Here is a 144179-nt window from a genome sequence, read left to right as displayed (position 1 = left end):
CCTACTGTTGCGAGTGAGCTGATACCCCCCAAAAAAAAAAGCATCACGTGTGCTATGATCAGTCCATTCTCACTCACGTCAGAGACGGACCCTTGTAGCTTTGCATCCCTCCTCATACCACCCATTTTGAGACTGAGAGCCCATTAGTATATTGGCTTAGGAGCATATGGTGTAGAGAAAGCTAGCATGCATGAAGTCATGATGATGGATGAAAGCTGGGATGTGATTCTAGATATTGGGAGAGAAAGAGAGATCACATAAACTTCTACTAGAGACCCAAAGGGTCTATGAGACCAAAAAGATGTTACATGTAATCCATGTGTAAAACTGAATGTCAACAACATGAATAACAAGGTTTACATACTACATAGATCCATGTGTACACAAACTAGTAAGGAGAAACAAAACCAAAAAAAAAACTCATATCTGAGAGAGAAAGAAAGAAAGTCATATTAATCGTCTACGACAGGCCCAAAGGATCTATGAAACCAAAAAGTGTACAATGATGTCCATGGAATCTCATCATCGTGGAAAGAAAGAAAAACACAACAACAAAATGTATGCAATGATGTCCGTAGACGGAGTGATGTATATCCAATCCTGATCTAAAGCATCAATCTATCACTATCCATGAGCCTCTCAACATCAGCTGAATAAGACACTCCTGTGGTGCTGGGAACGGTCCAAGATATCTAGCATGGAAGAGATGAGTAGAGTCGGTTCGCTAGATCCACCGGTTGTGGGAAACTGACTCTCTCTCTCAAAAGTCTCCTGAATTTGGAGCTGGTGGGTGGGGCCAAGGGGGGTCTTAGAGGTCGAGGGTGCCAGACTCACTAGAGTGTAGTGGCTCGATCCAGGATGACTCCAGGGTGTGGGTGTGGCCTAGTAAAGGATGGTATAGCAAGAGAGAAAATTATATTAACATCTACGGAAGGCCAAAATGACGAAATACACAATACAAAGATTATGAAGGTCTTAAGCCAAATATTTGGTCCAGCAAGAGAAAAACTTCAAAAGTCCTACTAATCATAAAGCTATAATGCTAAGCATCAAACACATTCACCTAAACTCAAACATGGGTCTAATTTTTGGGTTTGGGTTTGGAGAAATCTTCAATAAGGGCTCTGCCCTCACGATAGACTACCCACTTTCTTTTTTTGCGAGCTCGTCAAACTTTAGCTGATTCTGAGGGCTTCTGGTTGAGTGCATTGCGGCCAATTCTTTTGATTGTTTGAGAATCTCAATCTTCTCATGTTTTGTGTGTGTGTGTGTGTGTGTGTGGGGGGGGGGGGGGGGGGGGGGGGGGGTGTTGGGGATTGGTTTTTAGTTTGGGAAGAGAGAGAGAGAAAGAGATTTAAACGAGGCGGTATCCACAGAGCTTGCAAGGAGCAAACATGTTTTGCTGCCAGTAGGCTCCTAATTCGTTGCCCAAGCAGCAGAAGAAAAGGCAAGGGGAGGAGAGAACTCACTCTATATTACTGTCAACTGTGTTTCAAAAAGATGGAAATAAAGCTTGACATATCAAAGTTAAGTGTTGCAACCATGAAGTGAAATCTCCACTGAACGTGGACGACTGGTCTCAAGGCTGTATCTCGTCTGAGGTTGGTGCCGATCCAAGATACACGTATTGTAACTCGTCCTTCAATACCTGTAACGAGCCGTGTTGCAAAATATTTATTATATTTGAGAGCCACCCCAAAGAAATCTAGCAGCAATCCTTCTTGATGGGCCTTCCAAAACCCTCACCTCATTTCGGAACTCCACACGTACATTGGGAACGTTTGTTTTGTGCACATCGTTTCCTTCCGGACCTTGCTTGTAGTAGTTGCTTCCAACCCAGTGTGACTGCAAGGCATTGCAAGAAATTTAGTGTCATTTTCTCTCTTGATTCCAATTTTTTATCAAACATGAAATTGTCTTGCACCAAACGCATCACCTTCAAGGCATGTGAAAAGCCTGATTGATACACGGAATTACGAGCGATTTCGCACAAGTCGCACGGACTCAGCTTCCACACCTGAGTGCAACGATGACCAGACATCCCAAATTTACAAGTAGATCACACACATAATGGGAGCTTTATAAGACCAAATGGGTGTTCACTACATAGCAAACTTGCTAGCTTATGAAGCCCAAATTATATGGCTGTGTACTTCATATCTAAAAAGACCACCTGAGCAGCAATGCTGTACTCCTCAACAAGGGGCTCTTTGGTTAGATGAATCTGGAGAGGATCGTCGGTTGAAAGCGAAACATTGAGGCCACGAGCAAAGAACATTGGAAAGGGATTTCGGTGGTAGTCAAGAAAGAGGGAATTGTTGCTTAATGGGGACATGCACAAGCCAATCTGTTGAGCACAATTATCAAAAACAATCTCAATGTCGATCCTGTGCTCTGAAAGTAATCAAAACACCAACCACCCACAGCAATAGTATCATAGAGTATGTGGAGGATGACCCACTTGAGCTAAGTAGTATAAGTATTGCAAACCAGGCGACTTGCGCAAGTTGTTTCCATGTGCTATATTGTGTGAGAGAAGGAAGGTGGCAGCCAAATGATCTTGGTCGCCAGCCTACATCAAAGAAGCCCAATGTGGCATCAGCTCTTATAACAACTTTCAAACACTCAGCAAGGAGAAAAGACTGGACACATGTGAAAATATCCTTAAAACCCCAACATACCTCACCAGAATGAGGGCGGAATTTAATGGTCGGCATTCCTTTGAAATCCCGAAGCTTTGCAGACAATGCAAAGGGTTAGCAATTACACAAGTACAATGAAGTCTTCAGGATGGGAAGATACTAGATAAAATAACCTCTAATACGCCATACCTTATTTAAGGTGTAAAGATTTGCATAAACATAGTAAGCATAGTAAGAGTACGCGGGGTTGAAAATGATATCCCAATTGAGAGGAGACGGCATATGCTTCGTAGGTCGTCTTTCTGGTTTGCTCTCGTCATCCACTATGTCAAAACCAACGACCTGTACAGCTTGCATTCTTTTAGATATAATTTTACAGCTCCACAATACCCAAGACTATGGCAAAAAACTTAAAAAGGTTGGTTCAAAAGCTTTATAGCTAACCCAATACAGATTCAAGTTCTTGGTAATGAAAATTTTGTTAAATATAAATGATCCACCACACGTTAAAATGCCCAGGTACTAGCTAGCTCATGTAATCAAAGCCCCCCTTATGTAGAGTATCCATGGTTGACCACCCCAAACGTCCAGCACTAGTATGTATGGCCAATATCCGCACAGAATCAAGACCATAAATTAAGTTATAAAATGTCTTATAATAAAACACTACATTTAAAATAGAACAATTGTAAATACAAGTTCGATAAGTCTGGCTATACCTGTTTGAGAAACACATGCAGCTGAGGATGAGATCCAGGATCAATGGTCACTTCAAACAAAGGAATAAAAATATTGTCCAGCATATTCTGAAATGAGTGAGCTATTCCCATTTCTTTGTATACATTATACAGCCGAGGGAGCTGCAAGAGAAAGTGATCAAATCCTCTCTCTCTCTCTCTCTCTCTCTCTCTCTCTCTCTCTCTCTTAGTATTTCCATGATGAGTTTTGTATCACCCAAGTGAGATAGCTATGTTTATGTTTTCTTTTCCATTCCATGATGAGATATGCCATGGACATTATTGTATCACTTTGGTCTTATAGGCCCATTGGGTCTTTAGTAGACGTTTAATATATCTTTCTTTCTTTTCTCTCGCGCGCTACACAGACTCACTGATCATAGAGTCAGGACCTCATGGGAGACATCCACCCTGGCCCCAGGCTACCATCACTCAGTTCTTCTCACCACGGGAGGACACCACACCGGCCATGGCACTACAGCGAGCCCGACGTCCCAAACTCCCTGGACCTCACCAGCAACATAGACATCAGAGCTCATACGGAGACCAAGGGAGGAGAGGATCTGCCGATTATGCCACACAGAGTTCGAGACAAAGGAGCATTACATATGTCGCTGCCCAGTATACTAAGAGATCCACGGGAAGTTTCACTGCCTGTTCCACGAGGGATTTGGCCCGCTCTCCAAGATCATTGACTTCCCGGACCAGTATTGCCTAGGGCTCTTCCTGCTCAGCTCTGTAGACACAGGGATACTTTCTTGAGAGAGCTTCGGCCCCAGCCAGCCTGACCCATCCCTCGCCAGCGAACCATCACCAGCTTCTTCGGAGGACACCCATACAGTGGATCCTGTGGACCCACCTCGCCCGAGTGGAGTTACCTCGGACCGGGCTTCCGCATTCCAGCGTGCCTGACACCCTTGGCCCCCTTCGTTTCAGTTTGATGAGGACCATCCGACCATGAGACTCTCCCATGTGAGAGGAACCGATTGATACGTGAGGATTTGATACAGCTATACACACGTCATACATGGATTGATCCTCCACAGCCTCTTCCTGTGAAGAGGTAGCACTACCACGATCATTTCTTACAGCTCACAGAGGATGGGTTTGTGCAGAGACCGGGGTACATGGATGTATATATCTCATGCCATGCGCACTACTATTGGGCAGCTTCGGGTATCTTCACACACTCTAGCGATAGAGGCAAGGAGAGCTACAGGAGCCCCGAGGGAGACACGTATCTGCAGATTGTGCCATATAGAGGTGGAGAGTCGAGACAGAGGAGCATTATGTTTGCCATTGCTGAGTATACTATGAGCTTCGGGGGAGATATCACTATCTCTTCACGGAGGGATTTGGTCCACTCAACAGAGTTATGCAGTTTCATGATCAAAGATGCTTGGGGGGATTTTTGATGGAGTTACGACGTCATAGAGAGCGGCTACTACAGCAGCTCCCACAACCGAGGGATACTACATCTCAGACACGGATCACTACCTTCTTCCAGCCACTCTGTGGTGGGACATCCTCCACAGCTCCTTCAGTCCAAACCCGGGTCACTCAGAGACGCACTATCTCTACATCTATAGTAGAGGGGAGTGACATCAGCCCAAGCGAGAGAGCTACGATCCAGGAGATGCCCCGTCCACCTGGCGCTCGCCCCCCAGGTCTCCACCAGACACAGAATGATGAGATCTTGAGGAGACATTGCAGAGAGGACAGACCCCAGATTGATCTAGCACAAATTGGGGGCCCTAACCCGATGTATGACATCCTACACCCAGTCATTGGCACCGGTTGGAGCTAGTTGCATTATTGGAAGTATTTACCCCCCCCCCTCTCTCCAACCCACCCTACAATAGTTAACCCGAGCCCTGTATGTGATTTATCTCCACATTATAGAGTACTTTGTACTTTTTATTCTTTTGTATCCATTTGATGTCCATTGAGACATGATGATGATGTATAGTTTTGTCTCATAGGCCATTTTTTGGCCTTTAGAAGACGTTAATAAAATCTTTCTTTCTCTCTCTCTCTCTCTCGAAGGGCTGGCTTTTTAACACCCTCATCACACCAACCTTGATGTATGGAGCAACCTTCTGGGGACCAGATTTATCCGATGGGATTGGCAACGAGCTGAGAGCCCCCAGGTCATGATGTTCCCCCGTATGATCCGCAACAAACCATCAGTCCCACACCAAATTATCCAGGCAGAGTTTATTGTAGCCCCAATGGTAGTGGATTCACGCTTCTAGACAGTCACATACCTCCATCACATGGGTCCCCATAGGTACCCGGGAGTCCTCAAGACAGCTAGCACTTGAGGGCCACTCTGGAGTATGGTATGCACTAGTTTTCATTTGGTTCTCAGTATATGGGCTCCGCATGGACTGCCTTCCCCCCCTTCAGTACAGTTTGGACTCCCCTTTCCTCCGGCTCTCTCACGAGAATACCAACCGGGTTATCCCGTTAGATCTTCTCAGCCTCTACACCCATTGCACATGGCACCTCTGGAGCTCCCCATGAAGATGCACTTCTACAGAGATCACTTTCTCACACTCACTGAGGATGGATTCATCTAGCAACCGGACTCCTTGATACATGTCCCATGCCATGCAAATTACGATTGGCCAAATACGGGTTTCATCCCACCACGTCAGAGTGGAGATAGGTAGAGCTGAGCGCATCTTCAGAGCCTGGAAGCTCATACAAAGACCCAGAGAGGAGAGGATCTGCCAATTATGCCACACAAAGGTTGAGACGGAGGAGCATAACATATGCCGCTGCCCAGTATACTACGAGATCCGCAGGAGGTTTCATAGTCTATTTCGTGAGGGATTTGGTCCACTCTCCAGGATCATTGACTTCCAGGACTAGCGTTGCCTAGGCCTCTTCCTGCTTGAGCTCCAATATATAGCTGTGTCATTCTCCACCAATGAGCTGACCGCAAGGAAGAGACCTGCCACAATAATAGCGCTTTTATACGACCTATGTGAGCTGTAATACCCACATTTGCATCAAATATGAAGGCATTCCTAGTTAACCAGATATGACACAAACCTGTCCATCTGAAAAAATGAAAGAAAACTGAATGTTCTGGGTTATCCGGCCCATTTGGAATCTTACCGAAAATCCAATCTTTAGTATCCGCCATAGGAACACTTTCCCTTGATATGGAATCTTAGACCACCAGCCCTGTAGGATTACTTCCTTCCACCATACCCTACTTTTCTTGATGTTCCACACCCTATTAGTCTTCTCAGTGATCCAGCGCTTATCTTCCACCATCATATGGTACACTTGATTTGTTGTACGCTTGACAATGTCCTGAGGCTTTCTAAATCCCCAATCTAACCAAGGTTGCTGATCCTCCAACTGAGGAATATCACCAAACGGTTTAAGGTCTACCCTCACCTTCTCCCATAACTGCACATATCTATGTGGAACCCGAAAATATTGACGGATTTTCCGAAAAGACAATAAGCGGCCTCTACATGGCAACAAAGCATCCATAATTCTCACTAGTCCCAATCGAGCCATTCTATTGAATTCTGGCCACTCAACACGTTTGTCTGGCCACTCCAGAAGTCGTGAAGTAGCCAACACCTCACCTGCCATAGAATTCAACTGCAACCATGGATTTGAAGGCTTCCATTAGCTGTGTGCCAACACCTCCTTCCATGAGATCATCAAATGAGAAAGGAGAGGTGAAGCCACCACTCGAACCTGTTGGGAACCATTCACTACATCCCACCATGTACCATCAATCTTGGTAATACCATGCACAAGTGTGACCTCCTCTATGAGGGCCTAAGCCATTACCACCCATGGCTCTTGAGATACACATATATCTTGCAATAAAGGCCATCTCCTAGCGACCATATGTAATTTGAAATCTAATAGGACTCCCCTCCACTCCTCTTCGGAGTAGTAACATGTTTCCAAGAAATCCACGTATGTCCTAGTTTATTTCTTGCTCTTTTCTATAGCATAAATCTAATTGGCTCTTGTATCTGATGCAAAGCTTTGCGTATCCATGGCAATAAAGGCAAGAAAATCCACGTATGCCCTAGTTTATTGCTTGCTCTTTTCCATAGCATAAATCTAATTGGCTCTTGTATCTGATGCAAAGCTTTGCCTATCATGGCAATAAAGGCAAGAAAAAAGATATCATGCTAATCATAATGGATCTCTCTCTCTCTCTCTCTCTCTCTCTCTCTCTCTCTCTCTCACACGGGCAGAGATTACCAGACTTATCAGGCAGGACTTGACTCAGCTGGACACTAGGAGGACATGGATACAGCCGACACACGAGCTTGGTATGAAGATGGCTATGGGACCACACATCAGAGGATGGCAGTCTCAAACTGCAACGGGACTTTATGGTCAGTCATTGGGGGATTCAGGTAGACTTTCACAAGACGGGACATCATCTTCTACACAGAGATGCGCCAAAGCCAAGAAAGGGGACTACCAATGTATCGGGATACCAATGGGAGTCATCTTACCCGGGGAAGACCGAACAGCAAGAATATGCAGGCTTCAAAACAGCCGATCACAAGATCATAAGGGGCTTATAGCTGGGCACCTCTCTTATGCAGGTGACACCCTGGCACCACTCCTAGCTCATATGTTTAATAGGGCCCTCTCAGAGGGCTTTCCCCCCACGTGGTCATCACACATTATTGCGCCTATCCATAAGGCGGGAGACACCATGGATCCTAATAACTACAGAACCATCATGATTGGCCATATCTTGGAAAAGCTCTATGGATCTCTACTTGAGTCTAGGCTCAGCACACTAGCAAAGAGAGGGATACAAGGCACTAGTGCGGGCACGATTCAAGAGGACCTTCTCCACACTAGATCACATATTCAGCCTTTGAGCTATCATCAAGCAGGCCAGGGCAGATGGCCGCCGACTTTACTACTGCTTTGTTGACTTCCGCAAAGCTTTTGATAATGTGCCTCAAGGCCGTCTCCTACAACGCTTACAGCATTTCAGGGTCCTGTCTGTCATGGTCTGGGCTATCATTGCCTTATATTAGTTATTGGCACGCGAGTCAGTCAGTGGAGACAGGAAGGGATGAGGGCATCTTCAAAGCCAAGCAGCTCATAAGGAGACCCATGAGGAGCTGATCTCCCAATTATGCCAAACAGAGGTTGAGACGGCGGAGCATTACATATGTCGTTGTCCAGTATACTACGAGATCCACGAGAGGTTCACTCTCTGTTCCATGTGGGCCAAAGATCATTGACTTCCGGACCAGTGTTGCCTATGACTCTGCGTATGGCTCTTCTTGCTCGACTTCTGCAAATACAAGGACAATTTCTTGAGAGAGCTTAGTGGTATACCATCTATTGGGAGGTGGATGCTCCTCTCATGTTGCATGTTCCTGGTATTCCATGATGAGAGTTCCATGGACAGTTTTGTATCACTCCAGTGAACAGAGTTTTGATTTGTTTCTATTTTATGCCATGGACATTATTGTATCACTTTGGTCTCATAGGCTCATTGGGTCTTTAGTAGACGCTTAATTTCTCTCTCTCTCCCAAGCACCACCAAGTGGCTCCCCCAAGAATGGTGGGGACACTGCTTACACACTGATGGGAGAGGATGACACATGATGAGTCCGAACACACGAGGTTTTTTCTGCTCACTCCATTGTTTACATAGGGCTTGTTGACTCCGTTCAGAGACATGACAAAAAGTAAAAACCTATTCAGAAACTTAAGGTACCTTGACGAGCCCACGATTAAAACATTAGGGAAAAATGACAAAAAGTTCAAACAAACGAAGCCCAAGAAAACTCTTTACACAAGAAGAAAATCAAGTTACAATATTACAAAATATCCTAGATACATCACGGCATAATCAAACAAGGGATCACCTGGATAAGCCACACAACATTCTCACTGTACAACTCATTGTTGACAAACCAGCTAGCCAGTTGATCCCACTCACTTTGTTTCCTCCCATATATTGAGATTCTGTATTCTGCCATCTACAGCCAAAAATGACAAAAATCAAGCACCATATAGACATCTAAAGCACCATACGGACATGATGTAATATTTTGGTCTGGTCATTTTGGGCCTTTCAGGACGTTAATACAACTTTCTTTCTTTCTTTCTCTCTCTCTCTCTCTCTTTCTTCTCTCTCGTTCTCTCATCCTCAAGTTTGCGGGGTTGGAGGCGAGGCAAGCATTCCTTACCAAAAGGCGGGTACTAAAAGGAGAAAAGACTTACCTCAAAGACGATCTCACACTAGCACAGGTGGCACACAAGAGGGAATGCATGCCACGCATATTGGATGCATGGAAGGCAGGGAAATGGACAGTGTACAGAGATGGGAGGGTGATCATCACCGAGCGACGTGCCCAATGACGGTGCGAGACCTATGAAGACCAAGCTAGAGATTGTGCGGTTTGGAACTGCAATGGCGCCTTGAGGACAGATGCAGGTCTGTTCGAGGAGACATTTAGAGGGAGAGACTTGGTCTTATACACAGAGACTCATCAGTGCCAGAGAGTCGGCTTCCAAAGGTGAGAGGATACGGATGGGAGTCTGTTCACCGCCCACACCCACGCATAGTAGGGGGTACCCGGGGGTCGGGAGGGGTGGCTTTATTATACAGGGAGGACCTTCAACATGTGATACAGGTGGTCGGACGGGATGAGGCCGCACGGTTTTTGTGGGTGAGGATCCAGACAGAGAGGGCCCGAGACATCTACCTTGCAGTGTGTTACTTTGCACCCTCCAATTCTAAATATGCCACCCATGGAGAGTCCCCATACCTGCCCCTTTATGGTGACATTATGAAGTTTTCCAGTCTAGGGGACATCCTCCTGGCTGGAGACTTCAATGCCCGCACCGCAGGTGCACAGGTGCCCTCCTTTGAGACAGATGATCACATGTACCACGAGATTGACACGATGGGTACAGATCTGGAGCGGACATCACAGGATACAGCAGCCCGCACAGACTATGGAGAGTATCTCTTAGCCCTCGACGGGGCTCATAGGCTAGCCATTTATAATGGCCTAGCTAGATGGCCTAGATCCAACTCCTTCACCTCCTACCCCTTCGGACATGGAGCTGGTACAGTGGACTACCTAATGGGATCCCTCTCTTTGATTCCACTCATTTCGGAGTTTACCATCTCTCCTCGCCCCATCGGTGTTGCAGCCGACCATGCATACCTGGCCTTCCTCACTCACATGCCAATACACCATGCAACCACCAAAAAGACCTCTTCCATCTATTCTGATCACGTCTACCGCATCCTCTCCAACCTCGACCCCCACATCCCACTTGATGAACTTACTACACACCTCTCAGCCACCCTCCATACGTCTGCTGCAGCTGCCTTCCCACACTCCAGAGCCACCCCTACATCATCAGGAGGGACTGTCCCACAGAATAGCTGGTACGTAGAGGAATGTCGTGATACCCGAGCCCGTATACATCCGAAGATGGCACTAGGATCCACCACTCACCAGCAGGCGTGAGTGATCTTTCGACGTCTCACACAGAGCCCATGCTAGAGACACGCTAGCCCCTTTACTGGTTCACATGTTCAAAAGGGCTTTATGTGAAGGATTCCCCGTCAGCTGGTCATCGAATACTATTGTACCTATCTTGAAAGCAAGTGACCCCATGGACCCCAACAACTATAGGACTATCATGATTGGTCACACCTTGGCCAAGATTTATGGTTCGATTTTGGAGCATGAGCTTAGTAGATGGTCCGAGGAGCAGAGACTCAGAGCACCGGGGCAGGCGGGCTTCAGGAGAGGGCACTCCACACTAGATCATATCTTTACACTACGGGGGATCATTGAGGAGGGGAGAGCTCACGGGCAATGGATATACTACTACTTTGTGGATTTCCGCAAAGCTTTTGACACTCCCCCACGGGCCAGACTGATCAAGAGACTGCAGGATATGGGAGTGCGAGCAGAGATGCTGTGGGGGATCATTACACTCTATGAGTCAGTCACAGGCAGAGTACGGGCTCCAGGAGGTGACTTAGAGATCATACACAGCACTATCAGGGTGAAGCAGGGCTGCCCCTTGTCTCCTACTCTATTTGGTCTATATATTGACGAGATCTCGGATTACATAGACAGACAGGGAGAACCAAGAGCACATTTGGCAAGAGTCTTGATACCGATCCTCTTGTATGCAAATGATATTGTTCTTATTTCTGATTCACTAGAGAGGCTGCAGAGGCATTTGGATGCATTACGGGCCTTTTGCGAGGACCGGGACCTTACTGTGAACCTTGGAAAAACCAAGGTCATGATCTTTAACACCTCCTCACAGTGGATAATTAGATCTGCAGTACAGTTTACATACAGTGGAGAGCCTGTGGAGTATGTCACCTCATATGTATACCTTGGGATCACTTTTGCTGGACCTCAGTTCTCGATGCGGAAGACGGCCGACGACTCACGAGGGGATATGCAGCCCTTGCCTCGCTAGAGAGGCAATGCTCACAGATACAGTTTCAGGAGCCAAGGACGAAGCTTTGGCTACTTGATACTCTAGTTACACCTGCACTACTATATGGTGCCCCCATCTGGGGTCCTAGCTTATACCACAGGAGGAGACGAAGGAGAGAGCCGGCCGAGACAGATACAGAGGAGGTACATGATGGGTGGAAGCCGATGGAGAGGCCCCTAGTGGCGATGATCTCACGCATGATTAGGAGTAAACCATCAGTGCCACATGAGATTGTGCGGGCAGAGATGGGCGCTGCACCGATAGTCACAGAGGCTCTATTCCAGACAGTGACATACTGGCATAAGCTATGGGAGCTTCCACTTGATAGATACCCCCGGCTAGCCCTGGAGTCCTCGAGACAGTTGACACTTGAGGGAGATACAGAGTGCTGGTATGCACATGTAGGCACTTGGTTTGGCATGCACAGTATGCAGATGGAGGCACTCTCCCCCTTCCAGTATAGCATAGAGGCCCCGTCATTTGCTCTCACCTGCCGCACAGAGCGGAACAGGGTCATCAGGAAAGACATTGTCAGACTGGATACTCATAGGACATGGAGTTTACCTAGTCGTCCACTAGGGACAAAGATGGCCTTCTACAGAGATCACCTCCTATGCCTGACAAAGGATGGGTTCATCATCCGTCCACGCTACATGGACATACACCTATCCTTTGGGGTGAGATGTGCGATTGGCCTTTGGGGTGAGATGTGCGATTGGCCAGATCCGCACCTTGTCCCACCACCTGAGAGTGGAGACTGCCACGTATGGGCCTAGGGCGGCCACACCAGAGGACAGGATATGGCAGCTCTGTCACACAGAGCCCGAGACAGAGGACCATTACATATGCCGATGCCCCGTGTACTATGAGATTCGGAGGAGGTTCCACAGCCTCTTCTGAGCTGGATTCAGACCATTTTCCAGGATCATGGACTTCCCGGATCAGAGATGCCTGGGACTTTTTCTAGAGCTTCGTAGACACAGGGAGTCCTTAGTGAGATCCAGATCAGTTGTACTTGCTCGAGGACCATCACAAAGAGCTCTCACTGACTTCTTCCATACCAGCACTCCGAGGGCCGATCCATCCATCATACCCAGACCAGAGGCTAGTGTAGGAGCTCGGCCGAGAGGTGTGACACTAAGTTATGCAAAGCTCGACGCCCCAGACCCCATGGCCCTCGCCCACGGCCACGCCACCATAGGAAGATCCGGGCCATCATCTCCCATCATCGCAGGACCTTCTCACGCCAGCTCAGTTTTACCACCTTGAGCACCATGTCACAGCGGCCCATGAGGGATGTATTAGGGTGGTATGAGAGCTCTCTACTCATGTACCTAGATCAAATTTTAAAGTTCTAGATTTTTGTTATCTTTCTTTATTACTATTTTGTACCCAGGATTATGCACCTCATGGATATGATGTAACGTTTTGGTCTCATAGGTCATTTTGGCCTTTTGAAGACGTTAATACAACTTTCTTTCTTTCTTTCTCTCTCTCTCTAGGGCCCTGTTCGAGCAAAAGAAGGTGCTCGACAAGGTTCTAAATCAGCATGAAAAACAACTAGAAGGCCTATGCAAGGAAATCCAAGGCAAAATTGACCAAATTACAGAGCTGGGAGCAAAGCTGAGTCGACAGGAGGTCATCATCTAGGCGCTTGAAGAGACCCACGTAACCCCGGAACCTGCCCCACTAATAGGGGAACTTAGGGCAGAGATGGAAACCCTGAAGGCCACATTGGCATCGAGATTGGTCATCATTGGTGCTTCTACAGCAGTGTGAAGTCATCCCTACTCTTAGTCTTCTGAAGGTCTTGCGTTTGGCTCATCTATAGTCTCAAACTCAGTCCTGCAGTCATTCTCTTCAAAAAAATAAAGGAAATACTCCTAGCAATAGGAGGGGTTGTTGGGGTAAAGGCATTATGCCCACCCTTATAGTGTGTACAAGCCCATAAGTTATAGTACATAGTACACTTAGTACTTTTAATGTACTAAGTGCACTATGTGTACTAGTGCAATATACATGTGTGATAGGGGAGTCACACACTCATTCCAATGAGTTGACTTATCCCCACAATTCTATCTCTCTCTCTCCCTTCTTCTCTGCGTGTATGTCTCCCACATGAAACCCTAATTAACTCTCCCATTCAACTGGTATCAGAGCTAGGGAGTGGTAGGGTTTCTACATCGAAAGTCAGCTAGGGTTTGTGCAGTGTGCAGTGACTGTGTCTCCCTGCGTTGAACAAGTCGCAGGCAGGTGGGCCTTAAGCAGGTAAGCGAAGGCTTGCTACCCTCAAGGAAGCGTAGCAGCATCTGTAATCGATTCAGTGTGCAAGGAAGCGTAACTGCTCGACTCTCCAGCAACTGCTTTGCTGCACGACTCTCTACGCTGGTGGAGCTTCGCTCGAGCTGCTGGTGAAAAGCGGAGGCCTTTAGGTGGACTCCGTGGGGAAGCGTGTAGCGCTACTAGGCGGAGGCGGCGAAGAGCTTTCAAGCTTTGGGCGGATACGCGCACGCAGGCTGGCGGGCGGCGCTCAGCTCGTCACGTGTAGCGCTCGTAACAAAGGGCACGCTTACGTGTCCCCGTGGAGCTCCCGCCGCCTACACGGAGCCCCTTCGGACCCGACGCCTTCTGCGCCCGTGGAGTACATGTCGCCCACGAGGAGAGCTACGACGCCTTTGGTGCTGCGTTCCATCGTCGCCGACCAACTCGCCTCAGCTTCCCTTGTACCCAGCGTAGATATGGCGTGCGCCTGCCCCTTGTCCTATGGCAAAAACAGTCTCGCCTCCACAGTAGTACCGGCCTGGTAACATCGCTTCTTCATTGCTCGACGGGCAGCGCAAATCGACACTAAGAACAGCAGCAGCATCATCACCCCCTTTTCCTGCAACCAAAAAAAAAAAATCAGAAATTACGAGATACATGCTTCAATTCTTTTTTTGGGATTTGCAATTGGGCAGGTACAATTATCAATTGAGCAGGTACAGGTGCCAAATTGCTCAAATTTTGAGCAAAATTGGCAAAATTGGGTGACATTGGTCACATTCAGGATCAATTTGCAGGAAATTGGATGTCAAAATTTGGGGCTTTTGATGTAACTTTGCAATTGGGCATTCATACATGCTGTATGATGTGAGCAATCTCACATTCGGGCCAAAATTGCAGGAAATTGCAATGCAGATCAAAGGGCTTTTGTGCCGATTGGATTGATTTGCATGCAGGCACTCGCATTTGATGCTTTGGGCAATGTGTTGATGCCTGTCAAGCACTCAATGTGCCTGTAAATCAAGGGGCTTTTATGTACTGGATGTATATGTGGCCAGGGGGAAGCATTATGAAGACTCTGAATGCCTTCATGTGCGTTAATGTACCATGTATGATCAGAAATTGATCTTAAATCAAGGGGCTTTTCAAGATTTTATGCTTGTTGAGCTTGGCAAAGCAGCAGGCAAGACTTTTATGCTTTGAATCCTCAGAAATCCACTTGCAGTCAAGGGGCTTTTGCTCAATTTCAGTCCGGGACTGTTGTATGCAGTGGTGGGGACTGTAAAAGTCTGATTTTCACTCATTTGGACAACTAGGAGAGCATTTATTGCTATTGTACCTGCTGGTACAAATTTGGTACAGCTTTGTACAAGTTTTGGCATGGCTGCACATTGATTTGAGTGAGCAAAAATCTCATTTTTAGCTGCTGTACTTGCCGGTACAGATTTGGTACATCATTGGTGAGCACTTGGTACTGTTGTACAGTACTTTGGAAGGGCAACAGAGCACATTTAAGGTGCTGTCCTAAATCTGTAGCAACCAGATTTTGGTGATTTCATCACATACAGTGGGAGTAGAGTTGCATTTGTGCTTCCGCAGTGGGAGATAAACTTTGGGAGAACAACTGTGAGCACTTTGTGTGCTTTTGGTGCAGTGTTTGCACATCTTGCAGGGAGTCAGGCATTGACTGTATCACAGGTTGCATGTTGGTATGGCAACCACAGGTGAGAGCTCTTCATTGCTTCACATCAAGAAGCTTGAAGGCTCACATAACTATGATATTTGGCAAACCCAATGCTATAATGTGTTGCTCCAGAAGAAGCAGCACAAGCCTATCAAAGAAAGGGGTGTAATGCCCGCTTCTCTTACTGCTGAAGAGTGGGAAGATATGGATGAGCTAGCAAGATCCACCATCATGTTGTCTGTGTCAGACACTTTACTTTTCAGCATTCGTGAAGAGAAGACAGCTTGGGGAATGTGGCAAAGATTGCAGGACTTGTATGCCCAGCAAAGTGCCTCAAGCAAAGTGTATTGGTTGAAGAAACTCATAGGTCTTCAGATGAAGGAAGGGGCGTCTATGGCAGCCCATCTAAATGAGTTTAATGGTATTGTCAGCCAAGTTATAAATCAAAAGTGGGCAATGGACGATGAGTTCAAAGCCACCTTTCTCTTATGCACTTTGCCAGAGAGTTCGGACACATTCAGGACAGCCACTAGCAATTCAAATGCTATGCTGTCATATGCAGATGTGGAGGGTGCTCTTCTTCAAGAAGAGATGAACAGGAAGAACAATTCTGTTGGAAAGTCCAATGCAATGAATGCACGTGGGAGATCCCAACAAAGGGGTGAAAGCCAAGAACGGGGAAGGAGCAAGTCCCGCTCCAAAAAGGATTTGGAATGCCATTATTGTGGCAAGAAGGGACACATCAAAAAGCAATGCTACAAATGGAAAAATGATCAAAAGGAAAAGGGAAAAGGCAAAGATAAAGACAAAGATGAAGCCAAAGATGTAAAGCAAAAGGGCAAAAGTGAAGTCAAGATTGAAGAAGTCAATGTGTCACATGCAGGTGACAGTGAGGATGAGGTCCTATTCACGTCTTCACTTGATGCCCATTCACTTCTTAAAGGAGATGGTCATGGTATGCACTCATGGATCATTGATTCAGGTGCCTCCTTTCATGTCACAGGTTGCAGAGACTTGTTTGTCAGGTATACTGTTGGCAATGAAGGAGTAGTTTATTTGGGTGACAACCATGCATGCAAGATTCTTGGCAGAGGTGATGTGAGGCTTGTGTTTTCAGATGGCTCACAGCTTATGCTCCATGATGTCAGGCATGTGCCTGAGATCAAGAAGAACCTGCTTTCTACTGGACAACTTGATGATGCTGATTATGTTACCACATTTGGTCATGGAAAGTGGAAGATCATTAAGGGCTCACTGGTTGTTGCCAGAGGCTCTAAGGTAGACACTCTTTACTTCATGCATGCAGGTGTTTGTCACCATGCTAATGTAAATGCAACCGAGCTGCCGGAAATCTCTATGTGGCATAGCCGGTTGGGACACATGAGTGTCAAAGGAATGGAGCAATTGTCTCGTTTGGGTTACTTGCCTTCTCTAAAGTTTTCAAGTTTTCAGTTTTGTGAGCATTGTATATATGGTAGGCAACTCCAGTGCCCCCACAAGAAAGCTCTTGGACAGAAAGATGCTCAGTTAGAGCTTGTGCATACAGATGTATGTGAGATGCCTCAGCTTTCTTTGGGAGGGGCAAAATATTTTGTGTCATTTATTGATGATGCCACACGCAAGGTGTGGGTTTATCCTCTTCGTTTGAAGAGTGATACATTCTCAGTGTTTCAGAAGTTTGTTGCTCATGTTGAGAATCAAACTGGCAAAACACTGAAGGCTTTGCGTTCCAACAATGGTGGAGAGTATATGTCCAAACAGTTTCAGGACTTTTGTGATGCTAAAGGCATCAAGATGGAGCTCTCTACTCCTTATGATCCTCCACAAAACGGGACAGCAGAGAGGATGAACAGGACCATTCAGGAGAAGGTCCGTTCTATGTTGTCACATGCTGCATTACCTCATGGTTTTTGGGCTGAAGCTGTTATGACAGCCGTTCATCTTATAAACAGGTCACCTAACACGAGGCTTGGTGGGAAAGTGCCAGAAGAAGTATGGACAAGGAAGCCTCCGTCCTACAAGCACTTGAGAGTGTTTGGTTGCGTTGCGTACGTGCACATACGCAGGGAAATGCGCACCAAACTTAATCCTAAGTCTCACAAATGCATATTCCTAGGATATGGTGACAGAGGTGAAATGGGGTATAGACTTTGGGATCCCCTGAATAGAAAGATTATACGCAGCAATGATGTCATTTTTTATGAAACATGCATGTATAAGGAGCCTGCAAGGCAACAAGAGCCTGGCAGAGTCATCTTTGATAATGATGGACATCATGGACAACAACCAAGGGCTGTAAATCAGCCATTACAGCAGCAAAACCAGCCCTTAAATGGTGCTGAAAATGGTCCAAATGGACAGCCAGAGATGGCAGAAGATATCCCTATGGATATACCACAGTTAGAGGAGATACCGGGCATGATTTTTCAACCTTATGGCATGGAACAGGAGCCACCAATAGGTGATATGCAAGCTGGACAGCAACCTGCAAATGATGGTCATTGGGTACGGAGGTCCACAAGACCCTCCAGAGCCCCTGACAAGTTTGTTCCAGGGGTTGACTACTTGATGCTCACTGACTGTGGGGAGCCCTCATGTTATAAGGAGGCTTTACAGAGGGCAGACAAGGCTCTTTGGGAGCGTGCCATGAAGTCAGAGATGGATTCTCTGCACAAAAATGGAACATGGAAGTTGGTGCATTTGCCTGCAGGCAAGAAGGTTTTGCCATGCAAGTGGGTTTACAGGCTCAAAGTTGCACCTGATGCAAAGCCAAGATACAAAGCCAAGTTAGTGGCTAAGGGCTTCAAGCAGGAATATGGTGTGGACTTTGATGAGATCTTCTCTCCAGTGGTCAAAATGACCACACTTAGAGCTGTATTAGCTTTGGTTGCTCATGATGATCTGGATTTGATTCAGATGGATGTGAAGACTGCTTTTCTTCACGGTGATCTCCATGAGGAGATATATATGCAACAGCCAGAGGGTTATGCAGTAAATGGAAAGAAGAAGCTTGTATGCAAGCTGAAAAAGAGTCTTTATGGGCTCAAACAGGCACCAAGGGAATGGTATCATAAATTTGATACATTCATGAAATCCCAAGATTTCAGGAGAAGTGACATAGATCACTGCTTATACACCAAGAAAGCTTTGGATGACAGTCTATTGATCCTCATCTTATATGTTGATGATATGTTGATTGCCGGGAAATCTTGTAAAGAGATGGATGCCTTGAAGAAAAGGCTGCATCAAACCTTTGATATGAAGGATTTGGGTGATGCAAATCACATTTTGGGTATGCGGATACTTCGGGACAGAGATCAGCATGTGTTGTATTTGTCTCAGAAGGAATACATTGGCAAAGTTTTGCAGAGGTTCAATATGGACGGGGGGAAGAAGACTAGTACTCCTTTGCCTCCATATGTGAAACTCAGTGCTATGGACAGTCCACAGTCAGATAGTGGCAGGGCTGATATGGCCAAGATTCCGTATGCTTCAGCTTGTGGCAGTCTCATGTATGCCATGGTTGCTACTAGGCCGGACATTGCATTTGCAGTGGGAGTGGTTAGTAGATACATGGCCAACCCTGGCAAGAAGCATTGGGAAGCAGTGAAAGGTGTCATGAGATACCTGAAGGGCACATAGGATATGTGCATTTGCTTTGGCAAACAGGATGCATTAGTGCATGGTTACACGGATTCGGATTATGCCGGTCATCCAGATAACCGGAAGTCTACTACCGGTTATGTATTTACATTCACAGGAGGTGCTGTGTCATGGATATCCAGGATGCAGAAGTGCACTGCCTTATCTACTACAGAGGCCGAGTATATTGCAGCCACAGAGGCTTGCAAGGAGGCATTATGGCTATCTCGGTTAGTGGTTGATTTGGGTTATACAGGGGATATTCCATTGTTGCATTGTGACAGTCAGAGTGCCATCCAATTGGCAAAGAACCCTGTCTTTCATGCAAAGACGAAGCATGTGGATGTGAAGTATCACTTCATCAGAGAGGTGATAGAGAACAAGCAAATTCAGCTTGTTAAGATTCATACGGATGACAACCCGGCTGATCTGTTGACAAAGAGTTTGCCTCCAGAGCGATTTGCTCATTGCAGACACTTGATGGGCATTGGATGAGGCCAATTTCAGCCTTGATATGGCCTTGTATATTCATGTACATGCTGATTTTTCTTTTCCTTTACTTAAGGGCACTTTGCCTTTAAGTGGGAGGTTGTTGGAGTAAAGGCATTATGCCCACCCTTATAGTGTGTACAAGCCCATAAGTTATAGTACATAGTACACTTAGTACTTTTAATGTACTAAGTGCACTATGTGTACTAGTGCAATATACATGTGTGATAGGGGAGTCACACACTCATTCCAATGAGTTGACTTATCCCCACAATTCTCTCTCTCTCTCTCTCCCTTCTTCTCTGTGTGTATGTCTCCCACATGAAACCCTAATTAACTCTCCCATTCAGCCTTCAGTGGGTAATTGGGACCCAATACTATGTACAGATCTCTATCTCTCTCTATCTCTATCTCTTAAAGTTTGAAGTGAAAGTGGATTGCTAAAGACTCACGAAACTCAGGATACAGAAGACGGTGTGAGACTTTGTGTGACAAGATTCTTTCATCTATGCGTAATTCTGCTGCATGTTACAATTTAGGATGTGGGTGTGGTGCAAAAGCAAGAAACAACACAATGTTCCACTCTAATCGACAAAGGCCAAGTACAAAGCTGAATGTTTTGCATTATGTGAGGCATTATGGCTGAGAAGGATTCTTCACGATGTGGGTGTGGTGCAAAAGCAACCTACAACGTTGTAATATGACAACTACAGTTACATGGCCATTGCTCTGAATCCCATGTTTCATGCTCACGTGAATCACATAGAGATTTAATATAACTTTGTACATGAGTCATCATGTTCAGGGAGGTCTACCGTCTAGACAACCCAATGACAAAGAATTGTGCAAGCATCTTCATAAACGCTCTTAGCAAGGATCAAATGGAGCAACATCTTCACTAACTCGGCATTGGATCACAGAGGTAGTTCCCCTTCGGATGAACATTGAGAGGGGGTGTTGTGAATATCAATGCTCCATCCTCATATCATATTGTCCAACCATTGGCTAGCTCATGTTTGTACGGCCTCTATTATAAAGAGTAGCCATGGTTGAGCAACCCGAGCGCTTGGCATCCTCGTATTCACATGGGATGGTGGCCTAGGGAGATGGTTTAGAGAAGGTTTAGAGCCAAATAGACTACATGTAGTGAACCGTTATCCCGTAACGGTTCACACATGGAGTAGGTAAGACTTTACTCTTTGGATACCCGATCGTGACATTGTGGGGCTCAACCGGGGCTTAAGATGAGCCCGGATGGCTGTGGGAGATAGGAAAGCTGCGTAGCAATTTCTAGTTCATCTTTATGGACCGAGTCTACACCGTAAACGATGGCACGCACTACGACCATGAACCTACGCAGTCATGTCATGTCTGCCTCACGTATACAAGCCTATATAGATACACAGCCAGCCCCTTCTCTACAGAGTTCCATCAGTCATCACTGTGAGTTTACACCCTAGCTTCTACTCGCATACAGCTGCCGTCTTGGCAATTCTAGTTCAGCCATCGAAGCTTCCTTCACAGAAGCACATGGGTGTGAGGCTTTGCCATCTATTGTGTCAGTTCAGTACTTCTCTATCTTTGTTATTGTGTGTAATTTGAGTTTAAAAGTTTTGTGCTATGAAAAATTCTGCTCCTTGTGAGTGTTGTCTTGTATACATCACATGTTGTATCCTCTTACAAAACAATATGCCTCCACTGGGGTTTTTTTTTTTTTTCAGAAAGAGACTTCTATTAAGTATGAGAAAAGCATACAACAATCACAGCTATAAGCCGGAAGAGAATAGAATCACCCCAATATGTAAGGTGATTTCAACCACTGAGAAGCATCATGATGCCATGTAAGACCTGTGGTACTAGAGGAAAAGAAGATGCCATGGTCCCATTCCCGCATAAATATCACACGCTTTGCCTGCGCAGAACGAGAGGGCCCCTGAATGCGAGCCCAAGTAGCCATAAGAGTGTGGATGATATCACTCCATATAGTACTAATGCACTGAGACCCAAAAATCTGGACACCCTCAGTGCATCTAGCTCTCCACATCTACCATGCTATAATACTGGCAATAATCTCCCAGCTGGTGTCAATCCTCTGTCTAGGGGATGTACAATCAGAGTGAGGAACATCCTGCATTAAACCATGCTGGGCAATACCTCTACAAATGAAAAAAACAGAATCTGTACCACTGCCCTCATAAAAAAGTTGCGGACCGGACCGGGAGAGCCAAGCAACTGCCCCCCAAGTCACATGCATGGCTCGGCCACTCAATTTGCCCATAAGTTGGGCTACAGGACCCCAAATCTGTTGTGCAATGCTGCACCCCCATAGACAATGTTGTACAGACTCAGAATCTGCCGCACATCTAGGACAGGAAGGTGCTACACCGAAAACTGATCTCCACTGATTGGTGGGGAGACCACCATGTAAGAATAACCAAAAGAAATGAGAGATCTGGCTCCTTCTGTATGAGTGCCAAAGTCTATGCCAATATCTGCGCTGTATCACTGGAGAAATATCATAGCTCTCCCAATGAGGCCTGAGAGTAGGGATCCTATGTATCTGTCGAGTGAGGAGAAGCCTGGCATTCCGAACAGTGAAATTGAAAAAAAGAAGGCTTTTCAAAGGATCGAAGGCATCAATCCACTCCCACTCTCCTGGATCCCACTGAAGATATCTAATAGGACTGCCACCATATAGCCACAAACACCAAGAGCCATAAGTCACTATATGAGGAGAAGGAACCAGTGCTTCCCCGAGCGACCAACAATCCTCGCTGGACTAAGCCTAGTGTTTGGTATGATCTCCTCCATACTACATCTCCTCAATCTCCCACCAGGCATGATAGAATACATGAGGAAATCTGTATCCTCCTCGCCTGGCAAAGCAATGACCTGCAGTGGTATGAACTCGTTCCACATAATAGGTTGTCGATCAGCCTCGTCCAAAGACCTAGGAAGCCTTTGTCGCAAAAAATATCTCATGCTTCTTCATGCTCTGACAATGGCTGCAATAAGAGGGGAAGATGGTGCCCTAATATCAACCTCTGTGAACAAAAAACGTGTTGGGCATCCAGTCTCTCCCGACCCTAGGTGGAAATCTGAGACAAGAAAAAATCCTTCCAAGCTCAGTGCCTGGTAGGAAACCTCTGACCACAAGTTTGCAAAGCAACGCCCTGCATTGAACATCCGGATCGATAATATTCAAGCCCCCTCTCTTTTGGGCTGAATAACTATGAGCCAAGCAACCCTGCACGAGTGTCTGAGGTGCCATCCAAGCCCGACCAGAGAAAATTGCGGATCAATCTCCGCAATTGGCCAATGCACGCACGAGAGAAGCACCAACAAGAAGCAATAAACCAAGCTGAGGCAAGCAAAACCTGATTAGCCACCAAAGCTCTGGAGGCTAAATCTAATCTCCTGGAGCTCCAATGGAGGAGCTTCTTCCGGATACTCATAAGTACCGGAGCAAACTGCTGTGCAGGAGAAATATCAATCCCAAATTGATATTTCTGTTGATCCAAGTAAAACCAAGAAATATCAATCCCAAATTGCCTTCAAAAACAGGGCTGTGTCATCAGCTAACTCAGAGTCAACCAACTCCTCATGACTACGAAGAGGCAACCTCAATCCAGAAATACCAACAGTGGAGCGGAGAAAGATACTCATGGCCTCTGCAACTATGATATATAATAAAGGGACTAATGGGCAGCCCTGTCGTACTGAGCGAGAAATCTGAAACTGCTCTCCTCTATCACCGCAAGCAAGAACTCTACTGTGGGCATCACGATACATGCATGAAACTCCCTTGATCCATCTCTGAGAGAAGCCCATATGACTAAGAGTACCCTCAAGAAAGTCCCAATCCACTCTATCATAGGCCTTCTCAAAATCCAAGAGCAGAATGGCTAAGGGCTGATTGCTCGCTTTAGCCCATTCGACGGCCTCCCAAAATGAGAAAATGTTATCAAAGATGCTCCTGCCGTGTAAGAATCCATTCTAGGTATCATGAATAACATCCTGCAAAATTGGTTGCAATCTGATGCTCACTGCCTTAGCAAGAATCTTATAGGCAATCCCAAGTAAGGTGATAGGTCTCCACTGGCCAATCAATGTCTTATCTCCGCTCTTAGAAATAAGATAAATAAGCCCCTCAATGAGAGAAGAAGGCATAGAACCTGTGTCCCACATCTCCTGCAAAGCCGATGTTATCTCAGCCCCAATCTCATCCCAAAAAGTAGTGAAAAAAATAGGGGAGAGGCCATCCTCCCCTGTACACTTACCATGAGGTAAGGCATGAAGAGCATGACTAAACTCCTGCATAGAAAAAGGGGCATCCAGAGCGGCACACATCTCCTCGGTGATCAAATGAGGCAATGCATTCCAAACCTTCCTCTGTGCCCTGTGTCTCAGATAAGAATGCAGCTCAGCACTAAGAAGCTGGCAATAGAAATTGGTGGCAATCTGTCTAACCATGAGAGGATCTGAGTGAAGAGTGCCATGTGAATCCTGCAACTGTCTGACACTATCTCTGGCATGAGATGGGCCGTGAGAAGCAAAGAAATGTTTGTCACATCTGCCACCCATCTGTGTCCAAAAGGATTCCTGGGCATGGAAACGATACTCCGTGCGCTGCTCAAGAGAGTGATGAAGTTCTGCTCTAATAGTACATAAAGAATCTGCAACCCATTGAGCATGAGGATGTTTCTCGTGCTCTTTCTGCAAGGCAGCCAATCTACGTCTAATAGCCCTTTCTAAGTCCAAGGCCTCTTGCCTCTTAGTCAGGGCACATGTGTGATAAAAGTCACTAATATCACAGAGAGCAAAGGCCAGGCTTTGAGAGGCCTGTAAGAAGTCATGAGATCTCCAAATATCAAGCATACGACCCGATAGTTCTGCATCTGAAAACAAATGATCAGGGCTACGTACATGGGGTGCTGATCCATGGCAATTCGGATCTCTAATACATAAAACCACTGGGCAATGATCCGCCGATTTGGAGGTGCCTGTAGCAATCAAAGTATGTCCACCTCTGTCAAGCACCCAATCATCCACATAAAATCTGTCTAACCGTGCATAGACACATCCTACATCTCTTCTCCTGTTAGACCATGAATAAAGAAGAGTGGATGGACTCCTCAAAATGTCATCCTCATGCCAACAATCTCTACCATGAATGGAGAGTATAAACCTCTCCCAAGACACTCTTTCAAGAGGATGCACCAAGCCCTCATGTCCACCTCTTTTATCCGTTGCCTCCACTAGGTTTGAAAGTCAAAAACAAGACAATTTAATAACAAAAGACACATGCATGTAACAATTAATATCAATGTTTACAAAAATTTGCTAAAGAAATTGGAAGAATGGAAAGTGCCTGATATTTGCTTTGTGCAAGATCTTGAAAAACTTGTTTTGTTACTTCTGCTAAGTACCGCCCTACAAGATGCAGCCAAAAAATAAATAATGTTTTTGCATGTTAAACACCAGATGCCCAAAACTTCAGCCTACATTGTAAAACATAGTCCATGGAACGGAAACGGAAACAGAAACAGAATCAGAAACGGAAAGCCAGGTAAATGGCCTCAAACTAGGAAACAGAAATGGCAGATCTTAACATCATATTCTACAAATGAAAAGTAAAGTTCAGAAATGAGGAAAAAATTTGAGAGAAATAGAAGAGTCATCTCAAGTAGATCATGATTTGGAGGAGATGGTGAGGAACTTTGAAGAAAATTGGTGGGGGGTATCTTGGAAAGAATTCAGGAAACGAGAAAAATGGGAAATGAGAAAGGAAAGGGACTGGGACTAGGATGGCAAAATGGTGACTTGAGAGGAACAGCATTTACACGTTTGTGGCTAGGGAACCATCTTTTCCTGTTACTGTGTTGTATCATGGCAACACCTAAAGTGTTTAGTTTTGATATATATATCTATAAGTTGAGCTGCCTACCTTGGATCAAATTATCTTGCTTCAAGAAGATTTCTCTCAGCCTGCTTTGCCCACATGGATTGTACTTCAAGTTGAACTTGTCGAAACGGTGGAATGTATTCTTATCAGCATGAACATCTAATAAATCTACATTCAGGTCATACCTGATAATCAAACAAAACCATAAAAGTAAAAAGAGGTGTTAGAAATATAAGGGTAAAGCAAAGAAACAAAACAAAAATATTTTTATAAACATACTCATCATGCTCCTCTCACCCAGTTAAATCTAGACTCTCAAAAACCTCCTTGAGGGTCAAATACTTGCCATCTCGGAAAATTACAACCTGGAACACAAACAACAGCGAATTTACATTCGTACGTGTTCCGAGCTAAACAATACAGTTAGTAAATGGAGATACACATACAGACATACATAAATACATGGACTCATTTTATTAATGGATTGAAGTGGCTAATAAGCATGGATTAACGTATATGTATGAATGCATGCACATATGCTTATTGACCACATTATTCCATGTGTATTAACCACCTTACTCCATTCATATTAATAACAGTGATCCATTCCAAGAGGTGCTTAAGAAAAAGCTTACAAACTCGAAAACACAATGGAGAAAAAATAGTAATAAGTACTTTCACCGAATATGTGTTTGGTTGTGTGTGTGTGTGTGAGTGTGTGTGTGTGTGTGTGTAACCCTGACTTACCTCATCCGGTTCCTTCCTCAGCTTAGACTTGATAAACCGTAAAAGGTGTTTCTGGTTCATGCAAGAGGAATGATGCACATGAGTATCCACTTTCCGGACATTATAAAAATCCCTATGCGGGGCGCTTTTTTGAGCCAAAAACTCACGATCGGCATTGAGCATAAGGTGTAGACTGAACTTCTGTTACCAAAAAACAATAAAGATCTTTATAATTTTTTTGTAAAACCCATCCTTACATGTGAACTGAAGCAAACATAGAAAATTATCCCCGTACCTGCTCTAGCAAACGAAGGCGATGATGGCAAAGAGTGCGAACATTTCCTAGTGAAATAATTTTCAAAATACGGTGCATATCGGTGAAAAATTCCGTCGCGCCAAAAACCGGAAAGAGTTCTTGCTCCGCTGGAAATAAAGCATTCCATGGTTAGTAATGCCTAAATTCCAACGAAAAAAAAAAATCTAACCAGTATGGATTGTCATACAAGAAAATTAGCACATAAAAAGACCCAGCAGGATAAGAATGCCAAAAAGACCAGGCAGGGTAAGCATGCCCAAGCAAATGAGAAAGCTGTATTTCTTAGGCTGGCGACAGAACCACTCGCCCCTCACCCTTTCTTGTGTGTGTGTGTGTGTGTGGGGGGGGAGGGGGGGGGGGGGGCATCTTGGCTACCAACGAGCAATCTTTCCCATCTGACTGCACACCTGTCGCACGGGCCAGAAACAATTTGTGGCTCCGTCCCCCATCATCAGAGTGCTCATCTTGGCTGCCCGTGGGCCAACTCCCCACACTTTGCACAGGTGGGGAACACCCTATGTTCCCCCTGTCAACGGGGGAGCCATCTTGGCACCCATGAGGGAGGGATGCCGTGGCAATCTTGGCCGCCAATGAGAGATGGACTGGCAATCTTGCTAGCCCACCTCTCATGTGCAAGGAATGTTCTACAGATCCTGCCCATCAACAGGGAGGACCTTTGGGCCCTTGGAAAGGATGGACAACCAACTCCCTGCTACCTCCACCAGCAGGAAAGGTTATGCCATTCCGTGCATCAGCAGCAGGGCCGCCAGTGAGCATTGAGCGATGGAGAGGCATAGGCAATGTAACCAGCCTCAGGCGAGGTCATAACAAGCTTCTAGCTCTCTACTTACAAACCTTGTACATATTTTTGAAAACATCCTAGAAAAAGATGCCTTACAAAACAAAAGATAACCACAATCATACCTTCTTCACTTGCATAGACATGCATGACTCCATCTACCATTCTGAAAACATGCTGCTTAGAAAATCCAATTTGAAATTAATGAGAAACATTTAACTTCAACATTTGTCATCATCAGCCTAATCATGAAAGCTGCCTTGCATTCACAACAACGAATTCCAGGATAATTACAAGTTCACCTTTGAAGCCGGCTCTTGCTCATAGTAGAAAGGATCTGGATTTGGCTTTGGAGTACTTGGATCTGTTATCTCCTCTTTGTCCCAAGGTGCAGCTCTCTCTCTAAAAACATACTTTTGACGCAGTGCAAGACACTCTTGCATCATTCTGCATACCTCCTCCTCCTCTGTAGATGGAGCCTCTGCAATTACAGGAGTAAAGAAAGGTTGCCATGAGATCCCAGTAAGCAGAGAATGATAGGACAGAGTTGTTTCCTTGCATACTCATAATGTGATATACTTGTGATGTGCAAGAGTGATGCGAGAAATGAAATGAAATATTAACGTCTTTAAGAGACCATAATGGCCTATGAGACCAAAACTGAGAGTACATCTGAAGTTGGTGTCTCATCAAAGAGAACAACTAAATGAGACTAAAAAGTACAATAAATTGATTGTCTTACAGTTATAAGATCAGAATTGTAAGACTCTGAGATGATACTAAGTAGAAAATACTGGAAAATGTATATCAGGTAGATCCATGTATGCTGATCAGTTGAAGTGTTGCCCTCTCCTTAGATCAAATATCTCCTCCATGGGGCTGTCTAAATGGAGAGGTCGTAGAAGCGAGGTAGGCGCCTCCGATGCCGAGTAATAATGGCTCTGATCTGGCGATGGTGAGGATGCCGTGGTCAGGATCCTGGTGGGCGTGGCTAACGAGCACGACATAAGACGACTGCTCTATCAGTGGTGACTCCCTGGGAGCGTGGTCGGTGCCCTGATGGCCCAATGGAGGAGGTATCAGGATGTGTGCGGGCTGGGTTGCTGGTGCTGGTGCTGGTGCCGAAGAAATCTGTCAAGGTCCTCTGATCATGGCTCGGCCTCCTATCTGCCAAGAGGATCTCTCTGTGTCTCCTAGGCTCAAGTAGGAACAATCCCAGGCATCTCTGATTCTCAAACTCCATGACCCTGCGTAACGGCCCAAAACCCTCTCGAAAGAGGCAGTGACATCTCCCTCGGATCTCATAATAGACTATACATCGGCAAATGTAGTGCAAAGGCTTTGCGGAAGTCCACAAAGCAGCAGTATATCATTCTCTTCTGTGCCCTGCCCTCTTCAATAAGTGCCCGAAGTGTCAGTACGTGATCCAAGGTAGTAGATCCTCTCCTGAAGCCGGCCTGTCCATGTGCTCGATGACCATGCCTCTCTGCCCAGCGGCTCAACTCCGACTCCAATATAGAGCCATATAGTTTGGCCAAGTAATGACCAATCATGATCGTCCTGTAATTGCCTGGTACCATGGGGTCCCCACTCTTAAAGAGTTTTACAATGATATGCTCTGTCCAGCTTGCCGGGAAACCCTCACAAATGGCATGATTAAACACATGTACGATGAGCGGAGCCAACGTGTCGCGCGCATATGAGAAGTGCACTCCAACTAGCCCATCATGATCCTGTGCCTTTCCATTCTGTAACCTGTCTATCGCATCTAGCACCATCCGCATAGTAAAAAAGGTGCTGCTAGCCGGTCTAGCTCCCAGTGGAGGGGGGGTGGGGGGCTGTCTTGGTGCATCATATAGCTCTCTAGCATAAGTATGCCATGCCTCAAGTGCAGTAATCGGAGTACCAGGCTGTCTCTCCTGAAACATCTTCCATGCCCTCTTGCTGTCCTTCCCCAAGAAGCTTAGCCAGGTAGGCTCGTTTCTTCCTCCGCACAAGGCGCCGAAAGATCATCTTGGCTTGTCTATGCGTGTGAGTCCCAATGGCAATCTCACGCTGTAGTTGTGCTCGTGTCTCACGACACTCATCATCATACCAACTGTTCTTTGGGGTAGTGCTGCGGCGGGGGGGGGGGGGGGGGGGGGATATCATAGTGCAAGGAGACGCATATGAGGCGGATGCATGTAGTACACCTGCCAATCCTCTCGTGATCTCGTCCAGAGGGCTATGCAGGTCTAAAGCAAACAAGCCATCAGATACTGCATCTCGGCAAACCCCAACTGTCTCACGTGTAAACTGATATCTCGGGTACCTAGGTAGACGAGTGGCTGGCCCATCTCTCGGGAATCTACCTACTAGTGTGAAACTTAGGTATGCATGATCGACTGCTATGCCAATGGGCCGACTGGAAATCGTGAAACCCCACGCATCAGGTATCAATGAAGGAGATCCTCGTGTGTGAGAGCATCTGATCCTTGCCATCTCATCTCGATAGGCCATTGTATATAACCAACCCATGTGCACTCCCGAGTGTGAGAAAATGCCTGCCATAATCTGTAATCTCCCCCTCATCTTGTGCTAATCTCTGCAACCCTGCATCCTCTGTCGTGATCTCCCGGTACATAGCCTCTTGAGTATCATACAGCTCTACGCCTGTACGTGCATTAAAGTCTCCCAATAGTAATATGTCTCCCATGCTGGCAAACCTCCTGATATCATCATATAGTGGCATATAGGGTGACTCTCCTGATGATGCAAACCTGGAGTGGACTGGGGGAAAGTAGCATACCACCACATATAGCTCGCGGAGCCCCTCTCTGCATATTCGGACCCACATGTACCTCGCATCTGCATCTCTATGTACCACAAGTATTTTGTCACGAAGCTCCTCCCTGAAAAGTATTGCCACTCCTCCAGATCCTCTGGTACCTCCCATTGTGCGTGGCTAAGGGTGGAACACTGATTCCCATCTATAACCCCGGACGTCAGGAAGCCTCTTGTTTGTGCACTGATGGGTCTCCGTATACATAGCAATATCACTGTGTCTGAAAGTATCCTGCATATGTTCTAAGGGTAGGTCTCATAGGCCGCACACCGTCAAGCGGGCCACCTCTCCATAATGATGACTCGACCATCTCTGTATACCGCCCATTTCCCCTCTTTCCTTGCCTCAAGCACACGCGGCATGTGTTCCTTCCGGTGTGCTATCTGTGCCAGTGTAAGGTCCTCATTCAAATAAATCTTTCCTCCCTTAAGGGCCATCCTTTTGGAGAGGAAGGCCTTCTTCTTCTCCAAGTCACCAAACCTGATGATCAATATCTTCGCCCTGGTTTCATCTCTCTGCCTACTCGCCATGCTCCAGTAATGGGTACATCAATGGCTCCAATTTTTGTTGCAAGAGCTTTTGCATCCTCTTGGGGATTCCCCTTATCTTCCCACCCAACTACGTGTACATGTAAGGCACGTGCCCGTCTCTTGGCTTCCTCTTCCAATGTAGCATTCATCATCTCTACTTTATTGACTGTGTATCCTTCTTCTTTTTTACTACTTTAATCCATGGGTTGACTTCCTCAATTTGTTTCTTTGTGGCACTCGTAATTTCAGCCCATGAATGCATTTCCTTCACACCTGCAGCCACTTTTGCCTTACATGATTCCAAAGTGTTTTGCATTTCTGTGATGTCTTTTTCACGGTCAGTCATACATGTCTTCAAAGAGCCTTCGTACGATGCAACTGTTGTGCCAATCTCCCGGAGCATGTCATCCTTCCATTTTTGCATCTCTTTTTTCATTTCCGTGTGCATCAAGGCTTGGGCTAATTACATCTCAACACGTACTTGGGCTTGCATTTCTCCTTTCAATTGGGCATATATTTCTTCCTTCAGCGTTTCGTATATCACTGTCCTTTGGGCATGCATCTGCTCGGTCCATTCCTTTTCAAGCTCCTATCGCATGGTGTTCATCTCTGTCCTTATGTGCAGCTGTATCTCCTCATAAAGGGCCTCATCTCGTTGGACCATCTTCGCAAGCCTTCGTGAGCTAGGGGACATGATCCCTTCCCTCAGTCTTCTACGGTAGGCATTTGGTGCCTTCGTGGGGGTGTGAAAGGCTGTCTCACCATCCTGTTCTCCCGCCTGGGATTGAGACATGTTTTACCCTAGTTGCTGCCTTGGGGGCCTGAGCAGGGGTGGGTGGGAAAAGGGAGGCAAAGCCCTATGCACAGAGCAAGCAGAGGCGTGCAGGTGGGCAGCGTAGCCAGAGACACACAATGCATGTGGGCAACGTAGACAGAGGCGTGCAAGCTACATGCTGAAGCGCAGGTGGGCAGCCTATTTATAGGCTCATGTAACTATCCCTACCAGTACCCGACTGCTGATAGCCAGGTCCTTGGACAGCAAATTACCGAAAATCCCATAAAAAGAACTCGTCAATGTCTAAAAAGGCTCCCAATCATAGCCAAAATAGGAGGTGAAGTATGTCCACATCTGTGCATGTAACACTGATGCTCTAGGTCCAGGGTGTCTAGCTCGTAAAATGGATCGGATCGCTTTGCCAAGAACTCCTTTGGGGCACGGAGCTGGAGCGCCGGCATGGGTGGTGGGCTCTGATGTCAGAGCACAGGCACTGGTATGGGTGGACTCTCATGTGGATGTATGTACACAGAAATCATCATAGTAGGTAAGATTAGCCTCTTATGTGGGGACTTCTCCAATCATATTAGCTTTGGCTTCTTCAACAATGTTGACTTTGACTTTGTTTTTGTGGTAGCATCTATCTTCAAGGTGTCCAAGTTTGCCACAATAGGTGCATTCCAACTTTGGTTTGTCTTTGAACCTGCAATCCTTAAGCATGTGTCCAAGTCTACCACAATGAGTGCATTTTGTACCATTTCCATTACTCTTTGTTTGCAATTTGGTGTAGAAGGCCTTAAGATCGCCAAAACCTGAGTTGCTTATGATCCTTTTTTCTTCTTCGAGCAAGGCATTGTGACATGCCCGGGGAATTGACCGTAGTAATCACAACCTTAGGCTAATACTAAACTGCACTTATGATGCTTAAGAGACAGACAAAGTTGTCAATGCAATGCAATGCAGCTATATTATATGCAATGGTTACAACTGAGATCTATGAATAGATCTATGCTGAATATCCTCCTCAGAGTGAGAGCGATATGCTGAATGCTGATGGTGAATGACTGCTCCTTTCTCCACTACTGAGGTCCACCCTTGGATGCCGTCTATCCTCTATGTAGGAGGTAGGAAGATGAACTGAATGCTGAATATGCTAACTATACTGCTGATCTGTTGCTCCCTTGCTCCCTAGGTAGGAAACGCTCAAAAGAGATGAGATATGCTCAAATGATCTATGCTGAAATGATGCGAATCTATATATATGTTGTACTGATGCAGGTCGGCCAGATATGCTGCCGTCGGCCAGATGTGTAGACCTTCACAACTGCCATAAATGCTCATTTGATGCTGTCAACTGCTGTTCAATGCTGTCAGCTGGTCCTAACAGGCCCCGACCTGATGCTATTAAATGCCCTAAATGCTTATGATGCCTCATGTGCTGAAGATCAGGCTGAAACAGTCCCATACATGCTGTGATAAATGCTTTGAATGCCTGAATAAATGGATAAATGCCTAAATAATTGGATTAATGCCTACTAGATTGTTATGAATGCTCTGATATGCCATGTCACTTGTACACCTTTTGGGTGTGCACGTGACATTCCCCTCTCCTAAACTGTTGTTGGGTGGTACACCTGGCAACCTTTCGACTCCTCTGTTGATCCTCCTCCACTAAAACCACTGCCCCCTTCTTCTGCCGGGACTAAGGTCGACTGCAAGAGTTGAATCCTTTAAGCCAAAGACTTCACTGCAGGAACTACATGGCAAACACTGCTAAATCTGCTTGGAAATACATGAGTCACCACTCACATGTCTGTGGAATCCTTTCACACACCATCTCCGTCGTTCCTGAACCTCTGAACCTCCTAAGGCGATGTTGGAGCAAACTTTCGTCTTCTTCTATGGAAGAGAACCCCCTGTTGCCTTCAACATGCTTGAGGACCCGGCCGATAGGGTGGGAGGCAGTCATGTTACAGTGCACGGCACGGAGCTTGCAGCTTGGGAGCGATTTTGTATGACACTGCGGATCACTGATGCATGGCAGCATGAGGCTTTCTCCCGCTCTCAGGACAGTCTTAGTTTTTCTCGATCGGATCGCCGGCAGGGAGGGACTAATCTATCACGGATTGATCGCTTCTATGTGGGCGACAGGTTCGGGGAGCATGCATTCTCACTGGCACCTCTTTTTCAGACCATGCGCCAATTATTTTGACACTTGAGGAGAGGACACGGGAGACCAGCTTGCAGTTGAGGATCCCAGAGAGGATACTTACAGATCCCAGTCTCTCTGAGGACATTGAGAGGATATGGCATGATAGCCAGAGCTCTAACCTGGATGCAGCAGGCCAGTGTGCCCAGGGACTCACCGAGCTCAGCTCTTTTTTGCACACTACAGCCTTGACACCGCTAGGAGAGACACGAGAGTGGGAGCGTCGCTTGAGACATAGCCTTGCTTCGCTCCAGCGTCTTCAGGAGCAGCTGCCTACATGTGAGTGGGTGGCGTCCCAGTTGATCCAAGCACGCCAGGAGGTTAGAGAGGCAGAGGAGCAGAGACATGAGTTCTACTATCATCGCCAGGCCTCTCAGTGGACGCAGCTTGGTGATAGAGTGACTGGGGAGTTATTTGAGATCACCAGACCTCGCCATGCTCGAGCAGGAGTACGCCAGCTCAGGAGGCAGGATGGATCGTTAGCCACTGAGCCCGGGGAGATTAGAGCCACTGCCACTGAGTTCTATAGAGACCTGCTTTCAGAGGAGCCAACCACGGAGGCACGTGATGCTTGCAGACAGACTGTGTGGGCCCATGTGCAGAGGAGGGTCACAGATCATGTGCGCACAGTTTTGGGTGAGCCCCTTTCAGAGGATGAGCTTGTTGAGGCTTTGAGGATCCTTCCGTGTCATAGTTGCCCTGGGGAGGACGGATTGACGCCTGCCTTTTTTATACGCTATTGGGACCTTTTGGGACCAGGCCTCCGCAGGGGCTTTCACTATGTTTGGACACTGGGGTGATGCCACAGAGCTTTTCAGAGGGCTTGATCTTTCTTATCCCACCACTTGGCGCAGCGGCCCCTTCTATACTCTACACGCGGGTACCCCGCTGGCACTACAGGCCACCTGTTTGGATTTTCCCCCCTCCTATTGTATGATATAGCCTCTCAGTTATTTGTACTTTTTGCACCTAGGGAGAGTCTCCCTAGCTGGCTTGATTGGCTCTCTGCTCTGCCTTCTTATGAGCAAGAGAGGGTTTTTTGTAGCCCAGTGGGCACTTTTTTTCTAACTAATGAAAGGATCTTTTCTCGGGGGGGGGGGGGGGGGGGGGGGGGGGGGGGGGAAGAACCCCCTGTTGCCAGTTGAAGCCCAAAACTCCATTTACTCCTTTGATGATGGATGTCATTCTTCCCCAAAAAACTCATGGGTAAAACCTGTATGCCTTGCAGATGCAAGATGCTAGATTGACTGCTAGGATGCAAGCCATGTGCAACCCTAAATGCTATGCAAGAATGCAGATGGATGGGTTACAGATGGATGGGTTACTGATGCCTAAGGGAAAAAACCCCAAGGGTGGCCTCCAAGATCTTGAGAACTGGATTTAACTGAGAAGAAGCGACTAACATGTTGACTTACTGAATGACTTATGGAATGAACATGAACTAAGGTTGGTTACCCTGTAGCGGTCTGATACCAATGTGACATGTGGGGGAATTGACCGTAGTAATCACAACCTTAGGCTAATACTAAATTGTACTTAATGATGCTTAAGAGATAGACAAAGTTGTCAATGCAATGCAATGCAACTATATTATATGCAATGGTTACAACTAAGATCTATGAATAGATCTACGCTGAATATCCTTCTCAGAGTGAGAGAGATATGTTGAATGCTGATGGTGAATGACTACTCCTTTCTCCACTGCTGAGGTCCACCCTTGGATGCCGTCTATCCTCTATGTAGGAGGTAGGAAGATGAATTGAATGTTGAATATGCTGACTTTACTGTTGATCTGTTGTCTCCCTTGCTCCCTAGGTAGGAAACGCTGAGAAGAGATGAGATATGCTCAGATGATCTGCGCTGAAATGATGCGAATATATATATATGGTGTACTGATGCAGGTCAGCCAGATATGCTGCTATCGGCCAGATGTGTAGACCTTCACGACTGCCATAAATGCTCATTTAATGCTGTCGGCTGGTCCTAACAGGCCCCGACTTGATGCTATTAAATGCCCTAAATGCTTATGATGCCTCATGTGTTGAAGATGGGGGCTGAAACAGTCCCATATATGCTATGATAAATGCTTTGAATGCCTGAATAAATGGATAAATGCCTAAATAATTGGATTAGTGCTTGCTAGATGATTATGAATGCTCTGATATGCCATGTCACTTGTGCACCTTCTGGGTGTGCACGTGATAGGCACTTTCTATGCCTGAAGTGTGGGATCCTTCATGTACTTCAAAGTAGGCAAAACATTTTCAAATTCTAGTGGCATAGACTTAAGTAACATGGTAATATTGCATTTACCTCTTCTTTAATGGCAGCTAGCTAGGCTATCAAGCTCTTCATTTTGTTGATGTGAGATGCCAATGTTTCCTCCGTCTTCATGTCTAAGCTATAGAACTCTACCTTCAAGTTGTTAAGTCCTTGGGCTCCAAAAGCTTTGTCCAAATTATCCCAAGCAACCCGAGATGAGTCACAATCCCCAACATAATGGATATAGCTATCATCAAGTTCTAGGGGGCAATCATGGCTAATGCATTGTCATCTTTTGTTTGCCATGAAAATTCTCCGTCCCTAGTTTGAGGCTTAGAAACTTGACCTTTGACTATGTCCCAAACATCTTCTTTCATTAAGCGGAATTTCATTTTGACTTGCCAAGCGTGGAAAGCATGGCCTGAAAACTTTTCAATGGAAAGTAGTGTGGATGCCATTTTTTTGAGAGTCTTATCTTTGACTCAAAGGCAGTGTCTATTGCAAAGAAAGTCTGAAAGGCCGAATCAACATCAGGACTACATCTCAAACACACCTTCTGCATAGGAGTGTTGTTCGCGGTCTAGAGAGTGGCTATTGTTCTACTACTGGACTGTTGTGAAGAAGTCCAGTAATCACTGTGTAGCAAATTGCATATACAATAGAAAAGCATTGCTTTTGCTCAGCTGCTTACAACCATATGCAATCACATGTTTGCAGCAGCTTCTTGATACCCTTGAGATCATTGATCATTCTTTTTCTATAGATAACGAGCCGCCTCAATGATGCAAAGTGTGCATCCTCTCTGAAAAAGCCCACTCCCTCGATCTAAAGATTTCTCTCTCTATCAGTCTCTCCCTAATCACTGCTAATGAGGCACCTAAGTGAACTAGAGAACCAGAAGGAGCATGTATCGATGATAGCCCGAAGCGTGAATATGTGATCCAGCATTGAGAAGGTCCTCTTGAAAACTACCTTTCCTGGTGCCCAGTATCCCTCTCTCTTTGACAATGTGCTAAGCTCATTCTCAAGTATAGATCCATAGAGCTTTGCCAAGATATGGCCGATCATGATGGTTCTGTAGTTATTAGGATCCATGGGGTCTCCCGCCTTATGGATAGTTGCAATAATGTGAGCTGGCTAGGTGGGGTGAAAGCCCTATGAGCGGCGGACCCTATTAAGTATATGGGCTAGGAGGGGTGTGAGGGTGTCGCCTGCATGAGAGAGAGAGAGAGAGAGAGAGAGTGTGTGTGTGTTACACGGTGGTTTAGATTGATGTGTTGAAGCTTACATCAAGTACATGCTTTTGTAGGTTGTAAACCTTATCTTTTGACTCAAGAAATCACACACGCATACCAGACAAGTGACACATAGCACACTTATCTTATCCACATTGTAAGCCTTAGGTGGTTGTTGCACATTCTCTAGGCTTTGTGGTTCCGGATTCAGAGGGGGTGGTCAACAGGCTTCAGAAGGCCTTGCGTGGTCTTCAGCAGGTTTCAGGACTTGGCTTCCCACCGTAACAGGTGTTGATCCTTGTGAGCAGTGTGATGCCTCTTTGACTTGGAAGCAGAATGGTTCATTGATTTGGTTGATGGACACCAGATTGGACGTGAGCTTCCTGATGAGGCTGTTGAGCTCGTGGTTGCAGATGACTCTTTGGGAGGCAGGATTGCATATCTTGTGGTTATTGCAGCATGCGAAGGATCTTGGTCTCTTTAACACAGGAGGGGGATTGATGGATGGAGTCCGACTCCATGGTTGGAGTGACTCAGATTGGGGAGGAGATCCAGACACGAGGAGATCTACTTCAGGCCCAGGAGCAGTTTTATGGAGCAGTAAAAGGCAGTCATCTTTTGCCTTGTCGTCGACAGAGGCAGAGTACCGGGCTGCTTGTGGTGTTGCTTGTGAGGTGGTGAGGTTGCAAAGGTTGCATGGTAGGATTGGGCTTCCACTGGAGGAACCCACGGTCATCCAAAGGCACTTTGTTCGTGAACAGATTGTTGCTGATGACATCTTGCTTGAGTTCTGTTCGACGGAGGACAGTACGGTGGACCTCTTCACGAAGTCGCTATCTCAGGCTTTGCTCAGGCGGCACCCCAACTCCCTGTGGTTGGTTTCACAGCCAGGAGCTGGGAGGGGGTGTTAGAAGTCATCTCCTGTCTTTACTAAGACACCAAGGCCTCTATTGTGGGTGTGCCCGCCCTCGTAGGTGTTGTTCTCATTTTTCCTCACTCCCCGTATTTTTCCCCATTTTTTTATGTGGCTTGGGGGGCAATCCTGTGGTGGCAGGTGGACCTCTGATGCTGGCCGACTGCATTTGTTTATGCTGGAGGTGGCCGACTGTCTTGGACAAGTCGTGGACCTTTTTCAGTTGCTGGCCGACTGGGGATAGCTGGCCGACTGGTGCTTTCTGCTGGTCGTGGGGTATATGGTCCTATCGGCTGCCTTTGGAGCAGGCCGACTGCCACTTGGGGGCCATATGAAATGGCCCCACAGCCCTTGCCATTGTATCTTGTATTCGGTATCTTCTTTGTGTATATAGAGCAGAGTTACACGCCTCTCTCTTTCTCTAACGACTCATCTCTCTTACGAACAAGTAAAATCGGAGCTACAAAAGGCAACACACTAGGGCATATGAAGCTTGACCTGCACTCCTTATCCAGTTGGCAATCCAACACTATCTCCAAAGATTTACTAAGGCGGTAGGGAAATTTGCTCAAGGTCCAAGCCTGGTTGAAGGTCGATCATATGTCCTCCAGCTAAAACACCGGAAGTGAAGGTGGTAAACTATCCTTCAAAAATAGCTTTTTAAACCAGCTGAATAAGACTGCATAACTCTTAGTGGTCATGGCCTTCGCATCGACACTCTAGACATAGATAACCACATACTATGCACCTTTCCTAATCTCCAGCTTCGCCTAAAGATGAGAGACCAAGGTGGTGGGCTCGCCTTTGGGTTTGATACATTCCTCTCAGATTGGAATGATAGATGTAGACTCATCACACTGGGTAAGGTTCTTCCAATTGAATGTGGCTATGACTCAAGTAAAATTAGCCATGTTTGCCAATGGTCTTAGGAGAGTTGCGACATTGAAATGTGGCACAAAAAAATTGGTAATGTAAATTACCCAAAGGCCAAAATATATACAAGAGAAAGGCATTGTTTTGGGATTGCCAAAGTTTAAAGTTGATACAATCATGTCCACATGACATCCAAGTGTGGGATGCACGTGATAGTTGTATACTATTACAAGGTTTGCTAAATGAAGGCTGAAAACAACCTTCAAGACTAGTTTTGCAACTTGAATCTCTTCCTCAAAAACAGAAAATATTGTTGTGGCTGAAAATTGACAATCTATACATGTTGTAGTACCTTAGGTAACGTAGTAAAGAGAAACCTGAATTGATCCTCATGTAGGGGTGCACTAATGGTGTAGGGTACTTGTGCTATGTGCTAGGATTTGCAAGATAGGGAGAGAAGAGTGCAGGGGAACCTGATGTGATACTAATGTAGGGATGCACTAATGGTGTAGGGTTCTTGTGCTATGTGCTAGGATTTGCAAAGATAGGGAGAGAAGAGTGCAGCGGAATTCAAGCACAAGCACACACATGTAGCCCTAAAGCTACTATCTTGTACCTGTCCAGGTCCTGTGAGTAGACCTGAGGTGTCACAAATGGAAGCATGGTCTTTACCTACATGAGCATGCAAGAGAATGCAGGTAATTTCCAACTTCACAAAATTAAAAATTCTACTGTGAAGTCCAGTACGAGGGTTCTTGACATGAATAGTAATGACCAGAAAAAGATTTAGTAACATGTCAGTGAGACAAAATCTAAACATACCGATTGGTCCAATTTGAAGGCGTACAAAAGTCTCTTGCTCCGGCTCTTTTCTGAGGATATCAGCAGCCACTGGATCGGGCGCATGAATACCATGAAGATCTCCAGGTATGCTGTGCGATCTACTGATAATACTTCCTGTCCGTTCTCCAGTCCCATTCGGATGATCAACAGCCGACACCGCAGAAGTTACTGAAGGTTTCACACCATCTTCCTGCCCCAAACATTTAAACATGACATTAAAGTGCAAACAGCTGTAGCAATTTGCCTAAACAAGGTTGATCAACATATCTTCTCTGCAACTGCATACCTTGCTTAACATTGTTGCATCCAATGCAAGAGAATCTCCATTCACTTCATTATATTCAAAGGCCTGTTCATCCTGGTTATTCACAATGTCTTCCTCATCCGAACTTTCCACACTTTCAAATGCACTGCCAGAAACTGGAGATTTGGGTGTATTGGGCCTCATAACGGAATTCGATAGGGGGCCCAACCTTCTGCTTGGACTCAGATGGTCGTTGACACCTGTAAGAATTTTCAAGCCATTAAAACAGGGCTTTCTTAATCCGACCATCCCTTAGACCTTACAAGTGTTCATATGGCAGTGTAGGAGAACTTCTTTCGAGCCGTGGAGTCTCACAACGCAATTTTCAACAAGCAAAAAAGCAAGAAGGTCAAATATACCTTCCCTTTGTGTTTGAACTCGAGGAAGCCCTGGTGGGATGGAGCTTAGTGTACCAAAGGGAACCTGTGAATTCAGTTTAGAATCCGTGCTATGATCTTGCTCTGGCCACCTAGAGGCACGCTGTGCCTTCTGACCATCTTTTGCCTGTAATGAAGCCTCATGAAGAAATGCTGAACTCCTGTCTCTACTAGATGAGCGGCTTCGAACACTCCGGTGTGAAGCTTTGGAGGGACCACGATGCCCTCCTGTTTCACCAGCTGCAGATCCATTACCTTTACTTGCCTGGGTATGGTCCAGAAGCTGATCTATGGCCCGCTTGTGAAGCCAGAAAGCAGACACAGCAACAATGGTTGCACTTACAAAAGCCGTTGTCGCCAATGAGAGCCAAGAGTCCAGCTTTGAGTAGGCATCCATGGCCTTGAATCGATTAACTATCTTCTCATAAAATATGCTTTGGATACAGTCTACCTCAAAATTCCTAGTTACAATACAATGTGAACCAATTTTCTATGGAGTGCCGATGTGCACCGTTTTGCTGATGGTGTCGCTGGTTATCACCATTTCATTTCATATCAGTAGCATCACCATGGCATCGATTTATGAAGACTGGCAGCATTTTCATGAAAGGAAGTGGAGAAGCAACAAGGCAGAATGACTTAAGAGGCTCCTGATCATTGTTGATGAACTGTGTGTCAGAAAGGAGCATTCAAGTTGTGTCATGTTCTATTTTGATCTCTCGACTCCGACACACACACACACACACACACATGTGCACACACATGTGCACACACATATACACACTACAAACATCCATACACATACATGCATGCATACATAACACACACACACATACATACATACACACATACAACGCACGCGCGCACACACAAACCTACGCACACAGAAAAACGTGGATTGAATCCTTATTTCAATTACAAAAGCTTGGAGAAAAGAGCCATCTTATGCAATTCTTATCCCCATGATTGCAATATAATACCCACAAGCGATCAACAATCACAACAGAAGAGTCTTTGATAAAACCTGAAGTACAAGAAGAGGTTTCTCGCATTACAAAAATAAAAGCAGGGATAGGGGAAGACACACCTCCAAAGGGGGCGAGGCGAAGGCAAGGCGCGCTAGGTATATGAAGGTAGCCAAACTGGACTGAGCTGAAATGAAGCGAAACGAAGTGCGTGAAGTGACTGGCCTGCTCCCCCATTGAGAATAACATGGTACATCATATATATATATATATATATACATACTGTGGCGCGCACTTTGTGTGCCGTCGTGCTAAAAAATATCAATGTCCCACCTCTAATAAAGCAACATTCTTGGCTAGAGGGAGAAAGATGATGAAGAGAGAGAATATTAACGTCGGTAGAATACAACACGAGGGCATATACGACCAACGGTGGGACTTGAACTCGAGTGGATCGTGGCCTTTATAAGGGCACTCGCACTAGTCAATCTACCCCACTTGTGGGTAGCAGAAAGGTAGAGAGAGAGAGAGAGAGAGAGAGTAAAATGATACTAGCCCTAAGCAAAAAAAAAAAGGTTGTAGAAAATTTTCCTCTGCCGATCTCATTGAAATTTCTCGAAAAAAATAATTTTGCATAATGTTAAAAATGCAACATATTATGAACCTATGGACTTCTCCTACATTCTGCCCTTTGTTTTTTGTCTATTTATTGATGATGATGATTTTTTTTTTGCTTTGAAGTTGTATGTAATGTCAAGAAATTATAGCCCTCGGGTCAAATCTCTGAGCATATGTAACCGAATACAGCTCCTTGTTTACTAGCTAAAGAAACATGATAGCTATGTTGTTACGAAATGGCTACAATGGATGCACATCTTTAAAAAAAAGAGAGGAGAAACTTAAGGATCTCAAGTTCAAGCATACATCTCTTGGGAGGTTCAATGTGTATACTTTAGATCTGTTATCTCATACATGCTCTTTACATCCACTCGACACTCCATTGTCTCTAGAAGATCTCTTGGATTTAGAGTTACCTTGTGGAGAGTCACCTCAACTCAATAATAGCAAAGGGGGAGGGATGGGGAAGAGATAGTAAACAAGATTTTTACAAATTTTTAGCCTTTTTGAGTTGTTTCCATGGCAAATAATCAATGAGATCTACATAGTCCAAAAAAGCACTTATGCAATAGTCTGTATTCTATAAAGGCAAGCCAACAAGAGAAGAATCTGTCTACATTAGGATTGCCTTTGTTGTTGTTTTATGTGTACGTGTGCATGTGCGTGCATGTGTGTGTGTGTGTGTGTGTGTGTGTTAAGACAAACAAGAACATGATTTGCAAATACTTGTGGATAATCAGCATAATTCATATAGATCCAACTACATCAGATACACATATTAACATGCATCAAGTCTTGCATTCTCTTGTGTAAGGAGCTCGGTTGTATACAAGGTTTTTTTTTCCTTTAGTAGATCCTTCTATAGTAGCAACTTGAGTGCCCACCCGCAGGCGGCTTGCTCTTCTCCCCGAAGATGTTACAATTATGGCCACAAACGGCCCAAATGACAGCGAGGAGCTTGTGGGGATTTGAACTCGAGACCTCCCCCTTCCTAGGACACAAACCCATAATGGCTACACACCCGTTGCCCAATCTTTGATTGTAATACTTCTTGATAATCATCATAATACCATACATTGCCTCAAAATACTATAATCATCATAATACTTCTTGATTGTAATACTTACTGATAATTTCAAAATACTTGAACCAACATTACCTAGGGGTAGAACCTCACTTGCTAGCTAGAATTAACTACTTCTATTGTATATGCAAGCTTACCTAGAATTTTTACTACAAGAAATTATCAAATCATCCTAGATTTTCTATGTGTAGACTATCTATTGAGCATATTGTATGTCACTTTATAGGGTGGTACAATGATGTGGTATCACTTGCTAGCTAGAATCAACTACTTCTATTATATATGCAAGCGTACCTAGAACTTGTACAAGATATTATCAAATCATCCTAGATTTTCTATGTGTAGACTATCTATTGAGCATATTGTATATCACTTTATTGGGTGGTACAGTGATGAGGTATCATTTTATGTATTGCTCACTCATATCAAGCAAGGAATACCAATTAACATGTAGTGGGCATTGCAATCATATGAGCAGTAATTGTGTGATATATGCAATGAGAAATAATTGGACGAGATTTTATGTTGCAAAACGTTTGGAGACAAGCAACCAAAATTGCACTAAAAAAATAAAATGTGGAAACTTTTGAGGGACATCAAGATAGTGAAGTAATTGATAAGGTGGAGAGCCTTAAAATGTAACACTAGTGTGGGCTATTACATTGCATTGGCCAACCATTGTTAATTAATGAACAACATATGGTATTGATCTTTGGATAGAAAGGATGCAAAATGTGCTTAGTCATTGCCCACAAATCAACAAAGATTAGCCATGTGGTATAAAAATAAAAATACTAATGTAGCTTGTTTGCATCAAATAAAAAATTTACAAATGCTAATCAAATGGCTAAGATCAGCCTTGTGTTGTAACTAAGGAGATGGCAGAGAGAAACATGTTCTCCGTATTGGAGCAAGCTCATGTAGTTGGCCAAATAAATGCAGTTCTCCATATTGGAGCAAGCTCATGTAGTTGGCAGAGAGAAACATGTTCTTCGTATTGGAGATGGCAGAGAGAAACATGTTCTCCGTATTGGAGCAAGCTCATGTAGTTGGCCAAATAAATGCATGCATATATGCACACATGTAGGCCTTATATAAGGATGATTTTGGGTTATATGAAACCACTTGAGGGGGGCAAATCTAGCATGCAATGGTTGCCTTGGATAGAGGTTGTGGGTGTTCGTATCCACCACTCACGATTAGAGGCACCATAGATTACCTGTTGAATAGCAAGTTTTTGCTATCTTTTTAAGGTTGCATTGATAATATTAGAAGTTGGTGCCGCCCTGCACATTGATTTCAAGGCGGTTGAATATGGCCTTCTTTCTTTTCCAATAGATGTGCAGTTTACTCACATGGCTTCTTTGTTTTCCAAATGCTTTGCAATTTTCTCTTCACAAGACTTCTTAGCTTTCCAAACTCATAAGACTCATGTTTGATTTGAACTGGGTGGTCCCACACACTACTGTTTTTGCAAATTCATAGCTATGTTCAGAATTTATTTATTTTTTATAGTAGCTTCATGGATTATGGACCAAAAATATTTTTCCATGCTAGTCATAGAGTAGCTTCACGGATTATGGATTACGGACCAGAAATTATTTTCTATGCTAGTCATATAATAGTAGGGGACTAAAAATTTTACAGTCCTCCCATTTAGTTATGTGGAGGCCAATCTTGTTAGAGATGGAACACTATAGTCCTCCCATTTACTTATGTGGAGGCCAATCTTGTGAGATGGAACACCATAGTCCTCCCATATACTTATGTGGAGGCCAATCTTGTGAGATAATATGCTCAAAGTTCATTAATTTCTTCAACATTCATCAGTAGATGAAGCATTACATAAAATGTTGCCCATTAGGTCTACAGCCTTCCACAAAAATTTTGGACGATATAAGTATCACCCAATAGACATGGGTGAGACATAGTTGTTCACAAGATTTGTATTGATGAAAGTTTAATTAAAAACTTGTGATGCTTTCATTGGCAAAGAAATTTCATGGAGATTCTCATGCTTAGCATATGTTTTATATGAGACAGACTGAGCATCTTAGATATTAAATATAAATGGTTTAATGAATGAAGTATCTGTGATACATTCATATGTTTAATGCAGCTTCATAATTATTTGACAAGGTCCCATTAATAATACGATAATAGTTGTATTGAAATGTGTGTTTTAGGCAAATGCATTACAACTCATGATCATAATAAACACCATTTGATACACCATGAAATTAAAATACTCAAAATGTAGAACATATATTATCATTGAGACCATGCATTAGACACCGAAGTGGTCATACATAAAACTTAGATATTAACAACCATAAGTCACATTTACAACAGGACGACAACCAAGGGTAGCACCTCATCTACATCCATCCAACAAAAAACATATGGTTAGAACTGAGATGACCTACTGGTTCTGGGTATTCAAGCTTTATAAGTGTAACCTGGTTGTTATCCCTATGTAGAACATATATTATCATTGAGATCATGCAAGTGCTCATACGTAAAACTTAGATATTAACAATCATAAGTCACATTTATAATAGGATGACATCCAAGGTAGCATCTCACTTGCATCCATGCAACAAAATACATATGGTTAGAACCGATATGACCTACTGGTTTTAGGTATTCAAGCTTTACAAGTGTAGCTCGATTGTTATCCCTATGGAGGTGGATCTACACATTATTACATGTTGCAAATAATGATATACTAGTTCTGCACCTGTGCATTGCTGTGGCACTTCCCCACTCTATGCACAATCTACCCCTTTTGTACAGTGTTGCCACGTGGCTAGAGGAGGAGGAGAAAGGAGATGGTTTTAGAGGAGGTTAGAGGAGATGCTAGAGAGAGTGACATGTGGCATGAGGAGGAGGAGATGGTTTTAGAGGAGGTTAGAGGAGATGCTAGAGAGAGTGACATGTGGCATGGGGAAAACCTATGCTTAATAGAATAGATTAGAAGGAGATTGATAAGTATAACATTATTACATGTTGCATGGGAGTGGTGTACCTTACGCAAGTGGCCATCTAATTCTAGAGATACATTCATGTTAATCTATATCTATTCTTCATTTTCACAATTCCCATCCCTTACACTAGCAAGTTCAGAAGAGGATGAATTACACGTGGCAGGTTTAGGAGAGGAATAAAGAGCTTTGGCATAGGTTTGTGGAGAGAGGGAGGGAACTTCCAAAAAGTGAGAAGAGCTATAGTGGGTCATTTATATTGAAAGTAACACTAGGTTCATTATATTATTCAAAATGCTTACTGCCGTAGCTTTTTATGCCACCAGCATTTGAAGGTATAATGTTATCACCACATATGTTGCCCTTTGATAGGCGTAGGCATTAGATCTAACTTAAAGGCAAGCCTTATGATATAGGCATATGCAATAGCATTAGCTCCAATCTAAAGGCAAGAGCAATATGATGGAAATGGCATAAGGCGTATGCATAATAGCTCCAACCTAAAGGTAAGAGCCTTATAGTAGAAGTGCATGCACAATAGCTCCAACATAAAGGCAAGAGCCTTGTGTGTGTAGGTGTAGCCAATAGCTCCAAGATAAATGCTAGCCTTGTGATAGATGTTAGCTAAGAAAATAACCCATTTTAGCTTTATTATTATTATTTACCTTAGCTTAGGGGTAGCTTAGGAAAAAGATCTCAAAATGTATGTCAGATCATAGATTACGCTTTGTTTCTCAATCTAGATGATTATTCATGTGCTAAACAATGATGTATACACACAAAAGATATATGTAGAAGAAGGAATATAGAGTCAGTTATGCATTTTTGTTTTGCAATTCTATATATGCACTATATGTAATGTTTTGTAATCAATGTGTTAATCATTTGACTGCTCAATAATGTCACAATCATGTTTAATGTTAAATATGTAAACTTTGTGTTTGATTATTTGCAAACACTCTTGACGATCCTTCTACAATTGATTCCCCACACATGCTCTAGTTTATGATCGGAGCATGATGCAAATTTTGCATGGAGCTAGCATGGGTAGATTTTATGCCCTTATGTGACTTGTTTGCTATCTTTTAGGACATCCTTCAGTCCTACTTTGTTATCACTTAGACCATGATGGCATTCATCATTCCGTCTTACATGTTGATGTGTTCTCCTTATGTGAAGATGTTTTGCATAGTCCGTGTGGCTTTGTTTTGCTAATCTATTTGTGGTGTCTCATTGATCGAGTTGAAGTGCTTACATTTCGTGGGTGTCCTGCCCTGGGTCTGTTAGAGTGTCTTCCATTTTTCGCATTTAAGCCGGTTTGATCACTTTTGTGTGGATATTCGCCGATAGCCTTCCCCATCCATGCTCAATCAAATGTACAAGAATTGCTTGTTCTAGAAGCAAAGCGTGGAAATAACTCCTATTAGGTTGTTGTCCGTTATGATGGACCATGCCCGATGATATGATGCTTGCCACCAGGAGTGTCGCCACCATGCAACATTGGATAGTCTATGGGAGGATGCTTGCCACCAGGAGTGTCGCCACCATGCAACATTGGATAGTCTATGGGAGGATGCGCCCACGCAAATGAGGACTATGAGGCTACTGAAGAAGACAAAGTACCTACTAAGGAGGAGGATGAGCCTGAGGATATTGGGGCTATGGAAGATACAATATCAGCATTCAACGACAGTTAGCACACAAATGATCACAACTCGATTGCCTCACTGGTACCTGTCACCCAATACGTCCCAGAACCTCTTGATTTTTGGATTATTTCTTGTTGGATTGGGTGCGGATTTATCCTTAACATGTCATTTGAAGGCTTTGATTCCAGTTGGTGGTTTTCTCATCTCACTTGGTCTTGTAGGTGCATCATTACCTCCACCATTATCCATGGTGGCTCAATGAGTATCTCTCAAATATCCAAAGTCTCATGGTAAGAAGAAGGAGGATCTGGATACACACGTGGAAAATTTTAAGAACACTTGGTTGACCAATGGCATGCCACTTATAGTTACAGCTAATCTAAAGTGTAATACATTCAGTCAATGGCACTTTTGATGGGCTAGTAACCAATGTGCAGTATGGTCCCAATGCATTTCCAACATACGAGGAATTGTGCAATGCATTTCCAACATACAAGGAACTGTGCAAGGAATTTTTCATCGATTCCGGAAGAATAAGACATCCTTGAAGGTGTCGAAGAAACTACCTCGCATGGAGTAGACAACCTTGCTAGTAGAAGATTACGTGACTAAATTTTACACTCTGCAGAGTTGGCTGGACTCGACAGATTGGCCAACTGAGGCACTTATTTCCAGAATGGTTCGTCCAAGGTATGCAAAAGAAGTTAAAGCGCCTATTGTAGTATTTGTTAATCTCACCATCAACGAATTTGGTGGGCTGGTGGAAGTTGCTCGAAGATCAAAGTGCAGTTTAGGTGAAAGCTCGACCTCAAAGAAGGGGAAGAAAACACTGGACATAGATTTCTCAAAGGATGAGCAAGGGAACGACACTTTGGATGTAGATTTGAACTCAAATCCAAGCACAGGAATCGAAAGAAGAAAAGCTAGAAGCCACATACGGTTAAACAATGACTAGTGACAGCATGGGCTAAGCTTCAGGTTGCAAGTGCAGAAGGAGCTCGATCTAGAGGATTGAGCGCACGAAGTGTTTAAATCAAGGTCACACCAAGGAGGGATGTAAACACGTGAAAGGTTCCACGTCAACCCATTAACCTCATATAAATTCAGCCATATCTAGAGGCGTGTGAGCCTCCACAAGCTTTCATGGTAGTCACAAGGGTGCAAGGCCCAATAGTTGATTTAGAGAATCGATATAGACCAAGGACAAAGAAAAAAACCCATAATCGGAAACAAGTCACCAAGATGGTGTAGGAAGCACAGGAGGGCAAGGTTCAAAATGGTCAAAAGGCTTCCTGCCACCACAAGAACGGTGGTAGTATATAGTCTCAAGAACATTTGATCACAGAAAGGAATTAGTCTGAAAGAACTAGAAAGGATACAAGGTGCAATGCAGAGCCATGAAGTATCAAATGTGTCTGGATTAAGCAGTAGTCTAGAGCCAGAAAGTGCCAAATGCATCTAGATCACGTAGTAGAAGTGGAGTCTAAAGCTAGAAAGTGCCAATGGATGTGTCTAGATCAAGCAATAAAGGTGAAGTCCACAGCCAAAAAGTGTCGGTTGCATCTCGATCAAGCAACAAAGGTGTAGTGCATGGCTAGAAAGTGCCAAAAGCACTGAATGCACTAGAACTAAGCTGTAGAGCTAGTGTAGTAGAGGAGCTATCTAACACAACAGTATAATGTTGAAGTTCCAAAGGAAGAAGAAAAGAACACTGTTAAAATTTGAAAGGAAGGAGGAAATCAAAAAGTTAGCTCAATTAAGGATAATGGCATCGAGGAGTAATGCTTGGCCAAGAGGGGTAGATATTTTGCCTTACAAAGTTGGAAGCAAGGGACAAATAGTTGTCATCTGAATATAATCTATGGGAGGGCTTGTAGAAGATGGAGCTCAATATTACATTGGATCAATTCTTGTGTTTAGTGCCTAATTATCACCAACACCTAAAGGATAGTACCTATGGAGAAATTGGTGGAAGTTCAAGCCAGCTGCAATTAGGCACCAACACCTAAAGGATAGTACCTATGGAGAAATTGGTGGAAGTTCAAGCCAGCTACAATCAGGTACATGTATTGCAATGTGGATTAGTAGAACCAATTCGGATTATGATGAAGCAGTTCCAGATGCCACAGTAATGTTTAAAAGTTAGATAGTGTTTGGTGTTCTTATAGATGGAGTAATTGGAGTCAATTACTATCAGAAGAAATGGCCCATAGCTTAGACATCACGGAGATGCAGCCAATGCCCTTTGCCATTGAGATGGCAGATCAGTTGGAGAGTTATGCTTGCGAGGCAGCAACATCCGTAACCAAGAAATCAATGTAGTTGAATTTAAATTTCTAGTATCCTTTGTGATACTTTGGATGAAGGAAAACTATGAAGCATATCCGATGTTGCTTGATCAATTATGTAGGTCTGTAGTTCCCATCACCTGCGTGAACCGAGGTCACCTACTCAAAGGGTAAGAGTATATTATTTTAATAAAAGATCTTATCCCTTATCTCTCTTTATAGCTAGATCACGACTGTGTGTGTGGTGGAGAGGAAGCAAAAGAACCATAGCCATATCTTGGGGGTATGGTGGAGAAGAGGGGAGCATAGCCACACTGTGTGTGTGTAGAGAAGAGGGGAGCATAGCCACATTGTGTGTGTGTGGTTTTTAGCGCAACAAAGAGCTTTCCCTCTCTCTCTCTCTCTCTCTCTCTCTCTCTCTCTCTCTCTCTCTCTCTCTCATTTTCAGCGCACACAGCAAGGGGGAGAAGTGCACTTTAGCTCTCTCTCTCTCTCTCTCTCTCTCTCTCTCTCTCTCTCTCTCTCGTTTTTAGAGTACAAGAGCCAAAGGGGGAAGCAACTTCACCTTGGTGGCCTATAGCAAGGGGGAGAAGTGCACTTTAGCTCTCTCTCTCTCTCTCTCTCTCTCTCGTTTTCAGAGTACAAGAGCCAGAGGGGGGAGCAACTTCACCTTGGCCTATAGCCAAGGAGGAGGGAAAAAGTGCATATTCTCTCTGTGTGTGTGTGTGTGTGTGTGTGTGTGTGTGTGTGTGTGTGTGTGTGTGTGTGTGTTATTTAGTGACAACAAAGAAGAGGGGAATAGTGCCTGATATATATATATCTTCGTATTGGGCAACCAAGGGGGAGAGAAGCCGGTAGCCAAAGCTGAAGCCAAAGAGGGGGGGAGCCAAAGAGGCTCACAGAAACGCAACACTCTGCATCCGTCTCTCTCTCTCTCTCTCTCTCTCTCTCTCTCTCTCTCTCTTTCTCCTTGTATTTGTAGTCGGGAGGAAGAAAGGTGATGAGAAGGCTCTCTCTCTCTCTCTCTCTTTCTCTCTCTCTCTCTCTCTCTCTCTCTCTCTCTCTCTCTCGGTACATACAACCGGGAGGAGAAGGGTGCAAGGATTTCTCTCTCTCTCTCTCTCTCTCTCTCTCTCTCTCTCTCTCTCTCTCTCTCTCTCTCTCTCTCTCTCTCTCTCTCTCTCTCTCTCTCTCTCTCTCTCTCTCTCTCTGTGCTGGTAACCAAGGGGGCGGACGATGAGCCGCGAGTTTGTAGTTGCATTCCAACAAGGGAGCAGGGGAACATAGTAAGCCCCCCCTTTCCTCCCTCCCTCGCTCTCTCTCTCGCTCTCTCTCTCTCTCTCTCTCTCTCTCTCTCTCTCTCTCTCTCTCTCTCTCTCTCTCTCTCTCTCTCTCTCTCTCTCTCTCTGCTGGTAACCAAGGGGGCGGACAATGAGCCGCGGGTTTGTAGTTGCATTCCAACAAGGGAGCAGGGGAGCATAGTAAGCCCCCCCCCCCTCTCTCTCTCTCTCTCTCTCTCTCTCTCTCTCTTTGCATGAGGGGCAGCCGAGGCCACCCCTTGCACTACTAGCAATAGCATTGCTGCGCTCCCGCCGCCCACGGACTTGTGCTGTTGTAGCATGCAACCGCGCATTGGGTGCACCTTAGCATTGACATCGATAGCACCGTAGCGTGCCGGTCCTCTCTTCGAGTAGCCTCATCGCAGTGTACAAGAGATTGCCTAGATACTGTAGTGCATTGATTGTCGGCACATTGACATCGACATCAATGAGACCACGTCTCTAACGGTCGGCACACCATATGGGACTCAGATAGCTAGTTTCAATTTCTTCCTTGTTTATCGCATTTTTTAATTTTATCTACTAAAAAAAGAAATAATACTTGAAAAATCCAATTCCAGCATGGTTAGCGAGGGTAGTTCGCTCGCCATTAGGTGGATTAGAGGGGTTTTCTCATTGTCCTCCATGTCTGGCCTTTCTAGGCTAAGCTTGATCGTATTCATCAGGCAATGATGATCGCTAGATTAAGGGACTGAGGATATTCCCATGACATAGCTCTTGATGTTTCCCTGTCTTTGTATATTACCCCATAGGTCTGTCCACAACGGAAACATGGAGTTAGTGGGACGAGCAGCCCTTGCACGCTGATGAAACTAATGAGAATTATTATGAGGATGATATTCTTGATAAGGACAACTATGGAGATGATACTTGACCCATGTATGTGGAGTTAGAGGCTGAGATGGATATCTCAAGGGGGTCCATAGCCCAATTGTTTGCAAGGAGCAGTGCATTGAAGAGAAATCAGACCGAGATTTTATCTGTGCTTAGGAGTATTCATGCCCGTTTGGACGCTAGTCCTACTTCTCTGGTAGGAAGTGTTGTTGTGTCGAGATTCGCACAGAGGAGGGTGAATTTTCCTCCTACACCGAGGATGTAGTGCCTCGAGTAGGATCGCAGGCTAGAGTGCGTGCAAAGTAGTCCGCAGCAGGATCGCAAATCTCCTCACGGACAAAAATCCGCCGAGCTTTGAGGGAGAAGAGTAAGAACGTAACAAGGACTCGGTAAACATCTTTATGCAAAAATGGTCGGATATCCACAACCTTAGGCAGGTGCCAGAGGATGTGAGGCCCGTAGAGGCCAGCTTGTTGTTTTTGAACATGCAAGGCATACAAATGGTGGATTTGTTTGGCCGAGAGTGTCGGACTTCCGAGTACCTGGGTAGAGTTTGAAATGATGTTTCAGAAAGATTTTTGCATGTGAATGAGTTGTAGAGATCATGGCATGATTGGAATAAATGCTCGATGCAGGGCATCTCCCTCACACAGTACATCTCACTCACACAGTACATCTCCAACTATCAAGAGATTATGTTGAAATTAAAGGGACTCGATGAGTTTCAGACTTTACGCGGATTCATGAGAGGCTTACACACAGACTATGAGGCTTTTGTAGTGCCTAAGTAGCAGCGACGACGGATTTCAGTGAAGCCATAAAATATGCACAAAATTATGATGATTTTTCACGTCGCTCTAAATATTGGCTTAACAAAACAATTGAGGGTAAAGAGGGCTCTAGCTTAAAAAGGAAATTCTTTTGGGGCGATAGGAGACAAGGAGGCTAGAGTGAGTAGTAGAGAGGGTAGAGTGGGTGCTCGGTGAAGAAACCGCAGTGTTTTCGAGAAAAAACCAATCTAAATCCACTAAGAAGGAACAATACGAGAAAGCTACAAAGAAAAATCTATGCTTTAATTGTTTTGAGGCTAGACATAGCAAGGGAGCATGTCCAAAGCTGGGTGCTACAAGTAGTTCTAGAGATGCCACAAAGGATGGCAAATCCTCTTGGCGGCTACATACTATCCGAACAGTTACCTCTTAGTTCCGTAGAGTTCAGAGAGGTGACTGTAGGACATACAGATAGTACCCATGCTTGCTGCGTTACCCAAGTAATGTGGTAGCCATCAACACATTCAATTTGGTCCGCTTGTATGGCAAGTTAGGTGGTCATAGAGTCATTGTCATGATTGATGATGGAGCCACTCACAACTTCCTTAACTATGAGTTAGTTAAGAAATTACGATCGCCAGAGACCAAGAGCGACCATAAGCACACTGTATTAGTGGGCTAATGGTTACGATAAGGTTGTTTGGGACACAGTGGTCTTGGGGGTACCTTTAGCTATGCAGGGCTATGAGGCCTGTTTGGATTTTTAGTTTATGCACTTGGCTAGAGAAGCTATTTATCTAGGTAGGGAGTGTTTGTATAACCTCGACCCTACCCTAAGTTGTAGCTACCAAGACAATAGCCTAGAGTTTGTGCATGAGAGCGGAGAGTTTGTGCATGAGAGCGGAGAGTGGTGAGTCTACAAGGTGAGTAAGAGGTTTTAGCTGCACCCATGATTTTGTCCCTAGAGTTGTGCCATGCCATTGCAATCGATGATATATAGCAGGTATATATTTGTACTCTTACATAAATTTATTTCTAGATGAAATAAAAGTGATTGATAAAGTTTCTGTACTTGAAACTAAGTTAAGTTGTGATAACTTAAATGGCCTTGGTCGAGATCACTGTTTTCCAAAACCTATTTTATCTTCTTGTGAACAAAACATAAATATCAAGGCTCAAACTGATGCAATAAAACAAAAGTACATAGTTTCTTTGAGTTATTTATTATGAGAGTTTAGGGATATGTTTCGCGATGATCTCTGAACGGTGTTCCACTGTCTAGAAAGTTTGACCATGGCATTAATGTGCTACCAGGGTCAAAACCTATAAGTAAACCTACTTACAAGTTAAGCCACTCTGAGGTAAAGGAAGTGAAATAGGAGTTAGCCGAGTATATGAAGAAAGGGTTTATATGCCCAAGTTCTTTGCCATGGGCATATCCCATTCTTTTGGTAAAAAAAGAAAGATGGGTCTATGTAGATGTACATAGACTACCATGCTCTTATTCAAATTAGGATTAAGAATAAATACCCAATGCCAAGCATTGACAAGTTGTTTGACCAACTTAATGGTGCAAAATACTTTTATAAGATTAATCCTAGATTAGGGTATCACCAAGTTAAGATAAGGGAACATCATATTTCCAAGACCGCATTTAGGACTCGTTTTGGGCATTATGAGTTCCTAATCATGCCATTTGGCTTGACAAATGCTCTAGCAAAATTTATGACACTAATGGACAAGGTTTTACATCCAAATTTGGAAAATTTCGTAGTAGTTTTCTTTGATGACACTTATATTTAGTAAATCGAAAGAAGAACACTTACAGCATTTGTGCTCAATGTTCAAACTCCTGAATGAAAATAAGCTATTTGGGAAGGAATCCAAGTGTTAATTTTTTGCTAAGCAGATCCATTATTTAGGCCATATTGTCTCCCCAGCGGAGGGTATGTGGATGGATCCTGACAAGGTGGATGCCATTGTCAGATGACCTAAACCTAGAAATCTTGAGGAACTGCATATTTTTCTAGGTATGTTGGGGTTCTAGCAATAATATGTAAAGGACTATGCGAAGATCACAGTCCTCTTAATCGATGAGTTGATGACAAAGAGTAAAACTATTTTTTGGGGGGTCCTTACTAAGAAGTTTTGAGAAGCTCAAGGTGGCCATCGCGATAGCACTAGTATTGAGCATTGTGTACCCCAATGAGCCATTCGTTTTGGAGACAAACTCTAATGGGGAGGCCATTGGGGTGGTTTTATTGCAAAGAGGACACCCTATTTAAAACAAGAAGCTTGATCGTGCCTAGCATAACTACTCGGCTTACATGTAAGAGTTACTTGCTATTATTCATGCTCTAAAAAAGTGGTGACATTATTTGTATGGCGCTATGTTTCAGGTTCGGACGGATCATGAAAGTCTCAAATGGCTTTCAAGTCAGAGTGAGTAAAGGGTAGAAAGGCTTGGTGGGATCCTATAAGATTTTGACCTTACACTCCGAGAGAGGTAAATTTAAGGTAGTAGCGGATGCGCTGAGTCGCATGCCAATGGTGAATGAGTTGAGTTTCACCACCTTTAAGAGTGACCTCTTGGAGTCACTACATGGTTTATGTGAGCATGATTCATCTTTTTCAGAGGTATGGCATGTTGTACATGGCCATACTGTTTATGTGAGCATGATTCATCTTTTTCAGAGGTATGGCATGTTGTACATGGCCATACTTATATACAAAGCAACCACCTCCCTTGTCAAATAGGTGTACTAGTCCGGAGAGATTAGTTGAGGTTTCTAACAGAAAGAGCTAGTCTGGAGCGATTAGACACGTCTCTTGGGTTATGTACCAAGAAGAAGAGCTTAGGGTGGACCCTTTACAACCATTTGACACTAGTTCACTTAGGGATGATAAACTTTTTGAGGGGAAAAGTAAAGCCACTTCCATTGACGAGATGAGTACTTGCTTTAAAAGGGTAGGGTGTGTGTACTAGCTATTAGTGATTTTCGGTCCTAAATTCTTATAGAAAGTCATGATAGTCGAAGTGTTGGTTATCCTAGGAGACATAAGACCTAGACAGTAGTCAAAAGATAATTTTACTGGGCTAGTTCGTTTAGGGACATCCAAGACTTTGTGCTGAAATGCAAGAAGTGTGAGGTCAATAAACACGAGCACCTTAAGGTTGGAGGTTTGCTACGTCCATTGGATATTCTTAAAGGGAAATGGGAAAGTATTTCCTTGGATTTTATCATTGGTTTACTCAGAACAAATTGAGGGAATGATTCATTTTGGGTAGTGTTGACCAATTGACCAAGATGGTCAAGTATATATCTACTAAAAAATGGTGAAAAGTTGTAAGTAAGCTAGGTTATTCATTGAACATCTCTATGAGATATATGGCTTGCCCGAAAATATAGTCTCTGATAGAGATAGGAAGTTTGATAGTCACTTTTGGAGGGAAGTCTTCAAAAAGTTGGACACTACTCTGAGTATGAGTACATTGATCATCCATAGTCTGATGGTTAGACATAAAGAGTCAACCAAGTATTAGAAGACATGCTTCATGCGTATGTCAGTAAAAAGCAATCCAATTGGGAGGAGTACTTGCCATATTTAGAGTTTGCTTATTATAATAGTTCAAAACATTACCTGACTAGATTTAGTCCATTCATGTTGATGTATGGCTTCTAGCTGAAATCTCTATAGCCTTAGGGCTAGATAAGGTGAAGTTGAAGTCTGTCAAGGAATCCCTGGAATAAATGTAAGATATGCTACATGTAGCAAAAGATAGCATATGTAGTGCACAAGATCATGTGAAGACATTTGCAGAAAAGAATAGAAGAGAAGTAGCCTTTGAAGAAGTTGACTTTGTATATTTGTTGAAAGTCCTTGTGAAGTCAAAGAATTTAAAGATGGGAAAGTGTGGAAAACTTTCGCTTAGATACTGCGGTCCCTTTAAAATCCTTAAGAAGGTTGGTGAATTAGTGTACAAACTTAAGTTGGTGGAGAGCTCTCAAGTTCATCGTTTTTTTCATGTTAGTAGACTACGAAAAACTATTGACCATAATGAGAACATAGTTTCTCCAAGCATTTTAGTGGAGTTGATAGAACCACCATCTATTCCACATGAGAGGATTCTCAGATTTAGAGATCGGAACATGAGGCACATTGTGTACCGAGAGGCACTTATTAAGTGGAAAGATCATGAGGATGAGGCATCCTCGTGGGAATGCTTGAGCGCGCTAACCAAGAACTTTCCTGAATTTGTTTTCATGGATAAAAAGTCTTCTTAAGGGGGGAGTATATATGGAATGATAAATGTGAGTAGGCATTCTAGCATCTCAAAATGATGTTAGATAGCAACACCAATTGTGCAACCTCCGAATTGGGAGAGGTTATTTCATGTTTTTATGGATACATCAAATGTTATAATCGGAAGCGCATTAAAGCATCAAACCAAAGAAGGATGGTTCCACCCAATTTATTATATGCAAGCAAAATAGAATTACTTCACAACAAATAGTGAAGCCTTGGGCATGATTTTTTTAGTTAATAAGTTCATTCATTATCTTCTGGGCAATCATTTTGTTTTCCATGTTAATCACCAAAGCATTGGTTTATCTCTCATTTATCTAGTGTTGAGCAAGCCTAATCTCACCACCAGTAAGCTGGAAAGATCGATGCTATTATTACAAGAGTTTGAGTTTACCATAGAACACAGGCTTGGAAGTGAGCATGCAGTTGTAGATTTTCTATCCCAGAGTATCAAATTAATTTTTGAATGTAGAGTTGCTTGTTCTAGACATTCCAGCAAAGACGTGGTATGATGAAATGCTGATGTTCTTGGCAAATGGAGCATTTCTAGAGGGAATGACTAGAGATAATCAAAAGAGGCTAGTTCTATGTGGTATAACTTTTGCAGTTATAGTAGGCCAGCTGTACAAAATGGAGGTGGATCAAATTTTAAGACAATGTATTCAAGATCATGAGAAAGTTGCAATGATTACAGAAGCACATCAATGTGTTAGTAAAGGACACTTTTTTGGAGAAATTAGAAGCTAGCTGATATTTCAAGTAGGATTAGGTGGCTCATAGTGTTAAAAGATGCATGGCAGTTTACCAAAGCCTATGACCTCTGCCCAACGGTTAGGTCAGCTAAATGTTGTGGATAGAATGCCGCATAATCCAATATTGTTGTCGTCCCACTGTAGAAGCATTTTAGAAGTGGGGACTAGACTTTCGAGGACCTTTCAATCCCTCAACTCAAAGAATCGATAATACATTCTGATGGCTATTGATTACTGCACAAAGTGGGTTGAAGTCAAAGCTGTCAGAGATAACAAGTCTACATCAGTAGCAAAATTCTTATATGAAATGATAATGACCAGATAAGGCTGTCTAATTGAATTGAGATCAAGGTGGACATTTCTTGAATGAGGTAAAGAGTCTCAGAGACCATCATATAAAAGTCCATAGTTTATTATCCATAGGCAAATGGTCAGGCTGAATCCACAAAGCGAGTGTTGTAGAAAATCTTAAAGAAGATAGTTAATCAAAATCGAAAAGATTAGGACCACAAGTTATATTCGGCACTATGGGCGTTCCAGACAGCTTATAAAGTGGCAATAGGTCACACATCTTTTTCATCACTGTATGGTCTCGAAGCAGTTGTGCCAATGGAATTTATCATTCCTAGTTTCTAGGTAGTAGTGACACAAACTTTCTTCGAAGGAATCAATCATGTTGGGACATAACATTCTCCTAGCTTCCATAGTAGTCACCCATGTATATAAGGGTCATATGGTCTAAGGTTATTTTATCTTTGTAATTATCTAGAAGTAAGTTAGATGCCTTTATCATTAGAAGGGAATCTCTACTTTTCCAAGTGGCCAAAAAGATGTCAATCATCCCACCATGTATCTAGGATGCTAGAATCATCCCACCATGTATCTAGGATGCTAGAATCATGGGGAGAGAATAGTGGAGCTAGGGTAGATTCAGGGAGAGAATCATGGAGAGAAAAGTGGATCATCTGATTAGTTTCTAACCTCGATTAGCTTAACGTAATCACATTTGTACTTGCCTATATAAGAGGCTCACTAATGTGACATCAATATACTCTTCTCCTCATGTTTATGTTGTGATTATCTTGTCATTATGCTAATCATTTATACTTAGCCTAATCCTTATGATTAATCTCCTTATATCCATTGTATTATGTCTAAATTATGGCTTATCTTATGAGATTTGAACCTTCATGAATCCAACAATTGATATCAGAGCATTTGATCCAATTTGCAAGGCTTGCTTTATCTTGTAATCATATTGCCTAAATATAATAACTGTTTCTTAAGCTTTTTAATGCTCTTCTTCTCTGCCAGCCATACCCCTAGCCACTAGAGCTTAGATCTCCTCTCCCACACAACATGATTGGAAAAACTAAGCACATGGTTCCCAACTCAAAGGCACAACAGTAGCCCAAAGGAATTGACAAATCAAACATGAATTTCTAGCAACAACCCATTTTCTAGTCGCCTACTTTTTTTTGGGGGAAATGCACATCTAGACTTCATTGGGTTATCATTGGCTAATTCCTCATAGCCTCGAGGGTTTTTTGGGGTGCTCTACAAGCTGGTGAAGTTAGATTTTGAAGAAGAAGACCCCAACATGCATATCTTAGCCTGACATGCCCACAAAAAGTAACTCTGGTAATATAATGATTAATCCATAATTGAATAAGTTTATTCAATGTTTATTGGGTTCAAATCAAAGTCTAATGCATTTCTCCTCAAGTCCCTAAGAGCATTTGAGCTCACTCTAGGAGGAACCCCTTCAATTTGATGATCTGAAAATTCTTTGTTTTTTGCACACATAACAATGAGTTAAACTCACTAATCCTTGATTAATTGGTTATAATCTTAGTGTTTTTTTAGAAATTAGGGGTTCATGCACACCATTGGAAAGTTGCTAAAAGCTCCTATAAGCACATATCCCCAAACCCACTTGATTGGGTGCTCCATTTGCTCATCCCAAATCACTATGTTAATTATTTTTATCATATTTTTGGTATGCACAAATTAATCAATTATTAATCTCATTATTAAGCACCTTATTTGAGATTTGTAAAGCAATAGGCACTACCCTTGAGCTATAAGCCAAGTGGTAAGACCTTGCTCGAATGGATTCAAAAGGGCACACTGATAAATTTGATATGGGAAGGGCTTTTATACTTGAGGTGAAAGTTGTCCTTATGAAGAAGGGACTCTAGAACATAGCTAATGGTAAGGATAAAAAGACAACAACCAGGGGGATCTTGAAAATATATGGCTCACTAAGAATGAAAAAGCTTTTGCAAAATAATCGCAATAGGTTGAATGACACATATATTCACCACATCATTGAGGTGCACACAAAGCATGGGATACACTTGATGGAATCTTTGGGGCGAAGGGAAAGCACTTCAAGATAGGTTTGAAAATTCAATTCTATAAAGTAAAAATGAAGACCACAGATAGCCTTCCAAAGCATATTAAATACATGAAGAGCCTTATGGCTCAACTTGTAGCTATTGGTGCACCTATGGATGAAGAGGCTGTACTTCTCAAAAGTATGCCTAGAGAAGAATACTCACATCTTGTGTCTACCTAGAAGAACTTACCAGAACCTAAGCTTGATGGTGTGGAGAGACAACACTACTTGAAGAGTACAAGAGAAGCGAAGCTTTGTCCACAATCATGATGAGGCATTCTACATACGGGAGAAGTTCTTCACCAACAACAATAGTAAGAACCCCAAGTAAAGATACAATGACATGAAGAAGAAAGCTTGTGGTTTTTGTGGTAATCCCAACCACATTGAAGACAACTATTTCCTAAAGAACATAATCAAAGCTCTCCTTTGTTAAAGGACAAGATGAAATGTAAGAAGAACATGAGGTCTCACATGAGGCCAACTTTACTATTGATGATTGGGCTTTCTAAGAAGCCTAATGATCATGACCCTCATCTTTGACTACCTCATGGCATAGGCCCTCACATATACCTTTGTTTATACTAAGAGGCAACACACTACTTTCAAACCCATAACATGGTACTTGGGTATTTGACTACTAGATATCAGGAAACTTGTTGTTGGGGGATTTGTTGGGACATAGCATTCATGTAAGAGTCATATGGTCTAAGGTTATTTTATCTTTGTAGTTATCTAGCAGTAGATGCCTTCATTGTTATTGGGGAATCTCTATTTTTGCAAATGCCCAAAAAGATGCCAATTAGCCGACCATGTATCTAGGGATGTTACTGGGGAATCTCTACTTTTTCAAGTGGCTAAAAAGATGACAATTAGTCCACCATGTATCTAGGGATGCTAGAATCATGGGGAGATAATAGTGGAGCTAGACTAGATTCAAGGAGAGACTCATGGAGAGATAACTGGATATGATTAGTTTCTAACCTTGATTAGCTTAATGTAATTGCATTTGTACTTGCCTATATAAGAGGCTCACTAATGCAAGATCAGTATACTCTTCTCCTTATATTTATGTTGTGATTGTCATTATGCTAATCATTTGTACTTAGCTTAATCCTTGTGATTAATATCCAAATCCATTGTATTATGTCTAAATCATGGCTTACCTTGTGAGCTTGGAACCTCCATGAATCCAGGAAGTCATGCATCGTTGTTTGCTGGCATTGGGGAGAAAAGACTTTAGTGTAGCTGAAATGCTAATGTCACATTTAGAGGTGTCAAAAACTCTTTGTAGACAAGAATACAAAGTTTAAGATTTTTGATGTGGGTGATCTAGTTTTATTATTTAGCTCTAGAATGGGTTTGCGTTTGGGTAAACTCAAGTTGAGGTGGATTGGACCTTACCGGATATTCACAAAATTTGGTATAGGTACATTTGGGCTAACATCACTACATGGTGTGAAACTACCGAAGCCAATTAATGGGTTCAAATTAAAATCCTATTTTGGTAAATTTTCAGAACTAGTGCCTATGTACACTATTTCTATCACACTATTTTCATCACACACCTGCATGACACATGTTTGAATCTCCGTAATGTGCATGCATTGGGTAATGTGTAAAGTGATTGGGTCATCAATATTGCATCATGGGTAGCATGCACTCTATTTCTCTCAGCCAGCAACCTATCACCTCAATTTGTGTGTTCCTTGAATACACGATTCATGAATTTGTACCTCAATTTCTTTGTCTGTTGTCGTGACCTTTATCAAGGAAAAGGACACTTACGCAAGCACATTTTTCATTCTCACCAAGCACAGAGTTCTTTGCTTTCTCGCACATAGCTCTCACAACGCAAAAGCTCTCTTTGCAACCATAGTGGAATTTAAGAAGTTGACAACCATTTTGGATGTCAACACTAGCTTCAATCGCACCTAGTTGGAGAAGGTAGGGTTGCTGCAGTTTGCTTCTCTCCCTTAGAACCCTCCAGCCATTAGCTTGAATGTGTATGAGTGGCGACATGAAGTGCAAAAGAATGGGGTGGGTCTCACTTTTTCATTGTAAGTATGTGGCCAAAGTTTTTCATTTGCCTTTGAAGGGAGCAGTAGATGCTCCTTTGGCCACCCACCAAAGAAGATATGGAGTTCTACTTTGGCTCTAAAGGATTTGGCAAATAATCACAAAGAGACTCACGACATATTGCATTTCAAGCTCCTCATAGAAATGGTCATCCTCACCCACAAGCTCAGCTACATGTCAAAGAGGGCACGAGGTTTATATTTGTATATATTTGCTTAAAAGCCTGTAGCATGGGCACATATCTTGTTTAATCAGCTTCTACTACAAGCAGAGCTTAAGAGTGTAGGCCCTTACTCCTCAAAGACAAAGATTAGATAGTATTTACACTTTCTCTGTCAAGGGATCTCCACTACTATACATACCCCTAATACAGTTGCCTTAAGAGCACAAAGGGCACCCCACTTTCAGAAGAAAGTGAAGAAGTTCCAAGACAAGGAGATAGGGGAGGGGTCCCATAAGGAGATAGCCAAGGAAAAATCTCAGAGAAAGAGGTGGAGTTGGAAGTACAGGCACATGCAAAGGCATTCAGGGAATCCGAAGAGATGGAAGGGCCCTAAAATCAATGCAAATGACTCCAGAGATTCTAGTTGTGGCAGGAAGTTTTGCTCCTTTGAATTTTCTAGATGAAGTGGAAGTGGGTACAGTTTAATAAAAAGCTACCTTCAAGTATATCTCCAACTATGCAACAAAAGTAACTCCTGCATTTGCATCAATGATAGCTTAGCAAGATGCTCTACAAAATGCTCTAAACCTATCTAGAGTTGAGCTGACAAAGTCTAGAGCTAAATTGGTAAAAATGTCTACAATTCAAAATAAGGTGGAAGCCTTGGAAACAGAACATGTGACTTTACGAGTAGACTTTAGAGGCACTTAAAGAAGATGGTGCAGTCTAATGCATTCAAAGCTAAAATGCAGGAGGAAATACTAGAATTCCATTAGAAATATATAAGTTCAGAATTAAAATGTCAAAATCTTATGAATCAACATCTATTTGCAATGAATCAATATGAAGCTACAACTAAAGCTGATCGAGTAAGACTCTAGATCTTGCAAAGCCACATTGATGCAATGGATGCAACTGAAGATTTGGAAGTCTACGAGCTCACAAAAAGTGATGTTGACACATATGAACCTTCGATCAAGAAGCTTATAGAGGATTCGTATGCTAGTTACATAGAATAGTTTAAGTTTTTTATTGCCTAGCATGATACCCTGAAGTAGATGATACATCCAGAGGAGGTGGATCTGTCAGGCCAAGCCCTGTTTTGACATCAATTTTATAAGGAGGTTTAGCTGAAGCTAGTAATCAACAAGATAAAGGAAAAAAGGTCTTATTGAGCATAATCGTGTTCAACGAGAATGCATTATTTATAAAGAACATGATAAGGCTTACCATCACAATGTAGAACATCTAAAAAATGAAGTGACAACTTTGAAGCTGACAAACTAAGAGCTGGAGAAAAGAAACATAGAACTGAAAGACTAACAAGCTCATGATGTTCACAGGTGATTAATCAACATAAGAAAAAAGCTGACGAATCTAAAGAATTAAGAGAAACCGTAGATAAGCTAGTCAGATATGAAGAGGAGATCAGGAATTTAAAGGCAAATCATGAAGAATGTGCTAGTTTGTTGGAAAGGAGAGATAAGATCTTGGAGACACTAGCCAAGGAGCTTAAAAGTTATGTTTGAGTGCTGGAAAGAGAGCTGAGGAGATGCGTGAACTTTATCCAGAATGTTGTGTGGAGACTCTACACACCCTTGATTTACCCATTTGACCAAACTGAGGTGTTATGCAAAATGTAGTAGCATATTTTAGTAAAGAAGTTTCACCTCTTGCACAACAGTAGCCTATCTGATAGTCTCCATATGATCCATCTCCCTTCTCGAATCAGGATCATCCTTATGATGGATCCCGACCTCCACTAGCTCAACATGTTCCAGGTCTGCTGGTGCTAACATGAGGACTTGTGCACAAAGGTGAGGCTCAATTACTTAACTATATGGTCAGAGTACCAATTTGGTACCAGAATCGATTAATCTAGAAAACAAGAATACATTATTTATTTATTTATCTTCTCAAATAGACTCTTATAGGGACAAATACATCCTTTTGCTCATTATAGAAATAGATTCTTATAGACAGATACATCCTTCCGCTCATATTATAGATATTGATTGTAGACAGCTATTAGATAGATTTGGATTAGGATATCATCAACATACATTTACTGAGGAAATTATAGAATCAGGATTCATTATTACTTATTCGAATAATTTGACTAGTCATCAAGTGGGTTCGACATTTGTCTACGGGGTAAACTACCCATCGGGTGTGCCAAGTGTTAGCTTAGAAAATAACCCATTTCATCTTTATTATTATTATTTACCTTCACTTAGGGTAACTTAGGAATAAGATCTCAAAAGGTATGTCAAGATCAGAGATGACGCTTTGTTTCTCAATCTATATGATTATTTATGCACTATGCATTGTGGTGTACGTTGATGTATACACCATAGAAGATATGAGTAGAAGAAGGAATACATAGTCAGTTATGCATCTTTGTTTCATAGTTCTATATGTGTAATGTATATAATTTCACTAATTGACGTGTTAATCATTTGAAGGTTAAATATATAACTTTGTGTTGGAATCTCTACCAATAATAGGCAAAGGCAATATGAGCCAGCCTTGTGATAGCCTTGCGATAGCTGGAATGTGTTAGTTATCTCATTTGGACCCTTCCAAACTACTTTTTAATAGTTTCATAAGTCAGGCCATTAGCATATGCATTTATGGTTTAGTTTTTTTACAAATTTAGGCCTATGTTTGGTAAGAGGTACCTTAAACTCCTCTATTGCCCTAGTCCACCATATAGATTCGGCCAATGAGGCATCTCCTTGAATGGATCTCTACCCCACCCAACATAGCTCCTTGTAGGCCTCTTTCCAACAGTCCATAATGCCTTGGACAAAAGGGGGGTCCTTGTATACAATAGCAAGGGGAAGCAGGAAGCCAGTCTCTCCAAAAAACGAGTCCCTCCCATTCTAGGCATCCTTTCAATCGAGAATTGAGCTTAGCACTAGGGCTGCTCACTGTGTATGGATAGCAAAAGCTTTGCCACTAGACCCTTAGCTTTTGTGAGCTTTTATGAGAGTAATGACGTGATACCAAGTCATCCCTTGTACTTTGGGGTACATACTTGGGGACATCTAAACAGATTCTCTACTTTGTCACATGCCAATTTAGTGAATGCGCAAACAAAAGTGACAAATACAATGGAGGAAGAGGGGACATACTATATAATCGTGATTGTTCTTCCCCATCATAGAAACCTGTGCTGAGTTCCAATAAGTTAGCTTAGCCTACACCAATGGGGAAGACCAACAACCTGATGACACTTCCATTCTTGACCCATTTGAATCCATACTTGGCTAACCAGGGCTCAAGATCACATCAATGCCTTGGCTTTGACCATATTGGTAAAATCAATTCGGAAAGCTCACAAAAATCATCAACCAAATACTCATATTATTATTTGCAAAAAATTGTGTGATGATTTACCTAGAGGTGCTAGGGAGTTTGAGACGTTTGACGAGGCCCCTCTCCTAGTAGTACATCACATTTGCTAGAAGATACTTAGTTAGCATAGCAAAGAGGAGAGGGGAGAGGGGGGCATCCTTACCTCACTCTTCTATTAAATTAGAGAGAACCCGCTATACATTACCAATCACTAGCATAGTAACATGCACATTGGCCAGCAAAGGATTCCACTATTGCTGCAGAAGGCCCAAACCCCAACCTCCTTATGGTAGCTAACATAAAGTCCCATCTCACACTATCACATGCTTTGTCCAAGTTAAGGTTTAGAATCATGTAGGAGACATCCTAAGCTAGTGCATGAGAATGCCACATTCTTAATTCTCAATGCCACGTTGAGAATTAAGAACGGCTTTGTGGATTTTTCTACCTTGAATAAACCCAAACTAGTTGGGGTCAACAAAATGAATTTAATGCATAGTGCCATGACTTTAACATATATTTTGTATGAGGTATTGAGAATTATGAGAGGTCTCCAATCTTTTGGGTATCTAGTATATTAGCTCTCTTAGGTATTACCTTCAATCTTCTAGGTATAGTCTATTAGCTTTCTTAATGGCTCCCTCCCATCTAAAGTTGCTGCATTGATCATTTTGCACAAGTTTCTCTTGATGATGAGCTCCTAGAAATGCCAATAAAACTCCACCAGTTAAGCAAGCACGCTCTTGCTATTTTTCTTTGCCCATTTTTATAGATGCAAATTTTAGTTCATCTTGTGAAAAGGCCATCTCAATAAGGTAGAATCTTTTGATCGGGATCTAGCTATCTATTCTAGAGAGGAGTTTTTCCACTCTTTCCTAGTATCCTTCCCTAACTGGCGGGTGCCATCCACTTAGATAGGTGTCTAAGAAAGCAAAATTCTATATCTTGAGAGGAATCTAGAATTTTGCCATTAGGAGTAATCACTTTTGTGATGGTCTCTATTGCTCTCTTTTCTTTAATAGCTCTAAAGAAAAACTTGGAGGGGCAGTCCCCTTCTTTTAGCCATCTCACTTTAGATCAAATTTTGGCTCCTTCTATCTTGATTTATCCCTTCAAGGGAGGTGAGGAGGGACTTGGTCACATCATTCTCAGGGGAGGTGAGGGCGGCCATATACAAGTTCATCCTCGGCTGCTCTAGCCTAACCTGGATATCTTGTTAATCCATTTTGGCACCCATACTTGGGCTAGTTGGTGTATTGGCTTTGAGAATGATGATGTTTTTTAATGTACTCTAGTTCCCATACCCTCCTGTTGTTTGTTGGTGGCAACTTTGCATTGGCTTTATCTTTGGCACCCAAATCAAGCTTTATCCTTGGGATTTTAAAGGAGCCTTTTGTAGTTATCCATCCTTATATGGATGGATCATTCTTTAGTTTGGTCTCCCTCCCTCTCTTTAGGATTCATACCAGCTTGTCACATGCTGTTTGTTGTAGGTTTGATATACTGGCTTTTGGAATCCACACTTGTTTTAGTCTCTTGATCTTGGTTTTAGGAGAAGTATAGGGTACAATAGCTGAAAGAGCTTCTTTGGCTTTTTTATGTTTCTTATGCAGTTCCTCCTTGGTTTTGGCTTGGGCTTCACCTCCTTAGGTTTTTGGCTTTTGGCTTGTGGGCCTTGATTTAGATAGATTTGGGAAGGGTTGTGGTTGTTTCGATAAAGCTTGGAGTTACAAACAATCAAACTTATAGCTTGATCAGACCTTCTTGTAATAAATTGAGCAGTTCCAGGATCTCTAAGGAGACTTGTCCTTGCTCTCCTTTTGTGAGAATAATCATGGCTCGTTGCTCGAATTTGATGGTTGTGGTTCTTGTCCTCTAGTCAATGCTGCAATCATGTTTGGCAATCTACCCTCTTCCAAGGATGATTTCTCCTAGTAGAGTCCCTTGATAAAGAAACTACCTTCTCCTAGTATAGTCCCTGCAGTCATGACAAAGAAACTACCTTCTCCTAGCATAGTCCCTCTTCCAAGGATGATTTCTCCTAGCATAGTCCCTACAGTTACATGACAAAGAAACTACCTTCCACGGGATAAGAATGTATGTGGAAATCAAGCTTGTATAGTCTTGAAATAATTTGCACTAATGCCTTTTTAGGCTCAAGGACCGGTTTGCCTAATGAGATCGAAGTATCATAGGACATAAGTTTCTTCTCACTATTATATCTATCAAAGAAAGTTTAGCTATACCTTTTGTAGCTGTGGGAAAGTCCAAGCAAAGTTTTGCAAGATTCACTTCTTCTTCTCCGCCATCATTGTCTATTATAGCCATGTGGACATGTAAAATTCCCCTCTACTATTTACCTTTTTTCCTCCCAAGCCTTAGCTTCTTATCGAGCTCAGTTCTTCCTTTTGACTTCTTTTTTTCTTGCTTCCTCAACTAGGTGGATGCCTTCAAGTTGTTTATTGGAGAGAGATCTGTGGAGCTTCTCAAGTTTACTCTTATTGAGGAATTCTTCCATTTGGACTCCATCCAATGTCTCTAAGTAGATTACTCCTCCCATATAGATCCTGAAACCATCCTCTTAGTTCAAGTTTTCTTTTATTTTTCTTGAGGTCATAGAGCAGGACCAATTCCCCTACCTTGAATATCTTGGTTTAAATGTTGTGGAAAATAGGGTTGTAGGAATGCACACACACACACACACACACACACACACACACACACACACACACACACACAGAGTGGAGAAGCTCAAGGGAGCACATAATTAGGTGATAGATAGATAATAAAATTGTGATGTACAAAAGATAATAAGTGAACCCCAAGATGGGTGTATACTAGCATGGGAGAAAAAACCTCCTAAAGAGAGAAAAAGTTCCCTCGCTGGTCCTAGTGTGTTCACACACAACACTACCAATAGAAGTGATGGTGTGAATAAGAGGTGAGCGGGCACTAAAAGCACAATGATGTGCTAGGCTCTTTGGACTATGATAGGGATCCTAGACTAGTCCCCGAAGAAGGGAAGTAAGTTTAAAGCTTTGGAAAAAGCTCCAAACTTCTCTCTTAGGAGAGCCTTCATGAACAAATCTACCAAGTTGTCCTATGTTGGCACATAAGCCAAGTTGATTTCCCATCCAGAGCATCTCTCCTTGACATAATGATAGTGTAACTCAATGTGCTTTGTGCAAGCATGAAAAATTGGATTCCCCTTGCCATAGTACTCTGACTATCACTGAAGATGGTAGTGGATGAGGACTCACCAATACCCAAATCAACAAATGAGGTGCCTGAGCCAAATGCACTCAATTGTAGCTATAAACACTACCTTGTACTCAGCTTCACAGCTAGAAGTGGCCACAGTGGGTTGCTTCTTGGTGCTGAGCCATGATATACATGAATCACCAAGGCAAAAGCAAAAACCACTTGTGGACACTCGTGTGTCATAATATCTAGCCTAGTTTGAGTCTTTAAATGCATGCAGTTGTGATTTAGCCCCTTGGGATCAAATAACACAAAGTTCTTGGTGCCCTTTAGGTAACGAAATAGCCGTTTGTGATAGACTGCCAATGCTTGGTGCCTGGGCTATCAATAAATCTTCTCAGTATTGAGACCACATACTGAATGTCAAGCTTGGTGTTATACAAAAAGATAAGGCATCCAACAACTTCTTGATGCAAGCCAGCATAAAAAGAGTCACCTGCATCTTCAAGACTTAGTTGCTAACCTGGCTCCATAGGTGTAGTTATAGGTTTACAGTCTTTAAGATTGAACATCTTTAACAATGCATCTATGTATTTCCTCTACAACATAACAATGTCATCATTGCTGCCAAAACTCAATGCCCAAATAATAGTACAACAGTCCAAGAACTGACATTTCAAAAGACTTCTCTAAATCAACTCTATAAAAGCTGAAATATGATCATCATTAGGGCATGTGAGCATTATGTCATCAATGTATAACACGATGACCAATAAAACATCCTTAGTTTCCTTAATATAGAGGGTACTGTCGTTTGGGCTGTTGCAAAAACCTTGTGCAACAAAGTATGCATGTATTTTTTCGTACCATGCTCTGGGAGCCTGCTTAAGACCATATAAAGCTTTCTTCAATCTGCATACTTTTGATTCCTTATTTTTAAAAAAAAAACCACGAGGCTAAGATACATAGATCTCCTCATGCAAATCTCCATTCAAGAAAGCAGTTTTGATATCCAATTGACGTACATTCCAACCTTTATGTGCTGCAAATGCAATGATAGTCTACATGGTAGTCATATAACATGTGGGTGCAAAGGTTTCACCATAGTCAATGCCTTTCTCTTGTGCGTAACCCTTTGCAACAAGGTTAGCTTTGTATCACTCAACACTACCATCCGCTCTACGTGTTTGAGCTTGTAAACCCATTTTGTACCAATGGCCTTCTTGCCAAGAGGCAAGTCTACCAAATCCCATATATCATTTTTGAGTATTGAATCATACTCAAATTGCATAGCACTCATCCAATTTTTAGATTCCTTTCCTTCATCAAAGGAGATAGGTTCTTCTTCATCACATAATTTGGTAATAAGAGCATAACATGCATCAAGGAGTGGCCAATTTGCTATCACGTAGTGTTTGCACTAGACATTTCGGCATACTTTTTGACTCCATAATTTCCCGTCTTTCCTTATCAACTGCATCATCCACATTTACCTCATCAAAGGCTAATCTGTGGGCTGAAAAACATGCTAATTTGTAACCTATGTGGGTTGATTTTCAGCATTCCTTAGATTACCCACCAAATGCTCTATATTAGGGTTTTGTTTGGAATGATCAAACACTAACTTGCATTCCCCTATGGTGTATGGCTTATAATGCTAAGGTGCTGGGCGCAAATTAGGTTCATTATCCTTTCCTTCATCAGCTGCTTTAGCCTCTCGTTCCTTTTGTGTGAGTTCACGATTTTGTTTCCTTCTAGCGAAGCGGCTTGGTTTTGGTTCATCAGAGACTTTCACCTTAGCTATATCAATTGGGGGTGGTCTACAATACTGGACCTTTTGTAACTCTTCTCCCCAATTATCTATAAACTTTTGATGTAAGTCAACTGCACCCATGTACTGCAGCCATTAGGTGGTAGTGGTTCTTTTTTGCATCCTTTTTTGACGATTCACTGCATATAGCATTTACATCTTTGCCATATTTGGAGCTGTGCCTTAGCATCTTGATGAACTTCATCCCTTTCTTTAAATTGGGAATCTGTATCAGATTCAGAGCTACTCCCTGTGGTTTTTTTGGATGTTGTGGGCTCTATTTTTCTTGTTGTTTCTGAGGAGTCGGTGTCACTTTTAGTCTCTGTTTCAGACCCCTCATCACTATTTGTGCTTGAACTTGAGTTATCCCATGTAGACTCAAGTTCACTATAACCTATCCCCTTGGTAGAGCATGAATCATTCATAGGGGAACGACCTTTGGGAGCTCCTCACCATTAGGTATAACCCATGTAGATCCTCTAGCTCCCTAGCTATCGATTGTAACCATCATATGTATCCAATTTAGATCATCTTTAGGCTTAATAGCTTGTTTTTCAACATCCTTGTGGGTTGGATCCTTTCCTGCCTCAGTCTCCTCTCTACAAGTATAACAATATTGCAATGGTGCTGAATGAGTGGTGGCGTCTGAAACGAGTTTGAAAAAGTCCTCCACTACCCATGGAATATGTACACGGCAAGTCACCTTGATGATGGAATCATTGAATTGGAGGTAGACATGGTTTTTAGACTAGCAATGTACCATATTTGCTTCTCTCATGAATGGGCGTCCTAAGATCATTTCATATGATTCTTGTTGTTTGGAAAAGTCCATAACAATGAAGGTTGTTAAATTTGCAGCAATGTGATGAGCTATGGTGGATTAAATGCTAGAATTAACATCATTAGAAAAGAGATTAGATGATAATTAAGATGTGATTAGTGAGCAATTAACTGATAGCTCAATGTAGGCATGGATAATCAAAAACCAGCAAATTCTCATTAGGCCAATGCCTCAATTTATAGAGTTTACATCCAAGCATCTAATCCCACTGATTTCTCCTTGATTCACTCCACCTCTTTTGCTTGATTCTCTCCACCTCTTCCTAGAATATCTCCACACCTCCTAAATCTCCTCATGCTACCCTTTATTCTCTCCCAGTAGATACTTCTCATTTTTTTACAGCTTCTCTCACACTTCTCACATTTACAGATTCTCTTTTACAGCCTCTTGCTAAGGGCTTGTTCCCGCACACACCCTATTCACTTGTATATTTCAACACCTCCCCTCAAGTGAATACTCCTAGCACACCTGGACCTATACCAAGTTTCCCACTTACTTGATAGTCCGTGTGACCAGTGCCTCAAGTCCCTAAACTCATAGTCCTTGACACACTCTCTCTCTCTCTATGTGTCGTCCAAGGTTACTACAAGTGCCCGTGACCTTGACTAAAGTGCTCACACATACATCTACCACATGGCCTAAATCATCGGTGGATCAGAGTTGGTTTTACTCTGTTGGGGCAGGTTACATTGGGTTGTGGTGTTTCTCTCTCTCCCTCTCTCTCTCTCTCTCTCTCAGAAAAGATGATCTGACTCCACTTCCTTAGGAGCGTCCATGAACTTTGCTGATGTCGTTCCTTCTCCACTGGGTTTGCTATAGCAGTCTCTTGCCATGTGTCCTGGCTTTCCACAGTTGTGGCAAGTGAAGGTCCTTCCTCCTACTCTGCCTCTTCCTCGTCCTCGTCCTCGAGAGAATCCTCCTTGGGTGAAGAATGCTTTTCTTCTCCACCAGTTGAGTCTAGCCATTTCTTCTCTTTGACTTTGGTCTCTTGCTCTAGTAGAGCTCCTTCTATCTCATGCAGCTTTAATTTAGGTACATTCTTTAATGTTGCTACAATGTTTTCATATTCACCTTTGTCCACACTCTTCAGAAGCACTGCTAGGACCTCATCATCTTCTACCTTTTTGCCAATAGCTGATAGTTGTTACTTAATGCTTTTATATTTATTCAAGTGTGTGATTAAAGGTTCACTTTCCTTCATATCCAGTTTGTAGAATTGCATTAACATATTTATCTTTGAATTTTTTGCTTGAGTACCAAATAATTTATTGAGTTCACCCCATGCATCTTTTGCCCATTGTATCCCTGTGATGTGATGAATGATTTCATCATTTAAACTGAGTGCGATAAGTCCTAATGCTTTCTCATTCCTGCTCTTCCACTCATTTTTCCCTCTCACCTTTGGGCATTCATCTCTTCTCTTAACTAGCCCCCACAGATTTTTCCTCATGAGCAAATATATGGTTTTTGTCTGCCATATGTAAAACTGCTCCCCATTAAATTTGGCTATCTCTTGTGCCGTACTCATGATGATGATGTGAAGGGGGTCTTACCTCTTAATCCAATTTCAAGATTCAGGGTAGTGTCTACCCTTTTATAACTCAATCTAGTGATTAGGTGATGAATACAATAGATTTATCAGCATAAATTCACCAGAAATTAAACCAAGGGTAACAAATCTGTACGGAATGGTTGGAGTATCAAACCATCTCCGAATTGCAATCTAAAGTTATAGGGATCTGTATCAGATACCCAATGGTTAATTTGAATCCTCAATTGTACCAAAAATATAGTGATTAGTACTGATTAATCATTGATTAGAAAATTAATCCTTTATTTTGTGTGCAAAAAACAGAGTATGCGGGGAGTTCAGATCTGGGGCCTTAGAGTTCAAATGAGCTCAAATCCTTTCAAGGCCATCACAATAGCAATTAGTCTAGTAGAGGATTAAGTTAAGAAACATAAGATTTGAGCAAACATTGAATGCTTAATCTCTGTTTTACCAAAGTTACCTGCAGATTTGATGAAGAGCTTGGATCTCACTGTAGACTTGATCAAATCAAAAACTGTCTTCACCAGCTTGTAGAGCACCCTTGAAAACCCCTAGGGCCAAGAGGAATTAGAGCCATTTCATCTGGTGCAGTCAAGAACTCCAATTCTCTTCAGAAAAAAAAGACGCCAGCGATTTAGCAAAAATCTGTAGCTCCAGTAGGTGGTTTGACGAATTGCTTGAATGGGCTGGAGCATGAGGCTTGTGGCTATGTGTGGTAAAATCTTGGAGGCTATTGTTAAGCCTAGAGGGAGATCAAGCCCCTCCACTAGCTGGGGGTGCAGAGAGCTTGTTGAAAAAGAGGTAAAAATCTTAATTATCTACTAATCCTAATTAGCTAAGTGATTAGCAAGATAATGGACTCATAAGATTGATGGATTCTAGGCTAGGCTCTGATACCATGTTAAATTTGCAGCAATGTGATGAGCTATGGTGGATCAAATGCTAGAATCAACATCATTAGAAAAGAGATTAGATGATAATTAAGATGTGATTAGTGAGAAATTAATTGATAGCTTAATGTAGGCATGGATAATAAAAAACCAGCAAATTCTCATTAGGCCAATGCCTCAATTTATAGAGTTTACATCCAAGCATCTAATCCCACTGATTTCTCCTTGATTCACTCCACCTCTTTTGCTTGATTCTCTCCACCTCTTTCTAGAATATCTCCACACCTCCTAAATCTCCTCATGCTAACCTTTATTCTCTCCCAGTAGATACTTCTCACTTTTTCATAACTTCTCACTTTTTCATAGCTTCTCTCACATTTATAGATTCTCTTTTACAGCCTCTTGCTAAGGGCTTGTTCCCGCACACACCCTATTCATTTGTATATTTCACCAAAGGTATGTTTTACCCTATGTTTAAGAACCTTAATCTTCAAATCTTGTAGCACCCCAATAAATTTGGCGATAGTCCCATAAACAGTCTAGACAATGATGTCTGAGACTTCTAGAGGTGGCTTGGCCATATTCTCCTAGCATTTCTTGGTGATTATTCTCACTCATACACCACCATCTAGGACTCCCATTACTGTGATGGCCTTGGCCATAATTGGTAGTAGTGCGTTGGATTCATCACCTTCGAAATATTGTCCCAACTTATTAAGTGGAATTTAAACCATGAATTTGGTATTTTCCTCTTCCTCTGGGGCTATCGATTCAGGTACAGCTCAAGGTGTCTCCATTGTATATCGGGGACATGCCTTCTGCATGTCAATAAATGGTGGTAATCTGACATTGAGTTCTTCATTAAGTAGAGCTCTCATCTTGCTTCAAACAATTCAGGATCTCCACTCAATCGACCTATTATAGTTGTACTGTTTTGTGAGGCCATACAATTTGGGGATATTTAGAGGTGTGTTCATGACCTCCTTTCCATAAATAGGTACCGGTGAGACTAGAAAATCCATTTCTGAGATGGGCTCAGCATTTTCGTATGGTAGTTTCCCTTGAACTAATCATCAGGGATTAAACTATGAGAGGTGGAGACTTTTGTCTCTTCCATGATGACACTTGGCACATCTAGAGGTTTACCGATCTTAGTAGTAGCCATTAGGGTGCTAGGGTGTACATTATCTGAGACTCTCACATGCTTGGGTTTTGGTTCAAGCTCCTCTTGGATTTTTGTAACTAAATCACCAAATTCTTAGAGTTTCTCAATTTCCCTCTGAGGGTTAGGATAAGAGCCAAGTTTTATCATGTGTGATTTAGTCTCAAGAATCACATGTTCCTGTAGGGTGTCCTTCACTGGGTTCCTGGTTTTGGAGGGTATTTCCCTACCCTGTTCAGAAAAAGCCCTTATGTCCAAGGAGTTTAAGTCCTCATCTATCTCTAATGAACACTAGCTCTTGAGGCATCCCAAGATTTGTCTTTTTGGTTTCCTTTAATTTCCCATTCTTCATAGACTTTTTTCTTATGTTTTTCCTCTTCTTCTTAGATTCTACTACCAAGGCTACATATCATTGCTTGAGAACATGTTGGTTTTGGGCCTGTAGCTAAGTGATAGCATTCAACGGTGTGTGATCTAGATCTTTAAGGATCAGCCTTTGAGTTTTATTACTTACCCCAATAATGTTTAGGGGTATGATGATGGGTCCTGTTTGTAGACTTGTCACCACAATCTTGTTGGGGCAGTCCTTAATCCAATGATCTATGCTAAAATGGTTACAGGTAGCCGGTGGCATGTTTGAGGAGACTACTTGGTTGAGATGAGGAAACTTAAGAGGGAACTTCGAAACTCGATGGGGTCCTTGATAGTGGTAGCATTGAAGAGGAATTCTTCTAGCTATGGCATTCAGGCTTCGGCCCCTACCCATTATAGCAAGTTGGTAAACTGGCTTGACTCCCCCTCTAACATCCACTAAATAATAGTCAAGAGATGAAGCTCTGTGGGGTCCTCAACAAAGAGGTGGGGGTGGGTTCGACATCTACCTCATATTCTTGGTAATCTATAAGCTTCTCAAAGCTAACTTGATTAAAAGGTGTGATTCTCGAGGGAGGTGGTTGAGGTCCCAAGACTAGTGGAGGTAGCAACACATTTTGTGCATTGTAAATCCCCCTTGCAATGGGTTGTTGTGTTGTTTGATCCGCATTGGGTTGAGATGTTGCTGGAGGCAATATGGCTCGTGGTTGCGATGGGCCTCGTAAAGCCAATTGTTGAGGCCTAGAACCATTAACAAGGGTTTGTAAATGCGTTCGGCACTCTGAAGCCTCATGACCATAACGTCCACAAAAGGTACAATTACCATTATAGTGTGCCCTTAGAACTGAACACTCACTGGTTTGAATGCCCTTGCTGGAAAATTGAGCACCATTGAAGCTCTTGCCTTGGGTACATATGTACATTTTCGGAGGCTCTATTGGCCTTCATTCCGTGTTGGAGTGCTTTCACGAAATCCATGAAATTCATCTTCACTAAAGTGTCACCTTTAGCAAGGGGTTTAATTATAGAAGTGCTTTGTCCTGTTACTCCGGAGGCAATAGATTTAGAATCTGATGCTTTAGCTCTTTTGACCATGAGATTATCCTCTAGTTGGATGACATTTGTTGTGACTTCATCCCATGTAGTGATCCCTCTAATGACTAAGCCATTATAGATCGCTTCATAGTTAAGTCCGTGGATGAACCTATCCAACAATGACTAAGCCATTATAGATTGCTTCATGGTTAAGTTTGTGGATGAACCTATCCAACAATTGATTATTCGAATAGCATTCATGGGTGGAAGGTAACGAGAGTTCAAATGCTTGATACGGCTAATAAAATCTCTAATCGGCTCCTCTTCCTCTCTCTTGGCTTTGTGTGGCTGGGAAGCTACACACCATAAGATTCCTTCATGCACAAATTTCTTTAAGAACAATCTCCTAAGAGTGGTGAAGTTCAAGCGTTCCTCGACCCCCCTGAGAGTTCTATACCAATCCACTGCCTTCCTGTATAATGTTAGACTAAAGGCATTGGTCTTGGAAACCTCATTTGTTCTCCTAGGGCGGCCTCACACACTTGATCAAAAACTTCCAAATGTCTCCTAGGATCACCATTGGCTAGTGAACTTGTGGGTTAGCTTGGCTATCTGAGCAACCTTCCCATGGCTCTGTTGACCAGCATCTCTCACAACAGGTGCTATGCTTTTTGCTATCGCTTTTCCTAGGGCCTGTGCAAAAGCAACTGGGTCTGCAGTAGGTAGAGCTGGTGCTGGCATAACTGGAGAAATGATAGGAGCAGGTGGAGGTGCAACACATGGCACTGCATGAGGGTGCATTGGTCTAAGCCCTGGTGGGGATAGATGTGCGACATAAGGCATGTGCCCTACCGGTGCTCCAAGAAGGGGAACCATCAAGGGGACAAGAGAGTGGAGAGTGGGATCTGTGAGCACTATTGTATTGTATGTGGTGCTAGTCTTTCACTCTGATGATACAGTGATTGTTGGTGTAGTTCTTAACTCTTTGTACTGTGTAATTTTATTTGGTTTCTACATTTTTGTCAATGCTTCCTGTTTAAACATGTATTCTAATTGAAATTTGGGTCCAAGGTCATTCCTATCCGAGCGTGACTCCTATCTGGAAGCATTAGGAAGGGGGTATCTTAACCACTTTGTATGAGGTTAATATAGTTTCACTTGCCTGACTTACCGTAAGGCGCTTTGCCATCTTATCTACTTGAATAGGCAACTAAGACGACACTAGAACATAAAAAGAAGCCTTAACTTGAGCTTAATGTCAAGAGAAGTCTAGAAGTTCGTGTATATGCTTGCTAAAGACTAGTAATAGTGACAGTACCATTTTTAAGTTTTGGTGGCGGGCCCAGTGTGAACACAGTCACTTGCAGTAGAATACAGTGTGAACACAGTCACTTGCAGTAGAATACTTGTGAGCTCTTCTTTTCTCTACTTTTGCTTGTGCTGTATTGGATTCTTGCATGGAAGATGGATTTCTTGCAACAAGCATGCGTTTGCTTGTAGGCTTTTCTCTTCCATTAGCATCTTCTTCATCCACCTTTTGTGAGAGAGAACCATTGTGAAGGGTATTCTCTACTCGCTGCCATCTAGGCATAGAGAGATCTACCTTCAACTCCCTCAGCAAAGGAGCATCCTGGCTTGACCACAGAGTGAGGACCGATGGTGGACGAGCAAGCGCGCCCACATCAGGGAGTTGCATTGCAACACAAAGGCAAAGACACAATGACACATGATTCGGCAAGGAAAAGGTAAACCCTTGGCTTGAACAAAAACCCCTTCTCAATTTTGTAATTTAACAAGAAAATTTACCGTGTGATCACAAGGAATCCTTGTTGTCTAACTATGCTTTTGATGCACTTATAGTTTGATACCACCCATAACCATTTTCCAATCAACTTGGCTCTCGAGCCGCACTAATCACTCACCACTCAACCATGAATCCGCTACTCCGGACTAATCCCGAGCATGGGATGAGGCCACCTAGTCTTTGGACCACCTTGTAGTCCAAAGTTTAAGTGGCATAGAAAATCCATTGACAAGGACTCACCACTCAACCATGAATCCGCTACTCCGGACTAATCCCGAGCATGGGATGAGGCCACCTAGTCTTTGGACCACCTTGTAGTCCAAGTTTAAGTGGCATATTATTTGTATTGAATTTGGAAAATGCCCATTTCAATGGAAGCCATATTGATAATTATGCCACTACCAATACCATAAGACCTAATTGCGCCATCTTTACTCTCCTTTTACAAATGTGCCACCATGGATGTAGAGATAAGGCCTTCCACATTGCCAACAATTGATTCCCATGTTCTTCTCTACCTTTAAATTTATGGCCTCCTTTTCTAAATCATTCTTTTGTTGATTTCCAAATGCCACACGGAAAAGCTCTTGTTTTTAGATATGTAATGTCAATAACTTCTTTTGTAAGTGCTAGTATCTTAGCTGGTACAAGCTATAGATGGCTACACAACCTTGTTGCTCATTAGATGACCTTATTTGCCATTAACACTGATAGGCAATTTAATTTCTTTTGCATAGATCCTTACTAAGGTGTATAATAAATTCAAACACAAATTAAGGCTTTCATGAATGCGAAAAAAAAGGACCTATAGAACCAATAAAATTAATCAATACCTCCTACAATTGATTCTATTAATTTTACACTTTTGGTTATATAAAAGAAAGAGATATATCTCTCTCTCTCTCTCTCTTCTGTTGCAAGCAAAGAGTCGTGTTCAGTAACTTTCAAAATGAGTTTATCTACATTTAGCCGTGTAACACAACACAGCTTGACACAAAATCAAATTTGCAGGGTTCATGAAAAGATAGGCTCAACATAGCCCAAAACTTGTTCAAATTTGTGAGAGAAGGAGAAGAATCCTCTTCGAAATTTTCAAGTTCTAGTCCTATTTTGCAAAACTTATAAACTAATGGCTTCTCAAAATGGTCAATTTCCTCTTCAAATTACATTGAGAAGGTTTTCAATCCAGCTCAATAAGATATATTTCCAAAACACTGAATCAAAGCCCATTTCAAAACATTCTCGTCCTTTGAAAGGAAGCAAACCACTCATGATTCATCACCCATACTTTTGTGCCAATCATATCTATGACATGAATAAACCAAGATGAATTGTATTTCTTTCTTGATTTTGAAGGACATGAAAAAAAACCCAATTTCAGGACAGGCCAATACATCGCACATAACACCTCTCATGCCCATGCTTGCCCTCAATGCCACCTACACCTCTCATGCCCATGCTTGCACTCAATGCCACCTAAGTAGTGCTTTGGGTATTAAGTTGCTATGTTTAATCATAACGTCAGGATGATACCATAATTAAAGTAGAAAACGAATAAGAGTGAACCACATTTCTGAGCTGTACGTTCTTTAGAATTTCTTATCGTTTGTGTCATCACAAATCTAACTTGTCCTTCAGCGAATCCACTACTTTGAAACTGTTTCTCATGATAGTGTCACGCATAGGCGGTGCCGGCCTACACCTACAAAAGTGTTGCTCCAAGAAGTATCATTTCTGAAAATGGAGAGGAAAGAGAAGCAAAAGGGGAGGGGGAGGGAGGGACGGAAGGAGGGAGGGAGGGAGGCAGGGGGGCTGTCCTTCCTGAAATGCTATGTTACCCCTCACCATGTTACATCTCTAGAGTATTTGAAGCTCACTGAAGTTTTCCATGTATTGGGGATGATACGATTGACTGGCTGGACGGGGGGGAGAATGGATGATGACATTATTGGACTTGAAATTGACTCAATTGACTGGCTTTCTATCTCTTGGAGATCTCATATATTATTTCCTTGCACCCCCCACTTCAAAACATTGTGTGAGGTTGCATAGAGCGGTAAGAGTTTGTCTATTTTCAAGCATATGGGCGGTGCAAGAAGTTCTTCGGAACAGAATGGATTTACCAAAAGAGCATTCCCCTTTCAATGATTGCATTTCTCACGCTTAACTGACCAGCCTTTCAGAAAACTTGAGGTCTGGTTTAGATGGCAATTAAAGCATTCTGCACCGAAGATGCCCAGTAGCCTTTTCAATAAATGGAAATTACCCCACCTAAACTTCTAGAGGTTGCAAAGAACGAACAAGGACCATATGCTAAGCTATATTATTTGCTTTAATGGTTTCAATGGCACACGATGCCTACAGTCCTACACAAAGATGAAGCCAAAAAAACGACCTGACAGCTTTGTACATACGCTTACATAAAACATTCCTAGGAGCACAAGGAACATGGGCAATCGCCAAAGCTTACAACACCATCATGCAACAGTACCTACCAAAATTGACAAATCCCATCCAGAGGCAGAAATAAAAGCCAACAGCCATTATTCATTTGCTTCCCGCAAACTTAAACCACCCTAATTTCCATGAAAGAAGATGTGATGCTACATAGCATTGTCTAAGAACTCTCATCAGATTACATATCAGCCGTGCAGCATCACCAACAAAAATAATTTGTAGCACTTCAGATTACATAACGCAGCATCACCAACGAAAAAAATTTACAGCACTTTGAATCATCGTTTGCAAGGCATTCAACTCAAAGAATCTTCTCCACATCTTTTGTATGGAAGCAAGATAATGCCTCCAAGGCTCCGGTCAAGTCTAAAAGATGACAACACTGCTGACATGGAGCATGAGACAGACCGCCATCGGAAAAAAACCCCGAGGGATTAAAACCCAAACCGATGTCCTGCCGCAAGCTGTGTGATCACCGGGGAAAGGATTAACTAGAACCTACCTTTTGATTACCTATCATTCTGTTCGCTGCAAAAAAGTCTTGCTTGCTTCATACGTTGACCAGCAGATTGCTGCTGCCGGTGTATGAAACAAAACTCTTGGCTTCAAGCCCCTAAGAAGAGCTTGCAGCCCCTCTTTCTCTACAATTCTCTTGACTGCATCCACTACTGAGTTGCTGCTAAATCGTTCTGCACCGTTAACTCCCTGCAGTAAGCAAAATCAAAACTTACTACTCGCGAAACACAAGCCAACATTCACGACATCAAACATTACATCTTTGCAAGAAAACCAACTCAAAAAGGAAATAAATAAGCTTTCCTCAACATTATATTGACTCAACCTTCCTAAGATATCTAGGAATAATTCTTCTTAAGAGATTTGGGAGGATCTTAGCATGATTTGGGATATATTTAGCACTAGCCAGCAGCTAAGAAAGGGCCATTGTATAACGCCCCCCTTCCATTTACAAGGCTTCTCTCCTTTCTTGCTACAAAATCTATCAGCAGATTTTAGCAGGCATCTCAGCCCTCTAACGTGCTAGGGCACACGGGTGCAGACACATTCTTCAGTTGTTGTAAGCATTTTACAAATTGAGTTTTACTCTTGCATTTTCCCCATGGAGTAGAACTATTTTTGAGTCTAGGCTTGCTCTTCACAAGAACAAGATTGATTTTCATAAGAGTGAGACAGGCGTGTCCTTGCAAAAGGGCAAGATAGGTTTGTTATCCTTGGAGGCAATTATTTATTACTAGTACATCACAACTAGACAGATTGGTCGAACTGTCGAGCCAAGCTCTCTCTAGTTCATGGTCTTGAAAGCTTAGAGGTGCTAAAGCAAGAAAGAAGATAATCAGCATGCATTAAAGACTTTAGATGATACTACAACTCAATAAATAGGTACTTGCTAGTATCCTTCTAGGAAAATGGACATTGGATTTAAAATGTTGTAATTAGTTAATAGTAGCTTGTAGGTACACATTTATGACATTGGATTTATGAATAAATGTGGTAATTAGTCAGTAGTAGCTTGTAGGTACGCACATTTATGAATAAATGTGCATACCTACAAGCTACTACTAACTAATTACCACATTGGATAATGATCAACAATTATTGATCGCTACATGTAGGTTCATTGGAACATCATGAAGAGTCTGAATCCCAAGCGCTTCCATGATTTGAAGATGAGCAATTGTATACAGAGCTAGAGGCCTTGATAGGCATGTGACAATCATGAGAGTCCAAATCCCAAGCGCTTTCCACGATCAAAGATGAGCAAGAGTAGTACACAGAAGAAACATCTGCATCCTTACCCTGCACTGTACACTAGAAATCTTCCACCACATCTGTCACGACTCACCATTTGGTCCCTTCACCAGTTTTGACCAGTGTTTCACACAACGGACACTAGTCTAGGTTCAGGAGACACGCTTTGAAGAGTCTTTCTCATGGACAGCCATGTAGGGCTTGTCCAAGGGCTAACCAAGGATCATCCAAGGGATTAGGACCCAATTGACCAGCCTTAGGGGACTAGTCCAGCCATTACTCGCCAAGCCTAGAAGGCCTGTCGGCCAGCAACAAGAGCAACCAACCATGCATAGGGAAAAGCGATAGCATTTAATGCTTATTTTCTCCAAGTCATGAGCATATTAACAAGCCCACAACTACTGTAAGAAACTGACCAGCATATGGAGTTCATATATAAGTGATCTTGAAACAGGCATTCGTAAGGGCTGTGGCACGGGTACTTAGCTTATCTTAAGAAAACAACAATTTCATACATAAAACCTTGAGAAAATCTAAAAATAAACAAAAGAGAGTAGAGAGAGAAGACACCACACTAGGGGTCGAAATAGCCTTGGGCTGACCCCCCCCCCCCCCCCCCCCCTCCGAGTTATATTAGATAAAACTCCTTGGAGTCTTGACTACGAGTTGTTAGAGCTAGAGAGTCGCTTGTCTTTTTACATGTCTCAACAATGAGAGAATAGCTGAATTTCTAGTTCTTGCCCCAAAGCACTTGAGAAAAGCGCTTTAGAACTCACTTATAGTCCAAAAAGCATCTTTTTAATTATAAAAGCTCTCCTCTTTTTAGTTTTTAAAAAGCTTTTAATCTTTTGCTTTCCAAAAGCTAGCCACATCATTCCAACATTGTAAGGTGAGCTTGCACTGCTTTCTTGCCACATCACCATCGCCACATCATCAACATCATGCTACTTTTTTTTCAAAACTTTTTTTTCCCCAAAAATCCCTCGTTTTTTTGCGCGCGCGTTGCGTTTTGCATATCAACCACCTGCATTTTGATGCTTTAGTGACATTCCCCCAACTTCTTAACTAGTTGTCCTCAACCGTTAGGTCTTGCTTTTCTCTACTTTTTTTGCGAGCTTAGCTCTTCTCTCTCTAGCTCTTGAGACATGGTTCTTCATGCGGAATGTCCTCTCCTCTTGTGCTTGGGGAGCATCTTGCCCTCACGGTTTTCATCCTTCATATAGAGTGACAAAGTATTTTGGGTGGCAAATATTCCAACCCCTTGCACCTATAGAGTCGCCCTCATGCAAGAGTTTCCCAGCATGATTCTTTTTCTGTCAAGATCAACACACACTCATTATATGTCAGAAGACACAAACACGTGCACACTTGGGTTTAACCAGGTGTCCCAACCCTTGGCACACATACACAAATATGCTCACAAGCATAAATCAAATAAACAAATGAATGCACAAACAGTTCCTTGGTTTTGACACCAATTTCTTGGCTTTTACACCAGTTCCTACTGTAATTCAACTACCCATGTCAGTGTTTGACTATGGTAGACTAACAGTATTCATATCCATGTACTCAGTTCTGATTTCCTTTACTGATATGAAAGCTTGGACTGAACCTGTGTGACCAACTCAGTATCTGAGCCAGAAAGGATGAGGTCATCAACATACAAAACAATGACACAAATATCCCCATCAGAAAGCACATAGAGATTGCTATCTACAACAAGAAGGCATCAATCTTCTGATACCACGCATGGGGCGCCTGTTTGAGACCACAAAGAGCCTTCTTCAGAAGATACACATGGGTGTCTTGTCCCTGAATCACAAAACCAGGAGGCTGCTCAACATAATCTTCCTCCTCTAAATCTCCATTGAGAAAAGTGAATTTGACATTCATCTGGAACATGGGCCATCTGAAGTGTGCAGCCAGAGCCAAAACAATCCTGATGGTGGTATACCGGGCTCTAGGAGCAACTCTCTCCACCTGCCTTCTAAGCATATCCTCAAGCAGGCGAGCTTCGTACTTGTCCAAAGTACCATCTCCATGAAACTTGACTTTGAAAATCCATTTCACACCAATCACACAAAGATGTAAAGGCCATGGCACCAAAGACCAAGTGTGATTCCTCTCAATAGAGAACATCTCTCCTTCCATGGCTTGCCACCACTGCAGCTGTGAAAGAGCCTCCTCTGGACTCTCAGGCTCATCGATCTCTTGGAGAGAACTCATGAGAGCAAAATTCACTGTGTGATGAGATGTGGAAGCTCGAGATGAACAGCAAGGTCTAGGGGTGGTGGTAGAGATCTAGTTATGGAGCTATGCATCAGTGAGACCAAAATCTCTAAAGAGTTTTTGAACCCACCGAGGTAGGCCAGCCTTCCTCTCAAAGCATGAAGAAGAAGAAGATCCAGCTACAGTAGAGGACTCATCCGATGCTGCTGGGAGAGGTGATGAAGTAAGCATTGGTGGGGGTAATCCCGGTGTCAAAGCAGGACTCGTAAAGGGATTGGGAGCTGCAAAAGCTGATGTAACAGGAACGGGTGGTTGTAAAGTAGCAGTTGGCACCGGAGTTGGAGTAGCAAGAGGAGGAGGGGGAGGAGCAGGAGCTGGACGTGGAAGAGGTATAAGATCACTAACATCGGCCGGGAATGATCATCCAAAAAGTCGGAAGATGCATCAAGTGGAGAGGAGTCGATGCCAACAAGCTCTCATCAAACCGAGCATCACGGGAAATGATGATGTCATCAACCTCTGGATCCCAGAAGCGGTACCCTATGGATCTCAGACTGTAGCCTGTGAATATCATCCTCTTTGACTTCGTGTGAGTGTGGTCCTCTTCTGATCTAGGACATGCACATAAGTAACACAACCGAAAATGCGTAGATGAGAAACAAAAGGCTTTTGTCCTGTAAAAGCCTCCGGAGTCATCCCCTCAACCACTTTTGTGAGAGAGCGGAGCATTTTGTTCCTCTCCGGGACAAAGCAACAGGCCAGGTTGTATGGGAAGGCGGAGTGGAGAATGGGATTTACAAACTCTTAGCACTCACTCTTACATGTTCTCAGTTAGGTGATGTGTGGCAGTTTCGTCATGAACACTCGAATGTGGATACGTTGCAGCAGGCTTTCCGGGACCAGATGGTGGATGGCTTGCCAAATGTTGGCAACAGTAGGCAGGAACATTCCAGTTCTTGCGTTCGTCAGTCAGAGGAGCCTTTACAGGTGAACTATGCTTTGATGTCTCAATCGGGACAAAGAGCCTCTTGTAGTTGAGGAAGCTCTTTCCCACGGGACTTTAGGAAAGCCAAGCAAGTGGTAGATGGTGACTTGCATGTGGAGGTGAATGTTGAGCAGCCTCTAGGCTTTGAGGTTCCGGGTTCAGAGGGGGTGGTTTACAGGTTCCGGAAGGCCTTGTATGGTCTTCAGCAAGTTCCCAGGACTTGGCATACCAAAGTAACAGTTGATGATCCTTGTGAGCAGGTTGATGCCTCTTTGTTTCGGAAGCGGTTTGGTTCATTGATTTGGTTGTTGAACACCAGATTGGACTTAAGCTTCCCAGTGGGGCTGTTGAGCTCATTTTTGCATACACCTTTGAAGACTCATTGGGACGTAGGATTGCGGTTCTTACTCTTCTATGATCCTAGAGGGGGAACGATGGATGGAGTCAGACTCCACGGTTGGAGTGACTCAGATTGGGGAGGAGATTCAGACACGAGGAGATTTACATTAGGCTATTGTTTTACCCTCGGCTCAGGAGCTGTTTCATGGAGCAACAAGAGGCAGCCAACTATTGTCTTGTCGTCTACAGAGGCAGAGTACCGGGCTGCTTATGGTGCTGCTTGCGAGGTGGTGCGGTTGCAGAGGTTACTTGGCGAGATTGGGTTTCCACAGGAGGAACCCACGGTCATCATAAGTCACTTTGTTCGTGAGAAGTTTTTTGCTGATGACATCTTGCTAGAGTTTTGTTCAACGGAGGACAATGCGGTAGACCTCTTCACAAAGGCTCTACCTCAGGCTATGCTCCAGTAGCACTCCAGCTCACTGGGGTTGGTTCCACATCCACGAGCTGAGAGGGGGTGTTAGCAGTCATCTCCTGTCTGTACATTATCTCACAGAGGGCCTTTGTTGTGGGTGCGCCCGCCCAAGAGCATTGCTTAGTGTTCCTCCATTTTTCCCCACTTTGTGTATTTTTTCCTTGTTTTTTCATGGTCGTGGGGCTGTTGTTTGCTAGCCGCCTTGAGTTGTACCGGCCGACTTGAGCCTTGTACCTGGCCGACTATCCCCCTGTTGGCCAACTGCTTGATGCAGTCGTGAGCTTGTCCAACAGCCAGTCGGCTGCCTTTGTTCTGGCCGACCAGCATAGGGGGTGGTATAAATACCACCCCTGCCCCCACTAGATTGTGTATTGGGTATTCTACCGGATCTTGTATATAGTGTAGAGTTCATACAGCTTCACTCTCTCTCTTCTACGTTTGCTCTTCGACACACAGCTCAACGTTTTTCAGGCTGGTGATTCTCTTGCGTTTGCTCATCTTCATGTTGGTGTCTTGCTACGTTGTGCTCTCAGTAGTTTGTCTCATATCCGCTACGTATTTTGACACGTATATGGGTAGGGGTGGGAGCAAGACGTGGATGAGAGAAACTCAGAGAAGAAAGATTGGGAAGAGGAACCACTTGGGGAGCGGGAGCAGGGGATCCACGTAGTGAAGGTGTTGAAGTATCAACTGGAGAAGGAGCAGCAGTAGAGAAATACCCTAAAGCCATGTCCTCTGACAAGAAACCTTTCTCTAAATCAAGAGAGCTGTAAAAAAACAGCAAATAGCCTCCTCTCAAGCTGTGCACAGCAAGAGGAGAGAAAGAAGACAGGGAGGGAGGGTGGGAAAAGAGAAATAGAGAAAGAAAATCTCTAAGGATGCCACGTAGACATTTCTGTACAAAAGGTGCAGGACCTGGGATGGTGAACTCGTCCCATGTGAGCCCAGTCCGGGACGAGTCAGCTAGGGATCCATCTCAGTCGTCCGAGGTCAGGTGTGCATTGTCCTGCACATGAGTCTAAGATCAGGTGTGCACTGTCCTGCACATGAAACAGTGCCAGTCCGCGCTGTGAGTCTCCCTCTAGAATGATGTCAGTGATTCTGTGTATCTGGTATGGTACCGGATGCCAGATCACTGAGTAGTTAGTGTTTAGGACAAGGGGCCAGCCCATAGGGCTACCCCGGATCTTAGTGTGGGCATGGGAATGGTGTAGAACCACCCCCATGAGGGCCAGGAAGGCCCAGGCTGAACCCACCAGCCATGGAGGGGCTGTAGGACAGCCCTAGGGCAAGAATAAGGCAAATTCCAGGAGATTACAGCCTTTACATGGCTGTAGGGCAAGTATGGGGCAGCCCATACAGGCTGCCCAACCCTTTGATTGTGGGCAAAAGCAGTGCCCAGCCCTCTGGAAGCAGGCACATCACCTTTCAGCTTGATAGGGAAAAACGCAGCATTTTATGGGATTTTATTCAGCATTTATTGCTGAATATTCACAGTCGTGGGACATTAAATGCTGGCCACCTGGCTTTGTGTTGGTTGACTGCTGCAGTAGGAGTACTATATAAGGGAGAGCCCACAATCCCATTCTTTTATCTCATTCTCCACCAAGAGCTCAAGCATAAGAGGCTGGAGAAAGCCAAGAGGGTGCTAAGCAAAGGGGTGAAGGATTCAGGTCAAGGGCAGGGTATTCCCAGCCAAGAAAAGGTCCAAGATTGTTGTATTTTCTTTCAGATTTCTCATCATTCTAATAAAGCAAATACACCATCCGTGGTGGGGGCCTACAGAGGGTAATTAGGACCCAATACTGTGTCCTCTCCACCTCTCTCTCTCTCTCTCTCTCTCTCTCTCTCTCTCTCTCTCTCTCTCTCTCTCTCTATTTTCTGCACTTCTTCTTTCAGTTTGTGCGTTAATTTCCGTCGCGAAAAGAGTGCTGAATTCTGAGTATTGAAGTTACCGATTCTTCTCCGAAGCTTCCGCATATTACAGTGGTATCAGAGCCTACTTCAAGTACAAAGATTCAGCAAAGAAACCAAAATTTTTTCTCGCTCGTGTGGTTGGTTTTTAGACGCCGGTGGACTACCCCTTTCGGAGTGACTCCTGTCCCTCGAAGGATGATTGGTTTTTAGCATCCGGAAGCCTCCGGACGTCTCCCACACAGATAGTGGATGGTCAGATTGCGTTCCGGAAAGGAATTGCATTTTCCTGCTATGGCGAGCTTCGACGACGAGAGAGACCAAGAACCATGGGACCAGAGTGCACCAGGCAGCCCTCTTTGTCTCAACCATAGTGACAGGGGGACGGCGGGACGGCCACGTGGGACGTGGGAACGCCGTCCCGATTAACTGCAGGCGCGGGACGGAGGCGGGACGGCGCAGGGGACGGGACGGAGGGGACGTGGCAAGGGGACGGCCGTCCCCGTCGGAGGGGACGGCGGGACGTTGTCAGCCGGGGACGGGGGACGCCTGCAACGGCGCAACGGCTACAGAAAAGTAGCCGTTTTTTTTTCGGGCAACGGCTACTAGCCGTTGGCGGCTGGCCGTTTGAGGCTGGCCGTTTGAGAGAGAGAGAGAGAGAGAGAGAGAGAGAGAGAGAGAGAGAGAGCTGCCATATGCTATATAATGGGCTTATGCTACTCCTCTTCTACTCATTGCTCAAGCCTTCCATGAATGATGATGTACCTCTAGGCTCTCCACCATCTCCCTCTCCTACTCAAGCTTTCCTCTCCACTATCTCCCTCTCCTACTCCACCACCTTCCTCTCCACCCTCTCCTACTCCACCACCTTCCTCTCCACCCTCTCCTACTAGACTACTTCAATCTTCCCTCTACCTCTTCTCCTACTCTACCCTCTAAGCTCTCTCCACCCTCTTCTACTAGACTACTTCAATCTTCCCTCTACCTCTTCTCCTACTCTACCCTCTAAGCTCTCTCCACCCTCTTCTACTAGACTACTACTAAGTTACTAACTATTCATGGCATCCTCTTCTCGTGCGGGCGGTAGGAGTAGAACGGATGGGTGGTCATGGTGGGATGAGGTCAACTTCGAGCCTCCTACTCATGCGGGGGGTGCACGTCCATGGACATGCAAGCTTTGCCCATATAAGCGTGTGGGTGGGGCCAATAGGGTGAGGGCCCATTTGTTGCATGAGCCCGGTCATGAGGTGAAATTTTGTGAGCGGGTCACACCGGAGATAAGAAAGGAGCTTCTTGCAAAACTTTTGGAGTTAGAAAGCTTGTTGTTATTGATTGATTAATCTTGATTCTTTACTCCTCTAAAATTAACAATTTTGAGTGCCGTCCCCACCCCCCGTCCCCGTTCCCTACCTTTAGCCGTCCCCGTCCCCGTCCCCGTCCTCGTCCCCCGTCCCCGTCCCCGTCCCCTGGTAACTATGGTCTCAACCTACCTAAAGCTCTCTTATAACTGAAATGATATCCTTTTTCCTCATACGATCTATTTTCACTATACTTAATCTTATTCAATTCAAAATCCCGTTGGGGTATTTGATTATGATTTTGGTAAAGGAGGATTAGATTATACAAATTATTGAATTCGGATAAGACTCTTATCGATCCCGGGAGCCTCTGGCTCCAAGAACTCGAACAATGCGTCTAAGCTTACTCCAGACCCGAAAGCAAAGGCAGGCAAGACAGGTGGGAAGTTAAGTGCTGAGGAACTTTCTCAGTACAAGAAGGAAAGTAGATGTTTCTTTTGTCATACAAAAGGACATACTTCTCAGGATTGTCCTAAGAAGCCTCCAAAGCCTGCCGCCGCCGCCGCCGCCTCCACAGCTTCCGTGGTGAGCTGAGCTCCCACACAGACCCCAGCGGCTACCCCTAGTTCTTCAAACCCCGGTGCTTCAATTGGAGCAATTATTAGCCGGGAGCTCGAAGATAAGCAGAAGGGCGCCCATGACTAGGAGTATGAGCGCAACGAATTGCTCAAGTCCTTTGGCTACATAGGTGGCCAGAGAGTTGTTGTCTTGTTTGACAGCGGCAGCACAGAGGATGTGGTCACGGAACAGGCCGCTAGGCGTGCCCGTTTCGAGCTGACTTCGGTGGACAAACAGGTTGAGGGTTTTAGCACAGGCATGACAATGAGCGTCAAGTATGAAGCTCTAGGTGCTAAGTTAGTGATTCAAGGCATAGAGTTTGTGCGTGACTTTATGGTTGCCCCTCTTGTTGGAGCAGACATAATTTTGGGTATTCAGTGGTTTCACAAGTTTCTTCTTGATGTCAAGTGGGACAAGCACACATTCCAGATTGATCGGAATGTCACCCCAGTGACCATTAAGTGTGAGCCAGGAATTCCGAACTTTCCGCTCATAAGCCACTTACAGGCTAAGCGAGCAGTCAGGAAAGGCGCACAGTGTGCGATGATTTACATCCAGACAGCCCAGACGGTGGCCAGTGCTTCTGAGAAGTACTCGGTTCTCCATGAAAAGTTCCAAAAGATTTTTATTCGGGACAGCCTAGCTCCCCCCTGTCCAGACCAGAGGACCACAAGATTGACCTCCTCCCAGGCTTGGAACCCCCGAGCAAGTTTCTGTATCGCCTTTCCAAGGCAATGGAATCGGAGTTGGACCGCCAACTCCAAGAATTGTTGAAATCTGGCTTCATCCGCCCTAGCGTGTCGCCATTTGCAGCACCGATCTTATTTGTCAAGAAGAAAGATGGGTCTTCCCGTTTGTGTGTCGATTATCGTGCACTCAACAAGCTGACTATCAAGAGCAGATACCCGATGCCTCGAATTGATTATATTCTCGAGAGGCTGAATGGAGCAAAGGTATTCTCAAAACTGGACTTAAAGAGTGAGTACCACCATGTGCGGATTGTGGAGGGGGACATCCCCAAGACAGCCTTCCGTACAGAACGGGCCCACTATGAATTTGTGGTCATGCCATTTGGCTTGACGAACACCCCAGCTACATTTAACCGCATGATGATGCGTGTTTTCCGGGATTTGATTGGAAAGTGTGTGTTCATATTTCTGGACGACATACTAGTATTTTCAGCTACGGTTGAGCAGCATGACGTTGATGTGGAGAAAGTCCTTAAGTTGCTGGAAAGCAACGAGCTCTACGTCAATGAAAAGAAGTCCGAATTTTATCTGTTCCAGGTGCATTACTTGGGATATATAATTAGTGCTGAATGCATTCGTCTTGATCCGGCTAAAGTGACCGAGATTGTCAAACTGGGAAGTACCTCAGACAGCCTATGACATTAGATCTTTTGTGGGTATATGCCAGGCATACTCCACTCACATCGACAAGTTTTCTGACCTCTCGGCAGATCTCACTGATCTGCTAAAGGGAGTGAAGACAAGATGGCAAAAGATTCGAATGACTCCACGAGCGTTGGAGGCATTCCAGAACCTCAAGGTGGCTTTGTCAGAAGCGCCTTGTTTAGCACTTGCCTCGTGGGACGAACCATTTCAAGTGATCACCGATGCGAGTAACATCGCAATTGGAGGTGTTTTACAACAGAATGGTCATCCAGTAGCTTACATGTCTCGTAAGTTACTGCCCGCCGAGAAGAATTACTCAGTTTATGATCGTGAACTCCTAGCAGTGATATAGGCCTTGAAACATTGGAAACATTTCCTGTATGGCCGTGACTTCGAGGTTTGCACTGACCATCAGGCATTACGCTAGATTCAAACAATGCCAAGTGCACAGTGGAGTGATCGACAACACCGCTGGAGTCGGATATTCCAGCAGTTCGGTGGTATGATTGAGTACCTTCTAGGAAAGGCCAATCCAGTGGTTGACGCTTTGAGCAGGAAGGGACAAGTGTCTACGATTCAGACCACTAGACTTGATCTTGTTGGTGTACAGGACTAGAGGACATGAAGCACATGTACACGGATTCCGAGGAATTCGGTACATGGTGGGAACAGGCATTGGATGCCACAGGACCATGCCACTTTCTGATACGCGATGGTTGGCTTTTCTACAAAGGCCGACTGTGTGTCATGAAGTCGTTCAGGGCAGCTCTTCTCCATGATGCCCATGACGCCATTTCAGGTGGTCATAGGGGCATGAATTCGACTCTGGAGAAATGGGAACGGCAATACTATTGGCCAAAGATGAGGCGTGATGTGTTTACATATGTACAACGCTGTGACATTTGTCAAAAGGTGAAAGCTCCTCGTGGAAAGAAGATAGGGTTGTTACAACCCTTGCCAATTCCTGAGGGTCCTTTCCAAGACATTTCCATGGACTTTGTCACGAATCTGCCTCCCAGTCCGAGTAAGCGTAATACGCAGTGCTTAACTATTGTTGATAGGTTTAGCAAATTTGTTATGCTTATTCCTTGCAGGGCCAAGGTGACTCCCGAAGATTGTTCATTCGGCATTGATACCCGATTGGCAGGATTCCTAGGACCATAGTGTCAGACCGAGATGCCAAGTTTACCAGTCATTTTTGGAGGGCATTGTTTGATAATTTTGGTACTAAGTTGAATTTTTCCAATGCATTCCACCCACAGACAGACGGCCAAATAGAGATATACAACCAATTGGCCTTTGATGTGCTGAAGTGTTATGTCCACGATCAGCAAGGTAAGTGGGAATCGTATTTGTCTTTAGTTCAAGCTGTTTTGAATGATTCTTTTTCTTCAGCTATTGGCAGGACTCCATATAAGGCAGTGTTTGGAAGACCTTTCCAATCGTTGTTAACCAGGACTTCGTCTTCAGTACCGAAGGCGAACAGAGTGACGGAGTCTTACGAGGAGATTTTAGAGTCAGTAAAGGACAGATTGGCTAAAGCGCAAGAGGCCTACACTCGACAGGCCAATAAAGACCGAAGGGATATGAAGTTTTCAGAAGGGGATTGGGTTTATCTTCGGATTATGAAGCAAAGATTGAAGCAAGTGGGCAAGCGATGCCCAAAGTTGTCTTTCAGGAGCTTCGGACCTTTTCCCATCAGGAAAAAGATTAATGAGGTGTCTATGCAGTTAAAGCTACCTCCGAGTTGGACTATGCACGATGTATTTCATGTCAGTTGGTTAAAGCCATATGCAGGTCCAACCCCTTCAGAGGTCAAAGATGAAGCGGAACCAGACATTGTGGATGAAGCAGAAGTTATGGTTCCAGAACAGATCCTTCTGCACCGTTTCAAGCATGGGACAGGCCGAAGACTACGACAATTCCTCACGAAGTTTCAGGACCGAGGAACTCATGAAGCGGTATGGCTCGACAAAGAGTTTTTCGAAGACTATCCGATGTTATTGACGGATTATTTGGAGGCTATGCAGCTTCCGTCAAGTTAAGCAGAAGGAGATGTCACGTGCATCCCGCACTTGGATGCCACGTAGACATTTCTGTACAGAAGGTGCACGACCTGGGATGGTGAATTGGTCCCATGTGAGCCCAGTCCGGGACGAGTCAACCAGGGATTCATCTTAGTCGTTCGAGGTCAGGTGTGCATTGTCCTGCACATGAGTCTAAGGTCAGGTGTGCACTGTCCTGCACATGAAACAGTGCCAGTCCGCGCTGTGAGTCTCCCTCTAGAATGATGTCAGTGATTCTGTGTATCTGGTATGGTACCGGATGCCTGATCACTGAGTAGTTAGTGTTTAGGACAAGGGGCCAGCCCATAGGGCTACCCCGGATCTTAGTGTGGGCATGGGAATGGTGTAGAACCACCCCCATGAGGGCCAGGAAGGCCCAGGCTGAATCCACCAGCCATGGAAGGGCTGTAGGACAGCCCTAGGGCAAGAATAAGGCAGATTCCAAGAGATTACAGCCTTTACATGGCTGTAGGGCAAGTATGGGGCAGCCCACATAGGCTGCCCAGCCCTTGGATTGTGAGCAAAAGCTGTGCCCAGCCCTCTGGAAGCAGGCGCATCACCTTTCAGCTTGATAGGGAAAAACGCAGCATTATATGGGATTTTATTCAGCATTTATTGCTGAATATTCACAGTCGTGGGACATTAAATGCTGGCCGCCTGGCTTTGTGCTGGCCGACTACTGCAGTACGAGTACTATATAAGGGAGAGCCCACAATCCCATTCATTCATCTCATTCTCCACCAAGAGCTCAAGCATAAGAGGCTAGACAAAGCCAAGAGGGTGCTAAGCAAAGGGGTGAAGGATTTAGGTCAAGGCAGCACTCCTCCTTTCAGTTTGTGCGTTAATTTCCGTCGCGAAAAGAGTGCTGAATTCTAAGTATTGAAGTTACCGATTCTTCTCCGAAGGTCCGCATATTACAAAGGAACCCTGCCCTTAGCACCTAGAACAGAGCTTCAGCCTCCAACAGCAAAAACGTAGCAGTCCCAAGGTACAGATGCAAAAAATGCAACAAATTGATGAAGCCTCTGCTCCAATCAGAAAAACGCAAAACCTTCTGCCTGTGGATCAGCATTTGGCTCTGATAGCATGAAAAAGCGCAAACACATGTTGTAGCGCAAAGAACAAACTGTAGAAGGCTGGGAACAGTTGATTATAGCTGAAAATGAGCACGAGGGAAGCCCGCAAGTGCTTACAAGCATAAGAGACTGTTGCTATAGCAAATGACCTCCAGCAGATATGCACGAATGAGATGAAAAATGAGGGGAAGGGTGTGCTCCCTTATATATCCCTCATATGGGCTGGTCGGCCAGCTGCAGCACGCCGCCAACTGTCATGTAACATAAATATGCTATAAAAAGCCTTAAAAATGGTGGAAAAAACCTAAATAATATCTGTTAAATATGTCAATGCAGGGCCTCATAAAAATGACCAGTACAAGCATGAAAAGGTACATGTAGACCCTCTCGAGATGATATATTCCAACAGTAACGACCTCGTCCTGTCCGAAAGACCATCTTCGGAATATGTACTCTATCCTTGGCATGGGGAACTTGCTCTTGATTGTCAACTTGTTCTTGATTGTCAACTTGTTCAAGGCTCGGTATTCCACACAAAGACGTGTGTTCTTATCTTTCTTCTGCACAAAAAGAATTGGTGCAGCAAATGGAGAGGATGAAGGCTGGATGAATCCAGACCTAAGCAACTGCGCGAGTTGCATCTCTAACTCAACTTCCAATGCCTTGGGAAGACGATACGGAAACTTACTGGGTGGCTCAGCTCTAGGTACCAAATCGATACGATGGTCTTCAGGACAAGAGGATGGGGGCCTAGGTGGGAGATCATCCCGCAACATGATGTCCTCAAACTGCTAGAGGAGTCCTATCATCTATGACTCTAATGGAGTAGCGGTGGATGTCGATATCTGCTAGGGGTGGACATAGATCATCGCGGATGATAGCAGGCTCAGGCAAACCTTCGTGTCCTGTCTCCAATCAAGAGTGGGTGCATATACTGGCAGAACCACTAAATCCCTAGGATCATGTCGCACCCTAGGAGGGGCAAGACAATGAAATCCCTCTAAAAGTAGGCCTTCTGGACTGTGAAGGTGAACTGTTGAGCCTTCTAGGACGTATGGGTGCGCAGGCCGAGAGTGAGCCCTTCCATGTCCAAATGATAAGGCACTAGGGCACATCTCATCTTGGTCACCAACTACGAAGAGATGGCATCTTCGGAACTGCCCATGTCGAAGAGAACAACAAATTGTTGCCCCTTCACTATGCCATAAACTCTTATAAGACCCTTCTAAAGCTCCTCAACTCCATCCTCCTGCTTATCATTGAATACCACAACGGGTACTGCATTCAAAGCGCAAGAGCTAAACAGCATTGGTGGTTGAGGGCACGCGGGTGGAGGGGGTGGAGGGGGTGGTAAAGCTGTGGCGGTAGCCACTATGGCGACTAGTGCGGTTTTGGGCTTGCCTCCATTGAGCATCATCTCGTGGTTCTGCGGAAGAGTCAAAGCCCTATCATAGCTCTGGGGTTTGAAGTTTCGAATGGGGAACCGAATGTTTGGATCCAATCCTCGAATGAATTGCTTCAGTTTCTCCTCCTCGGACTCCCCCAACTGTTAGGCAGATGTGATCACTTTGTTGGAGTAAGTGAGCAGAGGTAAACCCTTCTGGGTGAGTTTGTAGAACTCGTCTTCGAGGTTGACCATGTACTGCAAAGGTAGAAACCTTGTCTTCAGATCGGACACGAAGGTGTCCCAATCGTAATCCCGTAAGCCGGTGTAGGGATCTGTGTGCAAACTGGACCAATGTTGCCGCTAAGTGACTGCATCACCGGTGAGGTGTGGAGCCACCAGATGGACTTTATCTTGGGGTCTGTGATCTTAGAGAGTGGAAAATGGGCAACAAACTAGTGGATGAATTGGGTCATACAAGGATGACAAGTTGAAAGGACCAGATGCGGATTTGGTTCATCCACAAGGGTTTGTGGGACATTGTTCAGGGCACTGAAAGGAAGCCTGAGCGTCCTTAAAGCTCTAGGCGGTGGACTCAGGATCAGGAGGATGAATTTGCTATGGAATTACAAGACTAGGAGAATCGGGACTCGAATGCGCATTCTGTGCTTGTGCGGACCATCACCAAGGTCGTCTCACCGGCAGAGCAAACCCTCACCAGTGCTCATCAGGTATGGTCAAAATTGGAGAATCTCTTTGCACGAGATTCATCGATGAGGGCAGTTACCTTACAGGGGCAGCTCTACGGCTTGTTATTTCCTGAAGGCAATTCCATGCAGTCTTTTCTCATGAAGGTCAAGGTTATCCATGACCAGTTACTGGCTATGGGTGTTGCTTTGTCCTCTTCTCAGCTAGCTGCTCTTATCCTCACCAAGCTTCCTCCGGACAATGATGTTATTTCTCGATCTTTTCGGTGCCAAGTCACATCCACTCAGTTGGATTTTGTAGATCTTAGCTCCCTACTTTTGGAGGAGTCGTCTGTTCTAGTCTCACAGGGTAAGTTGAAGGTGTCAGTCAACAGTTTTGACCAGGCACTTTCCTCAATTCAAAAGAAAGGTTAGAGTCACTGTTTCTCTTGCGGGAAAAGAGGACATCTGTCCAAGGACAATTTGTCCAAGAAGACGGACAAGACCAAGGGCAAGGCTTCATCTCAGAGAAAAGGCAAAGACACGACACAAGATAGTGATACAGATTCTAGTACCACTTCTAGGGCTTAAGTAGGAATTTGTGGCCAAGCAAAGTTCCTTGATGTTCGTGGTGGCATCTTGTTTCGAGGAAACAGGTTGATGGGTGCTCTCTCCGAGGTGATTCTAGTATTCGCGGTGCTGCAGGGTCCATGGTTGCATCTTCATCGACCTATCTTCTTTCGACTCTTGCACACTATGAGCTGCAGAGGGGGTGTTAGAATTGTGCATCTCAGTGTTTTGGGGCTTTACCATTTATCTCTGGTATTTTATTGTATTTCTCCTATTTATTTGTCTTGTGAGCAGTCGGCCAACTCACTCATGCACTATATAAGGAGTTCCCCATTATTCACTCCTTTATCCATTTTCCCTTGCACATAGTTCAACACTCAGTTTGCTGGCCATTTGAATGAGTGCACAGGGCGGAAGTAAATAAGCACTAGAGTGTGTTGGAGCAGAGAGTGTAAGAGAGAGAGAGAGAGAGATGGAGCAACTATGCTGAATATACTAAAATGATACAGTCCCAAGCAAGAGACAGGAAGTGTCTCATAAGTGAGGGAGCAAAAAGAAAGACTAGACTATATTAAAAGTGAGGGGACAACCCACCTATTTATAGGTAAGAGGGGCTGGCCGACTGGACAAGATTACTTGGCCGACTGGACAAGGTGAAGCTTCCTGACTGGGAAAAATGCATCCAGCATGGGAAAAATGTTGGGTGTTGGACTCACACACTCACACACACAAACCTGCACATTAGGGTTAGGTGCAGGGTAGAGAAGCTCACACACAGAAATGAGAGAGAGAGAGAGAGAGAGCCAAAAGTGTGGTATCCACAAAATGCAAGTCAACACTTGCATGTGTGCCACATCCATATAATATAGAAGTACAAAATATTATATGTTAGAGTGTCCTTTCACACTTGATGTCCAAGGGGAAAAACCACATGGGAAAAAAGTGCCCTTGGTTAAGCCCTGTTCACACATAGCACTACCATAAGTGAGCATATGCCTACAAATCCCCCCTGTAGTGGAAGTGTGAACCTGTACAAGGTAGCAGATCACACTCTGTATGAGAGTAAGCCCAAAGCTTTGCGGAAAGCTTCAAACTTTTCTCGAGATAAAGCCTTTGTGAATAGATCTGCAACATTATCCTGTGTAGGGCAATAAGATAAACTGATCTCCCTTGCATGTAGCCTCTCTCTGACATAGTGATAATGAATCTCTATGTGCTTGGTACGTGCATGAAATACTGGATTTCGTGCCACGGCCATAGCACTCTGGCTATCAGTGAGAATGGTGGTGGGTGTCTGCTGACACTCACGAAGATCAGCCAATAGTCTCCTCAACCATACACAATCTACTGTAGTTGTAAAGACTGCCCTGTACTCAGCCTCACAAGTAGATGTAGCAACAGTGGGTTGCTTTTTACTCAACCAAGATATGCATGAGCTGCCAAGAAAAAAACAATTCCCACTGGTGGATTGCCTGGTATCGTAATCACCAGCCCAATCTGAATCACTGTATGCATAAAGCTGCAAGCTGCCCCCCCTGGGATAGAACAAACCAAGATCCAGGGTACCCTTAAGATAACGAAAAATGCGTTTGACTGCTTGCCAATGCTTTGTGCCTGGGCTGTGCATGAATTTGCTCAACAAAGACACCCCAAAAGATATGTCTGGCCTCGTGTTACACAACTAAATGAGGCATCCCACTGCCTGGCTATAAAGGCCAGCCTCAAAAGGCTCTCCAATATCATGCATAGTAAGCCGTACACCTGGTTCTACCGGAGTAGAAATGGGCTTACATTCATCCATGTGAAACCTTTTTAGCAAACTTTTTATGTACTCAGTTTGCTGCATAACAATGCCATCATCTGTATGCATAAACTGTATGCCGAGATAGTAGTGTAAAGGCCCCAAATCTGACATATCAAATTCAGCTTTCAAATCAGCTTTGAAATCTGAAATTTGTGCTTTGCTTGTACCTGTAATGAGCATGTCATCTACATACAAGATGACTATGAGAATATCGGCATCGGTTTTCTTCACATACAATGTGCTTTCAGCTGAACTATTCTCAAAACCTTGGCTGGTTAGATGAGCATGTATCTTATCATACCAAGCTCTTGGAGCTTGCTTTAACCCATACAATGCTTTGTGCAACCTGCATACTTTATGTTCCTCACCAGGAACTACAAAACCAATGGGCTGATTTACATATACTTCCTCCTGTAAATCCCCATTTAAGAATGCAGTTTTGATATCCAATTGATGCACTTTCCATCCTTTATGGGCAGCCAATGCAATCACAGATCTTATTGTGGTCATTCTCGAAGTAGGAGCAAAAGTCTCTTCATAATCTATTCCCTTTTTCTGGGAGTAGCCTTTAGCCACAAGTCTTGCTTTGTACCTGTCAATAGTACCATCAGACTTTCTTTTGACTTTGTACACCCACTTTGTGCCAATTACATGCTTGCCTTTAGGCAATTCCACAAAATCCCATGTATTATTCTTCATGATAGAAGAAATTTCAGCTTGCATAGCTTGCAACCAATGCTCATTCTCATGTGCTTCTTCATAAGAAGAAGGCTCTTCTGAATCAAAGAGACCACCCATTGCGAATGCAGACTCCTCACGATGTACATTCAAGGCATGGCTGGAACTAGCCCTTGTTCTACCTGTGAGTGGAGCTGCAAGTTTGCTTTCTTGCAAAGTTTTCAGCAACCATCTTGGCACTGACTTGGCTGTGTCTATGGCTGTTTGCTCTTCCCTGACAAGATCTTCCACTTCTTCCACAGAAGGGGGCTGAATGGCTGGCTGGTCCACATGTTCTACATGTGGATTTTCTTGTGTAGGGGCTGGCTGATCTGAATCCCCCCTAATTGCAATGGGTAAAAGTCCATCAAACATGTCCTGTATGCCTGTATCATTGCTTTTATACAAGCTGACCATGGGCTGTTCTGAATTTTCAGCAAATACCACATCTCTACTCACAAAAATCCTTCGTGTAGTTGGATTATAAAGACGGTATCCTTTGCTTTCATTGCTGTAGCCCACAAAAATGCATTTAATTGCTTTGTCATCAAGCTTTGTTCGGAGTTGTTCTGGCACATGTGCATATGCCAAACACCCAAATGTACGCATATAATCCACTGTTGGCTTTCGGCTATACCAAGCCTCAAATGGTGTTATGGTTTTCAAAGCTTTTGTTGGACACCTGTTCAACACATGAGTTGCACACATTATAGCTTCCATCCAAAATTTGTGAGGCAACTTTTGTGCTTTCACCATGCATCTTGCCATCTCCATGAGAGATCTATTTTTCCTCTCAGCTACACCATTCTGCTGCGGTGTATAAGGCACAGTACATTGGTGTTTGATGCCCTTTTGAAGCATATAATCCTTGAATGCATTTGACATGTATTCTCCACCTCTATCTGAGCGAAGTGTTTGGACTTTACATGCACACATATTTTCAGCCATTGCTACAAAGTGTCGAAAGCATGTAAACACATCTTCTTTTGCTTTCAAAGGGTAAGCCCAAGCAAACCTGGAGTAGTCATCAATGAATGTGACAAAGTAAAGATGCCCCCCTATGGATGGTGTCCGCATTGGACCACATACATCACTATGTATGAGCTGTAATTTATTTTCAGCTCTAACAGCTCCATCTTTGGGGAATGGTTTTCGTTGCATCTTTCCCAAAATACACCCCTCACATACATGTCTCGGTGGAGACTCAAGAGGCGGCATATTATCAACCATATGATGCTTCTGCAAAAGCATCAAACTCTGAAAATTTACATGCCCAAAACGAGCATGCCATAGCTCTGCATCATGCATAGCAGGAGTGTGGGCAGCCACTGTATTTGCATCATAAGTGCGCTTGTCATAGCTGTCCAGCTTATACAAGCCTTTGTATCGTGTTCCAGAAGTGACTATTTCATAACCCTTTGATGGGTCTTTTACCAAACACTTCCCATCTTCAAATTCAACCTTTAAACCTTGGTCGTTTATGGCTGAGACGGAGAGCAGAATTTTCTTTATCCCTGGAACATACAATACATTTTTCATACATATATTGGCACCATTGGCTGCAATAAGTATGACATTACCAATTCCCTTTACTGGATATGTGGTATGATCTGCACATGATACAGTGCGGCCATTTGAAGCATAAACCAAGTGCTGAAATACATCTTTGCATGAAGTGATGTGGCTCGAAGCACCACTATCAAAATACCATGATGCATTCTGTCTGTCAGATGCAATGCAAGACATATCAGTGTCCGAAGCACCTGGTGTGTCACTAGTGCATGTGACCAAAAAAGTGTACTCTTCCTGGATTACTGTAACTTGCGGCGGGTGCCCGGGGGACTAGGGCCTTTGATACACTTGTTGATACCATCAATGCATATCAAAACATTTAAACATGGCCACAGCCTTAACACATATCCATCATCACTTTGCATAAAACATAAAGCTGGACAAAACATCCACAAATGCTGCAAATGGAGCTTGCACGAGTGACACTACATAGAGGCCGGAATGGGCCGACCCCCCCCTTGGAGTATTTTATTACCCAAGGAGAATAATATCATGTACAAGCTTTGAGGGCCTTCCTCTCCCCACGGGAGATGCCGGATTATCCCTATACAAATGCCATAGCACAGCCCAACACAAGGCAACTGAGCCGGAACATAGGCTGTAGAAATGCCGAGCCAACAATATGATCCATATACCTCCGTGTGGGTACTGATTCTTCCCCAAAAACCACGGGTCTTCATGCAATAGAAAGGGTACAGCAAGTACAACTCTCCATTCAGCCGGTACAGCAGGTAGAATGGCTGGTACAGTCGGTACAATGGCTGGTACAGAAGGTACAGTGGCTGGTACAGCCGGTACAGCAAGTACAGAAGCTGGTACAGCAAGTACAGTGGCTGGTACAGCAAGTACGGTGGCTGGTACAGCAAGTACAGCAAGTACAAGAGCTGGTACAGCAAGTACAGTGGCTGGTACAGCCAGTACGGTGGCTGGTACAGCCAATACGGTGGCTGGTACAGCAGGTACAGCAAGTACAAATGCTGGTACAACACATACAATGGCTAGAAATCATAATAAATGATTGAATACCCTTGCCTTCAGTATTTCTTCGCGATGGAAGCCTCCAAAACAGTCCCCAACAGCCGGTATTCTTCATGGGCAGCCTTCAAGAGAGAGAGAAAGAGAGTAGCCATCATTAGGGCAACCTGTAACGGTGGTAGAGGCTAGTGTGGAGCAAGAGAGCCTCCATTAATGAAGAGAGAGGGCTCCAATTTATAGATTTGGGCCTCCCATGAGCTAAAATGGCAAGAGAAGGCTACAATGACAAGTGGAGAGCCACACAATAGCTGAAGTGACAAGTGTGAGGCCACTTGTCTCACTTTGATCCATTTTCTAACAAGTGTCAGGCCACTTGTCTCACTTTGGTCCACTTTCTTGCCACATGTCCCAATCTAAGAGATGGGTCCTTCCATAATCTTTACCTCTAAAAATATCCCAACTGGTAGACATTCTGTCATAGGCACTTTGCCAACTCTTGGTATCTGCTCAATTCCACATGTAATGACGCGAACAGAATTTCCATCGGAGCGGGCCAAAAATAGCAACTCTCCTAAATTTTAGGAGTGTGGTCCTTTGTATTCTAGGATAATCCCCCATTCCCAAAGCTTGTACTTTCCAAATATTTAAACATCCTGGAGTCCACCAGACCCCTTTCAGACTGGGAAATGTCCAAGCTGGTGACATCCTCCCCAGCTTCTTAAAAGTTGTCCGCAACTTTAAGCTTCAAGCCATATATTCAAGATATAATCATGTCCCATCGATTGGGTGAGACGAAGACAGTCTCAAAAATCCAATATAACTGAAGAATCCATGTCCCAAAGAAATGGGCGAGACTAAATAAGTCTCCATAATACCAATATCAAAATCATGTCCCAAGATAAATGGGCGAGACAAAAACAGTCCCATAAGTCCAGATATCATAATCATGTCCCAAGTAAATGGGCGAGACAAATCAGTCCCATAAGTCCAGATATCATAATCCATGTCCCAAGTAACTGGGCGAGACAAAACAGTCCCATATGTCCAGATATCATAATCCATGTCCCAAGTAAATGGGCGAGACAAAATAAGTCTCCTGCCAATAAGGCATCGGTCCACATGACCCTTGGCATAGACATAAGTCCCGTGCCAATCAGGTATCATGTCCACTTTACCACTTGCACTGCGTGTTGGTACTCTGACCACATAGCTTCACGGGCATCCATTGCCAAATCCTCCATGCCAATGCATATGAAATTCAGCATTTAGAAAACAATGGTATGTCGATGTAGATCACCAAGGAGCTGCCTTGATGCCCGGCCCGACTTCAGTGCCCATATTCTCTACCATTGGCTCTATGTTCTACCAAGCAAGGTAGCAACATCTTGAAAAGCACTTAGGTCAAGAGAAATACTACACAGGGCGGCTAAACAAGGAGTCCTGAAAACAATCACTCGCAGGCATAGATAACCTGGTATTCCATACGCATTTCTGGTACACATAGTTTATAGGCATTTCGGCCACCAACTCACACTACCCTCTCAAGTGCCCATGTTCCCTTCCATCTGCTCTCTATTGTTCCACCCACACATGGTAGAAACAATCTTTAAGAGAGCACGTAGGACAAGAGAACACTACACAGGGTATGTTGTGCTTGTCACTACCCTTTGAAGTGCCCATGTTCCCTTCCATCTGCTCTCTATTGTTCCACCCACACATGGTAGAAACAATCTTCAAGAGAGCACGTAGGACAAGAGAACACTACACAGGGTATGTGAATCATGCGTTCCATAAGTCCAATGCATCCCAAATAAAGGGAGCCAAAAAGAATAATCCATCCCAGTAAAAGGGAGCCATAAACATAATCCATAAACCTGAGGATGGATCCAAATTCCTAGAAAAGAAGTCCAGGAATCCATACACCTGTATACCATAATCCTTGTATACCATAACTCTTACCACATACTCCGTGCTAACCACACACCTTGGAGTAGAGGTGAACTTAATCCATAAAAGCATCATATCCATGAGATAACCAAAGATTTCTTCTCTATAAACTCGGACAGATTCGTCCATAGAAATTGCCTGTTAAGCCCAATATCTATATAAATCTCGTCCAAGAAAGAAATCTCCATAGATATATTCCATCCCAATAAAGGGAGCCATGAAAAGAATTCATCCCATTAAAGGGAGCCATAAACAATGTTTCCCTGAAACCATCTCAAGGTAAACAACAACACCTTTCTCCTTGCATAGCTATACAAGGGTTAGTGAACATCAAAAACACTTCATAGCAAAAGCACTAACTTTGCAAACTCAAAGTATACTTAGCTTTTCTTTGCCAGGTTGGTCATGAAGCCAGAAGAAATATCTCGTCACCATATCCTTAAGATATTCTAAGATATATCTCCATATAGCTTGCCTGTAAGCTTGATAATATAATCCACAATATCCATATGGAAAGAGTGCTAAACGTGTGCACATAAAGCCAACTCCATACTTCCAAGATAAATTTTGTGAATTCATAAATCCTTAGACCAAGTTGTCTATTGCTCATGCTCTTGCTTCATAGGCTCTGAAGTGGCTGGCCATGCTTAATAGCAATGATGGTAAGTGTGGTCCCCACTCCAGATCTTTTCTCTTCCTTATTGATAGAAGGAAGCCTCCGCTTCCAAGAAAGCCTATGCTCTGATACCAATGTAACTTGCGGCGGGTGCCCGGGGGACTAGGGCCTTTGATACACTTGTTGATACCATCAATGCATATCAAAACATTTAAACATGGCCACAGCCTTAACACATATCCATCATCACTTTGCATAAAACATAAAGCTGGACAAAACATCCACAAATGCTGCAAATGGAGCTTGCACGAGTGACACTACATAGAGGCCGGAATGGGCCGACCCCCCCCTTGGAGTATTTTATTACCCAAGGAGAATAATATCATGTACAAGCTTTGAGGGCCTTCCTCTCCCCACGGGAGATGCCGGATTATCCCTATACAAATGCCATAGCACAGCCCAACACAAGGCAACTGAGCCGGAACATAGGCTGTAGAAATGCCGAGCCAACAATATGATCCATATACCTCCGTGTGGGTACTGATTCTTTCCCAAAAACCACGGGTCTTCATGCAATAGAAAGGGTACAGCAAGTACAACTCTCCATTCAGCCGGTACAGCAGGTAGAATGGCTGGTACAGTCGGTACAATGGCTGGTACAGAAGGTACAGTGGCTGGTACAGCCGGTACAGCAAGTACAGAAGCTGGTACAGCAAGTACAGTGGCTGGTACAGCAAGTACGGTGGCTGGTACAGCAAGTACAGCAAGTACAAGAGCTGGTACAGCAAGTACAGTGGCTGGTACAGCCAGTACGGTGGCTGGTACAGCCAATACGGTGGCTGGTACAGCAGGTACAGCAAGTACAAATGCTGGTACAACACATACAATGGCTAGAAATCATAATAAATGATTGAATACCCTTGCCTTCAGTATTTCTTCGCGATGGAAGCCTCCAAAACAGTCCCCAACAGCCGGTATTCTTCATGGGCAGCCTTCAAGAGAGAGAGAAAGAGAGTAGCCATCATTAGGGCAACCTGTAACGGTGGTAGAGGCTAGTGTGGAGCAAGAGAGCCTCCATTAATGAAGAGAGAGGGCTCCAATTTATAGATTTGGGCCTCCCATGAGCTAAAATGGCAAGAGAAGGCTACAATGACAAGTGGAGAGCCACACAATAGCTGAAGTGACAAGTGTGAGGCCACTTGTCTCACTTTGATCCATTTTCTAACAAGTGTCAGGCCACTTGTCTCACTTTGGTCCACTTTCTTGCCACATGTCCCAATCTAAGAGATGGGTCCTTCCATAATCTTTACCTCTAAAAATATCCCAACTGGTAGACATTCTGTCATAGGCACTTTGCCAACTCTTGGTATCTGCTCAATTCCACATGTAATGACGCGAACAGAATTTCCATCGGAGCGGGCCAAAAATAGCAACTCTCCTAAATTTTAGGAGTGTGGTCCTTTGTATTCTAGGATAATCCCCCATTCCCAAAGCTTGTACTTTCCAAATATTTAAACATCCTGGAGTCCACCAGACCCCTTTCAGACTGGGAAATGTCCAAGCTGGTGACATCCTCCCCAGCTTCTTAAAAGTTGTCCGCAACTTTAAGCTTCAAGCCATATATTCAAGATATAATCATGTCCCATCGATTGGGTGAGACGAAGACAGTCTCAAAAATCCAATATAACTGAAGAATCCATGTCCCAAAGAAATGGGCGAGACTAAATAAGTCTCCATAATACCAATATCAAAATCATGTCCCAAGATAAATGGGCGAGACAAAAACAGTCCCATAAGTCCAGATATCATAATCATGTCCCAAGTAAATGGGCGAGACAAATCAGTCCCATAAGTCCAGATATCATAATCCATGTCCCAAGTAACTGGGCGAGACAAAACAGTCCCATATGTCCAGATATCATAATCCATGTCCCAAGTAAATGGGCGAGACAAAATAAGTCTCCTGCCAATAAGGCATCGGTCCACATGACCCTTGGCATAGACATAAGTCCCGTGCCAATCAGGTATCATGTCCACTTTACCACTTGCACTGCGTGTTGGTACTCTGACCACATAGCTTCACGGGCATCCATTGCCAAATCCTCCATGCCAATGCATATGAAATTCAGCATTTAGAAAACAATGGTATGTCGATGTAGATCACCAAGGAGCTGCCTTGATGCCCGGCCCGACTTCAGTGCCCATATTCTCTACCATTGGCTCTATGTTCTACCAAGCAAGGTAGCAACATCTTGAAAAGCACTTAGGTCAAGAGAAATACTACACAGGGCGGCTAAACAAGGAGTCCTGAAAACAATCACTCGCAGGCATAGATAACCTGGTATTCCATACGCATTTCTGGTACACATAGTTTATAGGCATTTCGGCCACCAACTCACACTACCCTCTCAAGTGCCCATGTTCCCTTCCATCTGCTCTCTATTGTTCCACCCACACATGGTAGAAACAATCTTTAAGAGAGCACGTAGGACAAGAGAACACTACACAGGGTATGTTGTGCTTGTCACTACCCTTTGAAGTGCCCATGTTCCCTTCCATCTGCTCTCTATTGTTCCACCCACACATGGTAGAAACAATCTTCAAGAGAGCACGTAGGACAAGAGAACACTACACAGGGTATGTGAATCATGCGTTCCATAAGTCCAATGCATCCCAAATAAAGGGAGCCAAAAAGAATAATCCATCCCAGTAAAAGGGAGCCATAAACATAATCCATAAACCTGAGGATGGATCCAAATTCCTAGAAAAGAAGTCCAGGAATCCATACACCTGTATACCATAATCCTTGTATACCATAACTCTTACCACATACTCCGTGCTAACCACACACCTTGGAGTAGAGGTGAACTTAATCCATAAAAGCATCATATCCATGAGATAACCAAAGATTTCTTCTCTATAAACTCGGACAGATTCGTCCATAGAAATTGCCTGTTAAGCCCAATATCTATATAAATCTCGTCCAAGAAAGAAATCTCCATAGATATATTCCATCCCAATAAAGGGAGCCATGAAAAGAATTCATCCCATTAAAGGGAGCCATAAACAATGTTTCCCTGAAACCATCTCAAGGTAAACAACAACACCTTTCTCCTTGCATAGCTATACAAGGGTTAGTGAACATCAAAAACACTTCATAGCAAAAGCACTAACTTTGCAAACTCAAAGTATACTTAGCTTTTCTTTGCCAGGTTGGTCATGAAGCCAGAAGAAATATCTCGTCACCATATCCTTAAGATATTCTAAGATATATCTCCATATAGCTTGCCTGTAAGCTTGATAATATAATCCACAATATCCATATGGAAAGAGTGCTAAACGTGTGCACATAAAGCCAACTCCATACTTCCAAGATAAATTTTGTGAATTCATAAATCCTTAGACCAAGTTGTCTATTGCTCATGCTCTTGCTTCATAGGCTCTGAAGTGGCTGGCCATGCTTAATAGCAATGATGGTAAGTGTGGTCCCCACTCCAGATCTTTTCTCTTCCTTATTGATAGAAGGAAGCCTCCGCTTCCAAGAAAGCCTATGCTCTGATACCAATGTAACTTGCGGCGGGTGCCCGGGGGACTAGGGCCTTTGATACACTTGTTGATACCATCAATGCATATCAAAACATTTAAACATGGCCACAGCCTTAACACATATCCATCATCACTTTGCATAAAACATAAAGCTGGACAAAACATCCACAAATGCTGCAAATGGAGCTTGCACGAGTGACACTACATAGAGGCCGGAATGGGCCGACCCCCCCCTTGGAGTATTTTATTACCCAAGGAGAATAATATCATGTACAAGCTTTGAGGGCCTTCCTCTCCCCACGGGAGATGCCGGATTATCCCTATACAAATGCCATAGCACAGCCCAACACAAGGCAACTGAGCCGGAACATAGGCTGTAGAAATGCCGAGCCAACAATATGATCCATATACCTCCGTGTGGGTACTGATTCTTCCCCAAAAACCACGGGTCTTCATGCAATAGAAAGGGTACAGCAAGTACAACTCTCCATTCAGCCGGTACAGCAGGTACAATGGCTGGTACAGTCGGTACAATGGCTGGTACAGAAGGTACAGTGGCTGGTACAGCCGGTACATCAAGTACAGAAGCTGGTACAGCAAGTACAGTGGCTGGTACAGCAAGTACGGTGGCTGGTACAGCAAGTACAGCAAGTACAAGAGCTGGTACAGCAAGTATAGTGGCTGGTACAGCCAGTACGGTGGCTGGTACAGCCAGTACGGTGGCTGGTACAGCAGGTACAGCAAGTACAAATGCTGGTACAACACATACAATGGCTAGAAATCATAATAAATGATTGAATACCCTTGCCTTCAGTATTTCTTCGCGATGGAAGCCTCCAAAACAGTCCCCAACAGCCGGTATTCTTCATGGGCAGCCTTCAAGAGAGAGAGAAAGAGAGTAGCCATCATTAGGGCAACCTGTAACGGTGGTAGAGGCTAGTGTGGAGCAAGAGAGCCTCCATTAATGAAGAGAGAGGGCTCCAATTTATAGATTTGGGCCTCCCATGAGCTAAAATGGCAAGAGAAGGCTACAATGACAAGTGGAGAGCCACACAATAGCTGAAGTGACAAGTGTGAGGCCACTTGTCTCACTTTGATCCATTTTCTAACAAGTGTCAGGCCACTTGTCTCACTTTGGTCCACTTTCTTGCCACATGTCCCAATCTAAGAGATGGGTCCTTCCATAATCTTTACCTCTAAAAATATCCCAACTGGTAGACATTCTGTCATAGGCACTTTGCCAACTCTTGGTATCTGCTCAATTCCACATGTAATGACGCGAACAGAATTTCCATCGGAGCGGGCCAAAAATAGCAACTCTCCTAAATTTTAGGAGTGTGGTCCTTTGTATTCTAGGATAATCCCCCATTCCCAAAGCTTGTACTTTCCAAATATTTAAACATCCTGGAGTCCACCAGACCCCTTTCAGACTGGGAAATGTCCAGGCTGGTGACAATTACATTAGCTGATTGCTTTGCTTTGTCATCCGAAGAGTCTGCTACTACTGCATTGCCTGCTTCTTTCTTTTTCTCTTTTGCAATCCTTTTCCTACATTCACTGATGTAGTGTCCAGGCTTATGGCAGTAGTGACATTTGCCCTTCTTTTTGGGCTTGTTTGCATCCCCTTTGTCAGACTTTTCACCACTAGAAGAGGGCTGTCCATGACCAGCCTTGCTAGACTGTTGTCCCCCATGCTTAAAGCTCTTTGCTTTACCCTTGTCCTTGGCTGTAAATGCCTTTTCTCCACCACGGTTGCTCGATATGTTTGCTCTTGTTTGCTCTTCCTGCAAGAGTAAACCCACGAGCTCTTCAAAAGTGACGGGATCACCACCTCCTCTCATCGAGAGGTTGAGAGAGGTGTGAAAGCCCAAGTAGGAAGGCGGTAAAGAATGAAGAGTGTTGGTGACCATCTGTCTGTCTGGGATAACCTCATCAATGTTGAGCAATTGTTCCTGCAAATCTTTCACTTTGGTGAGATGATCTGCCATGGAGTCACCCTCATCCATAGAAAGAAGATCCAATTGCCTCTTCAAGTAGGCAACTCTTGCCTCGTTGCGTACCTGATACATTGCTTCCAATGTGTCCCATGCAAGCTTCGATGTCTTGCATGAACGAATGTGCGGAATAATAGTCCTTTTCACTGAAAGGGCTATTAATGACATGGCCTGTGCATCTCTAGAGTCCCATCTTTTCTGCTCTTGTGTGGGAGCAGGATCTACATCAGGAGCTCTTTGAGCACCTCCCCTTTGAGGCGTGGCTGGCTGAATGGTATGTGGGCGTGTGTCATCACCACACACGATGCCCCAAAGCCCTTTGGCTACCAGCAAATTACGGATCATAAAACTCCAAAGGGAGTAGTTAGATCCATCCAGCTTGTCCTCCTGGGTGAGCACACCAAATACATCCGTAGCATTCTGTGCCATGTCAACAAAGTATAACTGCAAGCAAACCAAGCACCAATGTGCACTGCCAGGCAACCAAATGTCCTGTGCAAATGTATGCCTGCAAACCAAAGCAAGTGTAAACCTGCACCAAATTGTCCAATTACACACAGTGTGTATACATACGCGACAAATCGCAGCTGTAATGCCCAATTACATGCTCCAATCAGAAAATCCCCAATTTTTATGCACTCCAATCGCTTCAATGTGCATCTAATTGGCCAATTTTCACAAAAGCCCCAAATTTCTGCAAATGTAAGAGCTCCAATTTGCCAATTTTGACCTTAATTTTGAAAACCCCCAAATTTCTGCAAATGTGAGAGGTTCAATTTGCTGATTTTGACCTCAATTTCAAAAACCCCCAAATTTCATCTGCAATTTTCTTTTCAATCTGATTGCACAGTATTTATTGTCTGCAAAATTGGCATATGACCTGCACTGCAATGGCTGCAGATTTTGTATTTGGATTTGATAAAAAATTTTGACAGAGAAATACCTTCAGGCTTGCAGAGTGGCTGGGAGCACACAGTCGAGTGGCCTGCTAGGCACACGGAGGTAGCTGGATGGCGGATGGCTGAAGGCAACCGATGGGAAGCTGGGCTGAAGCTTACGGAGCTGATGGGCGTTGGTGTCGGGCGAGCCAGAAGCGGAGGACTGCTGAGCGCTGGAGTTGGGTGCTGGAGAGCTGGAGTCGCTTGCAAGCAGTCGAATGTTGGGTAGTCGAGCTGGTGGCGGGCAGGCGAGCAGGCGGAAGCGGCAGCCGTGGGCCAGCACGAGGAGCGACCAGATGTAACTGGAGTTGTCGGTGTAGTGGACTAGCGCGAATGGCCTGAAACGGGCGACTTCGACGGAGGCCGAACGGGAGCAGAGCGCCGATGTGCTGGGCGCTGCTGGGCACGGTGGTAAGCGAGTCGGCGAACGACGACGGCCTGAATGGAACGGAACGTCGACGGAGCAGGCGGCTGGAACGGAACGTCGACGAACGCTGGTCGGAACGGGGAGCGGTGACGGAAACGCCGGACATGAGCAGACGGCGACTGGAACGGAGAGCCGTGGACGGAAGTGGCCGGCCGGCGGGTGCTGTGACGGAGCGGAGGGGGGCTGGGCGGCGGCAGGAGCAGGCGCCGGCTGGAGATGGCAGAACCGCCCGCGAGCTGGGCGGAGGTGGTGGGGACTAGTGCCGCCCGAAACTGGCGGCTGGAGGGAGGAGCGTCGACGGAACCGGCGGACGGAAACCTCTGACGGACGGTGACGGAAATTCGCAATCGACGGAAAAACACAGCGTCGACGGAATTTTGCAGTTTTTTCTGCAGTTTCTGCACAGCCACCATTCCAGGGCCAGCTCCCAGCTCTGATACCAAATGTTGGGTGTTGGACTCACACACACAAACCTGCACATTAGGGTTAGGTGCAGGGTAGAGAAGCTCACACACAGAAATGAGAGAGAGAGAGAGAGAGCCAAAAGTGTGGTATCCACAAAATGCAAGTCAACACTTGCATGTGTGCCACATCCATATAATATAGAAGTACAAAATATTATATGTTAGAGTGTCCTTTCACACTTGATGTCCAAGGGGAAAAACCACATGGGAAAAAAGTGCCCTTGGTTAAGCCCTGTTCACACATAGCACTACCATAAGTGAGCATATGCCTACAAAAAATCCCAGAAAAATATACAAAAAAGGGATGGCCAACCCACAATCAAGGGCCATGAAAAGGGACCAAAAGGGACACCAAATATGAGCAGAAACTGGGGATGAATGTGCTAACACCATTGCAATTGTAAAGCTTTACTGCTGTTATAAAAGGTGATTTGTCCAACTCTCTCAATCTCCTTTGCACTCTCCCATATGTTTACTGTTATGCTTCCGCCTATGCTATCTCCTTCAATTTAGTGAGGCACGGATGAAGGTTGTCGAGGTTGTGGCTGTGGTTGTGGAGGACTAAGAAGGGGTGAAAGAAGTTACCAGAGTCCGTAGTGTTTGTTGGAACTAGTCCCTCAAGTCTACTTGAGCTTGTTGCTCGTGTTCGTCTTTGCTTCGAGCTCTACCAGCATTTGCTCCTCTTTGGCCTTGCGTTTGGCTTTCTCTACTAACTATTCGGCCAGTCTTGCTTCACAGTCTCACTCTTCTTTTTCGGTCATCCATCGACACCATTGCTCCATTGAGAAACTTTGTTCTTTGGGTCTCTTGCTAGGCCAAGGTTGCTTGTATTTCTGCCAGTTTTTTTTTCATTTGGACTCTTTGAGTTGAATCAGGAGTTGCCTTACCTATTCCTTTAACTTATGGGTGTTCTCATCTTCTTTTTGCGAAAGCGTTTCTTTGAATGGTTCTTCATCTTTGGGGATGTCTTCTTTTGGAATGTCTTTGGAGCTTGATGCCATGGTGGATGGGCGAGTGGTTTTTTCCGATCTTAGATTTACCATCCACAAGATGCTCTCACCCTAGGTTGCCGGGTTGAATCACGTCCAAGCTCTAATACCAATGTGGCATACACCAAGCTAGGACCGTGTGAAACAACAGGGCCTTCTTTATACCTCAGTTTAGTGAGTCTTCAAAAATCCTTTAAACAACATACATGAACTGAAAGAGTAGTTGAGACGACACCAAATGGGGTCCCAATTACCCATTGAAGCCCCTCTCCTTCAAGCAGTAGTATTTGCTTTATTTCTTCTGGAGAACTGAATACAAACTAAACTATGTGAGCAAACAAGCAAACTGACTGACTAACTACCAAACGCAAGGACAAAGTGACCGAACACTGGGTAGAACTGTGCACAAGTTGTGGGCAACTGTGAAGCTATCTTCAGAGAGAACACACCAGCCCGTGATTGAGGGATGGTGCTCTAAGAACTCTGGGAAGAGGTTGAGCTTCGGATGCTTTGGGCTTGAGAGCACAAAGGATGCTGAAGTATGCAAACGCAGGCTGCCTAAGCACACATGCTCGACTGAGGATGAAAAGACTTGAGTTTTTATCTGATGATTTTAGAACATGGTAGAATCCACTCTTTTATATGTCCAAGGAAGGGCGGTAGGCTGGCTTTACTGATGTCGGCATGTTTTGTCTGCCAACGACTGAGATAAAATAAGCATTAAAATATTTAATGCTCTAGTCCCTACTTATGTATGCAACTAATATGCTTCTGATGCATTCTACACCTAAGGTTGACATCTACATGTACCTACATGAGGGCTACTTGCTGAATTCTCCAAAGTGGGTTAAGAGAATTGACCTGACATTCTATGGCTGGAAGACTAACCTACGTAGCTCGTGCATGACATGTCTTGGATTGGGGCTCACAATGGGGTCACAGCATACGACAAAATCTCCTATCAAGGTACTACTTCTGTACATGTTTCTTGCACTGTTGATGAGCCAGTGTGTCACCGTGTATCATAGTGCATCCCAATGTGGACAAAGTTATTGGGTTATTGTGTGAACACAATTAGTTGGACATTATTATTAAGGTTGGTAAGACTTGGTAGCCAACTCACCAACATTAAACACTATAAATAGGAGTCTAAGCCATAGCCATATTGTTGGGGTAAAGGCATAATGTCCACCCTTATAGTGTGTACAAGCCCATAAGTTATAGTACATAGTACACTTAGTACTTTTAATGTACTAAGTGCACTATGTGTACTAGTGCAATATACATGTGTGATAGGGGAGTCACACACTCATATCATGAGTTGACTTATCCCCACAACTCTCTCTCTCCCTTGTTGTTTCTCTGTGTATGTCTCCCACACATGAATTAACCTAACCCTAATTGTTCTCTCTCCCATTCAACTGGTATCACAGCCGGTGCCCTTCGAATCTCTGTGCAGTAGCAATCAGCTTAGGAAAGAGCCAACAGGCGTGGTGCACATGGTAGAAGCGCTGGCCACTCAGGACGGAGGGCAGTGAGCTCACTGTTGTTCGCCATAGCCAAGCTAGCAGCGCTGCCCAGCAGGCGCACTTCAGCGCCATTTAACGCCTTCAACTATCCGACTGAGTGTGTAGAAGCGCTGGGCGTTAGTCGTCGGCTGGTCCACAAGGCGGATAGGTAAAGGCGAGCTCGTAGCGCTACAAGGCGTCAATATAACAGGCCACGTAAGCCAAGGGCAGGCGGGCGAAGAAGCGTTGGGCGAAGGCGTTTGCGAACAAGCGCTGGCTACTAGGCGCTAGGCGAAGGCAAGTGAGCGAAGAAGGAGGCCAGCGCATTCAGGCGAAGCAGGTGGATACGTAACTGGCTGCCCAGCCGTCTGTACCTGCACTTCTTGCTGATGTGCCATGACTCTTTCGGGTGATTCGAGGGCATCATCATCATCCGCAGGTGGACTGGAGCACTATCACAAGAGCCTGAACTTCCAACGATGGGGATGATGCCTTGAGCTTCTTCTGCGTTTTCTGCAAGAGGTCACCAGATTCATCAACACAAGCAGCATCAGACGTGCCCCCCCCCTTTCTCCTGCAACAACTGAAATTCAGCCTGCAGATCAAAGAAATTCAAAAAATTAAGAGGTATTTGCCTTCAATTTTGAGAATTTCTTATCGATTCAATCAATTGAGCAGGTACAGGTGCCAAATTGCTCAATTTTTGAGCAAAATTGGCAAAATTGGGTGACATTGGTCACAATCAGGATCAATTTGCAGGAAATTGAATGTCGAAATTTGGGGCTTTTGATGTAATTGTGCAATTAAGCACTCATACATGCTGTATGATGTGAGAAATCGCACATTTGGGCAAAATTGCAGCAAATTGCACTGCAAATCAAGGGGCTTTTGTGCCGATTGGGTTGATTTGCATGCAGGCACTCGCAGTTGATGCTGTGGATAATGTGTTGATGCCTTACAAGCACTCAATGTGCCTGTAAATCAAAGGGCTTTCATTATTTGGATGTATATGTGGCCAGGGGGAAGCATCGTGAACACTCTGGATGCCTTCATGTGCGTCAATGTACCATGTATGATCAGAAATTGATCTTAAATCAAGGGGCTTTTCAAGTTCGTATGCTTGTTGAGCTTGGCAAAGCAGCAGGCAAGACATTTATGCCTTGAATCCTCAAAAATCAGCTTGCAGTCAAGGGGCTTTTGCCCAATTTCTGTTCGGGACTGTTGTATGCAGTGTACGGGACTGTAAAGGTCTGATTTTCACTCATTTGGACAGCCAGGAGAGCATTTATTGCTATTGTACCTGCTGGTACAGATTTGGCACAGCTTTGTGCAAGTTTTGGCATGGCTGTACACTGTTTTGAGTGACCAAAAGGTTCAATTTCAGCTGCTGTACTTGCCGGTACAGGTTTGGTACATCATTGGTGAGCACTTGGTACTGCTGTACAGTACTTTGGAAGGGCAATAGAGCACATTTAAGGTGCTGTCCAAAATCTGCAGCAACCAGATTTTGGTGATTTCATCACATAAAGTGGGAGAAAAGTTGCATTCTTGCTTCCGCAGTGGGAGATAAAGCTTGGGAGAACAACTGTGAGCACTTTGTGTGCTTCTGGTGCAGTGTTTGCACACTTGCAGGGAGTCAGGCATTGACAGGTTGCATATTGCTATGGCAACCACAGGTGAGAGCTCTTCATTGCTTCACATCAAGAAGCTTGAAGGCTCGCATAATTATGATATTTGGCAAACCCAGTGCTACAATGTGTTGCTCCAGAAAAAGCAGCACAAGCCTATCAAAGAAAGGGGTGTAATGCCCGCTTCTCTTACTGCTGAAGAGTGGGAAGATATGGATGAGCTGGCAAGATCTACTATCATGTTGTCTGTGTCAGACTCATTACTTTTCAGCATTCGTGAAGAGAAGACAGCTTGGGGAATGTGGCAGAGATTGCAGGACTTGTATGCCCAACAAAGTGCCTCAAGCAAAGTGTATTGGTTGAAGAAACTCATAGGTCTTCAGATGAAGGAAGGGGCGTCTATGACAGCCCATCTAAATGAGTTTAATGGTATTGTCAGCCAAGTTATAAATCAAAAGTTGGCAATGGACGATGAGTTCAAAGCCACTTTTCTCTTATGCACTTTGCCAGAGAGTTGGGACACATTCAGGACAGCCACTAGCAATTCGAATGCTATGCTGTCATATGCAGATGTTGAGGGTGCTCTTCTTCAAGAAGAGATGAACAGGAAAAACAACTCTGTTGGAAAGTCCAATGCAATGAATGCACGTGGGAGATCCCAGCAAAGGGTGAAAAGCCAAGAAAGGGGAAGGAGCAAGTCTCGCTCCAAAAAGGATTTGGAATGCCATTATTGTGGCAAGAAGGGACACATTAAAAAGCAATGCTACAAATGGAAAAATGATCAAAAGGAAAAGGGAAAAGGCAAAGACAAAGAGAAAGATGAAGCCAAAGATGTAAAGCCAAAGGGCAAAAGTGGAGTCAAGATTGAAGAAATCAATGTGTCACATGCAGGTGGCAGCGAGGATGAGGTCCTATTTACGTCTTCACTTGATGCCCATTCACTTCTTACAGGTGGTCATGGTATGCACTCATGGATCATTGATTCAGGTGCCTCCTTTCATGTCACAGGTTGCAGAGACTTGTTTGTCAGGTATACTGCTGGCAATGAAGGAGTGGTTTATTTGGGTGATAACCATGCATGCAAGATTCTTGGCAGAGGTGATGTGAGGCTTGTGTTTTCAGATGGCTCACAGCTTATGCTCCATGATGTCAGGCATGAGACTGAGATCAAGAAGAATCTGCTTTCTACTGGACAGCTTGATGATGCTGATTATGTTACCACATTTGGTCGTGGAAAGTGGAAGATTAGTAAGGGCTCACTGGTTGTTGCCAGAGGCTCTAAGGTGGACACTCTTTACTTTATGCATGCAGGTGTTTGTCACCATGCTAATGTAAATGCAACCGAGCTGCTGGAAATCTCTATGTGGCATAGCCGGTTGGGACACATGAGTGTCAAAGGAATGGAGCAATTGTCTCGTTTGGGTTACTTGCCTTCTCTAAAGTTTTCAAGTTTTCAGTTTTGTGAGCATTGTATATATGGTAGGCAACTACAGTGCCCCCACAAGAAAGCTCTTGGACAGAAAGATGCTCAGTTAGAGCTTGTGCATACAGATGTATGTGAGATGCCTCAGCTTTCTTTGGGAGGGGCAAAATACTTTGTGTCTTTTATAGATGATGCCACACGCAAGGTGTGGGTTTATCCTCTTCGTTTGAAGAGTGATACATTCTCAGTGTTTGAGAAGTTTGTTGCTCTTGTTGAGAATCAAACTGGCAAAACACTGAAAGCTTTGCGTTCCGACAATGGTGGAGAGTACATGTCCAAACAGTTTCAGGACTTTTGTGATGCTAAAGGCATCAAGAGGGAGCTCTCTACTCCTTATGATCCTCAACAAAACGGGACAGCAGAGAGGATGAACAGGACCATTCAGGAGAAGGTCCGTTCTATGTTGTCACATGCTGCATTACCTCATGGTTTTTGGGCTGAAGCTGTTATGACAGTCGTTCACCTTATAAACAGGTCACCTAACACGACGCTTGGTGGGAAAGTGCCAGAAGAAGTATGGACAGGGAAGCCTCCGTCATACAAGCACTTGAGAGTATTTGGTTGCGTTGCGTACGTGCACATACGCAGGGAAATGCGCACCAAACTTGATCCTAAGTCTCACAAATGCATATTCCTAGGATATGGTGACAAAGGTGAAATGGGGTATAGACTTTGGGATCCCGTGAATAGAAAGATCATACGCAGCAATGATGTCATTTTTGATGAAACATGCATGTATAAGGAGCCTGCAAGGCAACAGGAGCCTGGCAGAGTCATCTTTGATGATGATGGACATCATGGACAACAACAAAGGGCTGTAAATCAGCCATTACAGCAGGAAAACCAGCCCTTAAATGGTGCTGAAAATGGTCCAAATGGACAGCCAGAGATGGCAGCAGATATCCCTATGGATATACCACAGTTAGAGGAGATACTGGGCATGATTTTTCAGCCTTATGGCATGGAACAGGAGCCACCAATGGGTGATATGCAGGCTGGACAGCAACCTGCAAATGATGGTCATTGGGTACGGAGGTCCACTAGACCCTCCAGAGCCCCTGACAGGTTTGTTCCAGGGGTTGACTACTTGATGCTCACTGACTGTGGGGAGCCCTCATGTTATAAGGAGGCTTTACAGAGGGCAGACAAGGCTCTATGGGAGCGTGCCATGAAGTCAGAGATGGATTCTCTGCACAAAAATGGAACATGGAAGTTGGTGCATTTGCCTGCAGGCAAGAAGGTTTTGCCATGCAAGTGGGTTTACAGGCTCAAAGTTGCACCAGATGCAAAGCCAAGGTACAAAGCCAGGTTAGTGGCTAAGGGCTTCAAGCAGGAATATGGTGTGGACTTTGAGGAGATCTTCTCTCCAGTGGTCAAAATGACCACACTTAGAGCTGTGTTAGCTTTGGTTGCACATGATGATCTGGACTTGATTCAGATGGATGTGAAGACTGCTTTTCTTCACGGTGATCTCCATGAGGAGATATATATGCAACAGCCAGAGGGTTATGCAGTAAGTGGAAAGAAGAAGCTTGTATGCAAGCTGAAAAAGAGTCTTTATGGGCTCAAACAGGCACCAAGGGAATGGTATCATAAATTTGATACATTCATGAAATCCCAGAAATTCAGGAGAAGTGACATAGATCACTGCTTGTACACCAAGAAAGCTTTGGATGGCAGTCTATTGATCCTCATCTTGTATGTTGATGATATGTTGATTGCCGGGAAATCTCGTAAAGAGATGGATGCCTTGAAGCAGAGGCTGCATCAAACCTTTGATATGAAGGATTTGGGTGATGCAAATCACATTTTGGGTATGCGGATACTTCGGGACAGAAATCAGCATGTGTTGTATTTGTCTCAGAAGGAATACATTGGCAAAGTCTTGCAGAGGTTCAATATGGACGGGGGGAAGAAGACTAGTATTCCTTTGCCTCCATATGTGAAACTCAGTGCTATGGACAGCCCACAGTCGGATAGAGACAGGGCTGATATGGCCAAGGTTCCGTATGCTTCATCTTGTGGCAGTCTCATGTATGCCATGGTTGCTACTAGGCCGGACATTGCATTTGCAGTGGGAGTGGTTTCTAGATACATGGCCAACCCTGGCAAGAAGCATTGGGAAGCAGTGAAAGGTGTCATGAGATACCTGAAGGGCACACAGGATATGTGCATTTGCTTTGGCAAACAGGATGCATTAGTGCATGGTTACACGGATTCGGATTATGCCGGTCATCCAGATAACCGGAAGTCTACTACCGGTTATGTATTTACATTCACAGGAGGTGCTGTGTCATGGATATCCAGGATGCAGAAGTGCACTGCCTTATCTACTACAGAGGCCGAGTATATTGCAGCCACAGAGGCTTGCAAGGAGGCATTATGGCTATCTCGGTTAGTGGTTGATTTGGGATATACAGGGGATATTCCATTGTTGCATTGTGACAGTCAGAGTGCCATCCAGTTGGCAAAGAACCCTATCTTTCATGCAAAGACGAAGCATGTGGATGTGAAGTATCACTTCATCAGAGAGGTGATAGAGAACAAGCAAATTCAGCTTGTTAAGATTCATACAAATGACAACCCGGCTGATCTGTTGACAAAGAGTTTGCCTCCGGAGCGGTTTGCTCATTGCAGACACTTGATGGGCATTGGATGAGGCCAGTTTCAGCCTTGATATGGCCTTGTATATTATCATGTACATGCTGATTTTTCTTTTCCTTTACTTAAGGGCACTTTGCCTTTAAGTGGGAGGTTGTTGGGGTAAAGGCATAATGCCCACCCTTATAGTGTGTACAAGCCCATAAGTTATAGTACATAGTACACTTAGTACTTTTAATGTACTAAGTGCACTATGTGTACTAGTGCAATATACATGTGTGATAGGGGAGTCACACACTCATATCATGAGTTGACTTATCCCCACAACTCTCTCTCTCCCTTGTTGTTTCTCTGTGTATGTCTCCCACACATGAATTAACCTAACCCTAATTGTTCTCTCTCCCATTCACATATTCATTCATTGATCATCATTGAGTCATTGAGAACTTAGGAGCAATAGAGATACCATTGAGTATCTCTATTTAGCATTGTATACATTTCATGTTAGTAATACATGGTAGATTAGGTCATCTCTCTCTTCTGTGTATTGAACATGAAGGAGCAATTTGAACATGGGTTTAAGCCTTTGATTAGGTGCTAATCACAATCAATCAATTCATAAACACGCTTCTGCAGCACCCATGTTACATGTTTGTGACGGGTTTATACTGAGTAAAATGCATCGAAAACCATTCCCAAAGGATGGTTCAGTCAAGGGTGTCCCAGAAATTACAGCTCATTCTAATGTTTGTGGTACCATGAGGACACCATCTTGGGGAGGCCACAAGTACATCACATCACATTCATTGATGATGCACTTTCGCAAGACACATCTACCCTGGTACATCCCAACTTGTGTAAACACTCATTAACCTTGTTCCTTTACAGGTTAGGGATCACAATGGTCTGCACCCAACCTATCTACCTCTTATGCATCTGAGGTCTGGTACATGTAACAAATTCTCAGCGTACTATCAAATCAACTTTAAAACCTGTCTTATAATTTATTACTACCTTACTGACAACCTACAACTACTATCCGACCTCCTCTTGCCAGCTCTAGTTTTAAACCTGATGCTTGGTACCTTTGCTTCTGCAGTTTTTTTTTTTTTGATGGTTCTTGTTAGGCCACATGGGCTTTCTTCACTGGCTGTGGCTCCATAACCAGCTGTGCATTTCCAACTGGCTGCCTTTCAATTTAGTAGCCTGTGCTCAAGAAGCCATTCTTGTCTCTGCAGATGTCATCAATTTGCTGCATTCAGCCATTGGATAACCAGAAGGCCCCTGTTTGTGTTGCATAAGTGAATACCTGAAGTAAGACACTTGATTGGGCATGCATCTCAAACTCTTTGCTGTTGAGAGCTTTGATAGCCCAAGCTCATCTACATCTTCATCTATGGCAGTACATCATGAGCTTAAGAGGGGCTGTTGAGATTCAAGCTCGATGTCAGCTTGTGCCAGTTGCACTATGTGCTGGCATGTTAGGTAGCAGCATGTGTGAGACATAAATGACCGCGTCCAGCTGGTCATAGTGTGTGGACATTAGCTAGGGTTAGGAGTGTGTGGACACAATACAAAGTGTGCATTGTAGATTATGGATTATGGCTTTATGCATTGTGTGAGAAGGGAGATGGCTTCCCTCTATGGTTAGGATTTGCAATATACATTAGGGTTTGCTCCTGTGTGTGTGTGTCTCCTCTCCCTCTACCTGTTTTTCATCATGGTATCAGAGCCTGGTGCTCTCTATTAGGGTTTATGAGTGAGTGAGAGAGAAGAGGGAGAAGAAGCTGTGTAGCTTGCCATTGATGCTGTGAAGCTTGGAGCACACCGATTTCCATCAAATCTGAGAGCTTGGCCTACCGGGTAATGACTACTAAACATCCTTGGGCGGATTGCAGGTGATTCAAGCACAAACAAGGCAAATCAAGGTTGCCCAAAGCAAAAGAAAATTCTGGTTTTTGCAAGCTTTCCATTGGAGCTTAAAAGCAATGATGTATTGTGAAAATAGATGCAATCTGGCAAAGGAACATGTATGTGACAAGGATTAATGTATTGGCAACTCATGTGTAAGCCCTACATTGAATTTGGAGCCAAGTTGATGCATTTATGTGAGAGGAAAATCACTGGTTTGAAGCCTTCACAAAAACAGAGAAATGATGCTCATTGTGGATGCAATTAAAGCTTTGTAAAAATCACTACATTGATGGATTGGGCACATGCCTAGGTGTGTTGGGCATCTAAATATACCATCAATTATCATTATAAGCTCCTCAAATCAACCCTACAACAGGCGGCGCAGGCAGATATGCAGAAACAGAGTAGTTTTCTCATATTTTTGATAAGTGGAGGCCAAATTCTACTGGTGTGATTGATTAAACCCAAAACTTGCTTCGCAATTGTGTGATACACATACTTGAGGAGGTTGCTATATGATTGGTTGAAGCAATTATGCATTAAGGAGCTGATTAAACAGGCTATCTACTGTGATTAGTGAAACAGAAGATAATTAATCAGCTAATTACTCTCTCATCTTAAACAATTGGTCTAATTCCTTTTACATGGAGTTAGTAGACATCAATGCTAAGCTAATGAATGCCTGGTCTCTCAATTTGGACAAGAATCAAAGGAATTGGAGCAATTTTACTACTGGTCTTTTCTGGTTTTACTAGTTTTTCTCAAAACAGAGAAGGGGATTTGATAAATTTGGTATGTACGCACCTTGGTTGGTGTTGATATGCAACATTGAGCTTGTTTAGGTGTCAATCCAAGTTATCTACACTTGATTGAACCACTACATTGCAATTTGAAGCCTTGGAAAGCGCGCCAAAACAGGGTACCTTGGATTGCGTATGCCAGTTCATTTTGGATGCAATCAATTTGATTTTCTACATCAAAAGTGAAGTTTGTTGAGTACTTTGGAGTATTTGGAAGGCTCGTTTACAGATTTGGACGTGTGCGAAAGGTGCATTTGCATTGAGCAAATATGTCAGATAACCCAGTACAGATTGCGGGTGAAAAGTTGGATAGGAAGAACTTCCAGGCATGGAAGTACAGGATCAAAAGCTTTATGAAGGGAAAAGGTTTTTGGAACCTTGTTACAAGAGCGGAGCCAGAGCCGGAACTACCCCGACAACCTACACAGCAACAGGTTGTAGCTCATAAGCAATGGTCAAAGAGAGCATACAAAGTTTTCCATTACCTGTCTATATGTATCTCGGATGTTATACTCATACATATACATGATGTTGAGAATCCCAAGGATGCATGGGATGCATTGGTAAAGCTGTTTGATACAGACACTAGTGCTCGCAAGTCTCAGTTGAGACAACAGATTCATAATGTGAAACGGAAAGAAAGGAGCATCCATGATTATGTACAAGAGATAACGAAGTATGCAGATGCATTGGCAACAATCAATGCCTCCATGCCTGATGATGATTTGGTAGACATTACCTTGCGTGGTCTTGGCAAGGAGTATAAGTCTTTTGATACATCTATCTCGGTTCGGAGTACAGGTTTACCAGATTTTGATGAGTTGGTTTCACTCTTGCTTGTTGAGAAAATCAAACTCGGTGACTCTTTTCATGATGCATCTACTAGCTATGATGATAATGGCAGAAATCAGGCTTTCTATTCAAAAAGGGGATTTAGAGACAGGAGGAGATTTGCATCACGTGGCCGTGGTAATGGTCGTGGATGGCAGGACAAGTCACCACAACAGAATTTTCAGCCTACATATGGTGCTAGAGGTGGTCGTGGATATATACCTCAGAGAGGTAGAGGTAATCCTCGTGGTAGAGGACATTGGCAAGGCCAACAAACATCTATGCAAAATGTGGAATGCCATTAGTGTGGGAAATTTGGTCATATGGCACGTGATTGTTTCCGCAAACAAAATAATTTGAGAGGGGGTCGAGCACAACATGGTGGACATTATGCACAACATGGTGGATGGTGACAAATGGTGAAAGTGATGACACTTGGTATATGGACTCTAGAGCATCAAACCATACGACTTGTCATGGCGAATGGTTTGAGCATATAAAGCCTATGGATGTGAAACGCTATGTGGAAACAGGAGATGATACCCAACATGCTATCACACATGTTGGAAGTGTACCATTGGTTATGCACAATGGTGAAACAAAGTCTATGGCACATGTATTATATGTGCCTTCTATTACAAAAAGTTTGGCCTCAATTAGTCAAATGGTGGAACAGGGTTTACAGGTTCGTTTCAATGAGCATGGTTGCTTCGTTGAGGATTTCAAAAATGGATGTAGAGTCATTGCCAAAGGTAAGAAAGAAGGCAGGTTATTTAAGTTGGATGCTGGGATTCCTGAGTTGAAATCAGCCATGTTCTCTAAAAGCCGAAATGTGGTACAGGACATTGACATGTGGCATAAAAGGATTGCACATGTGAACATACAAAGGTTAAAGAACATGCAGGCAAGAGGCATTGTTAGTGGGCTGCCTAGATTCAAGTATGATGGGAATATGCATGTCTGTGATGCTTGCCAGTTTGGAAAGCAAACGAGGTTGCTATTTCCTAAAGAAGGCAACATGAGTAGCAGGCCACTTGAGATAGTTCATAGCGATGTATGGGGTCCTGCACAAAACCCATCCATTAAAGGCAGTATGTATTATGTGACATTCATTGATAATTTCAGCATAATGACTTGGATTTACTTTCTCAGAGAGAAAAGTGAAGTGTTGGAAAAGTTTATGGACTTCAAAGCTTTTGCAGAGAAGCAATATGGCTCTTGGATAAAAATGTTTGAGGACAGATGGAGGTGGTGAATACACCTCACATGCTTTTGAGAATTTCTTGAGAAAGCATGGCATAAGAAGGTATTGCAGGTACACACCTCAGCAAAACGGTGTTGCTGCTGAGAGGAAGAATAGAGTCATTTGTGATGTGGCCAGGGCAATGCTCAATGAAAAGAGCATGCCAGACTATTATTGGGCAGAAGCGTGTGCCACCGCGGTGTATGTACTTAATAAGACATCCACAGCAACTATACATGGAAGTACGCCAGAGATGCGGTTTACAGGTTTTAGGCAAGACATTGGACACTTCAAAGTGTTTGGTTGCATAGCTTATGTACATGTGTCTGATAAGAGAAGGAGGAAGTTGGATCCTAAGGCAGAAAAGTGCGTGTTTGTTGGGTATGCACAGGATCGCAAGGCATATAAATGTTACAATCCACAAACTAGGTAAGTGATTATCTCACGAGATGTGGTGTTTCATGAACTTGCTAGTTGGTACAAGGCAAAGGATGAGGGTGTCATTGATTCTGTTGATGCTGATGTGCATGTGAACTTGCCACAAGCAAGTTCTATTTCTATGTCTGGGCCAGCAGAGTCTGAGAGTAGCACTATACATCCATGGTCAGGACGCTTGAGACATGAGAGTGTGAGCACTGAAAGTAGTGCTGTGGATAAAGGGAAAAAGAAGGTTGAAGGAATTGGCATTCCAGGTTATGAGTCGTCAAGTTCAGAAAGTTTGGATGAGGAACTTGGCATACCAGTTTTACGCACACCTGGTGTAAGGCAGGATAGATATGTGCCTCCACATGCTAGAGTGACAGGTGTTCAGAGTGATCCGCATGCATTGCGGAGATCCCAAAGGATTAGGTATCCAGTTGTCAGGTTGACATATCGTGACTTTGCTATGCATTACGCATATATGATCTCTTTGGTGAAGCATGTGGAACCTACATGCTATACAGAAGCTATTGGGAAGTATGTATGGGAGAAGGCAATGGATGTTGAGATGGACGCATTGGTTCATAATGAAACATGGGATTTGGTTGCCTTACCACAAGGCAAAAATGTCATTGGTTGCAAATGGGTTTATAAGGTGAAATGCAAATCAGATGGTTACATTAAGCGACATAAAGCGCGATTGGTAGCTAAGGGTTATGCACAAACCCAAGGCTTGTTGGACTATGATGAAACATTTAGTCCAGTTGCAAAGATGGGAACAGTGAGAGCAGTCATTGCTATGGCTGCAGCAAATGGTTGGGAAATGCATCAAATGGATGTGAAAAATGCATTTCTAAATGGTGATTTACAAGAGGAAGTCTATATGGCACAGCCAGAAGGATATGTACACCCAAGGTATCCCACTCATGTATGCAGATTAAAGAAAGCATTATATGGTTTGAAGCAAGCACCTCGTACTTGGAGTGATAAGATAAGCCGATATCTTATCTCCCTTGGATTTCAGGTTTCTTCAGCAGATTCTTCACTCTATGTGAAGAAAACAGATCATGGGATTGTCTTACTTGTCATCTATGTGGATGACTTGATTGTCACAGGAGATCATGCTTCAGATGTTATGCATGTGAAAAAGGCATTGAGTGGGCAGTTTGACATGAAAGACTTAGGTGAATTGAGATATTTTCTTGGGATTGAAGTGATCAAAGACCATGCAGGTACATGGTTAGTGCAACGCCAATATACATTGGATATGTTGGCAAAATATGGGATGACAGGGTGTAAGCCAATGAGTACACCTTTGGAGCAGAATGTAAAGCTGCGGGCTGATTTTGGTGAAGAGTTGGATGATCCATCTATGTATAGAAAGATGATTGGCAGTCTTATTTACATGACTATCACACGCCCGGATCTCAGTTATGCTGTGGGGCTAGTAAGCCAATTTATGCAGAGTCCCAGAAAACCTCATTTGGATGCAGTGAGACGCATTATGCGATATGTAAAGCCCACTGCACATTATGGTCTTCTTTATGAGCATGGTAAAGGCTTGGATGTACATGGCTACACAGACGCAGATTGGGCAGGTAGCTCGTATGACAGGAGGTCTACTAGTGGTTATGCCTTTACATTTGGAAGTGCAGTGGTAAGTTGGAGTAGCAAGAAGCAACCTACTGTTGCTTTATCTAGTACAGAGACTGAATACAGGGGTGCAGCCATTGCTACATGTGAAGGAGTATGGTTAAAAAGTCTCTTGGCTGATTTGGGTGAGCCTATTGATGGCAAGGTTGTCATTCATTGTGACAACATGAGCAGCATACAGTTGGCCAAGAATCCAGTTTTTCATGCGCGAACCAAACACATAGAGGTCCTCTATCATTTTATCAGAGAGAAAGTGTTGGATGGTACAGTGGATTTGCAGTATGTGAAGACAGAAGGGCAGGTGGCCGACATCTTTACAAAGCCACTTAGCAGGGAAAAGTTTGAGTACTTCCGTACTATGTTGGGAGTACGTGGGATGAGCTTGAGGGGGAGTGTTGAGAGCTTTGATAGCCCAAGCTTATCTACATCTTCATCTATGGCAGTATATCATGAGCTTGAGAGAGGCTATTGAGATTCAAGCTCGATGTCAGCTTGTGCTAGTTGCACTATGTGCTGGCATGTTAGGTAGCAGCATGTGTGACACATAAATGACCGCGTCCAGCTGGTCATAGTGTGTGGAAATTAGCTAGGGTTAGGAGTGTGTGGACACAACACATAGTGTGTGATGTAGATTATGGATTATAGCTTTATGCATTGTGTGAGAAGGGAGATGGCTTCCCTCTATGGTTAGGGTTTTCAATATACATTAGGGTTTGCTCCTGTGTGTGTGTCTCCTCTCCCTCTACCTGTTTTTCATCATTTGCCGGACTGTATTATGCTCTTCTCTACTACTATGTACCAAAACGGGAAAGTTGTTGGCATAATTAATGCCGATAAATCACTTCTTTTTATTTTGTGGAATGTTACTGGCGTTATATTTGATGAGAAATCACTATTTATGGGTGTTAGTATCCAAACTGATGTAAGTTACGGCCTTTTCCACTGCTGCAATGCAACATTATTGCTCATTGCCCAACCTTGGCCTATACTGAGGCTGACATACCCTAATACTTGTTCTTGATCTTACATAGCACTTTGCTGTTGTTTGGAGTACAACTGCTACAAACTAAAAGCAGACATATTATAAACAAGAGGAAGAGGAGACATAAAACATTAAGTGCAAAGGACAAGGATCAATGAAAGGAACTGTACATGTCCAGGAAACCTCACTCCCAGTGTGATGTTACAAACTGACTTGTGCCAACAGGAACCAGCAGCTACATATAAAATTAGAAAATACCCAGCAGTACCTGGCATTGCAGCCGCGTCTTCACAACATCCAGGGGAGTTGTTACTGCACTTGCAAGTGCTCCTGCTGCGCCGCCAGCAGTTAGATGCACCACAAGGCTCTCATCATTTGCATTCTCTGGCCATATGTTTTTCAACCCCTTCTTGGCTGCCTCGTAGGTTGAGAAATGTGTGGCTGTGTAAGGAGCATTCATGATCACTGTGGTTCTATATGAAGCATAGAATGCCTTAATTCCTTCTTCCCTAAAGATCCTCTGTATGCAATCCAAAACACCTCTGTAGCCATTACCAGAAAGCTGCAAACGCTGCTTCACTACATCCATGGGTGTAAGTACGGCATCACTAGCCATGGTGGCAAGGATTCCAGCTGCTCCATGGGCCAGTGGATGGTGACCTTCACGGTTTCCACCGAGCCTTTCCTTGAAAGTTTCATATACAGAGAAATATACAGCATGAGCAGGCCCCGCTCCCAGCCCCATAGCTCCTATCCCTCGATACAGACCTACAGGCCCCTCTGTTTTCATGATGGAGGTAAAAGTCCTACCTACAGAAGAATGTGCAGATCCACCTGCTTCAGCCATCATCTGCATACGCGTTTTCAAGGTGTCCACGGGGAACATGGCCATGTGTTCCACCATGCCTGCAATGGAGCCGGCTATCATGTACTTTATAAACCCCTGCCCATCATCCATCTGCTCGGTGTCACCTGATATGGCTTCAGGAAAGGCCGCAGTAGCCCCTGCCGCCCCGCCATAGCTCGGGGGTTTGGCAGGAGGATGGCTGTGCTTGAGCAGAAGCCTCTCCCGCGGCTCTGCAGCAGTTTCCGCCATGGGCTAGGGCGGTCCGTGCTAGGAAAATCTCGCCTACTGTTGAGAAAAAACAGACAAAAACATTAAAACCCTTAATTGTTGCCACAGAAAAGATTGCTGCAGCAATGTGTTGACACGCGGAAGGGGGGGAGGGGCGTATCAAGAAACGGAAAGCTCTTAACTTGCGGAATTTCTGCACGGAAGGGGGGCAGGTACAACCAGAGCCTTCATTCGAGTCTGGACACAGGTAGCAGGAGGAACCAAGAGTGGAAGCCGATGATGATGCTAATGATCGAGGGGGTTTTGCAACACTGCCGGGCGCGCAGAAGCATACCTAGCTAGGTCTCCCTTGCTGCTGCCACCAATGATGTCCGCCGCCTAACGGCAACACTTTGGCCAAAGTTTTGATGAACTTGTTCTAACAGGAGCATTGGAGCACAACCCCCTCCACGCTTTCTCGATACCCATTTGTCCACAGATCAAATCCTTGATAACGCATGCCTTGAAGGAGCAAACATTGTTAGAAAGCGAAAAGGTTTCTAGGATTTGTTCCACCAACTTGATGCATTCTAGAGCAATATTTGTCTTATACAAAACAAGGTCCAAGAGTGCAAACATCTGACTGTTTCTCTAAAAAGACTCTCAAAGCTTTTGAATGGTACAACCCCTTTCTTTTTTAATAGACAACTCCTCATGTGCATTGAAGGAGTTTACACACTTATGCTGTGTTAACCACATGATTTCGCTCACCTATCCTACCGTTAGGCACTTCACCATCTTACCTATCTGTAAAACAGAAGACTATCTTTTGTAAAGGCCTTCCTATGCTTAATGGAAGCCTTGAGGCCTTACTCGTATGTAACAGAAGCCTATCTTTTGGAAGGGCCTTACTGTGCTTAACAGAAGCCTTTCTTTTGTAATGCCAAATGGGGAAGTCATAGACTTCTTGTATGTACTTACTTAAGGTTAGAAATAGCAGCCATGGACTATGTAAGTTTAACTGACCAAGTGTGAACACTAGCCATTTGTATATAAGGTAATGTTAACATTACGCAATATACAATCATTTCCCTTGCAATATAATTCTTGTGAGCTCTCTCTTCCCTCTTCTCCCTACTCTCTTGCATGAATTCTCTTAGACATTTGCATTGTGTGATGGATGCATGCTTACCTATAATTGATTTTATAAGCCCTCCCTTACATAAGTTTCCCCTCTCGTAACGCCTCTTGTGAGTGAAAACCATTTGTATATAAGGTAATGTTAACATTACGCAATATACAATCATTTCCCTTGCAATATAATTCTTGTGAGCTCTCTCTTCCCTCTTCTCCCTACTCTCTTGCATGAATTCTCTTAGACATTTGCATTGTGTGATGGATGCATGCTTACCTATAATTGATTTTATAAGCTCTCCCTTACATAAGTTTCCCCTCTCGTAACGCCTCTTGTGAGTGAAAACCATGTTTACTAAGAACCTTCTTCTTACCTCCTACAAGGTGGCTCAAGATCTTCCTTCACACCCCATGGCTATGGAGCTCTACGTGTGACAATGGAGTGAGGATCCTGACAACGGACTAGCACACCCACAACTAGGAAGTTGCATCTTGTGGCTCTAAGGCAAAGCTCCCAACAATATTGGTTTTGTCAAAGGTAAGGTAAGCTCTTATATGTGGCATCGTTGTTGGCAGAGGAATAGCCTAAGGGCTTAACTCTGATTCCCATCCATTATCCCAAGCTATTATGAGGACTACCCAATATCGCCTTGTGTTTAGGAGGGCATACTCCAAAAGTTTAGATCCTTGGATGTCGTGTTTTCAATCTTGTTTGCATTAGGTTTAGGGCTTTCACCCAAAGATCCATTGTTGTTTTTTATTTTGTTTACATTAGGTTTAGGACATTTATTTGCAAGTTTTTTAGGGAAAATTTGTAATTTTTCTTGGCTATTTACATGATTTTTACGCCCTAAAGGCTTGGATTTCATTGCATTAAGCAAAGGGATTGCTTAGCCTTAGCAATTATGGTGACATCCACTCCAAAAACATTGGCTAGAAGCTCCAACTTGTGGATTAGGGTGTGGATGTTGTGTTCTTTCTTGTTCAAGTTGTTCAGGTTGTTCATGTTGTTTCTTATTCATGTTGTTCATGCATTACATACATTGGATAGCAAAGAACACATAAAATCAACCAAAAAGAATAGCCATTAGGCATTCTATTACTTACATAAACCCTTTAATCAAGATTAGGAGCATTAAACATCCTCATATAAGTCCAAAGACCAAGAAAAACCAGGTTCAACAGCTCTCAGATCATCCACGTGTGAGTCCATAGTCACGCAAAATTCAAACATGAGGTGAGCTTACAACAACAAGGAGGTGATAGGGGCCTACGTAGCTGTATAGCATGTGGAGCCACTGAGATGTGACATGAGGCTAGTAGTAGTTGCCCCTAATATTGTACTAGCTAGGTAGTTAAAATTGCCTTGATAAAGACTTGTAAGGTCTCACCTACCCATGTCTTGGAAATATTTTTTTTCATCTCATAGAATATGTACCATCCTTAATTTCTAAGGAAAATTCTTGTCTTTATTGCTCAATGATTCTCCACCAACCCTGTCACATAAGCGTTGACCCCCACTTACCACACTTTCAAACCATACCCGTTAAATGGCAAAGGAAGTAGGAAGGGGGGATGAATTGTCACTAGATGATCGATTCATGGTTGGTCTAATGAGCAAGAGGCTTTGTGACCACCTCTATAGGTCTACACACTTCACTCTTTGATGAGTGTTACCGTCTGTGAGGCAATGGTCCTAGAAAGACATTTATTCACTGATTTGAGAACACTTGAGCCTTGCAAGATAAACAAAAGGAGAGGAAGAATGCAAGGGTCTTATCGGTTTTCACTTCTAGCCACGCTTTGTAGAGTAACCCTCTCTTGTGGAGGAGAGTTAGGGTCCTCAACCTTGCCTCCTCTAGTGTCACTATAAAGGAGCTTTACACCTAGGTGGGGAGCAAAGAGAGAGAGAGCTATGGAAAGCTCAACCCTCTACTTTAATGCCATGGTGAGTGAGAGCATGAGGGAGAAGAGAACATGCATAAACATCAAAGAGAGAGAGAGCTATGGAAAGCTCAACCCTCTACTTTAATGCCATGGTGAGGGAGAAGGAGAGAGAGGGAGAGGGAGAAGAGAACATGCATAAACATCATCATTCACCCACACGATCCCTAAGCATACAATAAAGAAGATGGGAAAGCATATGAGAAACTTCAATCACAAGAGTAAGAAAACTCAAACTCGATTGTGATAATGGGATTATGTCTTTTCTCATAAGGCAAATTGTCTTAGATACAAGATTCATATGTACAATGCCCGGCTGCCCAAGTAATGCCCAGGGGCCCAAAGGTAGTCTAGGCTAATCAGCAAATACTTGCACTGCTCAGACATCCTCTTGTTGTTGACTTTGTTCACCAGCTATTGCATGTTTTGTGCCATTGCTTTGGTCTAGTGTAGTATAGGAATGGCCTTGGTGAGTTCCTCGTGTGTTTGCGTTATCGTTGCTATGGCTCCCTCAACCTTTGTTTGTATTACCTTCTAGATCTCTCTACTTTTGGTTGATCCTAGAGTCGACGGCTTCAAGAGCCTGTACTTGCAGCCTGTCAGTAAGTGTAATGGCAACATTCTTCTGAATTTCCAGCTAGGCATTGTTAGCATGTGCAAGGAGGAGTGCTTGTTTGCTCCACATCCGCTAGCTCCTTTTATCTAGCCATGAATTCTATCATGCACCTAGCAAGGTCGTGCATCATAGAGGTAAAGGCTAAGTGGAAGTCTGGAAGGTGGCCTTGGGAGTTAAAGTTGGTGGCCTCGGACAAGCTTTCGGTTTAGGTGAGGTGGCCTTCTTGGATCCACCTGTGTGTTTCTATGCAGCCTCTTGCGAAGTGGAGAATCTGTTGCCCTAATACATGCCTTGCCCTCCTCGATACTTTCTTAGCCATAGGGAATGATCTATGTTAAAACCCTAAGATCTCTCTATATAATTAACATCTTCCTTTGCTATACGGATCTGATGATAGCTTGTTCGCAAGTCAAGCTTTATAAAGTACTTAGCTCCATGCAACCTATCAATAAGATCATCTGATCTAGGTAATGGGTATCTATTTTTAATTGTAACCTTGTTTTTGAACATTGGGTTCCTTCAAGATGCGAAACATTAACTTCAGAGAATTTACCTTGAAGTTTTGTAATATGAACAGATTTCTTTGGAATAAACTTTTTCGGTGTTGCCTTTTGAACAGGTGCCGAAGTTGTTGTAGCTTCATTCAAAGGATAAAATTTCTTTGTATGCCCTTTCTCTTTGCACTTAAAGCATGTGAGTTTTTCCCTACTCACACAAACTTTGGTTTTTTGCTGGCATTGTCACCATTTTTTGGTTTTGGTGTGAAACCCGATTTCCTTTTTTGTCCACTGTTTGAATAAGTGAAAGTGGGTTTCTTTTCATTTGACGTTGGTTTTGATGAATTGGCGCCAACCATTGTCTTATGAAAAACCTGAGCAGCCTGAATAGCATCTTCAGCCATTTTAACTTTGCACTTCTTCACCTCGTATTGATAATCATGAGATAATCCATTGATGAAAATACCACACAAAGTATGATCATCAGACTTGGCTTTAGCAGCCAACTGTCTAAACTTTTGCACATAGTTATCAAAAGACTGATTAGCCGTGCTATTTTTAACCAACTTGGCAATAACTTCGAATTCATCCTCTGGTTGGACAAATTCTTTCTTGAATGCAACTTCAAAATCCAGCCAAGTAGTGGGAATAGAATCTTCTTTTAGATCCTTCCACCAAGTCAAAGCTTTCCCCTTTAATAAACCCTGTGCCATTTGCAATTTCTGCACATCAGTGAAAGGGTGAAAAGCAAAGTGTGTATTCCACCTGTTAAGCCAGGCATCCACACATTCTTGTGTCTTCTCCTTCTTCTCTTCGCCATACACCTTTGGTGCAAAAGACGGAGCAACTGTGTCAGGACTATGGTCCTACGGAAGTCGAACCCTAGCATAAGTTAATAGCTTTCGGAGTCTCGAGAGTATTATTAGTGCTAGCGGGGTTCAGGGGTTAATGGGCATTAGGGTTTGGTCCATGTGTGTACACATCTAAGTTAGCACGGCTCTTAAGTAAGATGGGCGGCCGGGCTAGGAGGTGTGGACACAGGCCAGGGTTTTGGTATAAAACCCAACGAGAAACCCTAACTCGTCATTATATGGTTGGGAGGTGAATCGACTTCCACCCTCTCTTCTTCTCCACGCCCAGGCTATGGCGGCTTGAGGAAGACGCAGCCGTAGCGGAGGCGTTACACTGGTATCAGAGCTAGCGGCGACCGGCGTGACCTGCACGAGAAAAAGAGCTAAACGCTGCAGCAAAAGAAACGAGCGCCGTCGTCCGTACGGTGACCTGCACGAGCGCAGCCTACACGCGTCCGCGTGAACAGCCCACAGCGAGCGCCGCCACCTACCCGTCGTCCGTACGGCCTTAGCAGACGGCCACCACAGCGGACGCCTAAGGCGGCGACCAAGGCAGACCGGCAGTCCTCGAAGGCGATCGGTGAGCGATCGTTGGCGCGCCGTTGGCGAGCGCGCGAGAATTCTCCCTTACTTGAGTGGCACAAGGGGGAGGCTTCACCATCCACGGAGTGGGGTTTTGAACCCACAACCTCAAGCTCCAAGGCAAGTGTGCTAGCCACTTCACCTTTTCACTTGTGTTGTTCTTCTCTTCAAAAGAGCTCTACTTATTCTTTCAAGGGAGGACACAAACTACAAGGAAAGTGACACAAACTACAAGGAAAGTGACCTTTTCACCTTCTTCAACTTTCCTTCTTTCAATTTGTGAGAGGAGTTTTCTATGCTCCAAGTTTGGAAGTTTTTGGTGGACGGATCTTCAACGACATGCTACATGCAACACACTTTTTTGCATGCATGTGTTGATTGACGACTCAAGTGGTGATTTCTTCTCGATTTCCGTGCATGCAAGAGGAATTCTTCTACGACGCTTCAATTGGAGTTCGCTTTTGAAGGTAATCCGTTCTCTATTTGTAAGCACGTGCATACCATGGCCTCAGCGGAACCGTCTCATGTTCACTTCGATTTTGAGAATGATATGCATGATGTTAGTGAGGCACACCCTTTGGGTGGTGGTGTGGGTGATTCGCGACAGGCCGTTGCGCCTGATCGGGATGACAACATGACCGATGCCGAAGGGGGTGCGAGTCCAATAGATGATTATGGTTTGGTAGACACGGTAGAGTTTGGGCGTCTCACTTCAAGGGTAGTTGCACTTGAGCGCACTATAACAAATGTCAATACCAATCTCACAAACATGAGCACGCTTTTTACTGAATTTATGGCACGTTTTGCAAGTGGATCGGCGGCAAGTGGAGGGCCTATTCCGATAGTTATGCCTCCTCTTGTTCCAAATCCTATAGTAGAATCTATTGCACCATCTGCAACGCAGGAAGGGGCTATGTTGAAAAACGTGAAGCCGCCTGTGTTTAAGGGAGAGGAGCGCGATCGTAACAAGGATGCGGTCCATACATTTTTACACAAGTGGACGGACTTGCATCGCTTACGCCGCACTCCCGCTGCTGTTATGGTCACTGAGACGAGTCTCACACTTGAAGGTAAAGCCTACAAGTGGTGGATGAGTCTACCTATTGAAACTCGCCCTAAGACTTGGGAGGAGTTTGCGACAGCATTTAAAAAGGAGTTCTTACCACAAAACGAGAAAGATCGGAGTTGGACAGCCTGGGACAAGTGCAAGATGGAAGGTCTTACACTTAATCAGTATGTGTCCAAATACCGTGAAGTCATTCTCAAGCTAGATGGTTTGGACGACTTTCAAAAGGTTCGTGGGTTTGTTAGAGGCCTTGATAAAGAATATCAGGCAAAGGTTAAAACCCAATATCCTAAAACTTTGAAAGCGGCTATCCAAAGTGCCCTTATCTTTGATGACACCATGGATAAGAAGGGCATGGATAGACCGGCCAAATTCAATGGCTCGCAATTTAATGCTAATAAGCGTAAACTTGCCAGCAATTCTACTGAAAACACAAAGAAGTCTAAAGGGTCAAGTGGTCCGTTGTCTTCACAAGACTTTGAACGGGCCAAGAAGGAGAAACTATGTTATCATTGCTTAGGTAGTGATCATGAGAAGAAAAATTGTCCACAGTTGCCTCGCAAGAATAAGGATAAGGAGAAGGTCAAGGAGAAGGCTGTACACATGGTGCAAACACTTCCCTTGGATGCTGATCCTAAGTATTCTGCGGTAGAGGTTTCGCACACTGCCGAGATGCATGAGTGTAATCTCACTGCATCTATGTGGCAAGAGACAGTTGGACCACATGATTTGGTCCGTATGCATGGCTCCATTTATGGTCATCGAGTACGTATTCTCATTGATGATGGTGCCACGCACAATTTCTTGAACTATGCATTAGTTAAGAAATTAAAGTTGCCGGAGACAAAGAGTTCTCATCGTTATGTGGTGTCCACCATTCAGGGGGATGATCACGATGTGTGGGATACTCTAGTACGGCAAGTGCCTGTGTTTGTGCAAGAACACACTATGGTTCTTGACTTCCAAGTGATGAATATGTCTCGTGCGGATGTCATCTTAGGACGGGAGTGGTTGTATGGGTTAGGGTCATCCCTCAAAAGGAGTTATGAACATAATACGTTTACGTTTGAGGCCAATGGTAAGCATGTTTTACTTATTGGGGAACGTGATGTACCCCCAACACCACTCATATGTAATGCCGAACTCTCTTTTTTGGAGCATAGTAATCAAATAGAAGAAGTCTATTTTTGTTATTGTGTGTCTCAAACTAGTGGGTTTGATGTGCATGATGTTTCTTCTTCAAATGAATCTTCCTCAGCGATGCCTTCTTTCTCTTTACCTTCTTCTAAAATCTCTTTAAATAATCTTAAGCAACCAGTTAACGCTTTGTCTTTGCAACAACTGTTACAAGAATTTAAAGATATTTTTCCTAATGAATTACCAGAGGGTTTGCCACCCGAACGAGCTTTGCCTCATCGCATTGATGTCGTTCCGGGCACCAAACCAATTAGTAAGCCGTCGTACAGGCTTAGTGCGACTGAAGCAGCTGAGGTGGAACGTCAGCTTGCTGACTACCTTAGTAAGGGCTTCATTCGCCATAGTGCTTCACCATGGGCATCGCCCATTCTTTTAGTGAAGAAAAAGGATGGATCCATGCGCATGTGTGTGGATTATCGCTCCTTGAATGCGGTAACCATTAAGAACAAATACCCGCTACCTAAGATAGATGAGTTGTTTGATCAACTCAACGGTGCGAAGTATTTTTCTAAAATTGATTTACGTTCAGGATATCATCAAGTGCGTATTAACGCTGATGATATAACCAAGACTGCGTTCCGAACTCGCTTTGGACACTATGAGTTTTTGGTTATGCCGTTTGGGCTTACTAATGCCCCGGCAACGTTTATGACGCTTATGGATAGCGTACTAAGGCCGTACTTAGGCAAATTTGTCATTGTCTTTCTTGATGACATTTTGGTCTATAGTTCGACTTTAGAAGAGCATTTGGAACACTTACGAAAAGTTTTTCAGTTATTACGCGAGAATGCACTTTACGCGAAAGAAAGTAAGTGTGAATTTCTCAAGGATAGCATACAATACCTAGGTCATGTAATTTCTACAGACGGAATTGCTATGGATGCTAGTAAGGTTGATGCTATTATGCGATGGCCAACACCTCGAAGTAAGGAAGAACTTCAAATCTTCTTGGGAATGGCAGGATTTTATCGCAAATATGTGAACGGTTATGCAAAGATTGCCGCTCCCATGACTGATCAATTGAAAGGTGCGGCAATTACCTTTCAATGGCGTGAGGAGCAACAACGTAGCTTTGATAAGCTTAAAGTTGCTTTGGCTACAGCTCCCATCTTGGCAATTGTGGATCCTCAAAAACCATTTGTGATTGAAACGGATGCCAGTGCTAAGGCAATGGGTGCGGTTCTCATTCAAGATGGTCATCCTGTTGCCTATGAGAGCAAGAAGCTCAATCGTGCTCAACAAAACTACTCAGCTTATGAGCGTGAGCTCTTTGCCATCATATATGCCTTACGAAAATGGCGACATTACTTATATGGTGCGCAATTCGAGCTTGTTTTTGATCACGAAAGCATAAAGTGGTTTATGAACCAAACAGATTTGCAGGGTCGAAAGGCCAGATGGGCTGAGATCCTTCAGGAGTATGATTGCAAGCTACGCTATCGCAAAGGACGTTACAATATTGTAGCTGATGCTTTGAGTCGTATGCCGGAGATTAATTCGCTGCTATTCACAGAGTTGAAAAGCGAATTGTTAGAATCTTTACGAGGCAAATGCAAGCAGGATTCAACATACTCAAAGGTGTGGAATCATGTTCAAATGAGGGGTCCCTCTCACTCAAACGGTAGTGTTTCCAGTTCTTCCACACATGGTTCTTCTTTATCACAAGATGAACTACAGCGATGGAAAAACTTTTCCATCGATGATGGATACTTACTCCACAAGGGGAGAGTTTGTGTTCCATTGGACTTAGACACTAGGCGCCAAATTCTTTTTGAGTGTCATGATAGTCCAAGTGCAGGTCATGCGGGCATTCGCAAAACGTATGCTCTCGTAAGAAAGCATTTCTATTGGCCTGGACTTCACAAGGATGTTACTGACTATGTTCTGCAGTGTCAGAAGTGTCAAGTGAACAAAGCAGAACGTCTTAAAGCTGGCGGGTTACTGCATCCATTAGAGATTCCTGACGGAAAGTGGGAAAGTATCTCTATGGATTTTATAACGGGCTTGCCCACAACGAATCGTGGACATGATGCCATTTGGGTAATCGTGGATCGATTAACCAAGCTTTGTCGGTTTGTGCCTACTAAGAAAACAGTTACAACTCCAGAATTGGGACGCCTTTTCGTGGAGAATGTTTACCGACTTTATGGCTTACCATCCAATATTGTCAGTGATCGCGATCGCAAGTTTAACAGCCATTTTTGGCGAGCAGTATTCAGTAAATTGGGTACTATGTTGAACCTTAGTACAGCTGATCATCCGCAGACAGATGGTCAGACTGAACGGGTTAATCAAGTGCTGGAAGATATGCTTCGGGCATATGTCAGCAAAAAACAATCTGATTGGGAGTCTTATTTGCCTATTCTTGAGTTTGCTTACAATAGTGCAAAGCATGTCTCGACAGGCTTTAGCCCTTTCATGTTGATGTATGGTTTTCAGCCACGTTCACTAGTGTCGGTGGGACTGGCGAATGAGAAAATCAGTCAGGTTAAGGATTTTATCCAAGACCATATGGATATGTTGCGCCTTGCACGATTAAATGTTCGTCAAGCGCAAGATCGTTACAAGAAGTTTGCGGACCAGAAACGTAGGCCACTTCACTTTCAAGAAGGTGATTGGGTGTTTCTGAAGGTACCAGAAAACTCCATCAGTTTAAAAACGGGTCCCGTACCAAAATTGTCGCCCCGATTTTGTGGACCGTTTAAGATACTCAAGAAGGTGGGCCCAGTAGCCTATAAACTTGAGTTACCAGCACATTCCAAGGTTCATCCCATCTTTCACGTAAGCCGTTTGAGGAAACGCCTTATGGGTCATGAAAGGCCGGTGGATGATTCTTTCTTGGTAGAATATGTGGAACCCCCAATACTGCCTCATGAACCAGAAAGAGTATTGGATTATCACATGTTACGTACTCGCCACCAAGTTCGGAAACAAGCTCTTATCAAGTGGAAGGACCGTCCAGAGGAAGGCTCCACTTGGGAAAACATTAGTGTGATGAGGAAACGTTTCCCCACTTTTGTTTTCGAGGACGAAAACTCTTTTCGAAGGGGGGAGTAATGTCAGGACTATGGTCCTACGGAAGTCGAACCCTAGCATAAGTTAATAGCTTTCGGAGTCTCGAGAGTATTATTAGTGCTAGCGGGGTTCAGGGGTTAATGGGCATTAGGGTTTGGTCCATGTGTGTACACATCTAAGTTAGCACGGCTCTTAAGTAAGATGGGCGGCCGAGCTAGGAGGTGTGGACACAGGCCAGGGTTTTGGTATAAAACCCAACGAGAAACCCTAACTCGTCATTATATGGTTGGGAGGTGAATCGACTTCCACCCTCTCTTCTTCTCCACGCCTAGGCTATGGCGGCTTGAGGAAGACGCAGCCGTAGCGGAGGCGTTACAAACTGCTTTAGTAGCTATAGATGAGGTGGCTAGAAGAGCTTTCTGCAGAGTTAAAATCTGCACCTTAAGTGATTCCATCTCATCATGGCACTTTGTTATAGTAGCCTCGAGACGTGTCACCTCCAAAAATTCGCTCTTTGCTACCGCCTCCTCTTCTTCTTCATGGAACTTATGATCTTTCTTTCTAGGGTTGGGATGATCATTCGTCATCGACATTGTCATTGACCGAGAAGTCAATATGAGCCATGGTAAATGAGTTCTCTTTGAATCTGGGTTAAACTTTTCTTCACCTTTCTCTTGACCCCACTTGACCAAAAGTTCTAGCAAATTAATTCACTAGCCCGAATGGACACACCACATGCCAAACACCAACCCCACATTTTCTCGAAATTTAAAATAACCTTTATCTAGTTTTTCACTAATTTTTAAGAATTTTTTTGAAATTTTTAATCAACCCCGAACGCATTAGAAACGAACGGTCAAAAAATTTCAGAATTCAAATAGTTTTCCCGGAATACGGAAAGCCAAAAGTTTTGGGAAAATGAAAAGACAAAAAAAAATCGAAATGTGAAAAGTCAAAAGTTTTCGGAATACGGAAGGTCAAAAGTTTTTTCCGAAATTCGGAAAGTCAAAAGATTTCCCGAGAATGTGGAAAGCCAAAAGGTTCAAGGGAAGAAAAAAAAAACCAGAAGAAAGAATACAATTTTTAGAGAAATAATATATTTTTTAAGGATTTTTTCTCCTTTTTCCAAGCTTTTCCAAATGAAAATAACTTGGAAAAAAATATATATCTTTTTCCAAATTAAAAAAAAAGCTTATAAGCTTTTGATTTAAAAGCTTTAAAAAAAATTTATAAGGGGGGGGGGCGTAATTCGCTCGCCGGCTGCTGCTGCTACTGCGTAGCCCCCCCGTCCGCCGTCTGTGCGCCAAAATCCGGAGAGAGGGAGAGATACCTCTCCTCTCTCTTCTCTTCTCTCTACCATCTCCCATACTATTAGTGTTTAATTAGGATTAATATTTAATTAAATTATCTTATTAAAATACGTTCCCATGCACGAGAGAGAAATGGAAGATAAAAAATTCAGATTTTGAGGAAGAGAAGAACTTTGCGCACACGGGAGAGAACCCACGCATCAATTGACTGCCCCACATTGCTTTTCAACAAGAAAAATTGGCAGAAAATCGAAAACATGCCCGCGGAAAACCCGCAAAATGCATTAAAAATACATTTTTACCATAAAAATGCTCAAAAAATTTCTAAAAAATTAGAAAAAAATTCCTAAAATTTTGAAAAATTTAGGGAATCCATTCCACCAACAATATCCACAATAAAATATGTGGAATTTGGTAAGAATTTCAATTAATGCTTATTTTAAACCATTAAAAATAGAAAAAAATAGCATTAAACTCACGAAATTCCCTCGCAACATCGATTCATCCATTGAGCAGTAGTAACACGTGTTCCAATCGCCATATCGATGATCCACGTGCAAAATCACCAAAACAAACTAATAAAATAACATTTTATTTAATAAATATAAAAATTTACTTTTAAAAAAATGCCAAAAAATTGGAATAAGAAAGTAGAAGCAACAACAATTAGCTAGAGATTGCTCTGATACCACTGTTAAAACCCTAAGATCTCTCTAGATAATTAACATGCATGAATCAGGCATAAACTCTACCACCCAACCACCCTTGAGCCCAAGGGTTGCACACATGAAATATAATGGAGTACCACATACCTTAACCTTAGTGTCCCATACCACCAAGAGGTATAACTCCAATACAACAGCACTCAGCTCTATAGTGAAATGGCAAGAATGTAGATACAATCCTCTACACAAGAGAACATCCCTTAAGTGTGCCCCATGCCCCTATTATATAGGAGGGCCCTCAAGTGACTCTTGACTCTCCATTTCCCATGTGTGACCCTTGGATGCCTGACCCTAACCTTAACCCTTAAGGTTAGTCCTAACCCATGCTCCACTAGAGCTTGTTCCCATGCTCCCATGCTCCCATGCTCACAAGCCTAATGTGGGTTAGCCTCCTAGTATATGCACATATAATGTGTACATAACAATCTATAAGATGGGTCACCATACTGGACGCCTTGGGGGCTTGGCTGCTACCACTTTCCCTAGCTGCCAACTATCGTGTTGGTGGTTCCCATCGAATAGTCAGCAAAGGCATCAGTGGGGCAGATGATGTCCTGATCCGTCCTTGACTTCTTGGGTTGTGGGGAGTCTACAAGGAAGGGAGCTTGTTTGAGCATGCTATGAAAGATGCTTGCTTGGGGGGTGGCTGAACCCTAGTGATTGTATGGTTTGGGGAGTGCTTCCCATCCAACCTTGGTGAGGGCCATGGCTACTCCAGACACTTACCAGTCGGGTTTGTGCAGATGCTATGAATCTCATTG

General features: G+C 43.8%; 2 protein-coding genes across 3 annotated transcripts; both read right to left on the bottom strand.

Annotated features, from left to right (window-relative positions):
- Nucleotides 1–1456: 1456 nt before the first annotated feature.
- LOC147606710 (AMP deaminase-like) lies at nt 1457–42125 on the bottom strand. Of its 2 annotated transcripts, none has more exons than XM_086792283.1 (20): nt 41943–42125; nt 40838–41505; nt 40461–40678; nt 40154–40364; nt 28013–28191; nt 27836–27887; nt 26891–27018; nt 26617–26796; nt 26167–26234; nt 25912–26054; nt 25336–25397; nt 9271–9384; nt 3362–3502; nt 2832–2984; nt 2682–2735; nt 2462–2572; nt 2174–2347; nt 1937–2017; nt 1747–1845; nt 1457–1648 (listed from the first exon to the last, which is right to left on the bottom strand). In XM_086792283.1, exons 2-20 carry the CDS (start codon nt 41250–41252, stop codon nt 1580–1582), a joined length of 2652 nt encoding a protein of 883 aa, XP_086648409.1. In that variant the 5' UTR covers nt 41253–41505; nt 41943–42125; the 3' UTR covers nt 1457–1579. The 2 variants fall into 2 exon arrangements, with proteins under 2 accessions (XP_086648409.1, XP_086648410.1); XM_086792284.1 differs by having other exon boundaries at nt 40838–41523; nt 41943–42077.
- Nucleotides 42126–81646: 39521 nt separating this feature from the next.
- Nucleotides 81647–131064, bottom strand: LOC147606709 (uncharacterized). Its single transcript, XM_086791734.1, has 3 exons — nt 130685–131064; nt 129696–130559; nt 81647–82279 (listed from the first exon to the last, which is right to left on the bottom strand). Exons 2-3 carry the CDS (start codon nt 130521–130523, stop codon nt 82091–82093), a joined length of 1017 nt encoding a protein of 338 aa, XP_086647860.1. The 5' UTR covers nt 130524–130559; nt 130685–131064; the 3' UTR covers nt 81647–82090.
- Nucleotides 131065–144179: the final 13115 nt, after the last annotated feature.

The sequence above is a fragment of the Cibotium barometz genome, chromosome 57 (genome assembly GCF_041138505.1).
Source record: "Cibotium barometz isolate CiBa-2024 chromosome 57, ASM4113850v1, whole genome shotgun sequence".
Lineage (NCBI taxonomy): Eukaryota > Viridiplantae > Streptophyta > Polypodiopsida > Cyatheales > Cibotiaceae > Cibotium > Cibotium barometz.
Note: the sequence above shows the minus strand (reverse complement) of the source record. Positions and strands in the feature narration are given on the sequence as shown.

Excerpts from the sequence above, each read along its gene's own strand:
- LOC147606709 (XM_086791734.1), bottom strand. The coding sequence starts at position 130,523 with ATGGCGGAAACTGCTGCAGAGCCGCGGGAGAGGCTTCTGCTCAAGCAC. Across the intron at positions 82,280-129,695 it reads AGACGCGGCTGCAATGCCAG|GGAGTTAACGGTGCAGAACG; the intron begins GTACTGCTGGGT and ends TGCTTACTGCAG.
- LOC147606710 (XM_086792283.1), bottom strand. The coding sequence starts at position 41,252 with ATGGATGCCTACTCAAAGCTGGACTCTTGGCTCTCATTGGCGACAACG. Across the intron at positions 40,679-40,837 it reads AGTTCAAACACAAAGGGAAG|GTGTCAACGACCATCTGAGT; the intron begins GTATATTTGACC and ends AAATTCTTACAG. Across the intron at positions 2,985-3,361 it reads TGCATGTGTTTCTCAAACAG|GTCGTTGGTTTTGACATAGT; the intron begins GTATAGCCAGAC and ends CAAGCTGTACAG.